This window comes from Molossus molossus, unplaced genomic scaffold (genome assembly GCF_014108415.1).
Source record: "Molossus molossus isolate mMolMol1 unplaced genomic scaffold, mMolMol1.p scaffold_m16_p_4, whole genome shotgun sequence".
NCBI classification, from domain to species: domain Eukaryota; kingdom Metazoa; phylum Chordata; class Mammalia; order Chiroptera; family Molossidae; genus Molossus; species Molossus molossus.
In genome coordinates this window covers 72850496-72994674 of record NW_023425377.1, presented here as the reverse complement: position 1 = coordinate 72994674, position 144179 = coordinate 72850496, and the positions used below count along the sequence as shown (strand labels likewise).

The 144179-nt window shown below is 40.1% G+C and overlaps 6 protein-coding genes and 1 pseudogene across 6 annotated transcripts; 5 read left to right on the top strand and 2 right to left on the bottom strand.

Annotated features, from left to right (window-relative positions):
• Positions 1-16173: 16173 nt before the first annotated feature.
• LOC118616133 (hemogen-like) lies at positions 16174-17434 on the top strand. The gene is given in 4 exon segments (XM_036241529.1): positions 16174-16190; positions 16192-16363; positions 16366-16628; positions 16630-17434. Coding segments are annotated over 4 exon segments (1257 nt in total).
• Positions 17435-19148: 1714 nt separating this feature from the next.
• Positions 19149-22384, bottom strand: LOC118616131 (zinc finger protein 14-like). The gene is made up of 4 exons (XM_036241528.1): positions 22352-22384; positions 21872-21998; positions 21287-21347; positions 19149-20901 (listed from the first exon to the last, which is right to left on the bottom strand). The coding sequence occupies exons 1-4, from the start codon at positions 22361-22363 to the stop codon at positions 19341-19343; spliced, it is 1761 nt and encodes a 586-aa protein (XP_036097421.1). The 5' UTR covers positions 22364-22384; the 3' UTR covers positions 19149-19340.
• Positions 22385-31684: 9300 nt separating this feature from the next.
• LOC118643862 (zinc finger protein 709-like) lies at positions 31685-59471 on the top strand. Its single transcript, XM_036282218.1, is given in 10 exon segments — positions 31685-31706; positions 33944-34008; positions 56252-56378; positions 56587-56638; positions 57158-57277; positions 57279-57496; positions 57746-58027; positions 58110-58927; positions 58994-59131; positions 59259-59471. Coding segments are annotated over 10 exon segments (2055 nt in total).
• Positions 59472-59966: 495 nt separating this feature from the next.
• On the top strand, positions 59967-61525 carry LOC118616297 (annotated as a pseudogene).
• Positions 61526-78996: 17471 nt separating this feature from the next.
• LOC118616160 (zinc finger protein 669-like) lies at positions 78997-108321 on the top strand. Its single transcript, XM_036241576.1, has 5 exons — positions 78997-79016; positions 104034-104190; positions 104388-104460; positions 104852-105084; positions 108223-108321. Exons 1-5 carry the CDS (start codon positions 79014-79016, stop codon positions 108231-108233), a joined length of 477 nt encoding a protein of 158 aa, XP_036097469.1. The 5' UTR covers positions 78997-79013; the 3' UTR covers positions 108234-108321.
• Positions 105090-107361, top strand: LOC118616433 (zinc finger protein 709-like; the record flags this gene model as incomplete). The annotated part of the gene is made up of 1 exon (XM_036242002.1): positions 105090-107361. A coding segment is annotated over one exon (1248 nt), but the record flags the coding sequence as incomplete, so codon positions are not given.
• A 14592-nt stretch (positions 108322-122913) lies between the features above and the next one.
• LOC118615649 (zinc finger protein 709-like) lies at positions 122914-126348 on the bottom strand. The gene is made up of 6 exons (XM_036240759.1): positions 126224-126348; positions 125954-126014; positions 125096-125222; positions 124072-124981; positions 123435-123734; positions 122914-122972 (listed from the first exon to the last, which is right to left on the bottom strand). Exons 1-6 carry the CDS (start codon positions 126255-126257, stop codon positions 122914-122916), a joined length of 1491 nt encoding a protein of 496 aa, XP_036096652.1. The 5' UTR covers positions 126258-126348.
• Positions 126349-144179: the final 17831 nt, after the last annotated feature.

Genomic DNA, 144179 nt, shown 5'->3' with positions numbered 1-144179 from the left:
GGAAGGGAGAGGGAGAGAGAGATAGAAACATCAATGGGAGAGAACATCGATTGGCTGCCTCCTGCATGCCCCCCACTGGGTATTGGGCCCTCAACCTGGGCATGTGCCATAATCGGGAATCGAACCAGCGACCTCTTGGTGCATAGGTTGACGCTCAACCAGAGAGCCACACCGGCTGGGCTGCTTCAACTCCATCTTAAAGTGGCTCCATTTATATTATTTTTTATTTTTATTTTTCTTTCTTTCTTTATCTTCACCTGAGGACATTTTTTCATTTTTTGTTCAGATAGAGTGGGAGGGAGAGAGAGGAAAAGAGAGAGAGAGAAACATTGACATGAAAGGGACACATTAAGTGGCTGCCTCCCGCACAACCCAACCAGGGCTGGGGACAAACTGCAATGGAGGTACACGCCCTTAGCGGGAACCGAACCCGAGACTCTCTGGTCTGGGGGTCGACGCTCTAACCGCTGAGCCAAACTGGCCAGGACTATATTATTTTTTATAGTGTGCATGGCTAGCAGGGTCCAAGAAGCTCCAGAGGTTCCTGCATTGAATTGAAGAGGATGCTGGATGGAGCAGGTATGTTTGGGTGTGATTCGACTTGGGAATGCCAGAAGAGTGATGTATGTGGCACAGAGAATGCATTCAATAAGGTGGTGTATTCATTTATACATCGTGTAATGCAGAGCTTTCTACATATATTAAGGTGCTAGTCCCCATCCTCAGGAGCTTATAGACAATGTCAGAACACTTTTTAAATTTTATTTATAAAAATAGCTATAGTGTGAGTGATATGCCAGGTTTCCCAAGCATTTTTCAAATATTAACTTCTTTTATATTTTCTATAACCTTTCAAATTAAGTATGCTTATTATTAGTGCCAACTGACAGATGGGAAAATTGAAGCACCAACAAGGTGCCCAATACAAAACTAGTAAACATGTGAGCTGGAATTTGAACATAAAATGTCGGCACCATATTCTTTTATTTTATTTATTTTTTGTTAATCTTCACCTGAGGACATTTTCCCACTAATTTATAGATAGAGTGGAAGGGAAGAAGGGAGATAGATAGAGAGAGAAACACCAATGTGAGAGAGACACATCGACTGGTTGCCTCCTGCATGACCCCAACTGGGGTTGGGGATCAAACTTGCAACCCAGGTACATGCCCTTGACCGGGAATTGAACCCGTGAGCCTCAGGTCCTTGGGCTGATGCTCTCTATCTACTGAACCAAACCGTCCAGGGCAGCACCATATTCTATGCTCTCAACCATATTTGCTCTTCAAAGACTTCACATCATAAAAAATTTGATCAACTTATTCATTTTCTTTTTTTAATTGATTTTTTGGAGAAAGAAAGGAAGAAGGAGAGAGAGAGAAACATTGATATGAGAGAGAAACATAGATTAGCTGCCTCCTGCACACCCCCACTGGGGATCAAGCCCACAACCTGGGCATGTGCCCTGACCAGGAATCGAACCGGCAACCTTTCAGTGCCCGAGATGACACCCAACAAACTGAGCCACACCGTCCAGGGCAACTTATTCCTTTTCTTGATTTAACCACTAACCAAACTACTTTACCTGCATCTGCAAAACAAACCCTGCATAGAAACAATGTTACATGTACACCCAAATCTCTTCTCACAGCATCTCCTGTCCCTGAAAATGAATACAAATGACCTTTCAAAACATTATTTTTAGGCTGGGAGGGCTCTGAGGATGTCCCATGGTCACTCTCATAAACTAGGGGCAGAGAGAGAAAGACTGAAAAAAAAGAAAGAGAAAAAGTGAGAGAACTCAAAAAAGTGAATAAGGAAAGTGATAAATTATTTGTAAGTGAAATTTGGACATGACAGCCCATCACCTTGGCTTTATCCTGTTCTTCTGAAGCCAGTTGCTAATGACTTAGTAGCGACACAAAGATGTGCATACCAGGAAACAGAGACCACTGGAGCCATTGTGGAGACTACCCCATGGAGGCCCACGTGAGGCACAAGATCTGATTCTAAGTAAAATAGAAAACCATAGAAGGTTATACGGCATGGATAACAACTAAATTTCATTAACTTTAACCCTTTAAAGGTAAAGACCTGAAAATATTGCCCAGCGGGGAATGACTTTCCAAGATCACATGGCTGAAATCCAGGCCTGTTTTTAATGGTATACCAGGTTCCACCCCACCCCTCCTTGTAATTCTGCCATCTCTGAGTTTCTGCATCAGACACATGTGACACCACCCACAGGTTTTGTAGGTTTTAGTTGATATACACCTGATGATGTCCCTGGAAGTATTTTCTAGCATCATGCCCATTGTGCATGTTGGGAGATGGGGAGGCCCTGAGATGTACAAAGGCTTTCCCAGAACACAGAACTGGTTCAAAAAAACGGTCTGAACTCAGTTGTATCTCCTCAAAGCTCAGACCCTGGTTACATTCCCAGGGAGCTGTGGGGAGGGCTGTGTTGGACATCTGTGTACAGTTATGAAGATTACATGGGTACGGAGTGTGAGCGGTCAACAGCCCAGTAAGGGCTTTCAGTGGGTCTGACTGACAGAAGGGGCCCAGGTAATGGAACCATGAAGAAGTGACCTCACTTTCTTGGTGATAGAACAAAACGGAAGTTAGAACTCTGGTAACCGGCACCCACACTCTAGGGACAGGCCCCTATCCAGTTCACTCGACTGGAGAGAGTTGATAGAGAAGGATGTTTTCCAGTTTTCTCCTGAATTTCAGAGGCTGTGGCTCTGCAAAGCCTATAATGAAAGTTGTTTTACTCATTGTAGACAGTGGCTTTGACCTTCCCTCCAACGCCTGTGGTCATTTGGCAGTGTGTAGCCTCAGGTAACTTATGACAGCCCAGGGAAGGTCAGTCCAGGCAAGGCCACAACTGTGACCGCATGTGGGCAGCCGTACACCCTTTGCACCTTATGTGTGTACTGGATTTGGGTGAATGGCCAGAGTGGAGAGGGGCTCTTCACAGGCAGGAGCCAGCTTTTAGGTGTTGGAAGCCTGGTGGATCTGTCAAGTGTGTACCTCAGGTCATGGCTGGCGGGATAAGAAGTGAGAGATGGGGACCATGTTTCTCTACCCACTTGTAATCTTGGGTCCTTGTGCCATTTGCTCCCTCCTGGCTAGAGGTCTAGGCAGATGCCCACTATACCAGTCAGAGGAGCAGAATTTGTGGTGGGTTCCCCCCTGTGGAGATGCCCAGGCAGGCACTTGATGTCTTTTAGCCTGATTACTGGGCACTGTCTTTATAGAGCTCCACCCAGGAGATCTGGATGAGCAGGTGGATAGGTACAACTTCTCCATATCCTTGGACAGGAGGCAGGTGCACCAGGCCACCAACAGTCAGAACTGGTCAGAGGTGAGAGTGGGCACAGAGGAGTCTGTACACTCAGGATCCCAAGATGACCTGGGCAGGTCCAGAACCTGGACTCCAATCTTGGGACTCATTGGGGCCCTTCCAGGCTTTCCAGTAGAGGGTCCCACTGGGATCTGGACCTCCATTCTCCCCACCACCAGCTATGTGAAAGGATAGAAAGTCAGTTCTCACATATTTGTGAGAATATTAGAGAAAACAGTATGTTGTTTGACTTCACACTAGGCCATGAACATCTTGTATTTTGCTGCTGTTTTGGTTGTTTGAACTACGTGGCCGGGTATCCTATGTAGCTTTCAGCTTCACTGTCCCTCCAGACCTCTCCAAGCCTTACACATATTACACTTAATAGGATGGTTTATACACAGAGAGGTGCATGAGATTAGCTATTCTACAGGTTTCCATGCAACATGTCACTTCACAAACCAGGACCCCCAGGTCAGGCTCAAGGATTTTGTAAGGTAGCCAGGCACCACCGGTGGGAGGTGGGAAGAAACTGAAGAGCCAAACAGCCGAATAAGCAGAAATCAGGCTTTATTGGGTACACTCCGGGCGGGTTCACAGACTCCGGGGGTTGAGTCCGAGAAGCCGTGCCCGATGCTGGGGTTTGTGATTTTTATATCTGCGCCTATGTCAGTGGGAATTTGTTGTTAGGGTTAGGTCCTGAGGGGCTATGCATGGGGGCCCCTGGAATGTGAGTCTGTTGTCCCGGAGCAAACAGTTCCTGGACTAGGACAGGAGAATGGGACAGGAGTTGATCTATGAGTTCGGGGCAAACAGTTCCTGAAACAGGGTGGGAGTCTAGGTTGGGTAAACGAGGTAACGGCTGAGCAGTTTGCCTGGCGCCAGTTCCCAGGCTATCGGACAGGTTTCACTTGTTTTCACAATGTCCCATAAGGGAGGCCATTTGCCACAGTGATGCAATCTTTCCATGTAGTTGGATCTCAACATGATTCAATTGAGTTGTTGTGTCAGCAGTTGTCGGGAACATCTAAAGTGTGTCCTGGCATTAGTTTGCTTGTGCTGCCAAAACAGTGTCACATTAAGTGGTGTAAATAACAGACATTTGGAATGGAGACTTCCGGTCAAGATGGCGACGTAGGTAAAGGCGGTATCGCGTCCTCCCACAACCACATCAAAGTTACAACTAAACTACTGAACAACCATCATTCAAAACTGTCTGAAATCAAGCTGAATGGAAGTCCTACAACTATGGAATTAAAGAAGCTGCTGCATCAAGACTGGTAGGAGGGGTGAAGGCGTGATGGGCTGGTCCCACACCCAAGTGTGCCTGATTCAGGAGGACACCTCGGCTGGGAAGGTTCTCCCTGAGGACTGAGGGGTCCCTGTCCCACACCAGGTGCCCCGCTCAGGGTTTCACTGCCAGGAAGAGAAGTCCCCATAACTTCTGGCTGGAAAAACCAGCAGGAACTGAGGCTCAGGGAGGCCTAGATGGCTGGAGCCCCGGGCAGCTCCTCTTAAAGGAGGGGAGGCAGCTCAAGGGGCACCAGAGACATACAGGGAAGAACTGAGCTGTTTGGCATTGGAGCAATGGCGGGAGAGGGGGCTTTCTCCGGGACAAACGTGCTGTCAGAGGCCTTTGTTCCTTTGGTGAGCTCTTCCCTGGAGCAGCAGACAGCCACCATATCTGGGACTCCAGCAACCTGGCTCACACTGGTTGCCCCGCCCTGGTGATTCCCTGAGGCCTCGCCCCACCCAACTTTCAGGCCCACGCATGCTGTAGCCAGTTGCTTAACCATAGGATTGGCCTGTCTTGGATCCTGCTTCAGGTTTTCCTAAATCTTTTCAAACAAGCAGCATCTGGTCTCAGCTAGACCCATACCACTCGTTAAGTAACACATAGAAACAAACACAGGGAGGCAGCCAAAATGAGGAGACAAAGAAACAGGTCCCAAATAAAAGAGCAGAACAAAACCCCAGGAAAAGAACTAAGTGAAATGGAGATAAGCAACCTAACAAATGCTAAGTTCAAAATACTGCTTATAAGGATGCTCAATGAACTTACTGAGAACCTCAGCGAACTTAGTGAGGGCCTCAAGAGCATAAAATCGGCCCAGTCAGAAATGAGGGAGGCACTAACTGAAATAAAGAATAATTTACACAGATTCAATAGTAGAGTAGGTAAAGCTAAGGAGCAAACCATCAATTTGGAATCCAAGGAATCAAAAAACACGCAATCAGAACAACAAAAAGAAAAAAATCCAAAAAAATGAGGATAGTGTAAGGAGCCTCTGGGACAACTTGAAGCGTGCCAACATTTGCATCTTGGGGGAGCCAGAAGGAGAAGAGAGAGAACAAGAAAATGAAAACCTATTTGAAAAAATAATGGCAGAAAACTTCCCTAACTTGGTGAAGGAATCAGACATACAAGTCCAGGAAGTACAGAGAGTCCCAAACAAGATGAACCCCAAGAGGCCCACACCAAGACACATCATCATCCAAATGCAAAAGGTTCAAGACAAAGACAGAATCTTAAAAGCAGCAAGAGAAAAGCAATTAGTTATCTACAAGGGAGTTCCCATAGGCTGTCAGCTGAATTCTCAAAAGAAACTTTGCAGGCCAGAAGGGAGTGGCAAGAAATATTCAGAGTGATGAAAAGCAAGAACCTACAACCAAGATTACTCTACCCTGCAAAGCTGTCATTTAGAATCGATGGCCATATAAAGACTTTCCCAGACAAGAAAAAGTTAAAGGAGTTCATCACCACCAAACCATTATTATATGAAATGTTGAAGGGTCTTTTTGAAGAAAAAGATAAAATATATGAACAAACAAAATGGCAATGAATACATATCTATCGACAATTGAATCTACAAACAAAATGAACAGGCAGAACAGAAACATTCTCGTAGATACAGAGAACATTTTGTTGGTTGCCAGATGGGAGTGGGGTTGGGGGAATAGGTGAAAAAGGTAAAGATATTAAGAAGTATAGATTGGTTGCTAGACTGACAAATCTCAAAGGGAAAGTAGTTGGGGGGTAGGAAGAAATAAACCAAAAAACTTATATGTAACCAATGGACACAGACAACAGTGTGGGAAAAGGCAGGAGTGGGGTTGGAGTGGGGAGGAAGGGGTCAATGGGAGAAAAATGAGGAACATCTGTAATACATTCAACAATAAAGATAAAAAATAAAAATACATTAAAAAAATAAATAATGGACATTTATTTTCTCATAATTCTGGAGGCTAAAGTTTGAGATCAGGGTGTGGGCAGGACTGGTTCCTCCTGAGGACCCCTTGGCTTGTAGATGACCGTTTTCTATGTTTGTGTTCACGTGTTTCCTCTGTGCGTCTCTGTGACCTGACTTCTTCCTGTAAGGATGCCTTTCATATTAGGACCCACCCCAGTGAACTCACTTAACCTTATTGTTTTAAAGTCCATCACTCTAAATACAGGCACATTCTGAAGTAATGTATTTTTAGACATCAATGTATGCATTTGGGGGACACAATTCAGCTCTTTACATATGCTAATCTTTGGCTGAAGAAACTCGCCCAGGAATGGGGCTGCTGGTGGAAGAATATGCATAGGTAACACTTTTATATTGTCATAGCTGCCACCAGATGCCAAACCACAAAGGCAGCAGCCTTGACATTACCACCCGCACTCTGATGGTGGTTGATTAGGATTTATCATTCTTTTAAATTTAAACCAACCTGGTATCAGACTGTCTAATGCTCTTATAGAGATCCTTGAGTTTCCTCACTGATACTTGGAGTCACCGGTCAGCTGTCTACGGCCCACATGCATTTCCTCCTTCACAGTCATCTGCTCAAGTCCTTTCCTTGCCATGGGCTACCTCCCTTCATGAAATCTCCAAACATTTTCCCTTTTGCTAAATCTGGGATCTTCATATTGAGGGTATCAAAACTCCCTTTAATTTAAAAGGAAGAACAATCAGTGTCTTTATCTAAAATCAAGAGGGCTCTCATAGAGTGTGTTTTCCCTGTAAACTGCCTCCAAACTGGGGAGAGATGACACTGCCCTGAATCTTTCCCTCCATGTCAGGGGCAGATAAAGCCTCAGTGGCTTAGAGGGAATGTGGTGCAGCCCTACTTTCGACGGTTCTCAGTTCTGACCTGAAGGACCTTGAGCAGCCATTTAACATCATTAGGCCTCTGTTTTCTCATCCATATAATAGGGTTGTTTGTTGAGGACTCACTGGGACAAAGCTCTTTCTTTGTTTTTTTAATCCTCATCTGAGGTTATTTTTCCCGTGAGTTTTTCAAACAGAATGGGAGGGAGGGAAGGAGAGAGAGAGAGAATCCATGTGAGGGACACACATTGACTAGCTGTCTCCTGCATGGCCCTGACTGGGGCCGGGGATTGGGGATCGAACCTGCAACTCAGGTACATACCCTTGATCGGGAATCAAACCTGAGACCTTTTAGTCTGAGGGCTGACGCTCTAACTGCTGAGCAAAACTGGCCAGGGCAACTTTTCTATTCTTATTTCTAACTTGAACACACACACACACACACACACACACACACAACTGTATATTTTAAAAATGTTTAATTATGTCACAGGGATGATCCTGTTCTTCCTTTATGCTTAGCAATATTGTTTGATGAGTGAAGCATGCCAGATCATGCCCTATATTTCTATCTCAGGCTTTTCTCCCCAGATTATCATAGAAATATAAATTAGAGAAGAATATGTCAGACACTTATATCACCACAAACTTTCACAAAGTAAACACACTCGTGTGCCAGTGAAGTCAATACACAGAATGTCAGCTTCTCCCGGAGGTGCCTTCTGCTGCCATCCTGCTCTGGCTGCCAGAAGGGCCCTCTGCTGTAACAAGACCACAGAGAAGTTTTGCCAGTTTCAGTGTTTTATATGCACAGAAGGGAACTACATGGCATTCACTGTCTTGGAAGGGATAATATTAGGTTTGTGGGATAACTCCTTAAGATCGTGCCCATCGTTAATTGTGAATTCTTATTGCTGTGTGGATATCCATTTGGTGCATGGAGTAGAAGATTTGCCCATGTCCTGCTGAGGGGCAGTGGGTTAGTCCCAGCATGGAGCTATTACAACGCCAGGTGCTGGGACCACACTGGAACATGTCTGTGATGAACACATGCACACAATTATGTTGGGATTGTTTGCAGGCAGGGAATAGGCTAAGTGTATATACAACTTTGTAAATGCTGCCAAAAGGTTTTCCAAATTAAACCGATAAATAATGAATAACCAAATTCTTCCTACCAATTTAATCTCCTACTAGTTGTGCATGAATGATCTGATTACTCCATAGCCTTGACAGCACTTGGCATTATTTTTATTTTCATTTTAGCTAAAGTCATGTTTATATAATAATATCTTATTGTAATTTTTGTTAGCATTTCTGTGAAGCTAAAGAAAATGTTTTTTACATTTTTATTGTTGGTTTGCTTGTCCTCTTTTGCATAGTGCCTATTCAGGTTTCTTACCCATTTTTCTAACAAGTTTTGAATATGTATGTTTTATTTCACAAAATTATATTTTTGGGTTTGATGTATCTTACCAGATGTATAATGCAAACTTCCTACCACAGTCTTTGGTTTTCCTACCCTTTTCTCTTACTGGTGATCTTTTTAATATGTATATTTCTTATTGATTTTTAGATAGCAGGAGAGAGAAACATTGATGTGAGAGGAAAACATCAATTGATTGCTTCCTAGGATGACACTACAACCAACTGAGACACACCAGCCAGGGCTCTTACTGGTGAATTTTGATAAACGGGAAATCTTCATATATCTCAATATGAGCCAAGGTATAATTTTCTCTTAAGTTTTATGGTATCATAAGAAAAAAAATATTGTGTTTTATGTTTAGATCTTAAATTTAAAAGATAAAAAATTAAGACAAATTGAACCCAGCACAAGGCAGGGTTACTAAACTGGACAGCAGTACAGAGCAAGTATCTCAGCAAAAGCCCAGGGTGAACTATATTGGAAACTCAGGACAGAACTTAAAGACAAGTAGGATATGATCAAAAGGGGAACAGAGAGAACTTGGGAAGGAAATAATCAAAAGTGAAAATGCACAAACATGTTCCAAACTGATGAAAGACATCAACTCACAGATTCAATTAACCCAACATTCCCTAAGAAAAGTCAATACACTAAAAATAATAACCAGCTGCACACCACTGTCTCAAAGCCAAAGATAATACTGAGGTCAAATAAGCAAGAAAAAGGTTGACTGCTGACGTCTCAACATAATTAAATAACATAGACATTAATGGAGAACCATCTTAAAGTGTTGAAGAAATCTCCTGTTAAAAAATATTTCCATACTGAGTTGCAATATTACCCCCAAATAGAGATGCCTTGGGAAAAGCTTACACGGAAACATTTCATTACGAGCAGTTTTCAGTTAGAGCAAGTACTGGAGTGAAATTTTCAGTTCAAAGGAAAATAATCCCAGGTTGAAAATGGAAATTCAGAAAGGAATGAGGGGCAACATAAAAAATAATACATAGATAAAAATTAAAGAATATCGTTTTATGAAGCTACGCTAACAATATCTCATTGAGATTAAAATAATATACAATTTAAAATGCATGACAACAGTAATGCAAAAATCAGAAAAGGTAAAAACAATTTAAAATGTTCTAATATATTGGCTTTCGGATAGAGTTAATAAAATATTCATATTAAGCTATATGAAGTAAAAGACTCATGATTTAAGCATGAGTGCAACTACACAAAACTTTGTCTATAACTAACAAGTTTATAGAGGGAACAATGAAGTCCTGAAATATTCAAAGTAAAACGAGACTAAAGGACTATTAACAAGTTAGGGCAAAGCATTGGGAAATAATCAAATGGTTGAAATAATCTGAAATTTACTGATATAGAATTTAAATGTAAATGCACAAACTATTATCTTTTTTTAAACCGTGTGACATATTCTTTAGAAATGGCCCTGGCCAGTTTGGCTCAGCAGTTAGAGCGTCGGCCCTCAGACCAGAGAGTCCTGGGTTCGGTTCCCGCTTAGGGCATATGCTTCGATTGCAGTTTGTCCCTGGCCCCAGTTGGGGTCGTGTGGGTGACAACCACTCGATGTGTCTCTCTCATGTTGATGTCTCTCTCTTTTCCTCCCTCTCTCCCTCCCGCTCTATCTGAAGATAGATGCAAAAATGTCCTCAGGTGAGGATTAAAAAAAAAAGAAGAAAGAAATGTTAATAGATGCTCTGGCCAGTTTGGGTAAGTGGTTAGAGTGTTGGCCCTCAGACCGAAGGGTTGCAGGTTTGATTCTGGTTAAGGGCATGTACCTGGGTTGCAGGTTTGACCCCCAGCCTGGTCAGGGTTGTGTAGGAGGCAACCAATCAATGTGTCTCTCTCACATCGATGTTCCCCTCTCTCTCTCTTGCTCCCTCCCTCCCACTCTATGTAAAAATCAATGGAAAAATATCCTTGAGTGAGGATTAACAACAACAAAAAGAAATGTTAATAGATGTCTTGGATACATTTTTTAACTGAATAACATTAGAGTCTCTAATTTTTTCCTATTAAAATGAGTGTTTCATGCTGCAATAAATATTTTACACCCATTTCCTTCAACACATGTAACATTTTCTCAAAGTTATATACCTAGCAGTGGAATTGCTAAGTTGGAGAAGAGTATGACTTGAACTGATAGATATTTAGAAATTGCTCTCCAAAGTACTGGTACCAATTCACATGCTCACAAGCAGTATATGTTTCTTTGCAACCATGACAACTCTTAGAACTGTCATAATTTAAATTTTACTGATATGAGATGATATTTTACTGTTATACTTTCATTTCCTTAATTACTAGTGGATCAGCATCTTTTTATTTGTTCCTTATTTGCTTAGCTAACATTTTTCTTGGAATATCCTGTTAATGGACTTTATTCATTCTTCCATCCACATTTAAAATGTTACTTAGAAAAAAATCAATTTGTTATTTTATAAAATTTTTTTTTATCCTCATCCAAGGACATTTTTTGCATTTATCTTCAGATAGAACAGGAAGAAGAGAGGGAGGAAGAGAGAGAGAGAAACATTGATGTGAGAGAGACACATCGAGTGGTTGCCACCTACGATTCCAACTGGGCTGGGGACAAACTACAAGTGAGGTATGTGCCCTTAGCAGGAACCGAACCTGGGCCTCTCTGGTCCACAGACAAACGCTCCAATTGCTGAGCAAAACTCACCAGAGCTTGAATTATTTTAAAAAATAAGTATTATTTGAAAATTTATACACATAGAAAGGTCTAATCCTATAGATTGTATTCACAGATGTCAAAATAGTAGAAGAGAAAGGAAACATTTAAAATGTTAAGAATATACAAGAATAAACTTTGTGTTTTGCATACTCACTACTTTGCAAGTAGGTTTATAGTTGTGAGTATGTGAAAAAGTTTATTCTTGTATTATTATTTTTAACTATGGTATTATTTTCCAAACAAATAACTGTAAAACTACTTTTGCCCCACCCTGAATGAATAACAGAAACGTTCATAAAGCTGCTGGATGAATTAAAACCAGAAAATGTAAATGCCTTCTGGAAAAATTTATGATGTGAAGTCGTGAATTATTTTAAAGGCTTCCTGGGGATTAATGGAGAGGTTAGGAAAGTCATTTATACAGCAAGACAAGGTAGTGGAGGATTTGCTGACATGCTTGAAGTGCAAAATCATACTGAAGGCCTCTGAGGAGAGTCAGAAAAAGAGGAATCAGAAGACTTGTTATCTAAAGGGGAAGAAGAACTGAAACAAAACCAGCAATGTGAATATTACTGAAATTTGCCAAAGTGTTTTGAATTGTGTAGACATTAAAGGACAAAATTGTGAATTACAATCCTCAGATAAAACACAGCATTCAAGTCACCTGTATGATCACCCAAGATTACAACCTCTAGCAACACTTGAATGAGTTAAGAAAAAGACACCAACTTCTGAATACAATGTTCTTCCAAAAGATATTGGCAAACAAAAACAAAAACAAGACCTTTTAACTATGGAGGATCCCCAACCATCATCATCTTCTGCTCCTGAAATCCAACCATCAAACTGTCATGGCTCAATAATCCAGGATCACCTGAAACAGATGTTTCTCCTGACGTGTTGTCATAAGGTCAACAGTAGCCTAATGCAATATCACAATGCCTACATCATTCACCTCACTTCATCTCATCATGTCGGCATTTTATCATCCCACGCCATCACAAGAAGAATCACTACAGCACAGTAAGATATTTAGAGATAGACCACATTCATATAACATTTATTATAGTATATTCCTATAATTGTTCTATTTTTTTTTAATCCTCACCTGAGGATATTTTTCCATTTATCTTCAGATAGAGGAGGAGAGGGGGAGAAAGAGAGAGAGAGAGAGATATTGGTTGCCTCCCACATGACCCCAACCAGGGCTGGGGACCGAACCGCAACCAAGGTACGTGCCCTTGACTGAAATCGAACCCATGACTCTGGTCCAAGGACTGATACTCTAACAGCTGAGACAAACAGGCCAGGGCTAATTGTTCTATTTTATTATTTGTTATTGTTGTTAATGTCTTACTATGCCTAATTTATAAATAAACTTATCAAAGGTATATATGTACAGGAAAAACATTAGTAAATATATATGTAGTTCAGTATTATCCATGGTTTTGGGTATCCACTGGGGATCTTGGAACATCTACCTTGCAGACAAGGAGGAGCTACTGTACTAAAACTCATATACCCCTCTAACTACAGATATGATCTGGTGGTCTTTGGCAGAAGGGGATTGAAAAAATTATGATTTAATTTTTTGGTATTAGAAATGAATGAGAAAACTAGCCTGGTAACAAAAATAAAACTATAAAAATAATTTGCCTGAGGGAAAATACCTTAATTTGTATGCACATTATAATATTGATTCAGAGCCCTGGCCAGTTTGGCTCAGCGGTTAGAGCATCGGCCTGTGGTCCAGAGAGACCCAGGTTCGGTTCCCGCCGGGGGCATGTGACTTGATTGCAGTTTGTCCCTGGCCCTGGCTGGGTTGTGTGGGTGGCAGCCACTCGATGTGTCTCTTTCACATCGATGTTTCTCTCTCTCTCTCTCTCTCTTCCTCTCTCTCCCTCCTACTCTGTCTGAACAAAAAATGGAACAATGTTCTCAGGTGAGGATAAAAAATAATAATAATATTGATTCAGAATATATAAAGATGAAATAGATAAAATTACACATTGACTAAAAATCCATAATTACAATGGGATTTTAATATATACACTTGGGAAATAAAATACACAATAGTATTTCTTCGCAAAGGAGTGTTTGTTAAACAGTTAATAAAATGTTTCAAAGAAAAACGACAGAAGCATTCATTAGAGAAAAAGAGCACAAACTATCATGTACAATAAAAAATTACAACGTATATTGAGGGATCAGCTCAGCTGTAAGTAACAGGAAACACCCAGAATCTGCCTGGTATGAGGAAGGTGCAGATTCTCACGCGGAAGGACAGGGCTTTGGAGCAGTCACTGCACAGGCAGCAGAGGAACCGACCCCCACGTGGTTCCTTTGGCGGCACCACTGCAGCCGTCATAGTGGAATCAGAAACACAGTCACTAGCAGTATTGACAGAACAAGGTGTTTATTATACAAATTAGACCGTATGCAAATGCAATCTAGAGAAGAGAGGAGTCAGTGCTTCAGAGAACACTGCCAATGATGAGAGTCTACATTTATTGCCTGGTAGACACATGAGGGCTTGTAGGAGAATCCAAACTGCACTGGATCTTTAGAGTTGAACATTGGAGACAATTGTAGAAGCCAAAAGCTGAAATCAAATGGAAGTCAACCAGCCACTGGTGGTTTTGAGGATATATTTTTTCAAAGTACAGTTTATATTCAATATTATTTTGTATTAGTTTCAGGTGTACAGCATATAGACAGTTAAATGCTTTATAAAGTGTTCTCCCTAATAGTTCCAGTACCCACCTGGCACCATACATAGTTATTACAATATTATTGACCATATTTCCTATGCTGTACTTTACATCCTCATAACTATTATCTAAGTACCAAACTGTTCTTCTCAATCCGTTCACCCTTTTTACCCAGTCCCCCAACTCCCCTACCCTCTGGCTACCCTCAGTCTATTCTCTGTTTCTAGAGTCTGTTTCAATTGTGTTTATTTGTTTATTTTGTTCTTTAGATTCCACATCCAGTGGAACCTCGGTTCTCAAACATTATTCGTTCCAGAAGGCTGTTCGAGAAGTGATTTTTCTGAAAATTGAATCATTTTTTTCCAATAAAAATAATGTAAATTGAATTAATCTGTTCCAGATCCCCAAATGATTGTTTTAACCTTTCTTATATACAATGTATGTCTAATGTGTTGTTTAATCTATAAGTAAATACTTATCAAACCACCCCCTACTAGCCTTAAGGGAATCACTGTTAGCACTCATTCCAGTGGTGTCTTTCAGGTCGGCATGTAGCATCTTTGACTGAATGGAACCTGCAACTCTTTGGTCCTTGGGCTGAAACTTTAACCGATGAGCCAAACAGGCTGGGAAACATTAGCACTCTTGATGGCCTCTTCGTGTTTTAAAATTGTACTGATCATCAATTTTGCTTCAACAAAAGCATTCTCTCCTTTGTTGCCTGAGAGATGCTTTTTGTCATGCTGAGTTATCAGCATGAAAGGGTTGTCAGGTCGAAAACTGAAGTTTGGTTCCACAACAGAAACATTTTTTTCATGAACAACTTGGCCAAGAACCAAATTGTTTAAGATGGCAGACATTTGAGGACCGAGGTTTGGATGTATAAGTAAAATCATATGGTATTTGTCTTTTTCTGACTAATTTATTTCACTTAGCATAATACCCTGTAGGTCCATCCATTTTAAACAGCAAATGGTATGATTTCATTATTTTTTATGGCCGAGGAGGATATTCTTGTTTGGCAGAGCAAAGAATGAAGAAAATGGTCTGTTCTTTTTTTAATTAATTTATTTTTGTTACAGATGTTTCTCCTTTTTTTCCCCATTGACACCCTCCTCCTCATCCCCCCCGACCTGTCCCCAGCTTTGTTGTCTGTGTCTAAAAGCAAGTGTTTGCATAGGCCCTATGCCCTACCGGTCTTATCTATACAGTTGGCTCCCAAACCTGCCTAATCCTGTTTCACATCTGTGTTCAAGTTGCATGTAAGATAGGCTTTGGTGAATTCTAACATGGCATCATAAAGGCAACAGATTCTAGAATTGTAATTCACAACATTACTCATGCTGATATAACATTCAAGAAGGCTCATCTTGAAAGAGCTCATAGCTGCGTGACCGCTCCCCACTCTGCGCCCCCGGGTCTGCGCACCTGGCTGGCCTTCCCCACCCCAGCCCGGGAGCTACGCCCTTGCCAGCGCACTGGGGCTAGAGAACCCGAGCCGGGCTGCAGGTGGCCACCATTACAAGCAAGTCATGTGAGGGAGAGGGCATCTGAAGGGGGCACTGCTTACAGCTGCCGGCTCTTATTCCTCAGCTCCAGATAAGGAACTGAACCTTAAGCTTCATAGCCAACAAGAAGCGGAGCTAGGGTTTAAGCCCAGATGGCTCTAACTCCAAAGCCTGCCATCTTTTCTGCCAGACCATCAGTCTGCCTGGAGTGAAGTCCTAGCATGGGGGCCTGACTTGGAACACGAGGTCTGGAACATCAGTAGAGGACCTTTAATACCAAACAGAACATGCAGGTGCCATCTTGCAGGCAGTTTGGGGAAGTCAGACCAAACAGCAAGAAGGTATTGTGGCAGGATGGATTTGGGAAAGAACATCTCGTTTGACGCTCCAACAGACCCCTGATCCTCATCAAGAAAAGAACCACATTCCAGAAGTCATTGAAACTTGGAATCTGCAAAATGGAGAGCAACTCAGGAAAAGAAACACCGAAACCCAAGAAAAGCAAACTTCACAATGGCAATTTGGAGAGGAAAAAAAAAAAAAACCAAGCGGCAGAGAACAGGAAAAGGAAAGCAAAGAAGTGGAAAAAGACAACAACATACAGAATTGAAGGGGGAACCTCAGTCACAGTTGGAAAAGGAAATGATGAAGAAAACACTGGCAGCTACAGAGAATGAAAATGAGTTAACGTGGAGTGTGACCAAAGCTCTCCCTTTGGTTGCCTCCCCACAAAGCGTTGTACCTGAGAAAAAATGTTCTGCAATAGGTCAAGAAAACATTATACATCAGGAAAATTCTTCTGAGTACCACTACAGTACAAAACAACCCTTCTGAAACAGGCCAAGCTATGGCTGAACCTGAAGACCTCTCTCCTAAAATGCACCAAGAAACATTTACAGCCAAAGCCCTTCCTTCTAAAACATATGAAGACAGAGCTGGCATGGAAGGATGCTCTCTTGAAGCATACCCCAAACCAGGTGTGCCTAAAAGCTATGCTCTTAAAACATACCAAAAAAGAGCTGAACCCAAGGAAGATAGTACTGAACCAGGTCAAGGAACAGCTGGGACTGAAAGCTTCCTTCCTTCAACACAACAAGAAATAGCTGTGCCTAAAGACGTTTCTACAAAAACATACTACAAAACAGTTGAACCTGAACACTTTTCTCATAAAGCATATGAAGAAATTACTGTGCCTAAAGCCCTCTCTCATAAGACAGTCCAAGAAACACCTGCTCATGAAGAATGTCCATCTGAAATATACATATACCAAAAAACACCTGGGCCTGAAGACTGTGCACCTGACATACACCAAGAAACATCTGGGCCTGAAGACGGTGCACTTGACATATACTAAGAAAAACAAGGGCCTGAAGACCTCTCTACTAAGACATATGAAAATAAGGATGTGCCTAAAGAATGCTTTCTAAAACCAAACCAAGAAGGTGGGCCCCAAGGCCAGGATCCTAAAGCACACCAGGAAGATGCTAAGAATGTTTATACTTTTCCTCAAGAAATGAAAGAAACACTCAAAGCACAAGAACCAGAGATCCCAGCAATTCCAAATGTTCCTCAAGAGATTCACCCAGAAAATGTTTATAGTTATGTTTTGTTTTAACAATGCTCAATCATCACAGTTGTGCAAAATACACATCTCATTATGTTATTTTTCTCAAAATATGTTAGACATCTCTACAATATTAATATTTTAATAGTGTGTTTTTTCCATGTATAGACCATATCTTGAGAGAACTAATGTGTTTTTTCAGGCTCTACCACACAGAAAATACCCTGCAGTGTGTGTGTGCATGTGTGTATGTGTATGTATATGTATATGTATACTGGGGTGAGGACAGTAGTGGAAAGAGATAAAAATGGGAAAGGAGAAGGCTGAATAATTAATTTCCCACTAAGAACAAACATTTCTTTAATTCTTAAGAACAGAAAAATTAAGTCAACATTTAAAATTTGGGTGAGTATATAGTTTTCTTATAAACTTTGTTCAACTAATAATGTAACAATAGCATCAAAATTTTATCCAGGCTTCAGTTGGCTTTTTAAGTTAATTTTAACAATTCTTATCATTCTGGGAAGCCACAGATATTTTGGAGTGCTGCAAGTAGTTTACTTGTGTATTTTAGAGTTTTGATTTTCTATTTTTACTTTTTATATATTAAGTTTGTGCAAAAATGTACATTAAATCATTATTAAATGTTTGTTTTTTTTTTTAAAAAAAGAAGGCTCATCTCCAACTCTAGATTTGTTATCACAGGCCTCTCTTGTCTTAATGCAAACCCCATAGCCCAAATCCCAACCAGAAGGAATGATAAAGAATAATAAACAACAAATACAAATAATTCATGAGACTATATGATGAAGTTTTCACACTTACAAATTTATTTATTGGCAAGGAAAACAAAATAAGGCTTATCAGGCAAATGAAAAGGTAGTTTTCTATTAAGAAAGGGAGGTGGACTATGAAAGGTAAAACATATCCAGTACTTGTCACAGGAGGCCAGTAGAAAAAAACCAAATACCACAATGCCATTTTTTCAATGATCCTTTTCTTACAGATCGGTTACTTGCAAAAGTAAGTAGAACCCCATACTACAGAGAATTAAAGAATGTCAGTAATAATAAGACCATATATGTATAACTTTCATAACATTTCTCTCATGTTTTGAAATATCTAGAGTATCCTACATAAGTTAATTTTCAATAGGCTACCCATACTAGTTACATTAATATGATTTATTTCCAATGCAGTTTTCACACCACTTTGAAAATATTTGTTAAAATTAAAAATTATGCGTTACTTAGTTATACAATTTCTACCCAGTAGTCATTCTCACATGTTTTTGTAGGGATTTGAGAAAAGTGAATGTTTTCCTATATTGTTTACATTTAGTAGAATTTTTTCCACTGCAAGCTTTTTATTTATTTATTTTTTTGGTGTGGCTTCCCAAGGAAATGAGACAGCTAAAGGCTTTTCCACATTCTTTACATACAGAGTGCACCCTCCCCCCCAGTGTATCACACTTTTAACTTAATTCTCACTCCTTTTCAGGTTGAACTGATTTAAAATAATGGGTGAAGTCAGTCTAAGCTTTGAACAAAAAAAATTTATCTACTAGACTTTTTTATGGGGATACATAAAAGATAATTTTACAGTACAAAAATGGCAACAGAGGTTGAATTGAGGGCAGCTATTGAAAGAGAATGTGCACAAATACCAAATGAAATGATTCTTGATGTTTGCTATTCCATTGCTTCGCATTATCAGCTGTGCCTGAACCAGAATAATCATCGGTTTGAAAACAGGTACTGACAAAAACAATTATTCACTTCTGTAGATTCTTTTAAATTAAAAAAAAAAGAACTGTATGTTAATAAACAGACTTTGTAATAATTCAACTTATCTATACATTTTTTGGGACACCCTGTATATAGGGTATCTCTCCTGTGTGCATCCTTACATGTCCACAAAAGGCTCTCACATATTCCTTATATTCACAGACTTTTTCTTAGGTGTGAGTTCTTTCATGATTTCGTAAAGAACTGGGACGACTGAAGGCTTTATTACAATTTTTACATTGATAGGGTCTCTCTCCAGTGTGAGTTCTTTCATGTGTTCGTAATGAACTAGGACAATCAAAGGCTTTCCCACATTCCTTACATTTACAAGGTCCATTTCCAGTGTGCTTTATCATATGTCTTTGAACACTGGAAAGAGAAATGAAGGCTTTCCCACATTCCTTACATTCATAGGGTTTCTCTCCACTATGAGCTCTTTCATGCTTTTGAATGGAACTGAGGTAAGTGAAGGCTTTCCCACATTGCTTACATTCATACGGTTTCTCCCCAGTATGACTTCTTTCATGTTTTTGAAGGGAACAGGGAAAACTGAAGGCTTTACCACATTCCTTACATTCATGAGGTTTTTTTCTAGTATGAGTTCTTTCATGATTTTGAAGGGATCTGGGAGTACTGAAGGATTTACCACATTCCTTACATTCATATGGCTTTTCTCCACTATGTGTGCTTTCATGATATTGAAAATAATTTGGACAGTCAAAGACCTTCCCACATTCCTTACATTTATAAGGCCCATCTCCAGTGTGCTTCATCATGTGTCTTCGAAAGTTGGTAAGAGAACTCAAGGCTTTCCCACATTCCTTACATTCATAGGGCTTCTCTCCAGTATGATTTCTTTCATGTTTTCGAAAGTAACTCGGACAACTGAAGGACTTCCCACATTCCTTACATTCATAGAGTTTCTCTCCAGTGTGACTTCGTTCATGTTTTCGAAAATAACTTGGACAACTGAAGGCTTTACCACATTTTTTACATTCATAGGGCTTTTCTCCACTGTGTCTCCTTTCATGACTTTGAAAGGATCTGGAACAACTGAAGGCTTTCCCACACTGCTTACATTCATAAGGCTTCTCTCCAGTATGAATTCTTTTATGTTTTCGAAAGTAACTTGGGCAACTGAAGGCTTTGCCACATTTTTTACATTCATAAGGCTTTTCTCCACTGTGTCTCCTTTCATGACTTTGAAAGGATGTAAAGCAGCTGAAGGCTTTACCACACTGCTTACATTCGTACGGTTTTTCTCCAGTATGAGTTCTTTCATGTTTCCGAAAGTAACTGGGACAACTGAAAGCTTTACCACATTGCTTACATTCATACGGTTTGTCTCCTGTGTGAGATATTTCATGAGTTCGACAGTAACTGAGACAACTGAAAGCTTTACCACAGTGCTTACAAATATAGGGTTTCACTCCAGTGTGAATCTTTTCATGCCTTCGAAAGGACTGGCGATACTTGAAAGCTTTCCCACATTCATTACATTTATATGGCTTTTCTTCATATTCCTGATACTCATATGGTTTGGGTGTAGTATGAGATCTCATATGCCTACTAAAGAATGAATGATTCATGAAGACTCCACACACACTGCATTCACATAGTTTTAGTCCAGTAGAAGTTTTCTTTTTCTGATTATGATTTGGAATCTGGCTGAAGTTTTCTCCATAATGACTACCTTGTGTACTTTTACCCAGTCTCTTTGCTATATGACTGCTGTAAAAAGTGAAAAACATATTATTAATGTCTTATTTATTAATAATTTTCTATTAGCAGTTATTAAATGCCATTTTTTACCATAATCAAGGAAACTGTAAGTTTTTAGTGCTTTATGACTGAAAGTACTGTTTTGCAAGAGGGCTCAGTCATAGCTATTATCAAAAGAGTGTATTCATAAATGAGGTTTCAATTAGTACTATTTCCAAATGTACTAATTTGGAACACTAAACATCTAAGTCATGTGAGAAAAATCTTATGGTGAGAATATTGCAAGAATAAATAAAATTTAAAACTTGGCTGATTTGTTTTTTGTGCTGTTTCAAATATTTCATGAAATACTAAGATTCATGGGACACTGCTTTCTCACATGAGTGTGACTCACCTTAAATTTGTCCCATGATTTTCATAGTGATCTTTGATGTCATAATCTTTGCATATTTTTCCTAAAATGCAGACCAGAAAAATTACAAACTATAAAACCTTACAGAAAACAACTGAAAACAAAAACAAAACAAAACAAAACAAAAAAAAGAATGAAAAAGAATTTATAGAAAAGTAATAAATCCATGATGAGCTGTGACCATGTGTGGTTTATTTAGCAATGTATTCCCTTTCCACATTCCACTCCTTGGAAATCCATTGTTGAGCAAGCAACACTGGTTTTCTTTTTCTTTTATCCTCACCCGGGGACACTCTTCCACTTTTTGTTCAGATAGAGTGGGAGGGAGAGAGAGGAAGAGAGAGAAACATCGACGTGAAAGGGACACATCGAGTGGCTGCCACCCATACGACCAACCAGGGCCGGGGGGGGGGACAAACTGCAACCGAGGTACGTGCCCCTAGAGGGAACTGAACCCGGGTCTCTCCAGACCGCAGGCCGATGCTCTAACCGCTGAGCCAAACTGGCCAGGGCAACACTGGTTTTCTAATCGACTAAGCAAGTAAGTAAGAATGTTGTCATCCCTACCTACTGAGGCCAAGTTCCTGAAGGTTTCCCTCATCACATCTCTGTAGAGTTTCTTCTGTGACGAATCCAGTAAAGCCCACTCCTCCAGGGTGAACTTCACACTCACATCCTCAAAGGCCACTGAGTCCTAAAACATCCCAAATATATACACAGGAGAATGAATAGCACTAGGAATCGATAATCAATTCATAACAAGTGCACATATGACTGTGGTTTTCCAACATTTATTTCATGGCTTTGTTGTCTGAACTATTACTTATTGGCCACACTCACTTCTTCATAAATTTAACATCATGGACACATGGAATTTATTACTATGCTTTTCTTGTGATCACATCAGTATTCATTGCTGTCTCATGTTAGGAGACAGAGCATCTGGGAAAATGAAAGAAATACTATACAAAGGAAACAAATACTCCCATTTTAAGCACATTAATACTCTGTGAGAAAAACTCTTTCATATCCTTCTTTAATACCCACCATATAATGCATCACTCCATGAAGCACAGCATCACATCTGCATTAGGTTTCAATGAATAAGAACACAGTGAATAACTGGAAACTTTTCTTCTATTGTAATTACCAAATATGAGGGGGGAGGAGGCCTGTGGAATCCAAACTGTAACATGACCCAGTTGGCCATACTGTCCTAAAGTACTCCAGGCCATTAGAAGTATTCAGATCCAGTTGGCTGAATGAAAATATTCTTGTGGAGCAGAATGAATTATAATTGGTTTGTAAAATAAAACATTTATCACATAATCATTTTTACCTCCTTTTCTCTGTCTCATTTCATGGGGCTAGGAAATTATTTGGAAGACACAGCTCAGACATGAGGAAGAAGGCATGACAACTTAGACATTCCCCAAATCCCTACACTAATGAGCCTCAGGGTTGCTTCCCATCAATTTTTAGGAGATACAGGCACACACACTGAGATGATAAAATCACGAAGAAGGTCATCTTCCTAGGACTTGATGACCTTGAGAAACAGGTTAAGACAATTAATTTACAAGGGAGTTTGCTGAAGTCCACAATGGTTTGATTAATTTGCATGATTATAAAATACATAGAGTTCAACATTGCTTTCCTCCAAAAACATAAAATCCTCTTTCTCTAATTTCAGCAGCAAGTGATACCCAACCAGCCACTTAAGAGCCTGTCCTCCTATCTTTTCTCATTTTCAAGTTCCCATGTGGGCACAGCAGCATGACCACCCATTTAGAGTATACACCATGACCAAGTGGTACAAAAATCTAAACAGACCAATTACTAGCAATGAAATCAAATCAGTACTAAAAAAAAAAAAAAAAAAAAAAAAAAAAAAAAGTCCAACAAATAAAACTCTAGGACCAATCAGACAGCTTCATTGGTGAATTCTACCAAACATTCAATAAAAATACCTACCTTTCTTATTACTATTTAAAAAATTGAGGAGAAAGGAATGTTTCCAAACTCATTTTACAAAGCCAGTGTTACCCTGATACCAAAATCAGACAAGGACATTACAAAAAAATAAAATGACAGGCCAATATTCTTGATGACCAGAGATGCCAAAATTCTCAACAAAATATTAGCAAACTGAATTCAGCAATACATTAAAAGGATTATATGCCATGACCAAGCAGGATTCATCCCAGGGATGCAAGGAAGGTTCAACATCCATAAGTCAATCAATGTGACACATCACATCAAACAAAATAAAGGAAAACACTATATGGTCATCTCAACAGAAAAAGCATTTAACAAAGTTCGAAATTGTTTTATGATAAAAATTCTCAGCAAAGTGGTTATAGAAGAAAAAGGTCTCAATATAGTAAAGGCTATATATGATAAACCCACAGCTAATAATAGCACACGCAATGGTGAAAAGCTGAAAGCTTTTGTACTAAGATCAGGAACAAAACAAGGATGCCCAATATAACCACTTTTATTCAACATAGTATTATTGGAAGTCCTAGCCACACAAATCAGACAAGAAAAAGAAATCCAAATGAAAAGGAAGAAGAAAAACTCTCATTATCTGCAGATGGCATATTACTATATATATAGAAAACCAAAAAGACTCCACCAAAAAAACAAAAACAACAACGATTGAGCTAATAAATGAACTCAGTTAAGTTACAGAATACAGAATCAATATATAGAAATCAGATTTTTTATATATACCAATAACAAATGATCAGAAAGAGAAATTAAGAAAACAATCCCATTTATAATTGCATCAAAAAGCATAAAATGCCAAGTAATAAATTTAACCAAAGAACTGAAAGATGTGTATTCTGAAAACTGCAAGTCGTTAAAGAAAGATATTGAAGAAGATACACAGAAATGAAAGGATATACTTTGCTCATGGACTGGAAGAATTAATATTGTTGAAATGTCCTTACTACCTAAAGTTGTATACAGATTTAATGCAATCCCTATTAAAATGCCAGTGACATTCTTCTCAGAATTGAAACTAATTTTAAAATTTGTATGGAACCACAAAAGATCCCAATAGCCAACAAAATCTTGAAACAACAGAGTATGGTCCCTGATATCAAACCATACTACAAAGCTATAATAATCAGGAGCAGTATGGTACTGGCATAAAAACAGATACACAAAGCAATGAAATAGAATAGAGGGCCCCAAAATAAATCCTTCATGTATATAGTCAATTAATCTACAACAAAAGAGGCAAGGATATACAATAGGGTAAAGACAGTCTCTTCAATAAGTATTGTTGGCAAAAGTGGACAGATACAGGCAAGAAAGAGAGAGAGAGAGAGAGAGACAGAGAGAGACAGAGAGAGACAGAGAGAGAGACAGAGAGAGAGAGAGAGAGAGAAACTGAACTGCTTTCTTACACCTATATAGAATTAAACTCAAAATAGATTAAAGACTTAAATGTAAGACTTGAAACCATAAAATTTCTGGAAGAAAACATAGGCAGTAAACTTGACATCGCTCTTAGCAATATCTTTTTGGATATGTCTCCTTGGTCAAGGGCAAAACAAAATAAACAAATAAATAGAACTACATCAAACTAAAAAGTTTTTGCACAGTGAAGGGAACCATCAAAAAAAACAAAAAGACAACCTGCTGAAGGGGAGAAGATATTCACAAATAATATATCGAAGGAATTAATATCCAAAATATATAAGGAACTCGTAAAACCTAAACCCCTCCCCTTAATCCAGTTAAAACATGGGAAGAAGACCTGAACAGACATTTCTCCAAGGAGGACATACAAATGGCTTACAAACATATGAAAAGATGCTTAACATCACTAATCATCAGATAAATGCAAATCAAAAACACAATGAGATATCACCTCACACCTAATCAGAATGGCTATTATCAATAATAAATCAACAAGCAACAAGTGTTGGTGAGGAAGTGTAGAGAAGGAAATCCTTGAGCACTGTTGATGGGATTGCAAACTGGCGCAGCCACTATGAAAAACAGTAGGAGGTTCCTCAAAAAATTAAAAATAGAACTACCTTTTGACCCAGCAATTCCACTTCTGAGTATTAACTGAAGAAATCCAAAACACTATTTTGAAAAGATATATGCACCCCTATGTTTACTGAAGCATTACCAGTAATAGACTAGGTATGGCAGCAACCTAGATGTCCATCAACATATGAATGAATAAAGACATGTAGTTGCACCCCCCCCCCCACAGAAATATTATTCAGCAATTAAAATAAATAAAATCTTGCCATTTGCAACAACATGCGTGGACCTAGAGGGTATTAGGCTAAGTAAAATAAGTCAGACAGTAAAAGACAAATGCCATATGATTTCACTTACATGTGGAATCTAAACAAAACAAAACAAAAAAGAGAAACAGACCCATAGATATAAAGAACAAGCTGATGGTTGCCAAAGGGGAAGGGGTGGGGGATTGGAATTTTTCAAAGCCAAGATGGCTCAGTTAATAAGGCCCTTATCACTCTCTCTACATTGTTATTGCAAAAGGCTAATAAATGGGCCCCCTCTTATTATCTCACCCCATACAAAAGCATCTATCTTTCTTTCAAGGGATGATTTTTCTAAAATCGAAATATGATTGTTACTTCCCTGGTCAAAGCCCTTCAGTGACTACTCAGTGTCTCAGGGCAGAGTACTGCCTGGTCAATGTACTAGTCAAGACCTTTGAGGCTCTAGCCCCTGCCTAAAAAGAATTATACACACACACATATGTGTGTATATACGTATATGTATGTATATATATATATAATATTGTATATGTATATAATATACATATGGAAGGAGCAGGGGGGGGGAGACTATACATTGAAAGAACTAGATGTTTTCCAGCGACATCAGAAAGAAAACAAAATGTCCCCTCTCAGCACTCTTAGTCAACTTGTATTCTGAAATTCTTAGCTAATGCAGTTAAACAAGAAAAAGAAATAAAAGGTATACAGATTGAAAAGCAAGAAATAAAACTGTCTTTGTGGCATATGACAATATCGTCTAAGGAGAAAGTCTCAAAAAATCCCAAATAAACTGATAAGAGAACAAAGAAAGGATGAAGGATAAAAGGTTAATATACAAAAGGTACTTATTGTTGTCTGTAGATCTCCACAAATATATTGAACTGATTTTTGACAAAAGACTAAAGGCAACTCAGTGGTAAAACAGTCTTTACAACAAATGGTGTTAAGAAAAACTGGACATCCATAAGAAAAAGAGAAAGAAAAAATTCATAGATTTTACATCTTTCACAAAAATGAACTCAAAATGGATCATAGATTTAGTATAAAATGCAAAACTACAAAACTTCTAGAAGATAACATAGAAGAAAATTTAGGAGATCGTGGTTTAGTGATTAATTTTTAGATTCAACATCAAAAGCAAGATCCAAAATAGAAAAAAAAATGTTTGACTACAATAAACCAAAAACAACTGCTCAGTAAAACACAGAATTAAGATAATGAAAACAAGCCATCGACTGTCAGAAAATCTTTGGAAATCACTTAATTCCTTTAAGCACTAACAATTACAAAATGTAAACCATACAAAATAAAAATTTTCAAATTTCTTGCTAACTTAAAAAGACATGTAGTATCATAGTTTGTCCTTTCCCTATATTTCACACCAGGTATATTTTCAGGAATAAGTAGCATATTATAATGCATTAGGGTTTGAGTTTAGCTCCTAAACGTAGTATGATTTTCAAAGATTTACATGAGCTTTCAGTTGTTTTCCTCACATCAATTAAGATAGAAATGCAATTGCTTTAGCCTTTTTTAAAGTTCTCTATGGACACACAAATATAAAAACTGATATTAAGCAGAAAAATGTACTTGAGAACTTATATACACTCACCTCACATCTTGAGGTTCTCTTGCCTAAACAGAATAAAAACTATTTTCACAATTTTCTTGCTTTCCTCACCTTGTATCTGTCAATCATCTTACAGTTTCAGAGCCCAAATTTTCAGGAAAATTAGAGCCAAAGAACTGCACTATTGAGCTGATAAAGGATCCAAGGGAAAGGAACAAGTATTGGAATCAACGCAGATGATCAGCCTGCTTCCCACAGGACAGAAGGAAAGCCACATTCAGAAGGTTCTACATTCATTGCTCTCCAGGTTGAGACAGAAACCCGGGAGTGGGACAGTCCCTGGGAAAGAAGGAGAGGGACATCTGAGCAGCCCCAGGAATAAAGTCTGGGAGCTCCAACACCCTCTTCTCCCCAGGAAGAAATGCTCCCTTTCTCAGGCTTCATCTCACAGTGAGGAAATGCTCAGCTGGATTTAATTTAAGGTTCTGACCCCCCAAAAAACCTCCCAAATTCATGAACCCTAAGCCAGGACACAGAACTCCTGACTTTCCCTGACTTTACTAATGTGCATGAATTACATTCTGAATGCACCTGCACTGTGGATGCAATACTCCAACCTAGGCCTAGAAACAGGCCCAGGGGAACCACAAATAAAACCTCAGATGGGGCATCACCCCCTCTACTCATCCTGCAGGTGCACCCCCAGCTTTCCAGGGCTGTAGCTTCTCAGTATAAAGGCAATTTCCCTGGCGGGTTGAGCAGGCAGGACACCTGCATGGGGAGGCTCCCCAGGAAGATCCACTGGGCCTTCAAGTACTTCCCTTAGCAGGCTCTGGGGATGGGATAGGGGCTTAATTTGAGTCACTGATCACAGGCCTCTGCTTCCCACTGGAGTAGCTTTGGTCAACCACTGATATCTTAAAAGACACAAACCCAGTGTTTGAACAATCCATAAATAAAGTGAATAATCTTTTAAAGGTGACAAACCCAGAGAGGGGCAGTGCTGACAGGGCATATCATCCAGGAAAGTCTGCGGAGAGGAACCTCCACCCAGATTTCTAAAGGACTTCCCACAGGCTGGCTGTGCCCCGGAACGATCCTAGGAGGTCCGGCATAAGAATTTTATATAACATAGTTCCAAGTGTTATTCGCTACATTTCTGTCATGCAAAATTATCTACAAACAACAAATAAACCCTATTAGAAGGCCATCCATTAACTATGGAAAAATGATAAAGTTAAAATATGGGTCTGTTTGAAAAGCACCCCGGAAGACAAATAGTTGATTTTAATGCTTGAATTGGAGAGGGGAAGTTGGCGTTTGGGAATACGGGGAGGGGTTTGGAAATTTAGGCGGTTATTGCCACCCCTAGGAAGAGGTGGGAGTAGGGTTGTGGATTAGAGACCCTGCTTCCGAAACACTTGGAAAACTCAGGAGAAACGGGAGCCCCCAGGAGAAAGGAGGGACCGAGGACCCCGCAGATCAGTTCCTCCCACGCACGGACCCCAGAGAATAAGTCACGGTTGTTCTCTTATGACCCTTCCCAGGGTCACCGCACCATCTGGGGCGGCGCGGGCTGCGGGCGCAGAGCTGCCCAGGGAGGCTCCGGGGCCGGGGCCGAAATCGCCGCGCAGAGACGGGACAGGACGCCCGGGTCCGGCTGCCGGCCCAGCCGGTGTGCTGCGTGCGGGAGCCGACCGAGGTGCGACAAGCGGCTCCGCGGACTCTGGACTTGACCTTGGGGAGGCCGGGTCCGCTACAGCCGGTTCCAGCCAGCGCCTCGTCCCTGTCTCCGCACCCCGGCCGCGCGCACTCACCATTTTTAGGTTTCCTGGGTCCCCGGGCGTCCTCCCTACGGTTTCCGGTAACCGTACAGGTTCCGACGCGACAGAGCCTGCGGCGAAGCTACCTGGGGCCTTCAAGGGCGAGCGGCCCGCGAGCTCCCGGGGCCTGAGCGAGCAGGACGTCCGGGCGGGTTCAGGACCGTCGCCCCACCCACTTGCCCCGGGGCCACCCTGATTGGACAGTTCGAAAGGCCCTGTTCTTTCGCGCCGGAGTGACGGCCGGCCGGACAGTGCTTTGGCGACTGGGCAGAAAGCCCGCGGGAACTCGTCCTCTGTGGGACTGGTGCGTTGAAATATAATACTGCGAGGCCACTGGTGGGACTGTGATCCTTTTTTACAAGTACATACACTTAACAGTCACCTCACCATTTATAATAATTAGTCTGGTCCATTCGATCTTTTACTGTTGACAGCGTTGAGCCTTCCACCCATCACTTCCCCACTCCCACTCATTTCATACTTTAAAACATCCTGTGGCCTCCCAAGCACTTGGCTCTGCTGGGAAGTTGGAACCCCGCAGCCAGCTGGACCTGGGCGCAAGGACTTTTCTCATTCTAACTACTAGCTATGAGATGTGTCCATTAAATTCTCAGCTGTATGATCTACACTATTAGGAAATTTATTTGAGATCTTAGAGAACTTGGGAATGTAAAAGGCTGTAATATCTTTTTCAAAAGTCAGATGACTATGATGAATGGATTTATATCTGAAACCTCAGGCTATGTTATTGATCTGTGTGTCTATCCTTGTGTCATTACCACACTACTTGGTTACTATTGCTGAGTAGTAAGATTTGAAATCAGGAAATGTTAGTCCTATTACTTTGTTTTACTTTTCCAAGATTGGTTTCACTACTCTGGTTGTTCTGAAATTCCACATGAATTTATGAAACAGCTTAACAATGTCTGTAAAGAAGTCAGCTGAGCCAGGCTGGTGTGGCTCAGTGGATGAGCACGACCTATGCACCAAGAGGTCACTGGTTCAATTCCCCATCCCGGCACATGCCTGGGTTGCAGGCTCCATCCCCAGTAGGGGGCTTACAGGAGGCAGCAAATTGTTGTTGATGCTTCTCTCTCTTATCAATGTTTCTATCTCTCTCTCTTTCTCCCTTCATCTCTCTCTCTAAAAAACAAACAAACAAACAAACAAACAAACCAAAAAGTCAATCAAAAATCAGCTGAGATTCTGTTAGAGATTGTGTTGAATATCCAGATCATTTTGGGAAGCATTGCCATCTCAATAATGTTAAGTCTTGATCTGTAAACATGGGCTATTTTCCCTATAATTTAGATCTTCATATAATTTTTCTAAGGTTCACTCTTTTTTTTCTTGCCTCCATTGGTTAGGGAGAAATAAAGAGGTAGGAAAAAAGATGGCATTATTCCAAGGCCTTTACTCTTTTTTATTAAAGATTTGCAATGTCTAGCCCCACTGGTGTGACTCAGTGGTTGAGTACCATGAGGTCGCCGGTTCAATTCCCAGTCAGGGCACATGCCCAGGTTGTGGGCCCAGTCCACAGTGGGGGGCATGCAAGAGGCAGCCAATCGATGTTCTCTCTTTTCGATGTTTCTCTCTTTCTAAAATCAATAAAGAAAAATTAAAAAAAAAAAAAAGATTTGCAATGTCCGAATATATAAATCCCCACTCAGCCATACCTCAATCCTTTAAAGTTCCAAAAATACAAATCAAATTTTGGCAATAAAAATGTTTAATGTTTATTATTCCTAGAAATTAATTTCAGGAAAAATGTTGCTAGAAGAGAGTTTTTTTCCACATACCCTCAAAATTCTTACAGATCTGCCCTGGCCAGTTTGGCTTAGTGATTGGAGCATCAGCCTGCGGACCAGAGAGTCCCGGGTTTGGTTCTCGCTAGGGGCACGTACCAAAAAAAAAAAAAAATTATTGCAGATCTATATAATTGATATTCCTTTGCATGTATATGCACTCATTAATGACCATCTAATAGAAATGATGCATAATTTTCAAATTTAAATATATAAAAATATGTAATCATTTTTCTGTTTCACTATGTGATTATTATAATTGTACAATTTTTTTTTGTACAACACACTTGATTTTTTTTTTACCTTTTGATCCTGTTCACTCATTTCTCGTACCCTCTCACTCCCAGACTCTGATAACCACCAGTATGTTCTCCATATCCATGAGCTTTGTTTCAGCTTGTTTATATTTTATTTATCTGTATTTTTAAAGTTGCCACATATGAAGAAGGTTATATGGTATTTTTCCTTCTCTTTTACGTAGTGTAATAACCTCAAGGTCCATCCATGTTGTCACAAATGGCAAGATTTCATTCTATCTTATGGCTTAATAGTTTTCCATCATACATATATTTACCACATTTTTTTTATCCATTCATTCATCAATGAACCATTAGGTTGTTTCCGTGTCTTGGCTATTGTAAATAATGCTGCAGTGAACATGGGGGTGCAAGTTACTGTTTTCATTTTCTTCCAATAAATACCTAGAAGTAGAATTGCTGAATTATGTGGTATCTCTTTTTAATTTTATGAAGAAGCTCCATACTTTATTAATTTTTTTATCTTCACCCAAGGATATGGTTTTTTTGTTGTTGTTGTTGTGAGGGAGAGAGATTTTGAGAAAGAGAAAAAAATCGATGTGAGAGAGAAACATTGATCAGTTGCCTCCAATATGTGTCCCCACCATGGATCAAACCCACAACCTAGGTATGTGCCTTGACCAGGAATCAAACTGGGACCTTTCAGTCCTTGGGACAATGCTCAATCCACTGAGCCACACCAGCTGGGCTTATTATTTCACTCTTGTAGAACTTTATTAAATTTTTAATGATTTTTTGAAGTTTTCAGAGTATTTACTTTCTTTTATTAAATTTATTCTTGCTCTGGCTAGGGTGGCTCAGTTGGTTGAGCATCATCCTCTGCACTGAAAGATTGCCAGTTTGATTCCCCATCAGGGCACATGCTCAGGTTTTGGGCTCTATCCCCCTCCGGGTGTGTGTGGGAGGCAGCTGATCCATGCTTCTCTCTCTCTTCCTCTCCCTCCTTTCTCTAAAAAAAAAAAAAAAAAAAATCAATAAAATTTTTTTCTCATTTTATTCCACTTGATTATATTGTAAATATATTTCCTTTGTTAATTTCATTATCAGATTGTTCATTGCCATGTATAAAAAATGTTTTTTTTTATATACAGAACTTGTATCATACAAATTTGCTGTAGTCAATGATCAGATCTAATAGATGTTTTAGTGAATTCCTTAGAGTTTTCTTTTTTTTTATTTTTTTTATTGATTTTAGAGAGAGGAAGGGAGAAGGAGAGAGAGAGATAGGAACATCAATGAGAGAGAACATAGATTGGCCGCCTCCTGCATGCCCCCCACTGGGGATTGGGCCCACAACCTGGGCAAGTGCCCTGACTGGGAATCAAACTGGAGACCTCTTGGTGCATGGGTCTACGCTCAACCACTGAGCCAAACCGGCTGGGCTAGAGTTTTCTATATAGAAGATAAGTCATATGCAAGTGAAGATCATTTTACCTCTTTCTATTCAATGTGGATACATTTTATTTCCTTTTTTGGTCAAATTGTTCTGGCTAAAATCTCCAGTACATTGCCAAACTGAAGTGGAAAGAGCTAGCATCTTTGTTTTGTTCCTCATTTTTGGGAAAAACATTAAATAAAGTATTATCTGTGGATGTCCCATACTTCCTCACTATCATGTTCAGGAAATTTTCTTTGAATCTTGGTTTGCTGAGTATTTCTATCATGAATGGATGTTGGATTTTGTCAAGTACATCCTCTGAGTTTCTTGAGATGATTGTGATATTTTTGCTTTTACTCTTTATCTGATGTATTACATTAGTTGATTTTGAGATGTTAACCCAACCTCACATACCTGAAATAAGTCCCACTTAGTCATAGTACATAATTCTTTTAAGATAGTGCTGGATTAGGTACTAGTATTAGCTGAGTTTCTTTTTTTTTTTTTGAAAATAATCTATATTCACAGAAGAAATATGCCTGCAGTTTGTTTTTGTGATAATGAATCTGAGCTCCCCTACTGACTGCTTATGTAAAGTTAGAGAAGTCATTTAGATCCCCTAAGTCTCAGTTGCCCATTACCAAATGTGATCATATTAGTGCTTCCATGTTTAAGAGTCTGTGAAGGTGAAAAGTAATGAGTCAATCCACCCATGATGCTCAGTGCCTTACACTTAGTAAGTCTCTCTAAAGTGTTTATTATTCTTATTCTTATTCTTATTCTTATTCTTATTCTTATTCTTATTCTTATTCTTATTCTTATTCTTATTCGTTTCAGGAGTACAGCTTAGTGATTAGACAATCATATACTTTACACAGTGTTCCCTTAGTAAAGGGTCTTTATTATTAATGCTAGCATTTCTGTTCCTATTCTCATTATTATTGCCATCACCATGTTATAAAGACTTAAAAAAGCACAACTTCTCTCAATAGAATCTACATTGTACACTGCAGATGAATCAATACTTCCCTGAAAAGTAAAATCGAAACTTTCCTGTAAAATTACTGAGAAGTAATGCTTTTAATAAAATTCTGTGATGGCTATTTTGATATTATCTATGGATACTTATTTTCCCATATTTTCATATCTTCAAAATAAATGCTGTGATTGTTATTTATGGTAATTTATACCTTCCCAACAATTTAGAATTTGGTAGAATTCTGACTGCTTTGGGCTCAGGCCTCTGTAACTTGGGCACTAGGGGGCCGATATCTTGCAAACTGTGTGTCATATCAGGAGCCAGGTGAGTGGGGCTACTGTGGGGCCAGGTGGGTGGGGCTACAGCGGAGGTAGGCGGGTTGGGCTACGCTCTGCAACCACCCGGTTGTCCTGCTCGCTCCAGCTGCGCTCCGAACGCATCTATCATGCCCTTAAAGCCCCTTGTTACTCCGCCCTCATCTGTCCAGCTGTGATCCGTACTGGTGGTGGGAATTACAGGACGGACTCAGGGAAACCAGGAAACCTAGGAATGGTGAGTGTGCGGCCCGGAGCAGACAGGGAGGCGGAGCTGGTCCAATCGCCCTGGCGGGACTGTCTCTCCTCGGTCAGTCTGCCGACTCAAGGCCCCCGGGGGCTCCGCTCACTCCTCAGTCCCCTCGGGCTCGCAGTGTGGGGGCTGCACCGCCAGCTGTCGCCATGGGCGTCCAGTCCGTCACTGCGCACGAGGACTTCGGCCCGGAGCGTGTCTGCGCAGCTCTGCACCCGCGTTCCCGCGTCTCCTAAGTTGGTTTTGGTGACCACCGAGAGGGTCATTAGGAACAATAATTACTTGGTCTCCAGGGTTCATGCTGTAGTCTGTTTGGTCCCGAGTTTCTCCTTTCTCCCTAGAGATAACCCGTTTTCTCCAGAGTTTTCCAAATGTATGGGGCGCACGACCTTGTCTCCCCAGCCAAACTCTTCCTAGGACTGCAGTAAATTCCTGAATTGCTAGAACTGTTCTCCATTCCCAACTGTCAGCTTCCCAGGACTCTGATTCACAGCATCATCATCATTAACTATTTGTCCTCCGGGGTGCATCTCAAACAGACCCAATAATTTAATTTATCATTTTCCCACAGTCAATGGACGGTTGTTTTCAAAGGTTTATATTTGTCTGTGAATATTTTACAAGACAGAAAAGCAGCTAGTAACCTCCTGGAATATCTTGGATGAAATCCCTGTGCCTCTTCTCCAAGGATCTTCCCTGGGCACAGACATCCTATGGGAAGTCCTTTGGGTGAAGGCTCCTCTTGGAGAAACATCCCTGGATGTTCTGTCCTGTCAGCAGAGTTCCAGATCAATGCTGCCCTCCCTGAGTCTGTCACCTTTAAACATGTATTCACTTTATTTTCATTTCTTTTAATGAACAAACATGTATTTAATCAATACAACTTGAAATACAATATAAAATATTAAAATACTTCCAAAGACAAAAGAAAGAGGTGTATTTCCTCAAACTGGGCTATTTTGTATGATTTTTTTTTTTTTTTTTTTTTTTTTTTTTTTTTTTTAGGGAGAGAGACAGAGAGAAACATCAATGTGAGAGAGAAACATCTTGGATCGGCGCCTCCTGCATGCCCCCCACTGTGGATTTGGCCCACAACCTGGGCATGTGCCCTGACCAAGAATAGAACTGGCAACCTCTTGGTGCATGGATAGATGCTCAACCACTGAGCAACACCAGCTGTGCTCTCTGCCCAGTTTTTAATTGGACTGTTTGTTTGTTTGGTGTTGAGTTTTATGAGTTTTTTATATATTTTAGATATAAATCCCATGTCGGAGCTATGGTTTGCAAATATCATTTTCCATTTCTTTTTTGTTTTGTTGTTTGTTTTGCTGTGCAGAAGCTTTTTAATTTGATATAATCCCATTTATTTATTATTGCCTTAACTTCCCTCACTTTTGGAGTTAAATATGTAAAATGTTCTCTAAGACTAAGGTCCATAAATTTAGTAGCTATCTTTATTCTACGTAATTTACTGTTTGAGATCTTATATTAAGGTCTTTGATCCATTTTGTCCATGGGGACAAACTATAATCTAGTTTCATGCTTTTGCATGTGGCTTTCCAATTTTCCCAGTTCCATTTATTGAAGAGGCTTTTTTTCCCCCCATTGTATGTTTTTTTGGGCTCCTTTGTAAAAAATTATTTGCCCAGCTCTGGCCAGGTGGTTTAGTTGACTGGAGAATCATTCCTGTACACCAAAGGTGGTGGATTCAATTGCTGGTCAAGGAACATACCCAGATTGTGGGTTTGATCCCCAGTTGGGGCACATGTGGGAGCCAACCAATCGATATTTCTCTCTCACATCAATGTTTCTCTCTCTTTCCCTTCCTCTCTCTAAAATCAATAAAAAAAATATGCCAGATGAGGGTTAAAACAATTATTTGCCCATATACATGGATTTTTATTTCTGGGCTCTCAATTCTGTTCCATTGGTCTGTCTGTTTTTCTGCCAGTACCACGCCATTTTGATTATCATAGCTCTGTAGTGTAATGTGAAGTCAGGTAGTATGACACCTCCAGATTTGTTCTTTTTTTCTCAGGATTGTTTTGGCTATTCAGGGTCTTTTGTGGTTCCACAGGAATCTGATGATTACTTAAAAAATGACATTGGGATTTTGATGGGGGATGCATTAAATCTGTATGTTGCTTTGGATAGTATGGCCATTTTAACTCTGTTGATTCTTCTAATTCATGAAAACAAAATATCCTTCCATTTCATTGTATCTTTTTCAATATCTTTGATAATACTTTGTAGTGTTCAATATGTAGGTCCTTCCCCTCCTTTGTTAAGTTTATTCTTAGGTATTTTATTCTTTTGGTTGCTATTGCAAAAGGAATGTTTTCATTTCTTTTTCTGAAATTTCATTGTTAGTATATAGGAAAGCAGTGTATTTTTGCATGCCGAGTTTGTATCCTGCAACTTTACTGTATTTGTTTCTAATAGCTTTTGGTGGAGTCTTTAGGGTTTTCCATATATTGAATCATGTCATCTGCAAAGAGTGACACTTTACTTCTTTACTCCCAATTTGGATGCTTTTTATTTCTTCCTTTTGCCTGATTGCTCTGGCTGGGACTTCCAGAATTATGTTGAGTAAGAGTGGTGATAGTGGGCGTCCTTCTCTTGTTCCTGGTTTTAGAGTAAATGCTTTCAGTTTTTCACCATTGAGTATGATATTGGCTGAGGGTTTGTCATTTATGGCCTTTATTATGTTGAGGTACTTTCCTTCTGTACCTATTTTATTGAGTGTTTTAATCATAAATGGATCTTGTATCTTATCAAATGCCTTTTCTGCATCTGTTGATAAGATTATATGATTTTATCATTTATTTTGTTAATGTGGTATAGTATGTTGATTGATTTCCATATGTTGAACCATCTTTAAAATTTTTTTTATATGTTTCTATTGATTCTTTTGAGAGAGGAAGGGAGAGATGAAACATTGATATAAGAGATTCATCAATTGGCTGCCTCCTGCACACACCACACTGGGGATCCAGCCTGCAACCCAAGCATATGCCCTGACTGGGAATCGAGCTAGGACCTCTTAGTCCATGGGACGATGCTCAAGCCACTGAGCCACACCGGCTAGGCTGTTGAACTCTCTTTGTGCCTCTGGAATGAACCCCACTTGATCGTGATGTATTTTTTAAAATGTATTGTATTTTGCCCTGGTCGGTTTGGCTCAGCGGTTAGAGCGTCGGCCTGCAGTCCTGAGAGACCCGGGTTTGGTTCCCACTAAGGGCACGTACCTCAGTTGCAGTTGGTCCCCAGCCTTGGTTGGGTCGTGCGGGTGGCAACCACTTGATGTGTCCCTTTCACATCTCTCCCCCCCACCCCTATCTGAACAAAAATGGAAAAATGTCCTCGGGTGAGGATAAAAAAAATGTATTGTATTTTATTTGCTAGTATTTTATTTAGGATTTTTGCATTTTTATTCATCAGAGATATTGGTCTGTAGTTTTCTTTCTTGTGTGATACCCTTGCTAGCTTTTGGTATCAGATCTCATAAAAATGTGTTAGGAAGTATTGCCTCTTCTTCAATTTTTTGGAAGAGTTTGAGAAGGATAGGTATCAAATCTTCTTCTTCTTCTTCTTCTTCTTCTTCTTCTTCTTCTTCTTCTCCTTCTTCTTCTTCTCCTTCTTCTCCTTCTCCTCCTCCTCCTCCTCCTCCTCCTCCTCCTCCTCCTCCTCCTCCTCCTCCTCCTCCTCCTCCTCCTGTTAATCCTCACCTGAGGAAACATTTCCATTGATTTTTAGATAAAGTAGAAGGGGGGGGGAGGGAGAGAGAGAGAGAGAGAAACATTAATATGAGAGAGACACATTGATTGGTTGCCTTTCCACGGCCCCAACCCCATGGGCTGGGGATAGAACCTGCAACCCAGGTTTGTGCCCTTGACTGGGAATCGAAACTGTGACCCTTCAGTCCACAGGCTGATGCTCCACTGAGCCAAACTAACCAGGGCTCAAATCTTTTTTTTTGTTTGGTAGAATTCACTAGTGAAGCCATCTGGTCCTGGACCTTTTTTTTTGGGGGGGGGGGTAGTTTTTTGATGGTTGTTTCAATTTTCTCACTGTTTATCAGTTTATTTTGATTTTCCCATTCTTCATGATTCAGTCTAGGAAGGTTATATATTTCTAGGAACTTATCCATTTCTTCTAGGTTATTGAATTTTGTCTTTAGCACATAGTCTTTGGCATATAGTCTTTCACAGTATTCTAGTATGATTCTTTGTCTATCTGTGATGTCTGTGGTAACTTCTCCTTTTTCATTTCTGATTTTGTTTATATATTTTTTTTCTGTTTTTTCCCCCCTTAGTGAATCGAGCTAGGGCCTTGTCAAATTTATTAATCTTTTCAAAGAACCAGCTCTTTGTTGTATTAATTTTTTTTGTCATTTTGTTCTCTATTTCATTCAATTCTGCTCTAATTTTTATTATTTCTTTTCTTCTGTTGACTTTGGGTTGCTTTTGTTCTTTTTCTAGTACTTTAAGATGTAATATTAGGTTGTTTACTTGGGATTTCTGTTGTTTCTTGACAGAGACCTGTAATAATATAAAATACCTCTTATTACTGCTTATGCTGTATCCCAGAAATTTTGATATGTCATACTGTCATTCTCACTTGCCTCTCGATATATTTGATCTCACCTTATATTTCTTCTTTGACCCAGTCATTTTTTAGTAGTATGTTGTTTAATCTCCACATATTTGTGGGTTTCTTTGCTTCCTTTTTGCAGTTGATTTCTAATTTCAAAGCATTGTTCTCAGAGAATATGCTTGGTATAATTTAAATCTTCTTGAATTTGTTGATGCTAGTTTTGTAACCCAACATATGGTCTCTCCTTGTGAATGTTCCATGTACACTGGAGAAGAATGTATAGTATGCTGTTCTGGGATGAAAGGCTCTGTAAACATCAGTTATGTCCATTTGGTCTAATATGTCATTTAAGGCTCATAATTTCTTTATTGGTTTTCTGTTTGGATGATCTATCTAGAACTGTCAATGGAGTATTAAGGTCCCACCTATGATTGTGTTTTTGTCAGTGTCTTTCTTTTAGTTATGTTAGTAGTTACTTTATATATTTCAGTGTTCCTGATTGGCTGCATATATATTAAAAAGTGTTATGTCTTTTTTTATGTGTCCTCTTCATCATTATAAAATGTGAATCTTTGTCTCTTATTACCTTTATTACCTTGAAATCTATTTTGTCAGATATAAGTATGACTACACCTGCTTTTCTGTGGATGTTATTTGCTTGCAGAATCATTTTTCACCCTTTCACTTTGAGTCTAACTTAGTCTTTGCAGCTTAGATGTGTCTTCTGAAGGCAGCATATGGTTGGGTTTTGTTTTCTTGATCCAATCTGCTACTCTTTGCCTCTTTATTGGTGAATTCAGTCCATTTACATTTAGAGTAATTACTGATGTATGGAGGATTTCCTTATGGCCATTTAACCTTTTGTTTTCTGGTACCTCTGTGCCTCCATTAATTCCTTTTCTTTGTGTTTCTGCCTGTTATGCTTGGTGGTATTCCATACTTCTTTCCTCTGTCTCCACTTTGTTTTTTAAAGCTGTCTCAGTTTTCTTTTCTGTATATGTGGTTACCATTAGGATTGTGAAAAAAATGTTTCGTATATATAGTAGTCCTTTTTCTTTTGAATGGAGGGCTTTGCATCATGATGGTGGTATAAATATGCATTTGTCAAAACTCATAAGCAAGTACTCTTGAAAAAATATGTGTAAATACTAAAAACAATATAAAACAACAAAAGAGTTTTCACATGCTGGGAGAATGTTCAACTGTCCTAAACTTAACTGCTAAATGTGCACCACTTCCTTCCATGACCTTGGGGTCTGTCTTAGAAAGAACTGATATTGAAAGGTCTAGGGGGGAACACAGGCCACAACAGGGCTTTCTTGGTACCAAGTTTTTCTTTAGGAAACACCCTCTTGGGCAACACCTGCCCTCATTCATGCAGCTGGTGAGATAGTGACGGGTCCTGTCATCCACCTTTGAGATGACACCAGGTTTCTCGAGTCATATTCAGGAAATGCTATGGTCTCAAGCAGGTGATTCTAACCGGTCTCCACAAGTGAGGTCAGCCTGGGTATAACCTAATTTAATCTTTGGGTATCAGCATCATGTCTTCCCAGGTCAGTTCTTGAGACATTTCTAGCTCTTAAGTTTCCCAATTCAAGCCGACTCTGTACCTGCTCTCTGGGAAACATGTTTAAATGCAACACCTGTCTCACTCTAGAAATTTTATGTTGCAACTCCAGGTGACTCTGAGGTGAAGCAGTGACAACCCAGAGCCCATGTCAAGAGGAACAGGCCCCTCAAACACAATAATCCCCACAGTGGCATGAACATCCCCCCTCTGCACCAAGAAGCACATTTCACAATAGTCTCGAATACCCTAATAATGTCAAAAGACGATGTCCTGCCTGGTTCTAGCTCTAGGAGTCCCCCAGGCACCCCGCTGTCCCTAAAGGGCCCTCCTCGAGTTCTGTGGCACATTCCACCTGTGGTTTCAGAAGCGCATGCACGGACAAAGCCTGGCCCCTCACCTCATAGCTGCCTCCAGAGTGTGGAGCCTGCCCACCACGGCCGGTGTCTACTCTTTTTTGGAATAGGACTCACCCTGCAGAATTTCAGCTCCACGGCCTATAGGAAATGACACCCCTGTGGGGCACCCATCACCTCACATGCCTCCCAGAATGCAGTGAGGCACCACGCCAAAGGAAGTGGCCTGAAATCCCAAGGATTTCCACCTTCCGTGAAGTGCGCAGGCGCAGGAGGTGTTGCTCCACCTATCCTTCTGGAGGCCACACCCGCTGTTCTTAAAGGGAAGAGTCAGAAATGAACCAAACCTCTTCCTATTCTCTTCCAACAGCTTCCAGTGTTTTCTTGGGTCTCTGTGGGGGTCCAAGGTCCGAGGCTTTCCCTCCCTCCCCATCAAGGAACATTCAGTGAGGGGCAGAGATCAAGGGCTGGGTGAGGACAGGTGCATGGGGCTGACCCCGTGAGATCTGTGCACAGGTGAGAGGTGGTGGACACCACTGTGAGGAAACTGGAGCCGAGGACATGGCAGTTGAGTGAGGACATGCAAACCTTTCTTGTCCTCCCTGAGCTTCCAGTGGGGAAGCAAAGTGAGGAAGGGTCACATGGAGGGGATGGGGTGAGGTGGGGTGGTGCGTTTCTGGAAGTCATTGTAGCAACTGAGGTGAGGATTTGGAACAGGATAACTCCCGCCATTCCTGTCCCTGACTCCCACTTCTTGAGTTGTTTCTTAGATGATCGTATTGTATGTAATGTGGACTCAGGAAGCATCAAGTCCCTTCGTCATCAAGACGGGCAGATGGACACTCCTTTGAGATGGGTTTGGGGACCAGAAGATAGGAGAGCTCTCTATCATCTGGGATGCAGCTGAGAACAGTTCACTGTTAGATCAGGTGCATATGGGCCTGTGATGAGTTTGTGTGTCTATAGGCCACTTATTCTATAAGTCTCAAACTCCTCCTGTGCAATAGGCCTTCTAGTAGGTGCTTCAGTGAATGAAAGAGAACAAATATCGCTCTCACTGAAGCTGCCATTGTAGGAGACAGGAGACAAGAAGTACAAGTAAGATATGTAGTGTATCAGGTGGTACTTAGTCCTAAGGAGGGTGAGAAAGCTGCAGAGCAGTGCTGAGGGCCTGGGCTGTGGTGTGTCTGTGTGCCAATATCTCTAAGGTTTGTGAGTCTGTATGTCTGTGTCTGAGTGTGTGCATATACATGTTCAGTGACAAAGCCTTTGTGATTTTTGTCTGTCTGTCTGGGTGTTATGTGTGTGTGTCCTTAAAATTTGAAATGCTTTTATTTCATTTGCTGCCTAATTGCCCTGGTAGTGTCCCGCTCACCATGTTTAATTGAACTGATCGGCACAGGGAAATCCTTGTCTTCGTTCTGATTGTATTAATTGTGTATTTTATAATCTGTATTTTAAGATAGTTTGACTTCTTTGGTGAGATTTCAGGCATAGGAAGACACTGACTTCCTTAGGGGACCTGATTCCATGTTGGTGGTAGACAGCTGGCCTGGGGCACACTGTTCACATGCATAACTCCTGATCTGGTGCCAGTTTCTCCCCACCTCCTTCTCTACCCCTCACACTAAGACAATATGTCCCCTGGTCCAAACCAACCCACGGCAGGTACCTCACAACTAATGACAGTTCCTCAAAGCTTGCTGGAATTGTTCAAACTAGCCAGTCCTAAGCTGCTTACTTTGCCCTGTTTCACCTCTCCTGCGGAAACTCAATAAAGGCTCTGGCTGAAGTTTGTCTCACTCCTGATTCTGTGTCCTGACCAAACCGGATGCATCCCTGTGGTCGAGCCTGGCATAAAGCCCGTCCCCCCCCCCCCCATCTTGGGAAATGTAAGTAATAAAAATTTTTCAATGACATAGTCCTGTCTGTGTTGTAAGTTGGCCATCTTCATAAATTAAAATTGAGGCTACAAGTTAGATATTGATACTGAGGAAAAAGACAGTGAGGCCACCATGAGATTGAGTGAATGAGGTCTATGGGAATGAGTCCACAGAAGAGTTGATGTCTTGACTGAGTTGACTGAGGACCCCATGGTGGAGGTGGAGGATGTAGGCGCTGAGAAAGGAGATACTCCCCTTTGGTTCCCTCACCGATCTTCTGATAGAAAGTCAAAGTGACAAAGGGAAAAGACCTAAGAACTCCAGCCACTTCCACAGGTTACCACTGTGTATTTTTTTGTAGTGACGTGCTTATTGTACCGGGTGGTGTCGGGAAGGGTGAAATCCCTTTCCCATCAGGAGCAGCCGAAACACTCTTGGGGGATTGGTTTGGGAGGCAGGAGACGCTCCTCTACCACAGGTGATGGCAGTGAAAACAATTCACTCTCCTAAGATCTGGGCTTCTCATGAGGTTTTGTGTGTGAAAGAGTATGTCTCTCTGTGAGTGCCAATCTCCTATGTGGTGATAGGCCTTCTCTAGGGGTGCTGTGGGGAGCATAGCTAGCAAATATGCCTGTTTGCTTTAAAGCTGACATTGCAAGAGATGAGAAACAAGATATCCAAGTAAAACTATATGATTTATCTACTGGGGATTAGTCCTTAAGAAAGAAAACTGGGGAGGAATGCAGATGGGTTGGGATCCATGTGTCTGTGGCAGATCTGTGGCTCTGAGCCAGTAACTCTGAACATTTGTGAGTTTGTGTGTCAGCGTCTGTGTGTGTCCACCTGTGTGTGGCATGAAAAAGTGTGTGTGTGTGTGTGTGTGTGTCTCCCTAAGGAGCAATAGGTGTATGCCTAATAACCTCCCTTACCATGTTGGTAAAACTGGTGAGAGCAGACATCCTTGCTTTCTCTCTGATTTTAGAGAGAAAGTCTCCAGTCTTTACCATGAAGCATGATGTTAACTGTGTGTTTTTCATTGATGCCTTTTTTATGATGACGAAGTTACCTTCTCTTCATAGTTATTGAGTGTTTTCCTTGTCGAGGGTTATTAAATTATTCAAATATGTTTTTCTATCTATTGAGATGATCTTATAGTTTTTGACATTTATTCTGTTAATGGTATGCTACCTTAATTCATTTTAAGGTGTAAAACCAACCTTTCTTCCCTGGGTTAAATACCACTTGGTCATGGTGTATAGGTCATTTAATATATGGCTGGATTCAGTTTGCTATTACTTTGCTGAGGCTTTTGCATCTATATTAAAAAGAGGTATCCGTGTAGAGTATTATAATATATTATATAGTGTAAACTTATTTTTATTGTATATAGGGTGCCTCTGTGGGTATATGTGTATGTGTATATATAAAATGTAGAATATAGTATATATGGTGTATGTAGTAGTATATTTGTATGGTACTGGTAGTATTAGATATAATTAGTATATATTATGGATAATTAGAACATATTATGTATAACAGATCTAATTTGTTTTACAGTGTATAGTGTTGCATAATTTTACAGAATAGGATTTGTCTTATCAGTCTGTAGTATAGCAGGTGTCATTTCTACATCTGTCCACAAAATTATTCAAAAAGCAAATTATATCCCCTCAATAGAGCACAGGGGCACCTCACTATCTTGACACTACAAAGTCAGCTTCCCATACCCTCTGTGTTCTCTCTGCTCCTGAGTGCAACTGAAGTGTCAGTATGTTTCAGAAGTTTGAACTAATTTATCCTCCTGTGATGGAAATGAAGCCCTGCAATTTGACTTGTCTTATGTGCAGAGATGTGTGACCTTCTTTGGTATTTGAGTAATTATGAGGCAAAATTATTCCAGAGTGCTTTATCCCAGAAGGGTGACCTTCAATTAGGAGTTATTGTTGCTCTTGGTGCCAGACAGCTAGACCACTGGCAATGACCTAAACGTGTAAACATGTACAGATGACGTCAACTATTATTAAGGGCATCCTGTGGCATGACTACCTGGAGTGCGGCTAATCTTGCTGCTCATTGGGTCCCATTTCAGACCAGGGACGGCCTGGGTAGGGACAGAAGCAGCAGCTCTCCAGCGTTCCCCACCATTGGCATGAAAATCAGAGCAGGATTTATTTTTAAATGAACAAGAGAGGAAAGCATATTTCAAAATATCTCCTTTGCATATCAAAGAGAAGAGAGAAAGCTATGTACTTTAAATTGTTCTTTTTTATGTGATTCGAAGACTTAACAGAAACAAATTACATTGTTCTCTATGGGGAGAGTAGCCACCTTTGTTCAAAGACAAGCTAGGAGGGTTTCTTCAAACCCACTCCTGCATCTCAGGTTGAGTTTTTGAAACTTGATATTCAAATACACAATTCATGATAAAAATTTTTTATATTACCCATATTTTGTTTCTAATAGTTTATAATCAAAAGGCTAAAGTATTTTCAATGGAAAGCCATATTTCTATGTGTTAATCCACTGAATAATAACTCTCTGAACTGTGCATTACATTTTCACAAATCATAAAAAATGAATTTTCTTACTTTATTTACCTATAAAATGACAAGTGATAGTACCTCCTGTAGTTCCATTGTACAGTATATCAATCTGGACAGCATTTTGTGTTATGGACAGTATGTTAAATGCATTGGGGTGATATGATAATCTAAGGAATTCCACTGACCACTCCTCTGTGCAACTGTGAAAATTATTTTTAAAATAACCATTGAAAGCCTCTGGAAATTGTCCTAAAGGCAAACAGCAAATGAGGAATATCTATTAAAGCAAATCAATGGAAATTCTGTGAGAAAGGGGAGAGTCTGTGGTGTTTGAATCATGTTCACTCCCCCACTGCTGCTCCCTCCCAACTCAGCAAGTGCACATTCCCCTCCAGAGTGCTGCACCCAGAAGCAAAATACAAGTGACTCGCTCCCTGTGATTCCACAACAAGGGCCTTTTCCTAGGAAGAGCAGGACTTCAGCATCACCCATCCTGCCCTCAGCTACCTATTGCTGAATTAAAAAAAAAAAGTTTTTATTGATTTCAGAGAGAAGGGAGAGCGAGCGAGAGATAGAAACATGGATGGGAAAGAAACATCCATCAGCTGCCTCCCGTATGACCCCCATTAGGGGTCAAACCAGCAACTCAGGCATATGCCCTGACCCAGAATTGAACTGGGGACCGCTTGTTGTATGTGGCAATGCTGACCCAACTGAACCAAACCGGCCCTGTGCTGTTGCTGAATTTAAGTGTCTGGGTTCATGTGAAAAATGGGAACACCCTTCTTGCACCCAGCCCATTCTCATGGTAGAACCTCTACCAAGATCATGCTTTGCTGGGAATACTGGGGTACGGAGCACCCTTTCCCCTAGCACATGAGATGCCTGTAACATGAGCCAATCACAAGGTGCCAGGGAGCCAATAAAGGGGACCATTGGCTGCGCTCTCTACACTTACTGAACAATCAGCTCCTTAAATGGGATTGTCACCCATAGAGCAGCTTCCTATTGCCCTCACTGCAGCTCCAGGGTCTGGCACAGATATTTTGCCTGAATATGGGAGGGAGGACAGCCAATAAAACACAAAGCTCTTAATTTCTTCACAAATGAACTAAGTTGGCTAGAAGAAGATTATGAAAATTTCAAGTCAAAGGACACTCTCAAGTAAATAGAGAATGAGGTGAAAGGCCATTAGGAGTAGTTTGGTTCTTTAATGAAGATAACAGCCTACACTGTAGGCTGATAGTGTTTTGGAAAAAACTGGAATTAGACTTCTGAGAGTAAGCTTCCAAGGGTCAGGACAAATATCAGTGACTTCAGAAGGTATTTCTACAAAGCATCCAGATTTTTTAAAAAATTATTTTTAGCCTGGTTGGTGTGGTTCAGTGGTTGAGTGTTGACCCATGCACCGAGAGGTCATCGGTTCGATTCCCAGTCAGGGCATGTGCCCAGGTTGTGGGCTGAATCCCCAATGTGGGGGGGGGGGGCATGCAGGAGGCGGCCAATCGATGTTCTCTCTCATTTATGTTTCTGTCTCTCTCTCCCTTTCCCTCCCTCTCTCTCTCAAATCAATAAAGAAAAAAATATATTAAAAAGTTATTTTTATTGTTGAGAGTATTACAGTTGTCTCCCATTTTCCCCCTTTTGCCTTCCTCCACCTGGCTACCTCCCCACCTGAGGCCATCACTACACTATTGTCTGTGTCCATGGGCTATGCATCCATGCATATAAGTTCTTTGGTTAATATCTCCATCCCTATCCCCCTCTTCCCTTTGAGATCTATCAGTCTGTTCCATGCTTCCATGTCTCTGGACCTATTTTGTTCACCAGTTATTAGATTCCACGTGTAAATGAGATCATGTAATATTTATCTTTCTCTGACTGGCTTATTTCGCTTAGCATAATACTCTCCAGATCCATCCATGCTGTCTCAAAAAGTAAGAGATCCTTCTTTTTCACAGTTGCATAGTAATACATTGTGTAAATGTGCCACAGCTTTTTTTTTTATCTGTTCATCTACCGATGGGCACTTGGGCTGTTTCCATATCTTAGCTATTGTAAATAACACTGCTATGAACATAGAGGTGCATATATTCTTTCTGATTGGTGTTTCAGGATTCTTAGGATATATTCCTACAAGTGGGATTGCTGGGTTAAATGGCAGTTCCATTTTTCATTTTTTGAGCAAACTCCACACTGTTTAACACAGGGCCTGCACCAGCCTGCATTCCCACCAGCAGTGTACTAGGCTTCCCTTTCCCCCACATCCTGGCTAGTACTTATTTGTTGATTTATTGATAGTAGCCATTCTGACAGGTGTGAGGTGATACCTCATTGTATTAAAATTTTTTTATAATATGTTTTTGTTGATTTTTTAGAAAGAGAGGAAAGGAGAGAGAGAAACATTAATGTGATGGAGAAACATCCACTCAGCTGCCTCCTGCACGCCCCCTACTGGGGATCAAGCTGGCAATCCCGGCATGTGCCCTGGGGGGAATCCATCCAGGACCTCTCAGTCCCTGTGATGTCCCTCAATCCACTGAGCCACACTGGCTGGGCTCATTGTTGTTTTATTTTATTTTATTATTTTTTAATTGTTTACTTTTATTTTTGTTACAGATGTTTCTCCTTTTTTTACCCCATTGACACCCTCCTCCCCATCCCCCCTGCCCTGTCCCCAGCTTTGTTGTCCATGTCCATTGGTTATGCATATATACATATAAGTTCTGTGGTTTATCTCTTCCCACCCCCACCACCCCTTCTTCTGAGGATTGTCAGTCTGTACCCTACTTCTGTGTTTCTGGGTCTAACCTATTCAGACTGTTATATTCATTATATTCCATATATAAGTGAGATCATGTGGTATTTGTCTTTTTCTGCTTGGCTTGTTTCGCTTAGGATAATACTTTCCAGGTCTCTCCATGTCGTCTCAAAGGATAAGAGCTCTTTCTTTCTTACAGCTGCATAGTACTCCACTGTGTATATGTACCGCAGCCTTTTTATCATTCGTCTACTGATGGACATTTGGGCTGTTTCCAGATCTTAACTATTATAAATAGTGCTGCTATGAAGATGGGGGTACATATATTCTTTCTGATTGGTATTTCAGGCTTATATTCAGGGTATATTCCTAGAAGCGGGATCACTGGGTCAAATGGCAGTTCAATTTTTAATTTTTTGAGGTAACACCATGGTGTTTTCCATAGTGGCTGCACCAGTCTGCATTCCCACCAGCAGTGCACTAGAGTTGCCTTTTCTCCACACCCTCACCAACACTTGATTGATGATTTGTTGATGGCGGCCATTCTGACAGGTGTGAGGAGATACCTCATTGTTGTTTTAATTTGCATCTCTCTGATGATTAGTGATGTTGAGCATTTCTTCATATGTCTCTTAGCCATTTGTATGTCCTGTTTGGAGAGGTGTCTCTTTAGGTCCTCTGCCCATTTTTTAATTGGGTTCTTTGTCTTCCTTTTGTGGAGTTGTATGAGTACTCTATATATTTTGGAAATTAACCCCTTATGTGATGTATCATTGGCAATGATGTTCTCCCATACAGTGAGTTGCCTTTCCATTTTGATGGTTGTTTCTTTTGCTGTGCAGAAGCCTTTTAGTTTGATGTAGTCCCATGTGTTTATTTTTTCCTTTGTTTCTGTTGCCTTAGGTGATGTATCAGTGAAAATTCTGCTGTGTATGATGTCTGAAATTTTGTTGCCTACATTTTCTCCTAGAATTATTATGGATTCACGGGTCACATTTAAGTCTTTTATCCATTTTGAGTTTATTCTTGTGTATGGTGTAAGTTGATGGTCAAGTTTCATTTTTTTTTGCATGTAGCTGTCCAGTTTCCCCAAAACCATTTATTAAAGAGGCTATCTTTACTCCACTGTATGCTCTTGCCATCTTTGTCAAATATTAATTGAGCATATTGCCTTGGGTCCATTTCTGGGTTCTCTGTTCTGTTCCACTGGTCTATATGCCTGTTCTTGTGCCAGTAACAGGCTGTTTTGATTACAGTGGCTTTGTAGTATAATCTGATATCTGGTATTGTGATCCCACCTACTTTGTTCTTTTTTTTCAAAATTGCTGTGGCTATTCGGGGTCTTTTTTGGTTCCGTATGAACTTTTGAAGCATTTGTTCTAATTCTGTGAAGTATGCCGTTGGTATTTTGATGGGGATTGCATTGAATCTATAGATTGCTTTGGGTAATATGGACATTTTAATGATGTTAATTCTTTTAATCCATGAACAAGGTATGTGCTTCCACTTTTTTATATCTTCCTCTCTATTTTTTTTTTTTTCAATGACCTGTAGTTTTCTGCAAATAGGTCCTTTACTTCTTTGGTTAAGTTTATTCCTAGGTATCTTAATTTTTTTGCTGCACTGGTAAATGGGATTGTTTTTTTAGTTTCTCTTTCTGTGAGTTCATCATTGATGTATAAGAATGCCATCGATTTCTTCATGTTAATTTTGTATCCTGCTACATTGCCAAATTCATTTATTAAGTCTAGTAGATTTTTGAAGGAGTCTTTAGGGTTTTCTATGTATAATATCATGTCATCTGCAAATAATGACAGTTTCACTTCCTCCTTTCCAATTTGGATCCCTTTTATTTTTTCTTCCTGTCTGATTGCTGTGGCTAAGACTTCCAGTACAATGTTAAGTAAGAGTGGCGAAAGTGGACATCCTTGTCTTGTTTCTGTTCTTAAGGGAAATGTTTTTAGTTTCTGCCCATTCAGTATGATGTTGGCTGTAGGTCTTTGTTCTTTTTCAAAATTGCTGTGGCTGTTCGGGGTCTTTTTTGGTTCCATATGAACTTTTGAAGTATTTGTTCTAGTTCTGTGAAATATGTCACTGGTATTTTGATGGGGATTGCATTGAATGCAATATGGCCTTTATTATGTTGAGATATTATCCCCCTTCCCACATTGCTGAGTGTTTTTTTTTTTTTATCAAAAATGGATGCTGGATTTTGTCAAATGCTTTTTCAGCATCTATTGATATGATCAAGTGGTTTTTATTCTTCATTTTGTTTATGTGGTGTATGACTTTTATTGATTTGTGAATATTGTACCAGCCTTGCATCCCTGTGATAAAACCCACTTGGTCATGGTGAATAATTTTTTTGATGTATTTCTGGATCTGATTTGCTAGTATTTTGTTCAGGATTTTGGCATCTATGTTCATCAGGGATATTGGCCTGCAGTTTTTTTCTCTGTAGAGTCTTTTTCTGGTTTTGGAATTAGAATTATGCTGGCCTCATAAAACGAATTTGGAAGTCTTCGTTCTTCTTGAATTTTTTGAAATAGTTTGAGGAGAATGGGTGTTAGTTCTTTTTTTGAATGTTCGGTAAAACTCCCTTGTGAAGCCATCTGGGCCTGGGCTTTTGTTTGCTGGGAGAGGCTTGCTTACATCTTCAATTTCCTTTGCTGTCATTGGTCTGTTCAAGTTTTCTGTCTCTTCCCGGTCCAGTTTTGGGAGACTGTGTGTTTCTAGAAATTTGTCCATTTCGCTTAAATTGTCAATTTTTTTGTCATATAATTGTTTATAGTAGCTGATAATGATCTTTTGTATTTCTGTGTTGTCAGTTGTTACTTCTCTTTCATTTTTGATTTTGTACAAATGGGGTCTTTCTCTTTGTTTCTTGGTGAGTCTAGCTAAGAGTTCATAAATCTTGTTTATCTTTTCGAAAAACCAGCTCTTTGTTTCATTGATCCTTTGAATTGTTTTCTGGTCTCCATGTCATTTATTTCTGCTCTGATCTTTACTATTTCCTTCCTTCTGCTTTCTCTGGGTTTTTTTTGTTTGTTTGTTTGTTTGTTTGCTTTCTAATTCTTTAAGTTGTGAGGTTAGACAGTCAATTAGAAATTTTTCTTGTTTCTTGAGGTAGGCCTGTAGTGCTATGAACTTCCCTGTCAGAACTGCTTTTGCTGCATCCCATAGATTTTGTGTTGTTGTGTGTTCATTTTCACTGGTTTCCAGGAAGTTTTTAATTTCTTCCTTGATCTCCTCGGTAACTCATTCATTGTTTAATAACATATTATTTAGCCTCCATGTGTTCAAATGTCTTTGCATGTTTTTGTTGCAATTGATTTCTAGTTTCATGTCATTGTGATCTGAGAATATACTTGATATGATTTCAATCTTCTTGAACTTGTAGAGATTTAGTTTGTGTTCTATCATGTGGTCTATTTTTGAGAATGTCCCACATGCACTTGAGAAAAATGTGAATTCTGTAGTTTTGGGGTGTAATTCTCTGTAGATATCTGTTAAATCCATTTGGTCTAGTGCTTCATTTAGAGTTTCTGTTTCCTTGTTAATTTTTTATCTAGAGGATCTATCCAGTGGTGTCAATGGGGTGTTGAAGTCCCATGCAATGATTTTATTGCTGTCAATTTCTCCTTTGAAGTCCTCCAGAAGATTTTTAATATATTTTGGTGCTTCTATATTGGGTGCATATATGTTTATCAAGGTTATATCTTCCTGTTGGATAGATCCTTTCAATATTATGTAGTGGCCTTCTTTGTCTCTAGTTATGGCCTTCATTTTGAAATCCATTTTTATCAGATATGAGTATTGCTACCCCAGCTTTTTTTTGCTTTCCGTTTGCTTGGAAAAATTTTTTCCATCCCTTCACTTTCAACCTATGTGAGTCTTTTGTTGTCAGGTGAATCTCTTGTAAACAATATATAGATGAGTCATGCTTTCTTATCCAATCAGCTACTCTGTGTCTTTTTATCAGAGCATTCACTCCATTTACATTTAAGGTGATTATTGATATGTACTTATTTATTTCCATTTTTGTTTGGTTACATTTTTCTTCCTAGTTCTTCTACTAATTACAGCAGTCCTTTTAACATTTCTTGTAGTGCTGGTTTGGTGCTAATGTATTCCCTTTGTCTTTTTTTTTTTGTCTGGGAAGCTCTTTGTTTGACCTTCTATTTTGAATGACAGCCTTGCTTGGTAGTGTAGTCTTGGATTCAGATCTTTGTTTTTCATGACCTTGATTACTTCATGCCATTCTCTTCTGGCCTGTAATGTTTATTGTGAGAAGTCAGCTGAGAGCCTTATGGGGTTCCTTTGTAGGTAACCTGTTGCTTATCTCTTGTTGCTTCTAGGATTCTCCCTTTGTCTTGAATTTTTGGCATTTTAATTACTATGTGCCATGGTATGGGCCTGTTTGGGTTCTTCTTACTTGGGGCTCTCTGTGCTTCTTGAACTTGAATGCCTTCTTCCTTCACCAAATTAGGGACATTTTCTGTCACTATTTCTTTGAATATATTCTCTAACCCTTGCTCATTTTCTTCTTCTTCGGGGACTCCTATGATGTGAATATTATTATGTTTCCAGTTGTCCCACAGTTCTCTAAAGCTGTCTTCCTGTTTTCTAATAGTTTTTTCCTTTTGGTTTTCTGATTGGTTGATTTTTTTATACCGTCTTCTAATTCACTGATCTGGTCCTCAACTTCCTCTACTTTGCTCTTTAGGCTTTCCAATGTGTTCTTTATTTCTGATATGTCACTCTTGATCTCTTCTTGGTAGTTTTAAATTTCCAGTTGGTTTATTTTTAGCATCTCTATGTCCTTACTCCTGCTGTTCAGCTTCCTCAAGATCATGGCTCTGAATTCTAGCTCTGTGAACTTGCTTAACTGCTCCACATTTATCTCATCTTCAGTAGAAGTCTTTTGTTCTTTCATTTGGCTTTTGTTTCTGTTTTTCACCATTTTGGCTATCACAGTGGGCTTTGGAGCCTGCCTAATTTTCCCTGTGGGTGTTGGTGTTCTGCTGTTTGTGGCTCCCTCTCCTGGGTTTGGATGAGCGAGGGAGGACCCATGTTAAACACCACTGTCAGGTCTTACTTTCCTGGTTAGAGTTGCTGGCCCAGGAATGGTACTGTTATCCTCTAGCTTTTTGCCTGGAGGCTAGCAGTCCAGGTTACTTGAAGAGTTTTGGGTTGTTAGTTGATTGAAAAACTCCCTCAGGTGCTCAGCCTAAGGGGATTTCCAGCGAATGGGGCAGAAGCTGGTTATTAGTAAGGCTCAATTTGCATTTCAATGGCCCAAAGGGTGGGGTTGAATCTCCGAGGGAGTGGCTGCTGCCTCTCCCCAGAGCCATGGGAAGGAGCAGTATGGCCACCGTTCTGCATGGCTGCAGCTCAGCAAAAGCTCTGAGCACCCTTCAAATCCCGCGTGTCCCCACACAGTTCCAGTCCAGTCTCCCTGCTTCTGCCGGAGCCCAAGGTGAGTGGCTGTGGCTATTTTAGCCTCTGTCCCGGCTTGCGCTGTGGATCTGCTTGGGCTTTAACCCAAGGGCGCTGCTCCCAGCTAAGGCCGCTGCTGAGCTGTGACTGTGGGCTCCCAGCCCCTGTCTCACCCTTTCGCAATCCTACCAGGATGGAGTCAGTGTCCCTAGTTATATGGTCCTTGCAAGCTGCTTTTCTGTTGCTTTTTCCTGTGGATTTGTCTGTGTTTTTGTTGTAATTCCAGTTCGGTCCTGGGAGACGGTCTGTGTAGCTTCCGTTCACTCAGGTGCCATTTTGGAATCTCTCTCATTGTTTTAATTTGCATCTTTTTGATGATTAGTGACATTGAGCATTATTTAAATGTCTATTGGCCATCTGTATGTCTTCTTTGAAGAAGTGTCTATTTACATCCTTTGCCCATTTTTAATTGTTTTCCTTTTGTTGAATTGTATGAGTTCTTTATATATTTTGAAAATTAACCCATTATCCAGTTTATCATTGGTGAATATGTTCTCCCATACAGTAGGTTCCCTTTTCATTTTGTTGATGGTCTCTTTTGCATGCAAAAGCATTTTAGTTTGATGTAGTCCCATTTCTTTACCTTTTTGTCTTAGTTTCTCTTGCCCTAGGAGATGTATCAGTGAGAATTCTGCTGCATGATATGTTTGAGATTTTATTGTCTATATTTTCTTGTAGAATTTTTATGGTTTCATGACTTACATTTAAGTCTTTTATCCATTTTGAGATTACTCTTGTGTATGGTGTAAGTTGGTGATCTAGTTTCAAATTTTTTTTGCATGTACCTGTCCAATTTTCCCAACACTGTTTATTGAAGAGACTGTCTTTACTCCATTGTGTGCTCTTGCCCCCTTTGTCAAATATTAATTGACGATAGTGGCATGGGTTGATTTCTGGCATCTCTGTTCTGTTCCCTTGATCTGTATGCCTGTTCTTGTGCCAGTACCAAACTGTTTTGATTACAGTAGCTTTGTAGTATAGTTTGATATCCAGTATTGTGATCCCGCCAACATTGTTGTTCCTTCTCAACATTGCTGTGGCTACTTGGAATGATTTTTGGTTCCATGTAAATTTTTCAAATATTTGTTCTTGATCTGTGAAATATGTCAATGGCATTTTGATACAGATTGCACTGAATCTATAAATTGCTTTGGGTAGTATAGATATTTTAATGATGTTAATTCCACCACTCCATGAACACAGTATATGCTTCCACTTGTTTGTACCTTCCTCTATTTCTTTTCTCAGTGTCCTATAGTTTTCTGAGTAAAGGTCTTTTACCTCCTTGGTTAAATTTATTCTTAGGTATCTTATTTTTGTTGTTGCAATGGTAAATGGGATTTTTATTTTTTAGTTTCTCTTTCTGAGAATTCATTATTGCTGTATAAAAATGCCATCAAGCCCTGGCCGGTTTGGCTTAGTGGTTGGAGCGTTGGCCGGTGCACTAATGAGACCTGGGTTCAATTCCGGCCAAGGGCACGTTCCTTGGTTGCAGTTTGTCCCTGGCCCTGGTTGGGGTTGTGTGGGTGGCAGCCAATTGATATGTTTCTTTCACATCGATGCTTTTCTCTCTTTCTCTCCCTCCCTCCTACTCTATCTAAAGATAAATGGAAAAATATCCATGGGTGAGGATTAAAAAAAAAAGCCTGATTGCAGGGATGTAAAGTACAACATAGAGAATATAGTCAATAATGTTATAATAATTATGTATGGTATCAGGTATGTACTAAATTTATTGAGTTATCACCTCATATGTTATATAAATGTCTAGCCACATGCTGTACACCTGACATAACTATAATGTTAAATTTCAACTGTAATTTAAAAATTTTTTAAATGCTGTATTGCTAAAAAAAAAAAAAATGCTTACCATTATTTAAGCCTTTAGTGAGTCACACTGTCTTTGCTAGTGGAGTGCCTGGTCTTGATGTTGATAATAATGCAATTTCTCTGAAGTACAGTAAATAGAAGTAAAATAAAATGAGGTGAGCCTGTACTTCTAATGGCCTGGAGAACTATTGGATGAGATGGTCACCTGGACTTTTTATTTTTGGTGATGAGAATAGAAGGAAAAGTTTCCAATTCTTCACCATGTTTTGTTGTTGTTGTTGTTGTTATCCTCACCCAAGGACATTTTTGTATTTATCTTCAGATAGAGTGGGAGGGAGGGAGAGAGAGAGAGAGAAACATCGATGTGAGAGAGACACATCGACTGGTTGCCACCCACATGATCCCAACCAGGACCAGGGACAAAGTGCAACTGAGGTACGTGCCCTTAGCGGGAACCGAACCCAGGTCTCTCTGGTCTGTGGGCTGATGCTTTAACAGCTGAACCAAACTGGCCAGGGCCTCACCATGATTTTATTCAGTGAAACCTCATGTGGATGTGACCCTCTGCCCAAGGGCGTGCGGTAAATAGTGAGTAAAAGGTAGGAAATGAAATATTTTTTCTTATGAGGAATTGATGATTTTAAAGTAATATTTGTTTCATTGTATAGCATTTCTGTTTTTCCAAACTCTATAACCTGCCATTAGAGAAAAATAGGATAAAATGTGATCACTGTAAAAGTGTATAAATGATTCCCATGTGCTTATGATGCATTTAACTTTTGAGAAAGTAGGAAGAGAGTATGTTTCTGATGATCAGTTATAGTGAATGTTTGGAAATGACAGGGTCAGCCTGGCCAGTTTGGCTCAGCGGTTAGAGCATCGGCCCACGGTCCAGAGAGATTCGGTTTCGGTTCCCGCTAAGGGCACGTACCTCGGTTGCAGTTTGTCCCCGGCCCTGGTTGGTCGTGTGGGTGGCAGCCATTCAATGTGTCCCTTTCACGTTGATGTTTCTCTCTCTCTCTCTCTCTCTCTCTCTCTCTCTCTCTCTCTCTCTCCCTCTCCCTCCTACTCTATCTGAACAAAAAAAAAAAAGGAAATGACAGGGTCATATGTAACCTTCCTGTGAATGGAGTATCGATGTCCAGTGCTGTCTCCCGCAACCTACTACACACATATGTTGGATGTTTTAGGACTTGGTGGCCTTTGAGGAGATGGCTGTGACCTTCACCCTGGAGGAGTGGGCTTTACTGGATCCTTCACAGAAGAAACTCTACAGAGATGTGATGAGGGAAACCTTCAGGAAGCTGACCTCAGTAGGTAAGGATGACAACTTACCTCCATCTTGTCAATTAGAGGACAAGTGTTTCTTGCTTATAACATTGTTCTAAGATGTATATATAATGTGGGAAGGAAGGCCTTTGTTAAATAGCCTGGGCATTGTGACAGCCACTCATAGACTTAAATCTAATGATTTTCTTAATAATGTTCAATACTTTGGGTTCATTATTGTTGGTATGCATTTCAGGGGAAAATCTTGACGTCAAAGATCAGTACAAAAACCAAGGGAGAAAACTAAGGTGAGCTGCACTCACAATAGAAAGCACTGTCTTTCGTGGGAATCTTGGTATGCTGCAAAATGTTAAAAAGCAGCAACCAAAACAACCCCTTCTTCAAAAGTATTACTTCTCTTTTTCTTTCTTTCTTTTTTTGGTATGTGCCCTTAGTGGGAACAGAACCCAGGACTCTCTGGTCCGCAGGCCCACGCTCCAACTGCTGAGCCAAACCAGCCAGGGCAAAAGTATTACTTCTCAAAATATGTTCACCAAATTACTTTTAATATATAATATAGATGTTCAGAGTTTTAAAAAGAGTTCACTTGCAAGCAGTAGAAATAAATCTTATATATGAATATTTCCGTATTGATAAAAAAACAGGTTAAAGTTTTTAAAAAGCATTCAGTGTGTTCAATTTCAAACAGTTTAGACAACAGAGAAAACCTATATTTTTGGCATAAATCATAAAAATATAGTTTAAATATTTTACTAATAAATATAAAATTATGAATAAGTCATTACCATGCTTCTTGGTTTTTACAGAAGTCATAGGATAGACAAAATCTGTGAAAGAGATGAGGGCAGTCAACGTGGAGAAAACCTCAGCCTTATTCCAAATCCCAGTCTGAACAAGAAGACTCTTTCTGGAGTACAGCCATGGGAATAGTGTGAGTGGGAGAGTCTGCATGCAGCGGTCGTCTCATAATTGGCACATCAGATGTCATAATGGACACAAGTCCTGTGAGTATCTGACCTGTGAAGATAAGCCATATAAATGTAAGGTATGTGGGAAAGCCTCTGGTTATTCAACTTCACTTCAAATATGTGAAGGAACTCACACTGGACAGAAACCCTATCATTGTAAACAATGTGGAAAAGCCTGTAGATATCATGAAACTCTTAAAACACAAGAAAGGACTCTCACAGGAGGGGAAACCTATGGACGTAAAACATGTAGTAAAGCTTTCAGTTGTCTCTGTTTTTTCCGAAGACATGAAAGAACTTGCATCAGGAGGAAATTCTACAGATGGGAGGATTGTAGGCAGGCCCTCAGTGCACTTTCAAGCCTTCAGCTACACATGATCACTCATACCGGAGGAGGACCTTATAAATGTAAGGCATGTGAAAAAGCATTTATTTCTCCCCATTTATTTAAAATACATAAAAGGAGTTACACTGGAGAGAAGCCCTATGAATGTAAGCAATGTCGTAAAACCTTCGGATCTTGCATTTCCTTCCGAAAGCACAAAAGAAGTCATACTGGAGAAAAGCCCTATATATGTAGGGAGTGTGGAAAGGGCTTGAGTTCTTCATATTCACTTCGAATACATGAAACCATCCACACTGGAGAGAAAACCTATCAATGTAAACAAGGTTCTAAAGCCTTCCAATATTATCAGACATTTCAGAGACATGAAAGGATTCACAAAGGAGAGAAACCTATGAGTGTATAGAATGTGAAAAAGCTTACACATATTATCAAAGTCTCAATCACATGAGAGGACTCACAGAGGAGTGAAACCGTATAAATGTAAAAAATGTGGTAAAGCCTTTAGATATCATAAAACCTTTAAAACACATGAAAGGACTCACATGGGAGAGAAACCCTACGGATGTAAAAAATGTAGCAAAGACTTCAGTTTTGTCCATTCTCTTCAAAGACATGAAAGAACTCATACTGGGGAAAAACCCTACAAATGTAAGGAATGTGGGAAGGCCTTTAGTGCTCTCTCCAGCCTTCATGGACACATGATCATTCACACTGGAGAAGGACCTTATAAATGTAAGGAATGTGAGAGAGCATTTATTTCTTCCAGTTCATTTAGAATACATGAAAGGACTCACACTGGAGAGAAACTGTATGAATGTAAGGAATGTGGGAAAGCCTTTAGTTATTACTCTTCCTTTCAATTACGTGAAAGAACGCATACTGGAGAGAAACCCTATGAATGTAAACAATGTGGTAAAGTCTGCAGACATCAGAGTTCTTTACAAACACACAAAAGAACTCATTCTCAAAATCAACTGTATGAATGTAAGGAATGTGGAAAAGCCTTCAGATGGTATCCTAGTTTTCGTAAGCATGAAAGAAATCACACTGGAGAGACACACTATGAATGTAAAAAATGTACTAAAGCAGTTAGGTATCCCAGTCATCTTAGAAAATATGAAAGAATTCACACTGGAGAGAAAACTTATAAATGTAAGGAAAGTGGAAAAGCCTTCAAAAACCAAAGTTACTTACAAATACATGAAAGAACTCACAGTAGAGAGAAACCCTATGAATGTAAAAAAATGTACTAAAGCATTAAGGTGCACCAGTGACCTTAGAAAACATGAAAGAACTCACATTCAAGAGAAGTCTATGAGTGTACGGAGTGTGGGAAAGCCTGGAGAGTCCAAAGTTCCTTACAAACACACGAAAGAACTCACACTGGAGAGAAACCGTATGAATGTAAAACATGCGTTGAAGCATTCAGGTGTTCCAGTTCTCTTCGAATACATGAAAGATTCACAGTGGAGCCTGGCCAGTTTGGCCCAGCAGTTGGAATGTCGGCCTGTGGACCAGAGAGTCCCAGGTTCGGTTCCCACTAGGGGCACGTAACAAAACAAACAAACAAACAAACAAACAAACAAACAAAAGATTCACCGTGGAGAGAAACCTTATGAGTGTAAACAATGTGGTAAAGCCTACACATATCACAGTTCTTTACAAACACACAAAAGAACTCATTCTCAAGATCAACCCTATGAATGTAAGCAATGTACTAAAGCATTCATTTGTCACAGTTATCTTCAAAGACATGAAAGAACTCAACATGAAGGGAACCCCAAAAAGGTAAAGAATATAGTATAGCATTCAGGTGTCCAGTTTATCTTAAACATCATGAAGAATCACACTAAAGACCCAATAAACTTTTAAAATATGGTAAAGCCTACAGATAAGACTCTTGCAAACACAAAACTATTCTTATATTTATAGAATCTCTCCTATGTGAGAGATCCTGTTTATATAAAGAATATGGGCAAGCTTTCAGTTTTCATTTAAGTTTCCAAATGCATAGAAATCATAATAAGGGAAAACCCTATCAATGTCAAGGAACGTAGTAAGACATTTCTGTGTCCCATTTATCTTTGAATACATGAAAGCTCATATTTGAGACAACAATATGACTGGAAAAATTGTGGTAAAGCTTTTATTTTTACACAACCATTGAAAGACAAATGAGAATGGTACACTGTAGAGATACCCTATAATTGGAAGGAATGTGAAAAGGCTTGTAGTTTTTTTCACAACAGGTTTGCTGCCAGAATACAGGTGTCATGAAAATCACAACTAAAACAACCCAAAATGGGAAAGAAGAAGATTCATATCAACATTGTAATCATCGGACATAGAGATTCCAGCAAGTCTACCACTCTTGGCCATCTGATCTACAAAGGTGATGGGATTGACCAAAGAACTATTGACATTTTTTAAAAGGCAGCTGCTGAGGTGGGGAAGGGCTCCTTCAAGTATGCCTGGATCTTGGATAAACTGAAAGCTGAACATCAGTGTGGTGTCACCACTAGTATCTCCCTGTGGAAATGTGAGACAGCCGAGTATTCTGTGACCATGCTTGATGTCCCAGGACACAGACTTTATAAAAAACATGATTACAGGCACATCTCAGGCTGACTGTGCTGTCCTGATTGTTGCTGCTGGTGTTGGTGAACTGGAAGCAGGTGTCTCCAAGAATGGGTAGACCTGTGAGGTTGACCTTCTGGCTTTCATGCTGGGTGTGAAACGAGTGATTGTTGGTGTTAATAAAATGGATTCCACTGAGCCTCCCTACAGCCAAAAGAGACATGAGGAAATTGTTAAGAAAGTCAGCACCTACATTTAAACAATTGGCTACAACCCTACACATTAGCATTTGTGCCAATTTCTGGTTGGAATGGTGACAACATGATGGATCCAAGTGCTAACAGACCTTGGTTCAAGTTAGGGAGAGTTACCCATAAAGATGGCAACGCTGCCCAGCTGGTGTGACTCAGTGGATTGAGCATTGTCCCACGGACTGAGAGAGCTCTGTTCTATTCCCGGTCAGGGCACATGCCAGGGTGGTGGGCTCAATCCCCAGTTGAGGGGCATGCAGGAGGCAGCCGAATGATGTTACTCTCTCATGTTGATGTTTCTATCTCTCTCTCCCTTCCTCTCTCTAAAAAAATCAATAAAAACATATTTTAAAAAATATGGCAATGTCTGTGGAACCACACAGCTTGAATCTCTGGATCACATTCTTCCACAAACCCGTTCAACTGACAAGCCTGTATCTGCCGCTCTAGGATGTCTACAAAATTTCTGGTGTTGGTACTATCCCGTGGGTAGCACGGAGACTGGTGTTTGCTCCATTCAATGTCACAACTGAAATAAAGCCTGTTGAAATACACCATAAAGCTTTGAGTGAAGTTCTTAGTGGGAACAGTATGGCTTCAGTTTCAAGAACGTGTCTGTCAGAAATGTTCATCATGGCAATGTGGCTGTTCACAGCAAAAATGACCCACCATTGGAAGCAGCTGGCTTCACAACTCAGGTGATCATCCTGAACCATCCAGGCCAAATCAGTGCTGGATACACACCTGTGCTGGATTGTCACACAGCTCACAGTGCTTGTAGATTTGCTGAGCTGAAGAAGATTGGTCATTGTTCTGGGAAAAAAGCTGGAAGATGGCCCAAAGTTTTTAAAATCTGGTGATACTGCCATCATTGATATGGTTCCTGGCAAACCCGTGAGTGTTGAGAGCTCTGACTATCCTCCTATAGGCTGTTTTACTGTTCGTGACATGAGACAGGCAGTTGCTGTGGGTGTCATCAAAGCAGTGGGCAAGAAGGCATCTGGAGCTGGGAAAGTCACCAAGTCTGCCTAGAAAGATCAGTAGGCTAAATGATTATTATCCCCAATACTTGCATTCTGGGTCTAATTAGGTGGAAGAAGTCTCAGAACTGTTTGTCTCAAATGGCCTTTTAAGTAAGATGGTAAAAGACTGTTAATGATTACAGCACATCATAAAACCTTCAAAAGGAAATGAGAACGCTTTGTGGACCATTTGGGTTTTTAGTGTGTGTGGCAGTTTTACATTACTAGTTTTTCAAGTCACTAGTTTTTAATGGAAACAACTTGACCAAAACATCTGTCACATAATTTAGAGACCCATTTAAACAAAGTTTAATGATCTCATTTAAATGATCTCACAGGAAAAAAAAAAAAGTCTGTAGATGTCATTCTAGTTATCTAAAACATGAAAAAAAATCCAGTTTTATCTAAAGGCATGAAAGGACGTACTGAATAAAACGTCTTGTATATAAACCATATGGATAAGACATTAATTGGGTCCCATTCTTACAAGTAAAAACTCCACCAGAAGAAATATAAATATAACTTAACTTACCCTGGCCAGTGTGGCTCAACTGGTTGAATGCAGTCCTGTGCACTAAAGGGTTGCTGGTTCGATTCCCTGTCAGGGCACATACCTGGGTTCTGGGTTCCATTCCCTGTCGGGGTGTGAGCCAGAGGCAAGCAATCCATGTTTCTCTCTCACGTTGGTGTTTCTTTTTCTCTCCCTCCCTCCCTACCTCTCTCTCTAAAGGCAATTTAAAAAATGTAAGTAACACACTGTGTGGTTTTTTTGCCTTTTATTTTATTTTTAATTAATTTCTTTTTGTTACAGATGTTTCTCCTCTATCCTCCACTGATTCCCCACTTCCTCTCCCTCCCCGCCCTGTCCCCACCTTTGTTGTCCATGTCCATTGTTCATACATACATGCATATAAGTTCTGTGGTTTATCTCACCTGCACCTCCTCTTCTGGGGACTGTCAGTCTGTACCCCACTTCCACGTCTCTGGGATTACCCCATTCCTCAGACTGTTATGTTCATTATATTCCACAAATAAGTGAGATCATGTGGTATTTGTTTTTCTCTGCTTGGCTTGTTTTGCTTAGGATAATACTTTCCAGGTCCCTCCATGTTGTCTCGAAGGATAAGAGATCTTTCTTTCTCATAGCTGCATAGTACTCCATTGTGTATATGTACCACAAATTCTTTATCCATTCATCTACTGATGGACATTTGGGCTGTTTCCAGATCTTAGCTATTGTAAATAGTACTACTACAAACATGGGGGTACATATATTCTTTCTGATTGGTGTTTCAGGTTTCTTAGGGTATATTCCTAGAAGTGGAATCACTGGGTCAAATAGCAATTCAATTTTTAATTTGAGGTAACACCATATTGTTTTCCATAGTGGCTGCACCAGTCTGCATTCCCACCAGCAGTGTACTAGAGTCCCCTTTTCTCCACACTCTTGCCAACATTTGTTGTTTGGTGATTTGTTGATAGTGGCCATTCTGACAGGTGTGAGGTGATACCTCCTTGTTTTAATTTGCATCTCTGTGATGATGAGTGGTGGTGAGCATTTCTTCATGTGTCTCTTAGCCATTTGTATGTCTGGTTTCGAGAGGTGTCTATTTAGTTCCCCTACCCATTTTTTAATTGCATTCTTTGTCTTCCTTTTGTTGAGTTGTATGAGCACTCTCTATATATTGGAAATTAACCCCTTATCTGATATATCATTGACAATTATGCTCTCCCATACAGTGGGTTGCCTTTCCATTTTGATGATTGTACATTTTGCTGTGGAGAAACTTTTGAGTTTGATGTAGTCCCATGTGTTCATTTTCTCCTTTGTTTCTATTGCCTTAGGTGATGTATCAGTGAAAATTCTGCTGCATATAATGTCTGAAATTTTGTTGCCTACAGTTTCTTCTAGGATTTTTATGGATTCATGAGTCACATTTAAGTCTTTTATCCATTTTGAGTTTATTTTTGTGTATGGTGTAAGTTGATGCTCTAGTTTCATTTTTTTGCATGTAGCTGCCCAAAATTTATTAAAGAGGCTATCTTTACTCCACTGTATGCTCTTGCCACCTTTGTCAGATATTAATTGAGCATATTGCCTTGGGTCCATTTCTGGGTTCTCTGTTCTGTTCCACTGGTCTATATGCCTGTTCTTGTGCCAGTACCAGGCTGTTTTGATTACAGTGGCTTTGTAGTATAACCTGAAATCTGATAATGTGATCCCTCCTACTTTGTTCTTCTTTTTCAAGATTGCTGTGGCTATTCGAGGTCTTTTTTGGTTCCATATGAACTTTTGAAGTACTTGTTCTAATTCTGTACAGTATGCCATTGGTATTTCGATGGGGATTGCATCAAATCTATAGATTGCTTTGGGTAATATGAACATTTTAATGATGTTACTTCTTTTAATCCATGAACAAGGTATGTGCTTCCACTTTTTTATATCTTCCTCTATTTTTTTTTTTTTTCAATGACCTGTAGTTTTCTGCAAATAGGTCCTTTACTTCTTTGGTTAAGTTTATTCCTAGGTATCTTAATTTTTTGCCACGATGGTAAATGGGATTTTTTTTAGTTTCTCTTTTTGTGAGTTCATTATTGGTGTATAAGTATGGCATTGATTTCTTGACGTTAATTTTGTATTCTGCTACTTTGCCAAATTCATTTATTAAGTCTAGTAAATTTTTGATGGAGTCTTTGGGATTTTCTACGTATGGTATCATGTCATCTGCGAATAATGACAGTTTCACTTCCTCTTTTCCAATTTGGATCCCTTTTAGTTTTTCTTCCTGTCTGATTGCTGTGGCTAAGACTTCCAGTGCTATGTTAAATAAAAATGGTGAAAGTGGGCATCCCTGTTTTGTCTTTGTTCTTAAGGGAAATGCTTTCAGTTTTTGCTCATTGAGTATGATGTTGGCTGTAGGTCTTTCATATATGGCCTTTGTTATGTCGAGATACGATCCCTCTATTCCCAGATTGCTGAGCATTTTTATCAGAAATGGGTGCTGGATTTTGTTAAGTGCTTTGTCAGCGTCTATTGATATGATCATATGATTTGTATCTTTCATTTTGTTAATGTGGTGTATCACATTTATTGATTTGTGAATATTGTACTAGCCTTGCATCCCTTGGATGAATCTCATTTGGTCATGGTGAATAATTTTTCTGATGTATTGCTGGATTCAATTTGTTAGTATTTTGTTCAGGATTTTGGTATCTATGTTCATCAGGGATATTGGCCTGTAGTTTTCTTTGTTTGTAGTGTCTTTTTCTGGTTTTGGAATTAGAACTATGCTGACATTATAAAATGAGTTTGGAAGTTCTCCTCAAATTTTTTGAAATAGTTTGAGGAGAATGGGTATTACTTCTTTTTTGAATGTTCAGTAAAATTTCCCCATGAAGCCATCTGGGCCTGGGCTTTTGTTTGCTGGGAGAGTCTTGATTACATCTTTAATTTCTTTTGTTGATATTGGTCTGTTCAAGTTTTCTATCTCTTCCAGGTTCAGTTCTTGGAGACTGTGTGTTTCTAGAAATTTGTCCATTTCTCTTAGATTGTCAAATTTTTTGCTGTATAATTGTTTATAATATTTGTTCACAATCCTTTGCATTTCTGTGGTGTCAGTTATTATTTCTCCTCTTTCATTTCTGATTTGTGTATTTGGTTTCTCTCTCTTTGTCTCTTGATGAGTCTAGCTAAGGGTCCATCAGTCTTGTTTATCTTTTCAAAGAAGCAGCTCTTTGTTTCACTGATCCTTTGAATTGTTTTTTTTGGCTTCCACGTCATTTATTTCTGCTCTGATTTTTACTATTTCCTTCCTTCTAGTTGCTCTGGGGTTTTTTTTTTGTTTGCTTTCTAGTTCTTTAAGTTGTGAGGTTAGATAGTCTATTAGAGATTTTTCTTCTTTTTTGAGGTAGGCCTGTAGTGCTATGAACTTCCCTCTCAGAACTGCGTTCGCTGCATCCCATAGATTTTGTGTTGTTGTGTGTTCATTTTCATTGGTTTCCAGGAAGTTTTTAATCTCTTCTTTGATTTCCTCTGTAACCATTCATTGTTTAATAACATGCTATTTAGCCTTCCTGCGTTCAAATGTGTTTTGCATGTTCTTGTTGCAATTGATTTCTAGTTTCATGCCATTGTGATCTGAGAAGATGCTTGATATAATTTCAATCTTCTTGAACTTGTAGAGACTTAGATTGTGCCCTAGCATGTGGTCTGTCTTTAGAGTGTCCCATGTGTACTTGAGAAGAATGTGAATTCTGCCATATTGGGGTGTAATTCTCTGTAGATATCTATTGAATCCATTTGATCTAGCACTCCATTTAGAGTCTGTGTTTCCTTGTTAATTTTTTGTCTAGAAGATCTATCCAGTGATGTCAGAGGTTTATTGAAATCCCCTGCTATGACTGTATTGCTATTGATTTTTCCTTTGAAGTCCTCCGGAAGGTTTTTAATATATTTTGGTGCTTCTATATTGGGTGCATATATGATTATCAAGGTTATATCTTCCTGTTAGATAGATTCTTTCAATATTATGTAGTGGCCTTCTTTGTCTCTAGTTATGGCCTTCATTTTGAAATCTATTTTATCAGATATGAGTATTGCTACCCCAGCTTTTTTTTCCTTTTCCATTTGCTTGGAAGATTTTTTTCCATCCCTTCACTTTCAACCTATGTGAGTCTTTTGTGTGCGGTGGGTCTCTTGTAAACAACACATATGTGAATCATGCTTTCTTATCCAGTCAGCTACTCTGTGTCCTTTTATCGGAGCATTCAAACCATTCACATTTAAGGTGATAATTGATATGTACTTATTTATTGTTATTTTTGTTTATTTTGGTTATATTTTTCTTCCTAGTTCTTGTACTAATTACAGCTGTCCTTTTAGCATATCTTGCAGTGCTGGTTTGGTGTTAATATATTCCACTAGCCTTTTTTTTTTTTGTCTGGAACACTCTTTATTTGACCTTCTATTTTGAATGATAGCCTTGCTGGAAAGGGTAGTCTTGGATTCAGATCCATGTTTGTCATGACCTTGATTACTTCATGCCATTCCCTTCTGGCCTGTAGTTTTTCTGTTGAGAAGTCAGCTGAGAGCCTTATGGGGGTTCCTTTCTAGGTAACCCATTGCTTTTCTCTTGCTGCCTTTATGATTCTCTCTTTGTCTTGAATTTTTGGCATTTTAATTACTATGTGCCTTGGTGTGGGCCTGTTTGCATTCTTACTTGGGGCTCTCTGTGCTTCTTGAACTTGAATGCCTCCTCCCTTCACCACATTAGGAAAGTTTTCTGTCACTATTTCTTCAAATATATTCTCTAACCCTTGCCCATTTTCTTCCTTTTTGGGGACTCCTATGATGCGAATATCATTATGTTTCCAGTTGTTTCACAGTTCTCTTAAGCTGTCTTCCTGTTTTTTAATTGTTTTCTCCTTTTGGTTTTCTGATTGTTTCAGTTTTTCTACCCTGTCTTCTAATTCACTGATCTGGTCCTCAGCTTCCTCCACTCTGCTGGTTAGTCCTTCCAATGTGTTCTCAATTTCTGCTATGTCATTTTTCGTTTCCACTTGGTTGATTTTCAGTGTTTCCGTATCTTTACTCATGGTGCTGATGTCTTTACTAATGTTATTGAGCTCCCTCAAGATCATGGCTCTGAACTCTACCTCTGATAATTTGCTTAGCTGCATTTGATTTATCTCATCTTCAATAGAGTTCTCTTGTTCTTTCATTTGGGATTTGTTGGTTTTTTTTTTTTTTTTTTTTTTTTTTTTCACCATTTTGGCTATCTCAGTGAGTTTTGGAGCCTGCCAAATTTTCCCTGTGGGTGTTGGTGTCCTGTTGTTTGTGGCTCCCTCTACTGGGTTTGGATGAGCCTGGGTGGGCCCACATTAAACACCACTGCCAAGTCTTACTTTCCTGGGTAGATTTACAAGCCCAGGAAAGGTTCAGTTATCCTTTAGCTTTTTCCTGGTGGCTAGTAGTCTCAGTTACTCAGTGCCTTGGAATGTAGCCCTGGTGTTCTGCATGAGAGAATTTCCAGAGGGTGGGATAGATGCTGGTTATTAATGAGCCTCAATTTGCATGTCTTTGCCTCACCTGGGAAAGGCTGAATCTCTGAGGGGGCAGCCGTTGGTTTTCCCCACAGCTCTGGGAAAGAGCACACTGGCCATCATTTTTTTTTTGGCTACAACTCAGCTAAAACTTGAGTGCCTTCCCAATCCCAGGTGTCCCCACAGAGTTCCAGCCCAGTCTGCCCTCCCTCTGTCGTAGCCCCCAGGTGAGTGACTATGGCTATTTTAGTGCTCTGTCCTTGGCTCTCTGAGCTGTGGAGTGGGCTTGGCCTTTATTCTCCAAGGATGCTGCTCACAGCTAAGACTGCTGCTGTCTGTGGGCTCCCATTCTGCCACCCTCTTACGCCACTGCAGATCCTGCCAGTGTTTCTGGTTATATGATCTTGTCCTGCTGCTTTTCTGTTGCTTTTTTTCTGACAATTTATCTTTATTTTAGTTGTGATTCCGTTTGGTTCTGGGAGATCATCTGCGTAGCTTCTATTCACTCCATCTCCATTTTCACATCCTCTATGCCTATCTTATGCACAGCTGGGTCGCCCAGGCCTTTCTGGTGCCTCCGCACCCTGCAGGTCCCACGGGTAACTGGATCACACAGTCCCTTTGGTGACCTGGCTCTATGCCTATGTTATGGGCTGCTGGGTTGCACAGGCCTCTCTGGTGCTTCAGCACTCCACAGGCCCTTTGGGTAACTAGATTGTGCAGTCCCTGCTGGGTCACACAGTCCTCTTTGGTGCTTTAGCACCCCACAGGCCCCTTGGGTAACTAGATCATGCAGTCCCTGCTGGGTCGCACAGTCCTTCTGGTGTTTTAGCACCCCGCAGGTCCCGCGGGTAACTGGATTGCACAGTCCCTGCTGAGTCTCACAGGCCTCTCTGGTGCCCCCACACCTGGCAGTTCCTGTGGGCGGGCAGCTGGATTGCACCAGTCTCTCTGGGACTCCAACTTCCCACTGCACTTGTGGGCTACTGGACCGCACAGGCCTCTGTGGAGCCCCAGGTCCAGCTGCTGGCAGTTGGGGAGTGCTGCTGCCCTGTGGGGCTCAACTCCTGCTAAACTCTTGCTGTAGTTTTTGGGGATGGGTCTCAGCTGCTGGTCTGTGCTTCTGTTGCCTGGGTATGGATGTCTGCTCCCCAGCCTCTGTTGCTGGGGGTATATCTCCACTCTGATCAGGCTGCTACTATGGGGGATGGTGCTGGGCTCTGGGCTGTTTGCGGGCTCTGCGACTGGCACCTTGGGAGCTCCACTCCTTGTGCACTGGTCTGTGTTGACATGGAGTATGCACTGGTTTGATGGTGCCAGGTGTGCTGATGGGCTCAGGTTGCTGGGCCCTAGCCGCTCCCACTGCCTCCTTGGAGGGAAGAACCAGGATCTTCCAAAATGGTGGGACCTCCCCGTGGCGTGAGAAGCACCCTGAAGGGCCGCTTACTGTGGTAGCCGGCTGCTCCTGTCCACAGCACAGGAACTTTCTGCTCTGTGGCTCTGCACTGCTCGGGTTTGGTCGTCCACCTTCAGGTCCACTCACACTCTCACACACTCACCCTCCCTCCAGTCCTGCCCACAGGCCTATATAATTCAACACAAGAATTTTTGATGGAAATTAAACCAAGTGTAATGTTCCAGAAAACTTTTGACATGAGAAAGTTGTTACTAAAGTTGTATTGTAAATACACTGTTTATGAAGGCTCTCTCTAATTGTACATCATTGGAATGTCTATTTCTAATTATTTTCAGAAATGAAGATCGAGGTAAGACCATTTTGAGTCATCTTTTAACAATAGTACATAATTTTAATAGGTAGTGATATTTCTTAAAACTGTTAATATTTTCTATTTCCATTTTGAAGCCTGTTAAACCCATGGGTCAATTAAAGTATATTTGTAATATGCAAATAGGTTTAACTTGTTGTTAATCTTCACCTGGGGATATTTTTTTCATTGATTTTTAGAGAGAATGGAAATGAGGGAGGGCGGGAGAGAGAGGAGAGGGAGAGGAGAGAGGGAGAGGGAGAGGGAGAGGGAGAGGGAGAGGGAGAGGGAGAGGGAGAGGGAGAGGGAGAGGGAGAGAGAGAGAGAGAGAGAGAGAGAGAAACATTGATATAAGAGAGACATGTCAATTTGTTGCTACTCACACATACCCTGACCAGATCTGAGCATTTAACCTGCAACCCAGGTCCATGCTCTTGATGAGGAGTTGAACCTGAGACTCATTATTGTTCTTGCCAATGCTCTAACCACTGAACAACCCCAGCTAGGACTATGTTTAACTTTTTCATAATGTTTTCTTTATTCTGTGTTAAAGGACCATTGAAAAATGACAGTTCTTTCTACAATCCTTATGACAGTTCCTGAATATCTCTTATTGTATATATTCTGTTTTTCTCTCTAACAAAGCTCCATTTTGGGAGTGAGATATATAAGAGAGTTTTCCAATTTTCCATTACTAATAAACATTTGGAATACATTTTTATGTATGACACTTTTATAAAAGAACATAGTTTGAAGTAAATTTTTTTTATATTTGGGTCTTTGCATTTTTGTCCTTTCTTTCAATTGTATTTGGTGAATAGATTGATTTAAGGAGAAAAGTAGATTTGATTTAGGAACTACGTCTTCCAGCATTCACCCCCTTCCTGGGTCCATGGTAGAATCCTCCAAGAGCCTCACTTGAAAGGCAGAAGCAAAGAAGGCATTAGGCAGACTTTGGAGCCACCATGCAGGGAGAGAGATTAAATAGGAGCTTTGAGGATGCCATCGTCCAGCCCATTTTCTGTAATTGTTGCACTTCCAATTGAGAATAACCTCAAAACCACCACCAACTGTTTGTTTTCCATCTTCTAATGGTTTAAGTTTCTGCTGACATTTCACAAGATTGACATCAAAGACCCATTTGTTTCCATTTTCTGTAAGCCCTCCTGTGTCCACCAGGAACCTTATTCACACTTTTCTGCTTGGGAGTATTCTGTGATTCCCTCTTCTCTAGATTATAACCGTAGAAGGTCTCATTTGTGTAAGGTTTATGCTGTCAGTGGTGCTGGTGAGTGGGTATTCCTGATTCTCTGTGACATCTACATTGATGCATTCAAAGAGATGAGATGGTTGTTTTCTTCTCATCTGCACTGTATACTAGCTGCCTTGACCTGGTCCTTTCATGTGACATTAAGCATCTTCCTCATGTCAGAAAAACTGAGTGTTTCCTGTACTTGTAGCTGAATGTAATCCCTCAGTGTGTTTTCAGTTGTTTGATTGTGTGTGGTTAAATGTTTGTGCATTTTTCAAATTTATTTTTAGTGATTTTAGAGCGAGAGTTGTGGGAGAGGGAGGGATGGAGGAAGAGAGAGAGTAGAAACAGAAACATTCATTTGTTACTCCATTTATTTATGCCTTCATTGGTTATGTGCCTGAAGAGGATTGAATGTGCAACCTTGGTGTATAGGGACGGCGCTCTAACCAACTGAGCTACCGGGCCAGGGCCATATGTGCATCATTCTATTAAAGGAATGCTTCTCCTGTTTTATAAAAATATTTCATTAACTTTTACTAAGCTAATTTATATTGTGTTTTCACATAGGGAGAGGATATATAAAATATTCCATTCTAATATGGCCTTTCAAATACATTTTTTAAATTTCATTACACATTATGCATCAATATTATCATGTACGTACAAGTTTAGATATATTTTCCTTCAGCCAAATTGTATTTTTTATTATTATTATTTTTAATCCTCACCTGAGGACATTTTTCCATTTTTTGTTCAGATAGAGTGGGAGGGAGAGAGAGGAAGAGAGAGAGAGAGAGATGTGAAAGGGACACATCGAGTGGTTGCCACCCACGTAACTCAACCAGGGCTGGGGACAAACTGCAACTGAGGTACGTGCCCTTAGTGAGAACCGAACACGGGACTCTCTGGTCTGTGGGCTGACGCTCTAACTGCTGTGCCAAACTGGCCAGGGCCAAATTTTATTTTTTACCTTTTTTCCAGATGATTTTGAGAGTATGTTTATTAAAGCTGGGGACAGTGAAACAAAGAAGGTCTTAGGTAGAAGAATCAACAGGAGAGTCTAGGTAGGGCCACTTTGGCTCACTGGGAAGCCAGAGAAAAGGGGCTCTGGGGATAAGTTCAGGGTTTTGGCCTGAGAGGAGGTGTTGCTGCCCATTGCTCCCCTGGTTGCAAGTCTCACAGGGACCCTAAGCGTTTAGAAAATGCACACCTGTGGGGGAAGGAAAGGGGACAAGGAAAAACATGGCATGCTCCTGGAAGCGGGAGTGTGCTACCACATTTTTATTTATTCATCCATCGATGCACACTTAGGTTGTTTCCATGTCTTGGCTATTGTAAATAATGCTGCAGTGAACGTGGGGGTGCATATATCTTTTTGAGTTACTGTTTTCATTTTCGTCATGTACTCAGAAGTGGAATTGGTGAACCATATGGTAGCTCTACTTTTACTTTTTTTCAATAATCTCCATACATTTTTCATATTGGCTGCACCAATTTACATTCCCACTAACAGTCCCCAAAGATTCTTTCTTCACATTCTCACCAACACGTGTTACTCCATAGTTGTAGATCTAATTACATTTTTAACGTTTTTGCCCTGGCTTGTTTGGTTCAGCTGTTAGAGAATCGGCCCTTGGACCAATTCAATTCCCTGTCAAGGGCATGCACCTGGGTGGCAGGTTCGATCCCTGGCTCCAGTCAGGATTGTGCAGGAAGCAGCCAATTCATGTGTCTCTCTCACATTGATGTTTCTCTCTCCCGCCCTCCCGTCTACTCTATCTAAAAGTCAATGGAGAAATATCCTTGGGTGAGGATTAACAACAACAACAAAAAATGGGGAAAGTAACTCCCATCTTTTAAAAAAAATTATTTGTAATGGTTTTTCAGTTTTCAGAGTATTTATTTTCTATTTTCAATAAATTTATTTCTACCTCATTCCATGTGATTCTATTGCAAATAGATTTCTTTTGTTAATTTTATTATCAAATTGTTCATTGTAGTGTATAGAAGAAGTTTATTTTTATATACTGATCTTGTATTATACAAATTTGCTGTTCCCACTTATCGATCCTAAAGATATTTTTAGGGGATTCCTTAGAGTTTTCTATACACAGGATAAGTCATATACAAATGAAGATTATTTTACCTCTTTTTGTTCAATGTGGATGCATTTTATTTCCTTTTTTTGTCCAAGTTGCTCTGGCTAAAATCTCCAGTACATTGACAAATAGAAGTGGAAATGACTGGAATCATGGTTTTGTTCCTCATTTCCAGGAGTAAAGATCCAGCCTTTTAATATTAAATAAAGTATTTTCTGTGGATATCCCATATTTGCTCATTATCAGGTTCAGGAATTGTGGTTTGCTGAGTATTTCTATCATGAAGGGGTGTTGGATTTTGTCAAATACTTCTTTGAGTCCCTTGAGATGATCATAATATTTTTGCTTTTTACTCTATTAATTTTATATATTACATTAGTTAATTTTGAGATATTATCCCAACTACACATACCTATTTGGTTTTGGTGCATAATTCTTTTAAGAGGTTGCTGGATTAGGTACCAGTATTAGTTAAGGTTTTCTTTTTGTTTTTGTTTTTTATATAATCTGTATTCACAGAAGAAATAGGTCTGCAGTTTATTGTTTTTGTGATGATGAATCTGAGCATCCCTACTGACTGCCTATGAAAAGTTAGAGAGGTCATTTAGCTCTCCTAAGTCTCAGTTGCCCCTCTTACCAAATATGATCATATTAGTGCTTCCATGTTTACAAGTTTGTGAAGATGAAAAGTAATGAGCCAATCCACCCATGGTGCTCAGTGTCTTATACTGAGTAGCCTCTCTAAAATGTCTTTATTATTATTATTATTAGTAGTAGTAGTAGTATTACTATTACTATTAATGTATTGGTTTCAGATGTACTGCCAAGGGGCTAGACAGTCATATACTTTACACAGTGTTCCCTTCGTAAAGTGCCTTTATTATTAGTGCTAGCATTTCTGTTCTTATTCTCATTGTCATTGTCAGTATGGTTTTATAAAGACTTAAAAAGCACAACTTCTCTCAATAGAATCTACATTGTACACTGCAGATAAATCAATTGTTCCCTGACAAGTTAGGTCAAAACTGTCCTATAAAACTACTGAGAAGTAATGATTTTAATAAAATTCTGTGGTTAGTATTTTTATTTCATCCATGGGTACTTATTTTCCCATATTTCAAATTTTCAAAATAAATGCTGTGCTTATTATTTATGGTAATTTATGCCTTTCCAACAAGATAGAAGAATTTGGTTGCTTCTCCCACTATTACCTCAAACACCATGTCAATATTTCAGTCTTCAAACAACAAAGAAAAACATTTTTTAAGTACGAACATATATCTTGCTCTGCTGACATTCAAAGGTACTTCATGCTTTCTACACAAAAGGATCAGTTGATTCCTTGTTATCATTCAAAGACAAGAGATGCTGGATTGCAACTTGGGAGTTCTTCAGGTGAAATCTGAAACTGGCCCTCACACACGAAGGCCAAGGAGAGACCAAAGAAAGGGGCAGACTGCTCCAGATTTCTAAATGGCAGTTTTTTGTTTTTATCCTCACCTGAGGACTTTTTTTTTCCATTTTTTGTTCAGATAGAGTGGGAGGGAGAAAGAGGAAGGGAGAGAGAGAGAGAGAGAGAGAGAGAGAGAGAGAGAGAAACATCGACGTGAAAGGGACATATCAAGTGGCTGCTACCCGCATGACCAACCAGGGCCGGGGACAAACTGCAACCGAGGTATGCGCCCTTAGTGGGAACTGAACCCGGGTCTCTCAGGACCACAGGCCGACGCTCTAACTGCTGAGCCAAACCGGCCAGGGCTAAAAGGCAGTTTTAATAAGCAAAGGACCACTAAAAGCATTTCCCTTAAGAACAGGAACAAGGCAAGGATGCCCACTTTTGCCACTCCTATTTAACATAGTACTGGAAGTCTTAGCCACAGCAATCAGACAGGAGGAAAAAATAAAAGGGATCCAAACTGGAAAGGAAAAAGTGAAACTGTCATTATTCTTAGATGACATGATACTATACGTAGAAAACCCCAAAAACTCCATAAAAAATTTACTAGACTTAATAAATGAATTTGGCAAAGTAGCAGGATAAAAAATTAACGTCAAGAAATCAATGGCATTCTTATACACCAATAATGAACTCACAGAAAGAGAAACTAAGAAAACAATCCCATTTACCATTGCAGCCAAAAAATTAAGATACCTAGGAATAAACTTAACCAAAGAAATAAAGGACTTATTCACAGAAAACTACAGATCATTGAAAAAAGAAATAGAGAAAGATATGAAAAAGTGGAAGCACAGACCTTGTTCATAGATTGGAAGAATCAACATCATTAAAATGTCCATACTACCCAAAGCAATCTATAGATTCAATGCAATCCCCATCAAAATACCAATGGCATACTTCACAGAATTAAAACGAATACTTCAAAAGTTCATATGGAACCAAAAAAGACCTGGAATAGCCACAGCAATCTTAAAAAAGAACACAGTTGGAGGGATCACATTACCAGATTTCAGGTTATACTACAAAGCCACTGTAATCAAAACAGCCTGGTACTGGCACAAGAACAGGCATATAGACCAGTGGAACAGAACAGAGAACCCAGAAATGGACCCAAGGCAATATGCTCAATTAATATTTGACAAAGGTGGCAAGAGCATACAGTGGAGTAAGGACAGCCTCTTTAATAAATGGTGCTGGGAAAATTGGACAGCCACTTGCAGAAAAATGAAACTAGACCATCAACTTACACCCTACACGAGAATAAACTCAAAATGGATAAAAGACTTAAATGTAACTCATGAATCCATAACAATCCTAGAAGAGACTGTAGGCAACAAAATTTCAGACATCATACGCAGTAGAATTTTTACTGACACATCACCTAAGGCAATAGAAACAAAGGAGAAAATGAACACATGGGACTACATCAAACTCAAAAGCTTCTGCACAAAGATACAATCATCAAAACGGAAAGGCTACCCACTGTATGGGAGAATATAATTGCCAATGATATATCAGATAAGGGGTTAATTTCCAATACATATAGAGTGCTCATACAACTCCACAAAAGGAAGACAAAGAATCCAATTAAAAAATGGGCAGAGGCCCTGGCCAGTTTGGCTCAGCGGTTAGAGCGTCGGCCTGTGGTCTGGAGAGACCCAGGTTCGGTTCTCGCTAAGGGCACGTACTTCGGTTGCAGTTTGTCCCCGGCCCTGGTTGGTCGTGCGGGTGGCAGCCACTCGATGTGTCCCTTCACGTCGATGTTTCTCTCTCTCTCTCCTTCCTCTCTCTCCCTCCCACTCTATCTGTACAAAAAATGGAAAAATATCCTCGGGTGAGGAAAAAAAAATGGGCAGAGGAACTGAATAGACACCTCTCGAAACAGGACATACAAATGGCTAAGAAACATATGAAGAAATGCTCATCATCACTAATCATCAGAGAGATGCAAATTAAAACAACAATGAGGTATCACCTCACACCTGTCAGAATGGCCGCCATCAACAAATCATCAAACAACAAGTGTTGGCGAGGGTGTGGAGAAAAGGGGACTCTAATACACTGCTGGTGGGAATGCAGACTGGTGCAGCCGCTATGGAAAACAATATGGTGCTACCTCAAAAAATTAAAAATTGAACTTCCATTTGACCCAGTGATCCCACTTCTAGAAATATACCCTAAGAAGCCTGAAACACCAACCAGAAAGAATACATGTACCCCCATGTTTGTAGCAGCACTATTTACAATAGCTAAGATCTGGAAACAGCCCAAGTGTCCATCAGTAGACGAATGGATAAAAAAGCTGTGGTACATAGACACAATGGAGTACTACGCAGCTGTAAGAAAGAAAGACCTCTTACCCTTTGAGACTACATGGAGGGACCTGGAAAGTATCATCCTAAGTGAAACAAGCCAAACAGAGAAAGAGAAGTATCATATGATCTCACTTATTTGTGGAATATAATGAACATAACAGTCTGAGGAAGGGGTAGTCCCAGAGACGTGGAAATGGGATACAGACTGACAATCCCCTAAATAGGGGGATGGTGGGGAAGAAATAAATCACAGAATTTATATGCATGTATGCATGAACAGTGGACATGGACAACAAACTGGGGAAAGGACAGGGAGGGAGGGGGACGGGGGAATCAGTGGGGGGAAAAGGAGAAACATCTGTAACAAAAATTAATTAATTAAAAAAAAAAAAAAAAAGCAAAGGATCTTCCATACTGGGGTTGTCTTGAGTGGCCACAATAGGAGAAGATCTCCACACTGCCCACCAGAATCTGAAAAGTTTACCTAGAAGCCTTTACGGGGACATGTACATGGTTCAGATGGGCTCAGCACACATTATTCTCTGTGTCCTTGAAATGGCTCTTAGTTCTCCAAAGTGGGCAGAACGTACATCACAAGGACAGGATTGGGAGTAAAGAGCCTCTGATTGCCAGGTACAGCTCATGAGTTGACCAGCAGTCACATCTTCTCAATGACTTCCTCCAACAGACCAGCAGCTTGAACCTTGTGTAACTCATTCCATTAGGGACGTATGTCAAGGTCGTGGGGGAAATATCTCACTCTACATTCAAGGAGCTCCATATGCTTTTTCAGTGGAGCTCTTTGGCTGAAAAGACCGCCTTGTAGGGTGAGTCTTGAGTACTCCTGGCTTCCCATGGTGCAGGTGGATGCAGCTACATTCTAAGTATATTCTGGTCCCTGTGTTTGCCATGGTGGAGTCACAGGAATCACCTCCCCTTACCAAACACAACCACAGTAATTAAAGCACCTTGGAGAGCAGCATGATGTGCCCTCAGCAAAGGTACAAACTGGCCCTTTAGTTATTACATGTGAGAAGCAGGACAATTCCTGGCCCTCAGTGCAGGAGGAACCTCTGCATTTTCTGCCCTGATGGGGCCACACTGGAACTGTGCATTTCCTACAGGTGCAAAGGAAAGTAGGGTGGGAAGGGCAGGAATGAAATGTAACCTTCCTGCAGCTTGTTTCTGCAGTTCAGCAGTGTGAGAGAAGAGACCAAACTTATGCATCGTCCCCAGTGAACACACATTCTTGATAGAGGGTCGTTTATTTGAGGTTGAGATGAGAAGTTAAGAGATAAAACAAAAAAACCAGAGATATTCCAGACTTTAGGAAATCAGAATGATTTCTAGAAAAACTGCTTCAAGGCTATTGTTTTCCAGATAGCTATTAAAAGGAAGATTATGGAAAGAAAGAAAAAAAAGATAATGAACTAGAAATATATTCTCCATCTCTCAATTCTTCATGCTGAATATCCAGACTTCTTCCTACAGTGAATGGACTGATGACGATGCTACTCCCCGAGGTGGTCCACCTTGTATAATAAGTGCTGGTTCAAGCATGTGCCCTCCTTTTCTCTTTCCACTGAGATCACTTGTGGTTCTTTGGCTGTGCCCCTCAGGCTCCCTGTGTCAGATGGCCTCCAGGGGTTCTTCTGTGTCCCAAGCATGATGGAGTTATTGCTGCAGTTTGGGTGGGGCTGTGTCTCAGATGATACTAAAGGTGAACATTTCCTCAGGGAATGGAGAGAGGCAGTGGTCAGAAACAGTATCTGTGCATACTATATGGAGAGGATGCCTGGCCGGGAGTGATTCCATCATTGTCAGAACAAATGTTATGCTAGTATCACACATACTCTCCAATGAGGGATTATTAATGAGATGAATCCTAGTTTTCTGACAAGGCTCATTATTGGTGGATTAAACAGTGTAGCCACAAGTAAGGGTGGCTCATGATCTCAGAGTGATTGAATCACCAGTGAGAAAACATTTTCTAAAGTTAACCACTATTAATAACCAGAAGTCACTTTCTTTTTAAATGATGGCTTGTTTTGATTTCAATGCTTTTTTCTAAATATGGCTTAAAATTAGGTAAGGATATCCACCTAAGGCATCCTTGGTACCTGAGCCTGTGCACCTTTTGGCAAATCCACAGGTCAGACTCCAGTTGTCAGCAAAGATAAAAATGGAGCCAGATTCATTACTGCATAAAGCGAGGTGCCTTAGTGTCTGTGTTTGCAAGGAAAGATAACAGTTCCCTGGTGGACATGCAGCACTAGGTTTCAATGCCAATGTCCCTGTACTGGAGGAGTTCTGGCTGCGCTGGGCTCAGGCCTGTGTAACTCAGGCACTAGGGGGCGATGTCTTGCGGAGTGTCTGCCGTAAAGGGAGCTGCGGGTCAGGTGGGTGGGCCTACGCACTAAAACCACCAGGAAGACCTGTTCGCCCCGGCTGGCCCTGCCCTGCCCTTAAAGCCCCGTGTTACTCCGCCCTCACCTGTCCAGCTGTGATCTGTACCAGTCCTGGGAGTTATAGGACGGACTCAGGGAACCAGGAAACCTAGAAATGGTGAGTGTGCGGCCGGGAGCAGACGGGGAGGAGGGGCTGCTCCAGCCGCCCTGGCGGGACGTCTCCGCGGTCAGTCCGGAGTCGGCCGCCTCAAGGCCCCCGGGGGCTCCGCTCACTCCTCAGTCCCTCGGGCTCGCGGTGTGGGGGCTGCACCGCCAGCCGTGACCGGGGCGTCCAGTCCGTCCCTGCGCGCGAGGACTTCGGCCCGGAGCGTGTCTGCGCAGCTCTGCACCCCGTTCCCGCGTCTCCCCAGTCGGTGCGGCGACCACGGGAGGGTCTTTGGGGACAGTCATGACCGTGTCCCCGGGGTGCTTGCAAGGGAGGAGCTGTGGTCTGTGGGGTCCCGGTCCCTCCTTTCTCCCCAGAGGGAACCCGTGTTCTCCTGAGTTTTCTTGTTTGTGGAGCAGGGTCTCCAATCCACCACCTGTCCCCAGGCCTAGCGCTCCGACAGATGCCTGCGTTTGCAGCTCTCCCCCGAATCCCAAACGCCATCTTCCCTTCGGAGTCACTGCATCTCTATTAACTATTTGTTTTTGTGGTGCATTTCAAACTGTTAAAAAACAAAATTCAACTGAGTAAATTGAAGTTTTAATTGGCTTTATTCCCCATTCACGAATCTGGCAGCACCCCGTCGTATACATAGAATCTCAGAGGAGCTGTGCAAAATGGAAGGCGTTTACAGGCAGAAATTCAGTGGGAGTAAGAGATTATTAGCAAAAGAAAATAAAGGATTGTTTCAGGCAAAGTCACATTTTCTTAGGAGAAGGTCCAGCAGGAGTCTTATTAGGCAGATTAGTGTTGATCAGGAATTCCAGAGTGATTGTTTTAAAATTTTATTCCTGGGAGAGGTTGTAACTGCAGTTAAACACAAGCATGCACCCCTGAACCTGGGAAGTATATCCTTAGGCAATTTTGTTGTTTTCAATTCACTTACGATAGTGGACATAAAACGGGTCCGATGGTGCCTCTCGGCACAAAGCCAAAAAGTAGAGGCAAGGTTGACTCTTGCATGAGTGTTTATTAATCACATACCTGGCAACCTGAGAGTAGCAGGTATAGTATTTTGAAAAATTGCTCTGACATTTTATTTTAAATAATTATATAGGGTTATCGGGTGGGAAATAATCCAAAACTAGTGAGTTTCCAGGGTCTGTCTTTTTTTATTGTTCTTGTAAAGATTAGACCTGGAATGCTGTCTTTCTTTAGATAGGTTTTGTCTTTGATCTGGGCTTTGGGCTGCCTTATCTCTAGGGCCTGTTCTCCTTTTTATAACGTTTTTAGTTTCCCAGGGTCTGTAAGAAAATTTTTCCATGATGTCAAAACAGTTTAACACTTTTCAAACAGTTTAACCCGTTCCAGGAACCAGAGAATAGTCAGTATTTACAGAACAATGTGGAATGGTGGTATGGGTTAAAATTCCTATTGTTATATTTTTTACTGTAATTTTAAAAACATTTTTATGGATGTTAGGGCATTATAATTAAATTATTTTAGAAAATTAGAAAAAGTTAGGATTTAATCTAGTTTATAGGTGAAAATGAAATCTTATAGACAAATGAATTAGTTTAATATTTATAATTGTGTATTATAGATTTTATTAAAATATCTTTTAAAAATAATTTTTATTTTTATTAAAGAGTCAAATTAAGACAAACTTATTGTTTTAAGTTTAGTTTTAGTTTGACCTGACTGTATAAATATAGGGATAGTAATTAATTATATGGATTTTTAAAATTTGTTTTACTGGAATTTTCTGTCAGGGTAAAGAAGCCAAGCCCCACATAGTTGTCATTAGGCTTTGTGTAGCATTTATACATTTTGGTAAGTTTTTCAAATTTTTAAGTTTTCTAAAATGTTTTGAGGTGTTTTGTTTTTTTTTTAATTGTTATTTCCCAGAAAAGCAACTTTTGTTCCTTACCTGGAAAGATGGCCATAAACCTTATGAATAAGTAAGATATTAGGCTATTTTTCCTAGGGGCATTTATTGGCTTTAGAGTCCATTTTTATTTTTAAAGTTTTTGCTGACAGAGTCTAGGCATGTCTTTTTATTTATTTTTATTTTTTGCCCATTTTTATTTTTATTTATTTATTTTTCTGAGTATCACCTTTTTATTTTTTTTTCAATTTTTATTAATTTATCTTTGTTACAGATGTTTCTCCTTTTACCCCCTAGACACCCGCCTCCCCAGCCCGCCCCCGCCTCCCCAGCGTTGTTGTCTATGTCCATTAGTTACACATATAAGTTCTTTGGTTTATCTCATCCATCCTCCCCTCCCCCTCCTCTGAGGTTTGTCAGTCTGAACCGTACCCCTTTCTATGTCTTTGGGTCTATTTTTTTTTTTTTTTTTAATTTTTGTTACAGATGTTTCTCCTTTTCTCCCTACTGTTTCCCCCTCCCTCTCCCTCCCTGCCCTGTCCCCAGCTTTGTTATCCATTTCCATTGGTCATGCATACATGCATATAAACTCTATGGTTTATCTCTCCCCCACCACCCCCTCTTCGGGGGATTGTCAGTCTATGCCCCACTTCCACGTCTCTGGGACTACCTCATTCCTCAGACTGTTATGTTCATTATATTCCACAAATAAGTGAGATCATATGATACTTCTCTTTCTCTGTTTGGCTTGTTTCACTTAGGATGATTCCTTCCAGGTCCCTCCATGTAGTCTCAAAGGATAAGAGATCTTTCTTACAGTTGTGTAGTACTCCATTGTGTATATATACCACAGCTTTTTTTATCCATTCGTCTACTGATGGACACTTGGGCTGTTTCCAGAACTTAGCTATTGTAAATAGTGCTGCTGTGAAGATGGGGGTACATATATTCTTTCTGATTGGTGTTTCAGGCTTCTTAGGGTATATTCCTAGAAGTGGGATCACTGGGTCAAATGGAAGTTCAATTTTTTATTTTTTGAGGTAACACCATATTGTTTTCCATAGTGGCTGCACCACTCTGCATTCCCACCAGCACTGTACTAGAGTCCCCTTTTCTTCACACCCTCGCCAACACTTGTTGTTTGATGATTTGTTGATGGCGGCCATTCTGACAGGTGTGAGGTGATACTTCATTGTTGTTTTAATTTGCATCTCTCTGATGATTAGTGATGATGAGCATTTCTTCATTTGTCTCTTAGCCATTTGTATGTCCTGTTTGGAGAGGTGTCTATTTAGTTCCTCTGCCCATTTTTTAATTGGGTTCTTTGTCTTCCTTTTGTTGAGTTGTATGAGCACTCTCTATATATTGGAAATTAACCCCTTATCTGATATATCATTGGCAATGATATTCTCCCATACAGGGGGTAGCCTTTTCGTTTTGATGATTGTATCTTTGTGCAGAAACTTTTGAGTTTGATGTAGTCCCATGTGTTCATTTTCTCCTTTGTTTCTATTGCCTTAGGTGATGTATCAGTGAAAATTCTGCTGCGTATGATGTCTGAAATTTTGTTGCCTACAGTTTCTTCTAGGATTGTTATGGATTCATGAGTCACATTTAAGGCTTTTATGCATTTTGAGTTTATTCTTGTGTAGGGTATAAGTTGATGGTCTAGTTTCATTTTTCTGCATGTAGCTGTCCAATTTTCCCAACACCATTTATTAAAGAGGGTGCCCTTACTCCACTGTATGCTCTTGCCACCTTTGTCAAATATTAATTGAGCATATTGCCTTGGGTCCATTTCTGGGTTCTCTGTTCTGTTCCACTGGTCTATTTGGCTGTTCTTGTGCCAGTACCAGGCTGTTTTGATTACAGTGGCTTTGTAGTATAACCTAAAATCTGATAATGTGATCCCTCCAACTTTGTTCTTCTTTTTCAAGATTGCTATGGCTATTCGAGGTCTTTTTTGGTTCCATATGAACTTTTGAAGTACTTGTTCTAATTCTGTGCAGTATGCCGTTGGTATTTTGATGGGGATTGCATTGAATCTATAGATTGCTTTGGGTGATATGGACATTTTAATGATGTTAATTCTTTTAATCCATGAACAAGGTATGTGCTTCTACTTTTTTATATCTTCCTCTATTTCTTTTTTCAATGACCTGTAGTTTTCTGCAAACAGGTCCTTTATTTCTTTGGTTAAGTTTATTCCTAGGTATCTTAATTTTTTTTGACGCAATGGTAAATGGGATTGTTTTCTTAGTTTCTCTTTCTGTGAGTTCATCATTGGTGTATAAGAATGCCATTGAGCCCTGGCCAGTTTGGTTCAGCGGTTAGAGCATCCGCCTGCGGTCCGGAGAGACCCAGGTTCGGTTCCCGCTAAGGGCATGTACCTCGGTTGCAGTTTGTCCCTGGCCCTGGTTGGTCGTGCGGGTGGCAGCCACTCGATGTGTCCCTTTCACATCGATGTTTCCCTCTCTCTCTCTCTTCCTCTCTCTCCCTCCCACTCTATCTGTGCAAAAAATGGAAAAATGTCCTCGGGTGAGGATTAAAAAAAAAAAAAAAAAAGAATGCCATTGATTTCTTGATGTTAATTTTGTATTCTGCTACTTTGCCAAATTCATCTATTAAGTCTAGTAAATTTTAGATGGAGTCTTTGGGGTTTTCTACGTATAGTATCATGTCATCTGCAAATAATGGCAGTTTCACTTCCTCCTTTCCAATTTGGATCCCTTTTATTTTTTCTTCCTGTCTGATTGCTGTGGCTAAGACTTCCAGTAGTATGTTAAATAAGAGTGGTGAAAGTGGGCATCCTTGCCTTATTCCTGTTCTTAAGGGAAATACTTTTAGTTTTTGCCCATTGAGTATGATGTTGGCTGTAGGTCTTTCATATATGGCCTTTATTATGTCGAGATATGATCCCTCTATTCCCACATTGCTGAACGTTTTTTATCAGAAATGGATGCTGGATTTTGTCAAAGGCTTTTTCGGCATCTATTGATATGATCATGTGGTTTTTATTCTTCATTTTATTTATGTGGTGTGTCACGTTTATTGATTTGCAAATATTGTACCAGCCTTGCATCCCTGGGATGAACCCACTTGGTCATGGTGGATAATTTTTTTTGTGTATTGCTGGATCTGATTTGCTAGTATTTTGTTCAGGATTTTGGCGTCTGTGTTCATCAGGGATATTGGCCTGTAGTTTTCTTTGTTTGTAGTGTCTTTTTCTGGTTTTGGAATTAGAATTATGCTGGCTTCATAAAACGAAGCCTTCTTCTTGAATTTTTTGAAATTGTTTGTGGAGAATGGGTGTTAGTTCTTCTCTGAATGTTCGATAAAACTCCCCCATGAAGCCATCCCGGCCTGGGCTTTTGTTTGCTTGAAGAGTCTTGATTACATCTTCAATTTCTTCTGTTGTTATTGGTCTGTTCAAGTTTTCTGTCTCTTCCTGGTCCAGTTTTGGGAGACTATGTGTTTGTAGAAATCTGTCCATTTTGCTTAGATTGTCGAATTTGTTGCAATATAATTGTTCATAGTAGTTGTTAACGATCTTTGGATTTCTGTGGTGTCCGTTGTTACTTCTCCTCTTTCATTTCTGATTTTGTGTATTTGGGTTCTCTCTCTTTGTTTCTTGGTGAGTCCAGCAAAGGGTCCATCAATCTTGTTTATCTTTTCGAAAAACCACCTCTTTGTTTCATTGATCCTTTGAATTTATTTTTTGGTCTCTATGTCATTTATTTCTGCTCTGATCATTACTATTTCCTTCCTTCTACTTGCTCTGAAATTTTCTTTTTGTTTGCTCTCTAGTTCTTGAAGTTGTGAGGTTAGATAGTCTATTGGAGATTTTTCTTGTTTTGTGAGGTAGGCCTGTAGTGCTATGAACTTCTCTCTCAGAACTGCTTTTGCTGGATCCCATAGATTTTGTGTTGTTTTGTCTTCATTTTCATTGGTTTCCAGGAAGTTTCTGATTTCTTCCTTGATCTCCTCAGTGACCCATTCATTGTTTAATAATATGGTATTTAGCTTCCATGTGTTCAAATGTCTGTGTATGTTCTTCTTGCAATTGATTTCTAGTTTCATGCCATTGTTATCTGAGAAGATGCTTGATATGATTTCAGTCTTCTTGAACTTGTAGACAGTTTGTGCCCTAACATGTGGTCTATCTTTGAGAATGTCCCATGTGCACTTGAAAAGAATGTGAATTCTGTAGTTTTGGGGTGTAATTCTCTGTAGATATCTACTGAATCCATTTGGTCTAGTGCTTCATTTAGAGTTGCTATTTCCTTGCTAATTTTTTTGTCAAGAAGACCTATCCAGTGATGTCATTGGGGTGTTGAAGTCCCCTGCTATGATTGTATTGCTATCAATTTCTCCTTTGAAGTCCTCCAGAAAAATTTTAATATATTTTGGTGCTTCTTTATTGGGTGCATATATATTTATCAAGGTTATACCTTCCTGTTGGATAGATCCTTTCAATATTATGTAGTGGCCTTCTTTGTCTCTAGTTATGGCCTTCATTTTGAAATCTATTTTATCAGATATGAGTATTGCTACCCCAGCTTTTTTTCCCCTTTCCGTTTGGTTGGAAGATTTTTTTCCATTCCTTCACTTTCAACCTATGTGAGTCTTTTGTTGTGAAGTGGGTCTCTTGTAAACAACATATGGATGAGTCATGCTGTCTTTTTTTTTTTTTTTATCCTCACGCAGTACATTTTTCCATTTTTTGTTCAGATAGAGTGGGAGGGAAAGAGGGAGAGAGAGAGAGAAACATCGACGTGAAAGGGACACATCGAGTGGCTGCCATCCGCACAACCCAACCAGGGCCGGGGACAAACTGCAACCGAGGTACGTACCCTTAGCGGGAACTGAACCCGGGTCTCTCTGGACCACAGGCCGACGCTCTAACCGCTGAGCCAAACCGGCCAGGGCGAGTCATGCTTTCTTATCCAATCAGCTACTCTGTGTCTCTTTATGGGAGCATTCAATCCATTTACATTTAAGGTGATTATTGATATGTACTTATTTATTGCCATTTTTGTTTAGTGTGATTCTATTTTTCTTCCCATTTCTCCTGCTAATTACAGCCGTTCTTTTAACATTTCTTGCAGTGCTGGTTTGGTGCTAATGTATTCTCTTAGCCTTTTTTTTTTTGTCTGGGAAGCTCCTTATTTGACCTTCTATTTTGAATGATAGCCTTGGTGCGTAGAGTAGTCTTGGATTCAGATCCTTGTTTTTCATGACCTTGATTACTTCACGCCATTCCCTTCTGGCCTGTAGTGTTTCTTGTGAAAAGTCAGCTGAGAGCTTATGGGGTTTCCTTTGTAGGTAACCTGTTGCTTCTCTCTTGCTGCTTTTAGGATTATCTCTTTGTCTTTAATTTTTGGCACTTTGATTACTATGTGTCTTGGTGTGGGCCTGTTTGGGTTCTTCTTACTTGTGGCTCTTTGTGCTTCTTGAACTTGAATGCCTTCTTCCTTCACCAAATTAGGGAAGTTTTCTGTCACTATTTCTTTGAATATATTCTCTAAGTCTTGCTCATTTTCTTCCTCTTTGGGACTCCTATGATGCGAATATTATTACGTTTCCAGTTGTCCCACAGTTCTCTTAAGCTGTCTTCCTGTTTTTTAATTGTTTTCTCCTTTTGGTTTTCTGATTGTTTGAGTTTTTCTACCCTGTCTTGTAATTCACTGATCTGGTCCTCAGCTTCCTCTACTCTGCTTTTTAGACCTTCCAATGTGTTTTTCATTTCTGATATGTCATGCTTCATTTCTTCTTGGTGGTTTTTAATTTCCAACTGGTTGATTTTGAACATTTCTATGTCTTTACTCATGGTGCTCATATCCTTACACATGCTGTTGAGCTTCCTCAAGATCATGGCTCTGAATTCTAGTTCTGTTAACTTGCTTAACTGCACCTCATTTATCTCATCTTCGGTAGAGGTCTCTTGTTCTTTCATTTGGCTTTTGTTTCTGTTTTTCACCATTTTGGCTATCACAGTGCGCTTTGGATTCTGCCAAATTTTTCCTGTGGGTGTTGGTGTTCTGCTGTTTGTGGCTCCCTCTCCTGGGTTTTGATGAGGCAGGGAGGACCCACTTTAAACACCACTGTCAAGTCTTAACTTTCCTGGTTAGAGTTGCTAGCCCAAGGAATGGTCGTTATCCTCTAGCTTTTTTGCCTGGAGGCTATTAGTAGTGGTCACCTGAAGAACCTTGGTTTCTGAGTTGACTGAAAAACTTCCTCAGGTGCTCAGTGTAAGAGGATTTCCCGAGGGTGGGGCAGATCCTGGTTGTTAATGGGCCTTAATTAGCATTTCAATGGCCACCGGGTGGGGTTGAATCTCGGGGGGGGGGGGCTGCCGCCTCTCCTCAGGGCCCTGGGAAGGAGTAAGATGTCCACTGTCCTGAGTCGCTGCACTCAGCAAAAGCTCTGAGCACCCTCCATTTTGGCACTGTGATAGCCAAAATGGTGAAAAACAGAAACAAAAGCCAAATGAAAGAACAGGAGACCTCTACCGAAGATGAGATAAATGAGGTGCAGTTAAGCAAGTTAACAGAACTAGAATTCAGTTCCAGTCCAGTCTGCCTTCCCTCTGCCGGAGCCCAAGGTGATTGGCTGCTGCTGCCAATTTAGCTTCTGTCCGGACTCTGCGTTGTGGAGTCACCTGGGACTTTAACTCGAGGGCACTGCTCCCAGCTAAGGGCGGCGGAGGTTGCGGCACCAGCTGAGGGCATAGCACCCAGCCGAGGTCACAGGTCTGGGTCTATTTTATTCATCAGCTTATTTTGTTCATTATAGTCCACAAATAAGTGAGATCATGTGGTATTTGTCTTTCTCTGATTGGCTTATTTCGCTTAGCATGACACTCTCCAGGTCCCTCCATGTTGTCTCAAAGGATAAGAGATCTCTCTTATAGCTGCATAGTGTTCCATTGTGTACCAGTTTTTTTGTTGTTGGTATGTGCCCCTCGCAGGAACTGAACCCAGGACTCTCTGGTCTACAGGCCAATGCTTCAACCGCTGAGCCAAACTGGCCAGAGCTTTTTTATCCACTCAGCCATTAATGGACACGTGGGCTGTTTCCAGATCTTAGCTATTGTAAATAGAGCTGCTATGAACATAGGGGTACATATATTCTTTCTGATCGGTGTTTCAGGCTAGGCATGTCTTTTTAAAATATGACATTCCAGTCAAAGTTTTGGTTAATAAAACTATAATTGGAAACTGGCTTTCTTTAAAAAATATATACGTTTTATTGATTTTTTTTTTTTTAGAGGGAGAGAGAAACATCGATGTGGTAGAGATACATCCATTGGCTGCCTCCTACACACCCCCTATTGGGGATCGAACCCCAAATCCAGGCATGTGCCCTGCCAGGCAATGGAACTGGGACCTCTCAGTCCATGGGAGAACGCTCAGTCCACTGAACCACACTGGAAACTGGCTTTGTGTGTCCTGTCATGAAGAAATTATCATCTTATTGGATTTATGTAAATAAATATAATGTCATGAAAATAATGATGTTTATCTATTAAAAGTTTTCATGTTTTGGAGGGATTAAGTAGAGAGAAAAATATAAATGTTTTGATATTGTTTATTAAGGTATACTTTAAAGTTTAAGTTTTTATGTCTAGAAAATAAAAAGATAAACATCAGTATTATTTTAATAAAGTTAAACTACAATTACTTTCATTTTAGTCTTATAATACTTGTTTATTCTGAATATTTGTTAGTATTTCTATGAACTTAGTTATATTTTAGAGTTTTGTAAATTTTTATTTTAAAGGTATGATCTGAAAATTTATTTTCAGAAATTTATATGTTAGAGTAAGTAAGAAGATGTAATGTTTTTGCAAAGGTATCAGAGTAAAACAATGACTTTTTAAATGACAAAAAAATACTTAAAGTGACATGGTTATAGATCTGATTATAGTGCAACTGACAAAGGAATTTGTTTATTTTGTAACAATATTTTAAGATGATAAGAATTATAAATGAAAGTATTTTAGACTAAGACATTAAATAATTTGTTCCCCATTGTCAGTTGTACCAGGGATTCCTGTGGGAAAATTATAAATGGTTTTGAAAAATCAAAGTGTTTCCTAGCTTTTTTATTTGATATTAAAATTATTCCTTAATTTTATTGTTTATGTGTTTTAAAAATATTTTTTATTTTTGAGTATTTTTATTTTAATTTATTTAAAAATTTATTTTTATTAAAACATTTTTTTTATCCTCATTCAAGGACATTTTTTTTTTTTTTCATTTTTCTTCAGATAGAGTGGGAGTGGGGGGGAGGGGAGAAACATCAATGCAAGAGAGACACATGGACTGGTTGCCACCCACACAACCCCAACTGGGGCCAGGTACAAACCACAACCAAGGTACATGCCCCTTGCGGGAACCGAACCCAGTACTCTCTGGTCTGAGGGCCAACGCTCTAACTGCTGAGCCAAACCGGCCAGGGCTTAAAACATTTTTAAAGTATGTTTTCATTGATTTCTTTAGAGAGGAAGGGAGAGAGAGATAGAAACATCGATCAGCTGCCTCCTGCAAGCCCCCTAATGGGGTTCGAGCCCACAAGCCAAGCATGTGCCCTGACTGGGAATCGAACTGGGACGTCTCAGTCCATGGACAATGCTCAATCCACTGAGCCACACCAGCCGGACTACTTTTATTTATTTATCTTTAATATTTTTTCTTTATTGATTTTTGAGAGAGAGGAAGGGAGAGGGAGAAAGAGATAGAAACATCAATAAGAGAGAACATCTACTGGCCACCTTCTGCATGCCCCCCACTGGGGATTTGGCCCACAACCTGGGCATGTGCCCTGACCAGAAATAGAACTGGTGACCTGCTGATGCATAGTTCGATGCTGAACCAGTGAGCCACACTGGCAGGGCTACTTTTTTTTTAAAATACAATTTTATAAATTATATAATTAAAAGAATTTGTATAGATTTTTTGTGATATGTATGAATTTTTTGTGATTTATATGGACCTTTTGTGATTTATATAAATTTTTTGCAATTTTTCTAGTCCCTTTTAATTTGTTTTTTGAGTTTATATAGAAATAATTTTAGAATAATTATTTTTTAAATATTGTTAAATATATTTTTTACTTAAAATTATATATATTTAGCTTATTAGAATTATTAATTTTTAGTGACAACTAAAAGTAAGTAGTATTTTTTAGATTGGCAAATTTATGAGCTTATTATCTTTATTGTTGAGAGTATTACAGATGTCCCTCTTTTTTTTCCCCATTGCCACCCTCTGCCCAGCTCTTGCCCAACCCCAGGCCTTCACCACCCTATTGTCTATGTCCATGGACAATGCATATAAATTCTTTGGTTAATCTCTTCTCAACCTACTTCCCTCTGAGATTCATCAGTCTGTTCCATGTTTCCATGCCTCTGGTTCTATTTCATTCATGAGTTTATTTTGTTCATTAAATTCCACATGTAAGAGAGATCATGTGATATTTGTCTTTCTATGACTGTCTTGTTTTGCGTAGCATAAATAGTCTCCAGGTCCCTCCATGCTGTCTCAAAGGGTAATAGATCTTTCTTTTTTATAGCTGCATAGTGTTCCACTGTGTAAATGTACCACCGCTTTTTTTTTTTGAAATCCTCACCTGAGGATATTTTTCCATTTATCCTCAGATAGAGTGGGAGGAAGAGAGAGAGAGAGAGAGAGAGAGAGCAAAACATCGATGTGAGAGAGATACATGGATTGGTTGCCTTCTGTATGAGCCCGACCAGGGCCGGGGACCAAACTGCAACCGAGGCATGTACCCTTGATCAGAATTGAACCCATGACTCTTTGTTCTGTGAGCCAATGCTCTAACCACTGAGCAATCGTCCAGGCACCACAGTTTTTTTACCTGCTCATCAGCTGATGGGCACTTGGGCTGTTTCCAGATCTTAGCTTTTGTAAATAACTCCGCTACAAACATAGGGGTGCATATATTCTTTCTGGTTGGTGTTTTGGGATTCTTAGGCTATATTCCTAAAAGTGGATTTTTATTGGCAAATATATTTACATATTTTGTTGTTGTTAATCCTCATCTGAGGATATTTTCCATTGCATTTTAGATAAGAGTGGAAGGGAGGGAGGGAGGGAGAGAGCAAGAAACATTGATGTGAGAGGGACACATTGATCGGTTGCCTACTGACCTGGCCTGGGATTGAACCTGCAACCCAGGGACTGGGAATCGAACTTCAACCCTTCAGTGGGGGGCCAGCACTCAGCCACTGAGCCACACCTGCCAGAGCATAAATCGTTTCTTTTTTTAAAAATAATTTTATTTAATTTTTAGAGGGAGAGAGAGAGAAACATCAATGTGAGAAACATCGATCAGCTGCCCCCTGCACGCCCCCTACTGGGGATCGAGCCTGTAATCCCGGTATGTGCCCTGACCGGGAATCAAACTGGGACCTCTTCAGTCCATGGGATGACGCTCAATCCACTGAGCCACACCAGCTGGGCATGAATCATTTCTTTAGTGTGTTTAAAAGTGAGCTTTTAAATTATGTAGTGTCCTTGACTACTTTCTGGAGGCTAGAGAAGTGGGTGGAGATATCAGGCTTGGGCTTATTCCCAGGACTACATTCAGGCCCCCAGTGGCTTGAATGTAAAAGTGGGGAGTGCCCAGCCTCATGCTGATTCTGTAACCTGTGTAAGGTTACCTCTGCAGCTCTGGCCTTCCAGGCGGAGGACTTGGAGTGTCTAAAAGATTTATTTTCTCATAATTTTCTTTCTGAGTAGAATTTTTATGATGTAACAATATTAAACCTTGTGTATAACACATTTTATTTTTATTTACCAGATCTTTGGCAAAACAATTTCAGTCATTAATTTAAATTAACCTGTTAGTTAAAATACAACCTAATGGACTGATGGAACCAAGACCAAGTTGTTTGTTTCTAAACAAAAACAAAATCTAAGGCAAAGAAGCCCTGGCCGGTTTGGCTCAGCTGTTGGAGCATTGGCCTGCAGTCCGGAGAGACCCAGGTTCGGTTCCCGCTGAGGGCAGGTACCTCGGTTGCAGCCTGTCCCTGGCCCTGGTTGGGTTGTGCGGGTGGCAACCATTCGATGTGTCCCTTTAACATCGATGTTTCTCTCTCTTTCTCCCTCCCATTTTATCTGAACAAAAAATGGGAAAATGTCCTCGGGTGAGGATAAAAAAAAAAAAAAATCTAAGCAAAGAAACGGTTAAAATAAATGAATTACAGAATATCAATGATTAAAGTAAGTAGTCCCCAAAAGATAAGAAAAAAAGGAAAGCATTGGCAAATATGCATAAGTAGCCCAGTCTGCCAAGATTTGTCCTACTGGACTATCTTTTGGGACCTAGCTACCTGTACCCATGTTCAAATAAATTAAATCAGGTAATAAAAACATTTAAAAAATTTTAGATCAGTGTTTGTATGCACGTCTCTAGATAATATTGAAATTTAATGATAATTGAATTTTTATTTTAATAGATGTGAGGACAACTGTTAAAAGCTTATATAAACCTCTGAAAATTCAGTACATTTTAGGAGCTAAACTCAAAGCCCTATTGCATTATAATATACTACTTATTTCTGAAAATACCCCTGGGGTGAGATGTAGAGGAAGGACAAATTAGATGTCTATCCTCTAAGTTAGCAGGAGATTTGAAAATTTTTATTGTTTGGTTTACATTTCTGTACCTGTTATCATTTAAAGGAATTAAATCCTACAATCATTTCCTAAGTACAAAAGTTAAAAACAAAAAATTGTCAATGTAAGAAACATTCAAACCTGGGAAGAATTGTGTGAGTTTATTTAAGCCAAACTGTCAACAATTGTCAGAAAGCATAATCTCAATGTACAGAGATAATGATCCAAAGAATGTCAGTTTGGACCTCATTTTATATATTACAATTAAAAGAGAAGACATAAGTTACATGAAATCCATTGGTGATAGGTTAGGGGGTGGGAGAAAGCAAAGTAGGGAAATCCCTGGGATTGGATAAAAAATAAAATTATAAACACATACATCTTGCCCTGGCCAGTTTGGCTCAGCGGTTAGAGTGTCGGCCTGCGGTCCGGAGAGACCCGGGTTCGGTTCCCGCTAAGGGCACGTACTTCGGTTGCAGTTTGTCCCCGGCCCTGGTTGGTCGTGTGGGTGGCAGCCACAACATCTTTTACATAGGTGGGTACAGGCTAGTTAACAGTCAACAATTAACATGGTAAGGATAACAATGAGAGGATTTATGGTCTCTGCCCTGGTGTATTGGTTGTGCTCTGGGGGGTCTGGAAAAAGGGGAGTTACCCTGACCTTCCAAAGGAATGTTATCATAGATACCAAAGATAACAGACAGGCTCAGTTAAGGTTAAAATTGACTTTGGTCAGGGAAGATTCTAGCCTTGGACATGACTACCTGCCAAAACTGCTTTTAATTGAAAAGTTTTAATTTAAGACCATTCTTTGTGGTTACTTTAGGTCTTTTGAGTTTGCAAGGCCTCTATGTTAGGCCTTCCTTGAGCTTGCCAGGTGAGCATGTGGCCCCTTTTTGTCAACAGAATGTAAATTTCTGAATTTATTTTAAATAACTGCAACATAGAAACGTATAACTTAAGACTCACTGCCCACATATGCTGTTCCCTCTACCCCAAGTGCAGTTTTGATATTTATTTATTTATTTATTTATTTTTAATTGGTTTATTAGAGAGAAAGGAAGGGAGAGGGGGAGAGAGAGAGAAATATCAGTGGGAGAGTGAAACACCAATCAGCTGCCTCCTGCAACCCCCCACCAGGGATCTAGCCCACAACCCAGGCACCTTTCGGTACACTGGATGATACCCAAACAACTGAGCCACACTGACCAGGGCAGTTTTGATCATTTTTAGTAAACGTCCTAGTGTATACCAAGTCTAGCTGCCACCCTCTGGATGCTCACACCTTTGTGGTGGGGTGGGGTCTCAGGAAGTCCTCAGGATGAGACCAGCAGAGTTTATCAGCCCAAACAGACCAAGATTTGGCCCTGTGCAGGGAGGGCTCTGTAACTGTCATGCATGGCAGGGGAAAATGGCCCCTGTCCTAGAGCCACACAACTCAAGTCTGGCCCACATTCCACCAGGAGCCCCATCTTAGCAGGGTGGGGCCACCTAGAGTTGGAAGGGTGGGCCTAGGGTATCTCCCTAGATGGGGAGGTGCCCCTCAGGCTTGGGGGAAGGTGAGTGGACAGGCCCTCACCCCTGAGCCACAAAACAGTCTGTTCTGGATTCTGCCCAGACCTCAGTAGGGTAGAGCCACAAGGAGTTTTTAGGGTGGGGTTGTTTGGAGCCCAGAGAGTGGGACTAGGGGACCTCTCTTGAGGGGGAGGCACCAGTCAGGTTCACAGAAGCAGAGGGAGTGGCCCCTGCCCCAGAGCCACATACTTAGTCACTGACACCCCAAGTCTCCCCAGACCTCTACAGCCCACCCAGGGAGTTGACTCCTCAGCAGTGCACAAGCTCTGCAGGGCTGGGCAAGAGGGAGTCCAGAGGGTGGGGCTGTTGTGTTCCCTTACCTGATGTCCTATTGAGGGGAGTGCTCCACACAAGAAGGGTGGTGTCTGTGGTGTGGGATAGGGACTCGGAACAAGGATCCCGGTGACTGTCCCTTCAGCTCTCTCCCCAGAGCCACAAGCTCTGGTCTCCATAGTCTCTAGTCCCTTCCTTCCTCCACTGGAGCTGCCATTGAGATTTTTTGTGTTGGCTCTTTAAAAAGGTGCCTGTGTCGCTCTGGCCGGTTTGGCTCAGCAGTTAGAACATTGGCCCGTGGACCAAAGAGTCATGGTTTCGATTCCGGTCAAGGGCACGTACTTCGGTTGTGGTTTGGTCCCAAGCACTCGTCAGGGTTGTGTGGGAGGCAACCAGTGGATGTGTCTCCCTCACCTGAATGTTTCACTCTCCCCCTCCCCCTCTATCTGAAGATAAATGAAAAAATATCCTCGGGTGAGGATTTAAAAAAAAAGTGTCTCTGTCTCTAGCAGACTCCTGTCTCTGGTAGGAAGAATCCCTGATGATTTTCACAGCCAGATTTTTTTTTTAAATGTGTTTTTATTTTATTTTATTTTTTTAGAGAGGGAGGGAAAGAGAGAGAAACATGGATGTGAGAGAGAAACCAATTGGCTCCTTCCCGCCTGCCCCCTACTGGGGGTTGAGGATGCAGCCTGGGCATGTGACCTGTCTGGAATCAAACCTCTCAGTCTATGTGAGGACATTCAATCCGCTGAGCCACACCAGCTGTGCAACAGCCAGATGTTATGTGGGCGCTGCTTCCCTGCTCTGGTGCTCTGAGATAGGGAGATGGGTTTGGGGTTGAAACCCCATGCTCCTCAGGGGGAGCCTTGGTATCTTGAGATATCCTTCCAGCCACCCGTAAAGTGGGTCCAGACGTTTTTACATCTTTGCACTTCCTACCAGGATTGATGTGGTGTCCTCTGTTACTCCTTGGTTATAAGACTGCCCTTCAGCTAGTCTTCATTTGGTGATTCGGGTTGCTGCTGGTTTGGTCCTGGGAGGAGGTGCTTGTCACTTGCCCTACTCCGCTGCCATCTAGGTTCTCCTGGGCATTTCTGGAGCCTCCTGTTAGCAGCTGTATATAAAAACAGTTCGGAAGCACATTTTTCTTACCTACAGTTGTACTTGTAATAAGCAGTTGGAGTCTGCATTTTTTTGTTTGACTTCTGACACCTTGAGCCTCACTCCTCCCTTGTCCCTACGGCCCACACAGAGAAGCTGGTAAGAAAGCCTGGGCCTCTCTCCTCTAGAGCAGCAGTTGATTCCAGCCACAAAAGCCCTACCTGTGTGCAGGATTCTTGTCCAGAACCCATCTTCCAACCCCCCCATAATCACACTTCTGGCTCTGAAGCCTTTTCCCAGCTGCTCCAGAGGCCAGCCCCGCCCTCCTTTGAGACCTCTGTGAGTCATAAGCCTTTTCTTACTCTCTTGGTTCAGGTGTGAGGGGTGTGACACACCAACATCACTCTCATCCACACCTCTGCAGGTGACCAAAACACTTTGACCTTGCTGCCATGAACAGCACATCCCAACGTGACCACCCCTGTGGGTCTGTCCACTGTTTCTCAGACTTGCTCACTGTGGTTCCTGGGTGCCCGGAGCCGGTGCTGTGAGCTGTGCTGCCCCACGTGACATTGCCGAGCCCTCCAAGCCTCACTTCTGTGTACCAGAGAGGCAGTGTCTACATTTCTAGGCAACTGGCAGACAGAGTATGGTGGTGGGGCCGCCTTTGAAGCAGTCCTGGGTAGATGTCTTTGCCAGGATGTATATGTGTATTGGAGTGAAGCTGAGACAGGCTGGGTTGGCCCTGAATTACCCCAGGGATGGGGGTGGAAGAGGGTGACTACACCCTCTGCAAGAGGTAGGACAGTCAGGTGGTCGCTTCTGAACGGGCAGTTATTTAAAAAGAGAGAAAGAGAAGAGCAGGAAAGGCAGCCAGTCCACCCCTAATACCAGAGGGCTCTTCGGGACCCTTCAGTACCTCTGCTGCTGCTGCCGCTGTGTCTACTGCAACACCAATCCTGACCCTGGAGGCAAGGAAGCCACCCGTGGCCTCACTGTGCCACAGCCAAGGGATTAGTTCAAACCTGACTTCACTCCAGGGTCTTTAAAACTTATAAAGCAACCACTTGTCCTGGGGAGGCTCCTGGCCCTGATGGCTCTGATTTGAGGCCCTCTGGAGGAAAAACTATGTAAGTACCAGGGTAGAGAGGACACCCTCCCCGAAGTATATCCAGTGAACAGAAACTCAAAATAGAAGGACAAAAGGAATGAAGCTACACCACGACCACCAAAAGAAAGAAAGAAAAGAAAAGGAACAAATATCCAGAATTTGAACCAATTGAAAATTCAAACTAAATTTAAAAATTTACACAACAAAACAGGTAAAAGTACACTGCTTGGCGCCGGGGCCTCTCCAACACAGGTTCTGAATCAACGTTGCCATCTCTGTAATGCTCTTACTCACAAACCTTCATGCAGTTTCAGTACCAGGTCTCCAATTACAGTGACACCTGGGATCCCACTAAATTTAAGCCAGGTACCACTGGTGATCTTAGGTGGTGCTAAATGAATATAACATAGCGAATGAATACGACAGTGTTTCTCTTTAATTAGCGGAATTCTGGTCTTGCTTAAATTCTCCATCATCATAATATCTGCTGCTCTAAAATATCCCATACTGAGGAGGGAAACTCTGAACTAATGATTCATGAATTAAAATTAAATGAACTAGAGACCTCCGGTCAAGATGGTGGCATAGGTAAACGCGGTATCGCGTCCTCCCACAACCACATCAAAGTTACAACTAAACTACAGAAAAACCATCATTCAAAAGCGCCTGAAATCAAGCTGAACGGAAGTCCTACTACTACGGAATTAAAGAAGCAGCCACCTCGAGACGGGTAGGAGGGGCGGAGGTGGACAGGCTGGTCCCACACCCACGTGTGGTGGATAAAAATCAGGAGGACACCTCGGCTGGGAAGGTCCTCCCTGAGGACAGAGGGGGTCCCCGTCCACACCAGGCGCCCCGCTCAGGGTTGCAGTGCCAGGAAGAGAATTCCCCATCACTTCTGGCTGGAAAAACCAGCGGGAACTGAGGCTCAGGGAGGCTGAGGCGGCTGGAGCTCCAGGCAGCTCCTCTTAAAGTGCTCGCGCACAGACTTATCAGACTCACTCCCTCTAAGCTTGGAGGGGAGGCCGCTCGAGGGGTGCCAGGGACATACAGAGAAGAACTGAGCTGTTTTGTATTGGAGCGAGGGCTGGAGAGAGGGCTTTCGCTGGGACAAACATGCTGTAAGAGGCCTTTGTTCCTTTGGTGAGCCCTTCCCTGGGGCAGCAGACAGCCACCATATCTGAGACTCCAGCAACCTGGCTCATACTGGTTGCCCCGCCCTGGTTGATTCCCTGAGGCCCCGCCCCACCCAACTTTCAGGCCCACCCAAGCTGTTGCCAGTTGCATAACCATAGGATTGGCCTGTCTTGGATCCTGCTTCAGGTTTTCCTAAATTCTTTCAAACAAGCAGCATCGGGTCTCAGATAGCCCCATACCTCCCATTAAGTAATACACAGAAACAAACACAGGGAGGCAGCTAAAATGAAGAGACAAAGAAACAGGTCCCAAATGAAAGAACAAAACAAAACCCCAGGAAAAGAACTAAGCTAAATGGAGATAAGCAACTTAACAGATGCTGAGTTCAAAATACTGCTTATAAGGATGCTCAATGAACTTAGTGAGAACCTCAGTGAACTTAGTGAGGGCCTCAAGAGCATAAAAAGGGACCAGTCAGAAATGAAGGAGGCATTAACTGAAATAAAAAATAATTTACACAGATTCAATAGTAGAGTACATAAGTCCAAGAAGCAAACCATTGATTTGGAATATAAGGAAGCAGAAAACACCCAATCAGAACAGCAAAAAGAAAAAAGAATCCAAAAAAATGAGGATAGTGTAAGGAGCCTCTGGGACAACTTCAAGCATGCCAACATTCGCATCTTGGGGGTGCCAGAAGGAGAAGAGAGAGAACAAGAAAACGAAAACCTATTTGAAAAAATAATGGCAGAAAAGTTCCCCAACTTGGTGAAGGAAACAGACATACAAGTCCAGGAAGCACAGAGTCCCAAACAAGATGAACCCCAAGAGGCCCACACCAAGACACATCATCATCCAAATGCAAAAGGTTCAAGACAAAGACAGAATCTTAAAAGCAGCAAGACAAAAGCAGTTAGTTACCTACAAGGGAATTCCCATAAGACTGTCAGCTGATTTCTCAAAAGAAACTTTGCAGGCCAGAAGGGAGTGGCAAGAAATGTTCAGAGTGATGAAAAGCAAGAACCTACAACCAAGATTAATCTACCCTGCAAAGCTGTCATTTAGAATGGATGGCCATATAAAGAGTTTCCGAGACAAGAAAAAGTTAAAGGGGTTTGTCACCACCAAACCGTTATTATATGAAATGTTGAAGAGTCCTTTTGAAGAAAAAGATAAAATATATGAACAAACAAAATGGCAATGAATACATATATACTGACAATGGAATCTACAAACAAAATGAACAAGCAGAACAGAAACATTCTCATAGATACAGAAAACATTTTGTTGGTTGCCAGATGGAAGGGGGCGGGGGTTGGAGGAATAGGTGAAAAAGGTGAAGGGGTTAGGAAGAACAAATTGGTTGCTAGACTGACAAACCTCAAAGGGAAGGGAGGTTTGGGGGGTGGGAAGAAATAAACCAAAGAACTTATATGCATATATGCATAACCAATGGACACAGACAACAGTGTGGGAAAAGGCAGGAGGGGGACGGGTGTGTGGAGGAGGGGGTCAATGGGGGAAAAATGAGGAACATCTATAATACATTCAACAATAAAGATAAAAAAAATTAAATGAATGAATTTTCATGTACAAACTGATTTGATAAAGTGGGACCCCATGGGCCTAACTCTCCAAATAATTGAGTTCCTGTGGCCAGTGTAAGTGACTCAGGTACTTGAGGGACTGAAACCTGTACACAACACCTAGTTAGTGAAGGGTTGATTTTCCCCAATGCTTCTCCTTTGAACAGCTTGTTCTTAAACCAGAATAGAGTGGATCACAGTTGACTGTGAAGTCCTGCAAACTTGAGGCTGTGGTCACTCCAACAAACCTCTATTCCCAGTCCCCAACATTATGGAAATTATTGACTCCATCCACTCAGCAACTGGCAAATATTCTGCTGTCCCTGATACTAAGTCTGCTCTGCTCAGTGTCTATTTTAACAGGCTATCAGCTGCACTTGTTCTTCACCTCTGAAGGGAGATGATACACTTTGACTTGGTTATCCTCCTGGAACTTCAGCAGCTTTGCCCCCACCCCTACCCCCAATCATTGCAGGCAAGGTCTTAACTGCATGTGGTTTGTGCAAGAACACAGGCACATTACACTGAATGTGTCCTCTGAGGACATATAGGACACGCAAGTATTGAAAAAAGGAGCTGGCAAAAGTGGAATGACACGTTATGTAAGGCCCTGTCAACTTTGTTACATTTTTGGAAATTATTTGATAATTTGAGACTCACTCCATCCCTGACATGAAATAGCTGTTATCCCCATCAGCACGCACAAAATGTACTAATTTATTTTGTTGTTCCAAATTGTTTACAAATTATCCCACCGTGAATGGGCACTCCTATCACAAAGGCTGAAGACTCTCTTCAAATTGCCACACAACTGGGACTTTTGGTGGTGACCACAGATAATTCTTTTAAAAAATTTATATATATAAATTTTATGTGTATATGTGTATATACATATACATATATATATATATATATGTGTGTGTGTGTGTTTATTTTACAGATGTCCCCCAATTTCACCCCTCTTTGGCCCCCTCCTTACAGCCCCTGCCCCACCCCAGGCCTTCAACACCCTATTGTGTGTGTGCATTAGCTAAGCATATATGTATATGTTACTTGGTTAATCTCTTCCCCTCTCCCTACACCCCACCCCTCTGAGATATGTCAGTCTGTTCCATGCCCCCATGCCTCTAGACCTGTTTTATCAGTTTATTATGTTAATTAGATTCCACTTGTAAGTGAGATCATGTGATACTTGTCTTTCTCTGACTGCCTTATTTCACTCAGCACAATATTCTTCAGGTCCCTTCATGCTATCACAAAGGGAAAGAAATCCTTTTTTTACAGTTGCATGGTATTCCATTTTGTAAATGTACTACAGCTTTTTTATCCACTCATCTAATGATGGGCACTTGGGCTATTTCCAGATCTTAGCTATTGTAAATAATGATGCAATATCTTCTTTCTGATAGGCTTCTTAGGATATATTCCTAGAAGTGGGTTTGCTGGGTCTAATGGCAATTCCATTTTTAATTTTTTGAGGAAGTACTATATAATACTTGAACTAACTGAGTCACCCGGCCAGGGCTGTCCACTTTAAAATTGGATTGACCATTTATATGTCCTGTTAGGGAAGTGTCTATTCAGGTTCTTTGCTTTATTTATTAAGTCGTTACCGAAAGATATCTTTCCATTTGTTTTCAGACAGAGTGGGGGGGGGGGAGGGGAGAGGAGAGAGAGAGAGAGAGAGAGAGAGAGAAACAGATAAACATCGATGCGAGAGAGACACATTGATTGGTTGCCTCCTGCACGACCCTGACCAGGGCTGGGGACCAAACCACAACCAAGGTATGTGCCCTTGACCATAATTGAACCCATGACTCTTTGGTCTGTGAACTGACACTCCAACTGCTGAGCAAAACCTTTGCTTATTTTTTAATTGGATTGTGGTTTTTTGGTGTTTTTATAAATTCTGTAACAAATTTTGGGTATTAACCCCTTTTCAGATGTTTCATTGTTGAATATGTTCTCCCACTCAATTGGTTGCCTTTTCATTTTGTTAATGTTTCCTTTTTGTTTGATGTAGTCCTATTTGTTTATATTTTCTTTGCTTCCCTTGCCTGAGGAGATAAATCAGAAAAAATATTGCTACAGGAAATGTCCAAGATTAAAAAAAATTTTTTTTCTTTGTTGATTTTAGAGAGAGAGGAAGGGAGAGGGAGAGAGAGAAACATTGATGAGAGAGAACATCAACAGGCTGCCTTCTGCATGCCCCCATGGGGATCTGGCCCACAACCTGGGCATGTGCCCTGACCAGGACTCGAACCAGCGACCTCCTGGGGCATGGGTTGATGCTCAAACACTGAGCCACACCAGCCGGGCAAGAAATGTCCAAGATTTTACTGCCTATGTTTTCTTCTATGATTTTTACTGTTTTGAACCTTACATTTAAGTCTTTAATCCATTTGAGTTGATTCTTATGTATTTTGTAGAAAGTGGCCTAGTTTCTTTCTTTCTTTTCTTTTTTTTTTTGCATGTATCTGTCCCACTTTCCCAACACCATTTATTTGAATAGACTGTTATTACTTCATTGTATGCTCTTGCCTCCATTGTCAAATATCAGTTGACCATGAAGGAATGGGTTTATTTCTGGGCTCTCTGTTTTATTCCATTGGTCTGTATGTTTGTTTTATGCCAATACCATGTTACTTTGGTTACTACAGCTTTGTAGTATAGTTGGATATTAGGTAGTGTGATTTGTCTAGCATTGTTCTTCTTTTTGAAGATTGCTTTGGCTTTTTGGGGTGTTTGGTGGTTCCATATAAATTTCTGGACTATTTGTTCTAGTTATGTGAAATATGCCATTGGTATCTTGATAGTAATTCCGTTGAATATATAGATTGCTTTAGGTAGTATGGGCATTTTTTGTTGTTGTATTCTTGTTGTTGTCACTTGAGGACATTTTTCTATTGATTTTTAGAGAGAATGGAAGGGAGGAGAAAGAGACTGAGGGATGGAGGGAGGGGATAATATCTACTTGAGAGAGACACATTGATTGGTTGTCTCCCACACACCCCCAGGCCAGGGCCTGTGATTGAACTGGCAACCCAGGTACATGCCCTTGACCTGGATGGAACCTGGGATCCCCTCAGTGGGTGGGCTGACACTCTAACCACAGAGCAACACTGGCCAGGGCAACATTTTAATGATATCAATACCTCCTATCTATGAGCCCAGGTTGCAGGCTCATATATGCTACCATTTATAGTTTACCTTTAATTTTATTTTATATTAGTTTCAGGTGTAGAACATAGTGGTTAGACAAAACTTTACAATGGTTTTCCACTGATATTTTCATTACCTCCTGGCACCGTATGTGTGTTTTGTAATCATGTGCCAGTTCAACATGAAAGTATTGTGGATTTTAGTGAAGCCCCTTGCACATGCCAAGTCTTAAGCTGTTTCTCAAGGTCAAGGCCCAAGTTACAGTGCTAACAATTCTGCTGGAAAGATTTCTTCTGTTTATCTTATCATTTCAATACATATGTCTGTGTCCTAAAAATTGGCACAAAGGAGCCCTGAGGCTCGTGAGTACAGGACTTTTGTAGAGGTCTAAATGGCCCTGCCTTCTTTTTTTATCCTCACTCGACATTCTTGCATTTATCTTTAGATAGAGCGGGAGGTAGAGAGGAACAGAGAGAAACATCAATGTGAGAGAGACACATCAAGTGGCTGCCACCCACACGACCCCAATCGGGGCTGGGGACAAACTGCAACCAAGGTACGTTCCCTTAGCAGGAACCGAACCCAGGACTCTCCATTCCACGGGCCAACGCTCTAACAGTTGAGCCAAACTGGCCAAGGCTGTCCTGCCTTCTTTATACCTGAGCTCTAACTCTGTAACTTCCTAGCTTCATGAAATGGGACAGACAAAAGATGGTCAAACCAAGTCAGTCATAAATATTATATAAACCAAGTATAATTCATTCTCCACAAGAATATTTTCATTCAGCCAGGTAGATCTGACTATGTCTAATAATCTGGAGTACTTCAGGGCAATATGGCCAGCTGCATTTTGTTACAAGTTGAATTTCCACAGACCTCCTGGCCTCTTAGTTTGGTGATAAGAACAGAAGAAAAATCCTGGCCAGTGTGGCTCAGTGGTTATGCATCACCCAATGGACAGAGAGATCCAGGTTCTATTCCCAGTCAGGGCACATGCCCAGGTTGCAGGCTTGATCCCCAGTGAGGGGCATGCAGGAGGCAGCCAATCGATGCTCTCTCATCAATATTTTTATCCCTCTCTCCCTCTCTCTCTAAAATGAACAAAGAAAAATTCTAAAAAAACAAAAAAACAAAAACCACAATAACAAAAAAGAATAGAAGAAAAAGCTTCTAGGTCTTTATTTTATTCATAGTCATTACAACTTTATGCAGATATGACAGTGTGCTTCATGGAGTGCTGCATCTTACGGTGCTTTTAAAGGAGATGAGTTTTCTCACAAGGAATTGATATACTTAAAATAGAAATATTTTCTTATTTGCATAGAATTTCTCCAAAGTGCTCTGTACCCTGACATTAGAGAGGAATGAAGATTTGAAGTGATCACAATAACAATGTAGCAATAAATTCCATATGTTCATGAGGAAGTGAGTGTGGCCAATAAATAATCGTCTGACAACCGCGTCATAAAATGAATGTTGGGGACCACATGTCCTATGTGAACTTGTTATGAATTATGTAGAGATCCCAGTGCTGTCTGTCTCACCCAGCCGCCTGTATCCACATGTGGGATGTTGCAGGACTCCGTGGCCTTGGAGGATGTTAATGTGGAGTTCACCATGGAGGAGTGGGCTTTCCTGGATCCGACCCAGAAGAAACTCTACAGAGAGGTGATGCAGGAAACCTTCTGGAACCTGGCATCAATAGGTAGTAATGACAACTTCTTATTTATTCACTTAGTCCATTAGAAAACGTGTGCTGCTTGTTCATCAGTGCTGTTTCAAGAACTGAAATGTGGGAAAGGAATCGTTGATAATTAAACTGGGCATGATCACAGCTCACCATGGACCTGAAATCTAACCATTTTCTATATTATTTAATAATTTATGATACTTTTTTTCTAGCATGTATTTTAGAAGACAAACAGGAAGACCAGGACAGTGAAGATCACTATGAAAATCATGGGCTGAACCTTAGGTGAGTCACACTGACATGAGAAAGCAGTGTCCCACAAGAGAATCTTAATATGTCATCAAATTTAAAACACAGACAAACCAGTCATATCAGCCCAGCTTCAAATGTTTTGATTCTTAGAATAATTTCACCAAAGTATTTCTCTCTAATGTGACCTAGGTGTATAAAAATGAGTACACTTGGAAACGGTATACAGAAACACCATTAATAAATATTACTGTTTTCATAATATCTATGATCAAGCCCTGTTTCAGAGCTTTTCAGATTCCACTTTCCAACAATCAGAATGCACAGAAATCCCACACTTTCCTTGAAAATAGTCAAAATGTCATTGTTGTACTGTTAATATTAAATCATTAATAAAGTATTAATAATATGCTTCTGATTTTTACAGCAATCATATGGTAGAGAGACTCTGTAAAAGGAAGGATGGTAATCAATATAGAGAAACCTTCAACCAGATTCCAAATCATAATGAAAAGAAGAAATCTCCTACTGAAATAAAACAACCTACATCCAAGTTGTGTAGACAAGTCTTCAAGCGTTTGTCCTTTAGGAACCACATGAGCTCTCACACTGGACCCCACCTAGACCAGCATAAGAAATATGAAGATAAGCCTTATAAATGTAAGGAATGTGGGAAAACTTTCAAGCAATGCCAATATTTTCGACTACATGAAAGGAAACACAGTGGAGAGAAGCCCTATGAATGTACAAAAGGTGGTAAAGCCTTCAGGTTTTTAAGTAGCTTATATAAACATGGGAGAACGCATGATAAATCTCGTGAGTATAAGGAATGTGGTAAAATCTCCTGTTTTTCCAGGTCCCTCAGAGGTCATAAAAGTATTCATATTGGAAAAAAATCTTATGAGTGTACAAAATGTGGTAAAGCCTTCAGTCACTTAAGTAACTTATATCGACATGTAAGAACTCATAGTCGAGAGAAGCCTTATGTGTGTAAGAAGTGTGGGAAAGCCCTGAGTTCCTTCACCATATTTCAGAGACACATGATCAAGCACACTAGAGATGGGCCTTTTAAATGTAAGGAGTGCGGAAAAATTTTCAGGTGTCCAAAGACCTTTCGATGTCATGAAACATTACACAGTGGAGAAAAGCCCTATGAATGTAAGGAATGTGGTAAAGCCTTCAGTTGCCTCAGATATCTTGGAAAACATAAAAGAACTCATGATGGAAAGAAGCCTCATGAATGTAAGAAATGTGGGAAAGCTTTCCGTTATCCCTTTTCCCTCAGAAATCATGAAAGATCTCATACCGGGGAGAAACCCTATGAATGTAAGCAATGTGGGAAAGCCTTCAGTCGTCTCAGTTACTTTCAAATTCATGAAAAAACTCATAGTGGAGAGAAACCGTATCAGTGTAAGCAATGTGGCAAAGCTTTCAGTTGTCCCATGTACTCTCGAGCACATGAAAGAACACACAGTGGAGAAAAGCCCTACGAATGCAAGGAATGTGGTAAAACCTTCAGTTGTCAAAGATATCTTGGAAAACATAAAAGAACTCATGATGGAAACAAGCCTCATGAATGTAAGGAGTGTGGTAAAGCCTTCCATTATCCCTCTTCCCTTAGAAATCATGAAAGAACTCATACCGGGGAGAAACCCTATGAATGTAAGCAATGTGGGAAAGCCTTCAGTCGTCTCAGTTACATTCAAATTCACGAAAACACTCACAGTGGAGAGAAACCGTATCAGTGTAAGCAATGTGGCAAAGCTTTCACTTGTGCTTTGTACTGTCAGGAACATGAAAGAACTCATAGTGGAGAAAAGCCCTACGAATGTAAGGAATGTGGTAAAGCCTTCAGTTTCTCAAGTAATTTTCGTAAACATGTGAAAAAACATTCTAGAGATAAACCCTACTAATGTGAAGAATGTGAGAGCCTGCATTTTTCTCTCTTTTTTTTGAGCCTTCTTTTTTTTATTGTTGACAATATTACATATGTCCCCCAATTTTCCCTACCTTTACCCTCCTTCCACCCAGGCCTTAATCACTTTCTTTTTAAGATTTTTAAAAATTGGGTTTTAGAAAGTAAGGGAGACAGAGAAACATACATGCGAGACATTGATGGGCTGCTTCCTACATGACCCCCCTCCAGGGTTTGAGCCTGCAATGCAGGCATGTTACATGACCAGAAATATAACTGACAACCTTTGGTACATGTGACAACACCCAGCCAAATGAGCCACAAGGTTCCAGAGCATACTTCATTTATATTTCACCTGTGCTATGAAAACCCAGATTGGAGATAGACCCTAGCAAGTAAGGAATTTTAGAAAGCACTCATTTCTTCCAGTTTATTATAAAGAAGGAAGGAACTCACTCTGAAGAGAAGCCCTGTCAATGTAAAGCTTGTAGAAAAGCCTTTCATCATCCTAGTTCTTTACAAAATCATGAAAGGACTCATACCTAAGAGAAAGTCTATGAATATATGGATATTGGAGGAGCCTTTCATGGACGTATGAGTGCACATGGAGAGAGAGGGCATACAAGTAAATGTGGAAAAGCATTCAGATGTCCCATTTCCTTGGAAAGGCCATGGAAAAAACTCAAAGTGGAGAAAATTCTACTGAATGTAAATAATGGAGAAAACCCTTCATTTGCCTTATATCCCTACAAGAGAATGTGTACTGGACAGCTACTGTAATACACTGAGGACAAACTTAAATTTTAACAAGTACTTTCACAGTAGCCTGAAAACTGCACTGGAAGGAAATCATATTCTTATAACTAGTACATGAAAGCCTAATGCAAATTAATTCATATACTCCGCAAAATTCACAACATAAGAGAAATGCTATAAGCATCAGACATCTATAGTCACTGTGACTGACCTATTCTTAAAGTGATTTTCTGTGGTATGGAGTTCCACTTAAATTTGCAAGTAAACAAATTTATTTTCTATAGGTACTCTTTAAGCAAAAACTTTGAAGTTTAATAGGTTTTTTTTTTTTTCCTTTTAGTCAGTTAACAATCATTTTGTGTTTTTAAAAGGAAGTTTGTTAGATCCATGGGTGAATGGAAGTGGTTTATTAATATGTAAGTAGGTTTTAACTTTTTATGTAATCTTGTAATTGTTCTGTAATGAAAGGAACATTGAAAATGATACTTGGATATTCTGTTTCTTCCTACTGGCCTCCTGTGGCAAGTATTGAATGAACATGCCTCACCCACATATATATTCTATCTCAACAGAAAAGTGCCTTTTCATTGGTCTGAAGAGACTTACTACATTTTCTTGTCAATACATGTTCTTTAATTTTTCGATTATACTTGACATTGAGAATTATTTTGGTCAATAAATATCTGCCATATATTTGTAAGTACACAAAGTTCATTGTAGAGTCCATGTGAATGATTTTCATCTTTTTTCCTTTGCTTTTTGTCATTGCTTTGGCTGAGATTTGGACTATGAACTTTGCATTAAGAAGAGAATACCTCTGTTAGGACAATAAAATCTAGAGTTGGAGATGACCCTTCCTGATGTTATGTCAATGTGAGGAATGTTGTGAACTACATTTTCCACAATCTGTTGCCTTTATGTTTCCGTGTTACAAATCCCAAGGCTGAACATCCATGAAACTCGAATGAAATAGGATTAGACTGGGTTTGGAGCCACTTGTATGAAGAGACAGACAATGCATGGAGCTTTTGTGTACATTTGCTTTTAGTCTGTGTTCCTCGATCTTTGCCCTGCCAGCCAAGAATATCCTCAAAACCACCAGTGACTGCTTCATTTCCATTTTATAGGTGTTCAGTAATTCAACAGTAAAGATCCAGCATAGGTTGGATTTTCCTGCAAGCCCAGAGGTGTCCACCATATGGTGGCAACAAATGTAGACCGTCATGGTGAGTCTGTTTTCTGAATGTACACATTCTTCTCTAGGTTGCATTTGTCTTAGGTCTAATTCGACTAGTAATCATCTTGTCCCGTTGATACTACTGCCGACTGATTCTGATTCCACTGTGACAGCGCAGAGGAGCCACGTGAGCTTGTTCTTCCAGCACTCTGTGCAGTGACCGCTCTGAGCCGGTCCGGGTCCCTCCGTGTGAACCAGCACTTTCCTCACTGCAGCCGACTCTGGGTGTTTCCTGCTACTCAGAGCTGAGCGCAGTCTCTCAGTGTTTTCAATTACCTTTGGTTCTTGTGATGGAAATTATGTGCATATTTCTCTAATAAATACTTATGTACTTTCCAAAGAAATATTAACTGTTTCCCAAGCACTCTTAAGCTAAGAACTATGGTCTTTTTTGTTTCCTGAGGATATATTTAAATATCCCATTGTAATTATGTATCTTCGGATCAAATTACAATTTTTTCCCATTTAATTAATCATTATACATTCTGAGGCACAATTATCATGTGTGTACAAATTCAGACATGTTTTCCTTGGGCAAATTATATTTTTAATGTTTTGACACAACTTTTAGCACAAGACTACTTTCCTATTCATTCATAACATTAAAAACTTCAGTCATGTTTTTTTAGTCCCCTCCAGCCAAAGACCAACAAGGTCATATCTGTCGTAAAAGAGAGATGTAATGAAATGAATTTTAATAATAAGAAGACCACAGCTATCAATCACATGGCTGTAACAGTAACAGCTCACTGAAAAGGATTTCTTGTATTTTGCCTTGTGACAGATCATTTGATTGCCCTTTAGGGAACTAAGACAGTTTTTTGCATTAGATTCTGTGAGGAAATGAACTTAATTCTATCTTGGGTAGTGATAACCATCTTTATTTAGAAGACAGAAAAAAATGACTTAAAGCTAAACCTGAATTGTAAGAAGCACAAATCATATTAGTGAGAAAAGGGAACTTTTTGTCACTTTTATTCTTTGGAGACTTCTTTTATCACTTATACAGACATGAATGCCTTTGCTTTTGTCTTGATTCATCGTGGTCATGGAGTAGCTTTGTGTGAGGAGGGATGTGTGTGACTTTTCTACAAGATGGCAGGGTGTGCAAGGCCAGTAATCAGTTGTCTGGAACAGCTTTTGCCTTTCTTGTTATCTAAATATTGCAATGTTTTCTATAGTGTATTGGACACATTTCCACAAAGTACCTCAGTTAAAACATGAATATATATATATATATATATATATATATATATATATATATATATTCATTCCTAATTACGACTCCTTAACAAGATATGTGACACTTCTTATCTCCTTTATGAGTCAAATGAGGTTTATACATTTAGGGATATTGTCAAAGAACACAAACCAGCAGGAAAACAAAATAAGTATCTCTTGTCCAATGAAGCCATTCTTGCTGACAGAGTATGATTTAAAAAAAAAATGATTTTAGATGGAGAGAGAAAGAGAAACATCAATATGTTGCTCCACTTATTTATGCATTCATTGGTTGATTCTATTTTGTGACAGGGTATCGAACCCACAACCTTGGCATATCAGGATGAGACATTAACCAGCTGAGCTACCTGACCAGGGTGAAAGTATGATCTTGATGTTAATTTTTCAACATCCTGCAAGTACCAGGTGATTTAAAAGGAAAACATACCCAATTCAAGTCACTCTAGGCTGTGGATATACAGGCATGAAAGAAAAAATGTCTTGCACTCCTGGTGCTTATGTTTTTGTAGAAAGAGAGAGATGGTTAAATGAAAAAGCTTTAGATTCTAAGAAAATAAAGATTTTGAAGATAAGGAAACACTGATAGGTGAGATAATAGGAAAGTGGTGTGGATTATGTATCTTCATTAGGGAGGGTAGGGGCCTCAGTGAATGGGGATGTGATGTCATCATTGATCATCTTTTTCCCCATCTACTACATCTTAAAGACTTGAAGATCTGCTCGAGTGTGGATTTAACAATGGACAACAATACCTAAAGTTCTACCTTCCTGACATTAACAGCAAATAGTTTTCCAGAAAACTATAGACATAATTCTAGGTTTGTGAGCACGTGCTATTTGATTGTGAGTATGGATGTGGGTATGTGGCATGAGGGACTTCTCATTGCTTTAGGCCATGGTGTTTGTGATATTGATATTTCTCTTTAACACCAATTGAAATATTTTGAAATTCACTTTTGAAATAGAATATCATTTAGCTACTATTCAAACTGAGGGACACAATTTGTGTACCTTATGAAACCTTTGAGTTCCTCCCAGTTTAAAAAAAGTTCTGGCCCTGGCAGGTTTGGCTCAGTGGTTCGAGAATCGGCCCGCAGACTAGAGTCCCAGGTTTGGTGTCCGCTAAAGGCACATACAGTTGCAGTTTGTCCCCGGCCCTGGTTGGGGTCGTGTGGGTGGCAGCCAGTCAATAAAAAAAAAAAAAAGTGTTCTGGTCTGGACAGTTGTAGCTCATCATTAGTTCTCTATGAGTAGTGATACCTGTGCAACTCCCATGTGGTTTCCTGGTTAAAAAACCAGAAAGCTATTGATGTTTAGAGGACAGTGATCTAAAGAAAATTTGAGGTGAAATGCAGAGTATTGGCAAAAGAGATATGTTTGATATCGTCAAACTGGGAAGTTTTCTGTGCCTTTTAATAAGAGGACAGCTGGAAGTTTTTTGTTTCAATGGAAGGCACAGAGCCTTCTGTGCTCATTTTTTCTTTTTTCAGGGATCATTTCCATATTTTTACACTTACAGGTGATGCTATGAAACACGAGGTAAAAGGTGATGAATTTTATTTCATTGAAGAGCAAAGGAAATCCAGCCTTGGTCCCTTTCCTTTTTTCAGTGCTAGTTTATGTTTTCTTGACAGTGTAAAGCTTATGTGATGTGGGAGACTTTTTGCATGGCATCCATTTTGTTAAAATCTGCTCTGCCATCTCCTGCCCCAAGGCAGGATATCTCTGCATTCTGCATTTCTCTATCTCTGCATTTTGCATTTCTTTAAATAACCATTTACTCAACAAGCCAGTCTTTGCTGACCTTTTGTTCCTTTTGTGGTATTTCCTACAATTGCTTCGGGCAAGTGTGGTGCTTGACAAAAGGTGCTTCTTGCCCTATATATTGTGTGAATTTCCCCAGAATAAACGAGACTTGATCAGAACCCTGTCTTGTCTCCATTTCTCGTGTCTCTTGTCCCTCCTCATCCTCACTCCCCCTCTAGAGTCCTCGTTGCTCGACCTGCAGGACGGGTCAATGTGACTTTATAATTATTGGTATCTCATATGATCCCCTTCTCACATCATTTCTACCATCATGAAATGAAGAAAGTTAAGCACACTTCCGGTCAAGATGCCGGTGTAGGTAAACACAGTATCGTGTCCTCCCACAACCACATCAAAGTTACAACTAAACTACAGAACAACCATCGTTCAAAACTGCTGGAAATCAAGCTGAATGGAAGTCCTACAACTACGAAATTAAAGAAGCAGCCACATCCTGGAAGGAGGGTGGAGGCGGATGGGCTGGGCCCACACCTACATGTGGGGATAATAATCAGGAAGACACCTCAGCTATGAAGGTCCTCCCTGAGGACTGGGGTCCCCATCCCACATCAGGTGCCCTGCTCAGGGTTCCAGTGCCAGGAAGAGAATCCCCATCACTTCTGGCTGAAAACCAGCGGGAACTGAGGCTCAGGGGGGCTGACGTGGCTGGAGCCCCAGGCAGCTCCTTAAAGGGGCCGTGCACAGACTTGTCGGACTTATTCCCTCTAAGCTTGGAGGGGAGGCAATTCGAGGGGCACCAGAGACATACAGGAAAGAACTGAGCTGTTTGGCACTGGAGAGGGGGCTCTCTCTGGGACAAACGTGCTGTCAGAGGCCTTTGTTCCTTTGGTGAGCCCTTCCCTGGGGCGGCAGACAGCCACCATATCTGGGCCTCCAGCAACCTGGCTCACAATGGTAGCCCCGCCCTGGTGACTCCCTGAGGCCCCGCCCCACCCAACTTTCAGGCCCACCCAAGCTGTTGTCAGTTGCTTAACCATAGGATTGGCCTGTTTTGGATCCTGCTTCAGGTTTTTCCTAAATTCTTTAAAAAAAGCAGCATCTGGTCTCAGCTAGCCCCATACCTCTCGTTAAGTAATACACAGAAACAAACACAGGGAGGCAACCAAAGTGAGGAGACAAAGAAATAGGTCCCAAATGAAAGAACAAAACAAAACCCCAGGAAAAGAACTAAGTGAAATGGAGATAAGCAACTTAACAGATGCTGAGTTCAAAATACTGCTTATAAGGATGCTCAATGAACTTAGTGAGAACCTCAGTGAACTTAGTGAGGGCCTCAAGAGCATCAAAAAGGACCAGTCAGAAATGATGGATGCACAGTCAGAAATGAAGGAGGCATTAACTGAAATAAAAAATAATTTACACAGATTCAATAGTAGAGTACGTAAGTCCAAGAAGCAAACCATTGATTTGGAATATAAGGAAGCAGAAAACACCCAATCAGAACAGCAAAAAGAAAAAAGAATCCAAAAAAAGGAGGATAGTGTAAGGAGCCTCTGGGACAACTTCAAGTGTGCCAACATTCGCATCTTGGGGGTGCCAGAAGGAGAAGAGAGCGAACAAGAAAATGAAAACCTATTTGAAACAATAATGGCAGAAAAGTTCCCTAACTTGGTGAAGGAAACAGACATACAAGTCCAGGAAGCACAGAGTCCCACACAAGATGAACCCCGAGAGGCCCACACCAAGACACATCATCATCCAAATGCAAAAGGTTCAAGACAAAGAGAATCTTAAAAGCAGCAAGACAAAAGCAGTTAGTTACCTACAAGGGAGTTCCCAAAAGACTGTCAGCTGATTTCTCAAAAGAAACTTTGCAGGCCAGAAGGGAGTGGCAAGAAATATTCAGAGTGATGAAAAGCAAGAACCTTCAACTAAGATTACTCTATCCTGCAAAGCTGTCATTTAGAATGGATGGCCATATAAAGAGTTTCCGAGACAAGAAAAAGTTAAAGGAGTTCATCACCACCAAACTGTTAATATATGAAATGATGACGTCTTTTTGAAGAGAAAGATAAAATATATGAACAAACAAAATGGCAATGAATATATATCTATTGACAATGGAATCTACAAACAAAATGAACAGGCAGAGCAGAAACATTCTCATAGATACAGAAAACATTTTGTTGGTTACCAGATGGGAGTGGGGTTGGGGGAATGGGTGAAAAAGGTGAGGGGATTAAGAAATACAAATTCATTGCTAGACTGACAAACCTCAAAGGGAAAGGGGTTGGGGGGTGGGAAGAAATAAACCAAAGAACTTATATGTATAACCAGTGGACACAGACTATAGTGTGGGCAAAGGTGGGACAGGGCTGGAGTGGGGAGGAGGGGGTAATAAGGGGAAAAATGAGGAACATCTGTAATATTCAACAATAAAGATTTTAAAAAATATAAATAAATTTTAAAAAAAGAAAATGAAAAGATAAATCAAACACTGGGAAAAAGTATTTGTAAAATACACATAAAAGATTTGTAGCCAGAATAAAGAACTATTTCAATTCTAGTATTTAAAAACAAAAACAAAGAAAAAAAAAAGTTAAGCACAAATCTTGTTCAAATTTACATAACTCATAATAGTGGAATTTCTCTATTTCAAAGTCATAATATGTGCCCTACTGTGCAATGTCAACAATTTTAACCTCAGAAGAATGCTGCTAGGCTTGTATAAATATGTACCTTTACAAATGTGGTGTCAGCCTGGCTGCTGTGGCTCAGTGGTTGAGCGTCAATCCATGCATCAAGAGGTTGCTGGTTCGATTCCCGGTCAGGGCACATGCCCTGGTTGTGGGCCCAGTCCCAGTGGGGGGCGTGTAGGAGGCAGCCAATCGATGTTCCCTCTCATCGATGTTTCTGTCTCTCTCTCCTTCTCCCTATCCTATCTAAAAATCAATAAAGAAAAACAAAAACAAATATGGTGTCAGTGTCTAAAGAGGACTTAAAAGACTACATGGTGATCCACTTACATGACATTTTGGAAAAGGCAGAGGGAGAGGAGGAAACTGAAACAGACCTGTGTTTAAAAGTGGATTCAGTATAAACAGGCACCACCATGGTGTTCCTTTTGGTTGATGGAGTGTTTTTATCTTGATGGTGGTATAACTATGCCTTTGTGAAAATTCATAGCTACTCTTGAAACAGTATATGTAAATACTAAAAACAGTATAAAACAACGGAAGTGTTTTCACATATTGGGAGAATGTTAAACTGTCCTGAACTTAGATCTCTACATGTGCACCACTTCCTTCCACGGCCTTGGAGTCCCTCTCAGAAAGACCTGAAAGGGCTGGGGAAGAGCACAGGCCGCAACAGGACTTTCTTGATGCTGAATTTGACTTTCAGAAACTGCCCTCATTCACACAGCTGGTGAGACAGTGACGGCTCCTGTCACCCATCTTTGAGATGACACCAGGTTTCTCGAGTCATATTCAGGAAATGCTATGGTCTCAAGCAGGTGATTCTAACCGGTCTCCACAAGTGAGGTCAGCCCGGGTATAACCTAATCTAATCCTTGGGCATCAGCATCATGTCTTCCCAGGGAGGTTCTTGAGGCATTTTCAGCTCTTAAGTTTCCCAACTCAAGCCTACTCTGTGCCTGCTCTCTGGGAAACATGTTTAAATGCAACACCTGTCTCACTCTGGAGATTTTATGTTGCTACTCCAGGCGACTCTGAGGTGAAGCAGTGACAACCCAGAGCCCATGTCAAGAGGAACAGGCCCCTCAAACACAATAATCCCCACAGTGGCATGAACATCCCCCCTCTGCACCAAGAAGCACATTTCACAATAGTCTCAAACACCCTAATAATATCAAGACGATATCCTGCCTGGTTCTAGCTCTAGGAGTCCCCCAGGCACCCCGCTGTCCCTAAAGGGCCCTCCCTGAGTCTGTGGCACATTCCACCCGTGGTTTCAGAAGCGCATGCGTGACTGCCGGGCCCCTCACCTCAGAGCTGCCCCCAGAGTGAGTGTGGAACAGGACTCACCCTGCAGTTTCAGCCAGTCTCAGCATCCTGAGTACAACCTCACCTCCCATCTCCCTGAATGCAATGAGGCGCCACGCAAAGTGGCAGAAACGCCAGGGAGTCCGCCTCGCTGAAGTGCGCAGGCACAGTGGGTGGCGCCCTACCATTTTGGAAGCCGCACCCACCCTTACTCTAGGAGGTGGCAGAAATGATTGAATACACCTGGGGACCCGCTCTTGCTCCAGCTTCCAGTGCTTTCCTGGGAGACCTGCAGTCTAAGGTCATCAGCCTGCCTCCTCCTCATTAGACGTTCAAGGGTGGACAGCAGTCAAAGGCTTGGGGCAGACTGGCCCGCACAGGGCGGACACAGGGAGATGGGGGCACAGGCGAGGCCTGGGGGAGGGCGGACACCAGACCGAGGACACTGCAGACAGGACAGCTGAGTGAGGACTCGCAAACTGTGTTGTCCTCCCGGAGCTTCCAGGGGGTAAGCAAAGTGAAGAAGAGTCACGTGGGGGGAGTGGTGCGTTTCTGGAAGTGATTGTAGCAGCTGAGGTGAGAATTTGGAACATGGTAACTCCCGCCACTCCCGTCCCTGACACTCACTTAATGCTCTTGAGTTGTGTTTCTTAGATGATAGTATTGTAATGTGGACTCAAGAAGTGTGAAGTCCCTTTGTCATCAGGATGGGCAGATGGACACTCTTTGGGGGATGGGTTCGGAGGCCTGGAAACCCATCTGTCACATGGGAAGGAGCTGGGAACAGTTCACTGTTAACATCAATTGTTTTGGGCCTGTGATGAGGTTTGTGTTAAACCCCAGTATATATGTGTGTGTGTTTGAGGCCAATATTTCAGTATCAATATTCTGTTTAACAGGCCTAGTAGTTAAAAAAGGGAATAAATATGGATATCCCTATCTTCTTGAAGCTGACATTGTAGGAAACAGAAACAAGTGAGAGAAGCAAGATATATACTGTATCAGGTGGTGCTTAGTCCTAAGGAAAGAGAAAACTGCAGAGCAATGCTGAGGGTCTGGGTTGTGTGAGTCTGTCATTATCTCTGAGGGGTTGTGAATCTGTGTGTTTCTGGTTGTGTGCACATGTATGTCCAGTGCAAAGCCTGTGTGATTTTGTATGTCTTGGGGTTATGTTTGTTATGTCCTTAAAATATGGACCTATGATGAGATTGTGTAAAACTTGTTTGTGTGTGTGGGGGTGTGTCTGAGCTCTCACATTTATTAGTATCAATCTTCCGTGTGACAGGACTTCTAGCAGGTGCTGTGGGGAACAAAGCCGAGGAGATAATCTTGTTTAAAGATGACATTCTAGGACACAAGAAACAAGCTATATAAGTAAAATTATACCATTGTTGTAGCTCACTGTCCTTAGAATCCAACTTGTCTTTGAGCTGCCCTAATTAACAACCTCAGAGACAGCAAGATGAACAATGGGAAATATTATAGATGGCTTTAGCCCCATAAAAATTAACCAGAGTTTGACCTTCACTGGGAATCTGAAAAGCAACATCCTTCAGGAAAAGGGAGGACAGAAACAGCCCCAAAGCCAGAGTGTCCTGCATGCTCTGTAAAGAAACTGATAGGGAGAAACTGAAGCTCCCTTTACCCCATAAAACTATAACTGTTAAACATGTGTGTATTGCACCTGACTGTCCACTGATATCCGTCTGGGTAATGGAATGAATAGCAGGATAGATGTATGCTGACCCAGTTCACCCAGTTTCCTTTCTCCTCAGCTCCCTCCACCTCCGTTCCCTCCTGCTTATTGCTAACTGCCTCCGCTTCTGTACATGCAGCTTGCTTGCTCTGCTAAACTCTTGAATGGCCCCTGCCCTGTATAAGCAACCCTGCCCCTGAGCTCAGGGCTGCAGTTCTCCTGTGTAGGTTGGCTGCAGTCCCTGCGCAGGTAATAAAACATCCCCAAAAACTGAAAAATTGAGTCTGAGTGTGGTCGATCTCCTGGGTTACACCACCATGTATTGGATGGGGATTATTCCTAAGGAAAAGAAAGAAAACTGTGTGCAGAGGGCTTAGGCTTTGTGTGTCTATAGACGCATCCGCCTGTCTCTGAACCTTTAACTCATTTTGTGAGGTCAGCTTTCAGGGATACCAAAGCCAGACAAAGAAACCACAAGAGAAGAAAACTACACACCAGTCTCTGTTTCAGTGTGGCTTGGCCACTGTGCCCAGATACTCAGACAAACATTCTCCTAGATGTTTCTGTGCAGGGTTTTGTTTTTGTTTTTCCATGAGGTTACCATTTCAATAGGTGGAGTTTGAGTAAATCAAATTACTCTTCATAATGCGGTGTGCTTCATCCAATCATAGATTTTAATAGAATAAAGAATGACTTTTCATAAAGAAAAAGAATTCTGCCACTATACAATTTTTGGATTTGACCTATAATTCTTCTCTTGGGTTTCCAGCTTGTCATATAGACTACAGATTTTTTACTTACCCAAGACTTCATAATCATCAGAACTACTTCCTAAAGGAAAAGAAATAATATATATGTATATATACATGCACTTACATACATACATCATGTTGGTAATGTTTTCCTGGAGAACCCTGCCTAATACAATATTCTAAAAAATGTTTTCATTGATTTTTTTAGAGTGGAAAGGAGGGAGGGATGGGGGGAGAGAGAAACATTGATCAGCTGCCTCCTACTGGGGGATCAAGTCCACAACCCAGGCATGTGCCCTGACCAGGAATCAGGAATCAAACTGGGACCTTTCAGTCTGAGAGACGACACTCAGTCCACTAAACCACATCAGCTGGGCTTAATACCATATTTTTAATAGTCAGTCAATGAGCAATTCACTTTAGTTGGAAAGCCATTCTGTTTATGTAATCTGAGTAATATATATATATATATATATATATATATATATATTTTATCCTCACCTAAGGATATTTTTCCATTTATCTTCAGGTAGAAAGAGAGGGAGAGACAAGGAGAAACATCGATGTGAGAGAGACACATCAACTGGTTGCCTTCCACACAACCCCGATCAGGGCTGTGGACAAACTGCAACTGTGGTATGTACTCTTGGCTGGAATCGAACCCGGGACTCATTGGTCTGTGGGCTGATGCTATACTGCTGAGCCAAACCAATCAGGGCTCAGTGATAATTTTTATGATATATACTATACCTTTTTGCAAACTATAAGTTTTCTCAATTTTGTTTACATATGAAATGACATGATACAGCTCTAGTTCTAATTTCTTTCAAACTAGTGAATATTTTCTGTAATGTATTTTCTAAATGTACTAGGGTGGCATAAGAATTTGAAAAGCTCTGCTGATCCAATTCCCCAATAAAACTGGTAAAAAGTATTTTAATAACAAACATTTCAAGCCACTGGAAATGGTCCTAAAAGGAAATAGCAAATGAACGACATCTATAATAAAATCTATGAAGATATGTAAGAGATGTGAGAATCTGTGTAACTGAACCTGAGCATCCCCTCCCTAGCTCCTTCCAGCTCACTGGTGAAGACTCCACTGCAGACTATTGTGGCCTAGAACACATGGCATTCTGTCAACTCAACTTTCACTAAGAGGGCTTTCTTCCCTGGGAGATCAGGACTTCAGTGTTTGAAATGCTGCCTCCAATTGCTGAGGGTTATTAAGTGCTGGGTGAATGTGTTTGCAAAGTGCGGACACCATTCTTTCAGTTCCTACACATGGAGTGGGATGCTGTTCATACTGGGATGCCTATTCCTTTTATCCCAGCTCATAAAGTGTATGTAACAAGTCATTTGTGGGGGTCCCGGAGACACAATCAGGAGGCCCTATGATTCTTTCTATCCCTTCCAGTGACCAATCAGCTCCCAAAGAGAGGCTACCTATTGTCCCCAAAGCAGCTACAGTGTCCTGGTGCCCCCTTTCATGGGGGCAAAGGAAGCCATAAAACACATAGCTCTTAATCACTTTTCCAAGGATTAACTTGGCTGACAAAAGATCATGAAGAGATCAAGTGAAAGGACACTGTCAGGAAAGTGGAGAATAAGGTGAAATTCAATTAGGAGTAGATTCATGTACTTCATGGAGATAGAACCTGACAAGCTTTCTGAAAAGAATCAGGGAATTAGACTTCTTAAAAAAGGCTTTCAAGCCAGAGGCAGCCAATCAATGTTTCTGACATTGATGTCTCTATCACTCTAAAAAAAAAAAAAAATCAGTACACATATTTTTAAAAAAGAATAAATAAGAAATAGAGTTTCAAAGAAAAAAAAATGTAACTATAATAAAAAATATAATTTGGTTGATGGAAAGAATACCTAAACTTGTATATGCATGATAATATTGATTCACAATGTATGATTAAATTTTTAAAAATTACCTGAAAGTCCATAATTAAAACAGAACATTTTATATATCTTCTAAGTATGTGAAAAATGTGAAAAACACACTATTACTTAGCATTAGATGGCTTAGTAAAAGTTAATGTTTTTATCAAATGTTAGAAGCATTCCTTTGACAGAAAAATGCACATACATTTAATCACATACAATCAAACATAAATGAAAACACACTGAGAGATTACATTCAGCTACAAGTACAGAAAACACTTTTTCTGACATGACAAAGGTGCTTATTGTCACATGAAAGGACCAGGTCAAGGCAGCCAGTATAAAACGCAAGTGAGAAAAATAACCATATCATTCTGTTTGAATGCACCAATGTAAATGTCATGGAGAATGAGGAATACACACTCACCAGCACCACTGACAGTATAAAGCTATGTCTTACACAAATTAGACCTTCTACGGTTATAATCTAGAGAAGAGGGAATCACAGAATACTCCCAAGCAGGAAAGTGTGAATAAGGTTCATGGTAGACACAGAAGGGCTTACAGAACATGGAGATGGATGGGTCTTTGATGTCGATCTTGTGAAATGTCAGCAGAAACTATACTAATAGAAGATGGAAAACAAACAGTTGGTGATGGTTTTGAGGCTATTCCTAATTGGAAGTGCAAAGATTCCCGAAAATGGGCTGGACGATGGCATCCTCAAAGCTCCTATTTAATCTCTCTTCCTGCATGGTGGCTTCAAAATCTGCCTAATGCCTTCTTTGCTTCTGGTGATTTCCACCATGGAGCCAGGAAGGGGGTGAGTGCTGGAAGATGTAGTTTCTAACATTACCCATAAGGCAGGAGAGCTCTCACTCTAGTCATTCATTCTATGACAGGTCTCTCTTCTTAAATCAAAGTCTAGTCACCAAGTATAGTTGAAAGAAAGGACAAAATGCAAAGACCCAAATATAAAAATAATTAACTTCAAACTATATTTTATAAACTTGTCATACGTAAAAATTTATACCAAATTTTTATTAGTAATGTAAAATTGGAAAAGCCTCTTATAGCTCCCCCACCAAAGGAACTTTGTTAGAGAGAAAAATACAATATATACGATAAGAGAAATTCAGGGACTATCACAAAGGCCAGTAGGAAAATCCTGACAAACAACAAACTGTTATTTTTCAATGTTCCCTTAACGCAGAGCAAAGAAAACATTATAAATAAGTTATACCTATGTGCATATTACAAATATACTTTAATTCACCCATGGATCCAACAGGCTTCAAAATGGAAAGAGAAAATATGTCCTGTTTTAAGAAATATCACTACCTATTAAACTCATGTACTACTGTTGAAAGATGACTCAAAATGGTCTTACCTCAATCTTCTTTTCTAAAAGTAAATAGAAATAGACATTCCAAGGGTGTACATTTAGAAACAGACTTCATAAACAGTGTATTTACAACTGTAGTAAAAACTTTCTCATGTCACAAGTTTTCTGAAACATTACACATGGTTTAATTTCCCACAGCTTTGTCAAGTTACTTGCATTTATTTTTGTTTTTGGTGGGAGTTTTTTCTTGTTAGAATGTTACCCAATTAATGTCTTATTCATATTGTTTACAATCAAGAGGTTTTATCCAGTGAGTCCTTTCAGGCTTCAGAGAAAAGTGGGATGGTTTTTTTCATGTTTTCAAAACTAGAATAACATCTGCAGGCTTTTTTCACATTCCATACATTTACAGGGTGTCTCTTCTGTGAACCATTCTCATGTATCTTAGCATGGTTGTGTAAAAAACAAAAGCTTTACCATAATTTTTACAGTCATATAGTTATCTCAATTATGAGTTCTTTCATCTGTTCGAACATAACGGGAACACATATGCTTTACTACATTTCTTAACATTCATAGGGTTTCCCTACAGTATGATTTCTGTGTATTTGGAAACTTAGATGAAACCTGAAAGCTTGACTATATTCCTTATATTTATATCTCTCCTGTGTGAGAGATCCTGTAAATATGAGAATTTTTTGTGTTTGTAAGTAATTTATTTGGAGGCTTTACCACTTTTTAAAATTCACTGGGTTTTACCAAAATGGAAAGGCAACTCACTCTATGGGAGAGCATAACTGTCAATGATACATCAGATAAGGGGTTAATTTCCAAATATAGAGTGCTCATACAGCTCAACAAAAGAAAGACAAGGAACCCAATTGAAAAATGGGCAGAGGACCTAAACAGACAACTCTCCAAAAAGGACATACAAATGGCCAAGAGACATGTGAAGAAATGCTCAACATCACTAATCATCAGAGAGATGCAAATTAAAACAACAATGAGGTATCATGTCATACCTGTCAGAATAGCCACCATCAACAAATCATCAAACAACAAGTGTTTGTGAGGTTGTGGAGAAAAGGGGACCCGAGTACACTGCTGGTGGGAAGACTGGTGCAGCCATTACTGAAAACACCATGGTGTTACCTCAAAAAATTAAAAATTGAATTGCCATTTGACCCAGTGATCCCACTTCTAGGAATATACCCTAAGAAGCCTGAAACACCAATCAGAAAGAATATATGTACCCCCATGTTCATAGCAGCACTATTTATAATAGCTAAGATCTGGAAACAGCCCAAATGTCCACCAGTAGATGAATGAATAAAAAAGCTGTGGTACATGTACACAATGGAGTACTATGCAGCTGTAGGAAAGAGCTCTTATCCTTTGAGATGACATGGAGGAACCTGGAAGGTATTATCCTAAGTGAAACAAGCCAAGCAGAGAAATACAAGATCATATGATCTCACTTGTTTGTGGAATATAATGAACATAACAGTCTGAAGAACAGTGTAGTCCCAGAGACGAGGAAGTAGAGTACAGGCTGACAATCCCCAGAAGAGGGGGGGGAGATAAACCATAGAACTTATATGTATGTATGCATGACCAATGGACATGGACTACAAAGCTGGGGACAGGGTGGGGAGGGGGAGGAGGGTGCCAATGAGGGAAAAAGGAGAAACATCTGTAACAAAAATAAATTAAAAAAAAATAAAATAAAATTCATTGGGTTTCGCTCCAGTGGGATTTTTCATTACTTTTAAGATAACCTGGATGCCTGAATGCTATACTACATTCTTTACCTTTATGAGTGTCCCTTCATGTGAGTTCTTTCATGTCTTCGAAGATAACTGTGACAAATAAATGCTTTAGTTCATTGCTTACAATCATAGGGTTTCTCTCCACTATGAGTTCTTTCATGTACAGTGATACCTCGGTTCTCGAACGCCTCGGATTTCGACCAAATCGGTATTCGACCAGGAGATTCGAGAAACTTTTGTCTTGGAATCCGAACAAATATTTGGAACTCGAACTTCCGAGATGAGCCGAGTTGAGCCGAATGGCGTTCATTCGGCCCAGCGCGCCTTGCTTGCGTCATCAGTGTGAGTGCAGAGAGAGAGTCACGCTTTGTGGAGAGAGTCACGCTTTACACTGAATTTAACCCTTAGACATACTGTACACTTTTATTTCTTGTTGAGACTTATGTTTTTCTACATATTATATACAAATTAGGCCAGTAAATAGGCATTTTCTGGGGCTTGGAACGAATTAATCCAGTTTCCATTATTTCCTATTGGGTTTCATTGCTTCGGTTCTCGAACAATTTGGTTCTCGACCGTCCTCCTGGAACGAATTATGTTCGAGAACCGAGGTATCACTGTATTCGAAGAGAACTGGAATACCTGAATGCTTTAGTGCATGTTTTACATTCATATGGTTTCTCTCCAGTGTGAGTTCTCTTGTGTGTTTGTAAAAAACTTTGGACTCTGAAGGCTTTTCCACATTCCTTACACTCATAAGGCTTCTCTTGAGTGTGAGTTTTTTCATGCTTTCTAAGATCACTGGGGCACCTGAATGCTTCAGTACATTTTTTACATTCATAAGGTTTCTCCCCGGTGTGATTTCCTTCATGTTTTCGAAAAGTAGAATAACATCTGAAGGCTTTTCCACATTCCTTACATTCATAGGGTTGATCTTTTTTTTTTTTTATCCTCACCCGAGGACATTTTTCCATTTTTTGTACAGATAGAGTGGGAGGGAGTGAGAGGAAGAGAGAGAGAGAGAGAGGGAAACATCGATGTGAAAGGAACACATCGAGTGGCTGCCACTCGCACGACCAACCAGGGCCGGAGACAAACTGCAACCAAGGGACATGCCCTTAGCGGGAACCGAAACTGGGTCTCTCTGGACCGCAGGTGGACGCTCTAACCACTGAGCCAAACTGGCCAGGGTTGATCTTGAGAATGAATTCTTTTGTGTGTTTGTAAAGAACTGTGATGTCTGTAGGCTTTATCGCATTGTTTACATGTACAGGGTTTCTCTCCAGTGTGAGTTGTTTCATGTCTTCGAAGATCACTGGGTGAACTGAATGCTTTGTTACACTTTTGACACACATGGGGTTTCTCTCCTGTGTGATTTCTTTCATGTCTTTGAAGATCACTGTGTGAACTGAATGCTTTACCACATTGTTCGCATTCATAGGGTTTCTGTCCACTGTGATTTCTTTCATGAATTTGGAAACAGAGATGAAAACGGAAAGCTTTACCACATTGTTTACATTCATAGGGTTTCATTCCTGTGTGCGTCCTTTTATGTGATGGAAGACCTTGGTAACACGTGAAGGCTTTTCCACATTCTTTGCATTCATAGGGTTTCTCTCCTTTGTGATTCCTTTCATGTGCTTTCAAACTTTGATAATATCTAAAGGCTTTACCACATTGTTTACATTTATAAAGGACTCCTGAATGAGTCCTCTTGTGTGACTGAAGACTTTGACAAGATGTGTAGGCTTTTCCACATTCTATACATTCATAGGGTTTCTCTCCTTTGTGAATCCTTTCATGTCTCTGAAATGTCTGATGATATCGGAAGGCTTTAGAACATTGCTTACATTGATAGGTTTTCCCTCCAGTGTGGATGGTTTCATGTATTCGAAGTGAATATGAAGAACTCAAGGCCTTTCCACATTCCTTACATATATAGGGCTTTTCTCCAGTATGACTTCTTTTGTGTTTTTGGAAGAAAAGGTAAAATCGGAAGATTTTACGACATTGTTTACATTCATAGGGTTTTTCTCTTGTATGAGTTCTTTCATGTGTTTTAAAAGTTTCATGATATCTACAGGCTTTTTCACATTGTTTACGATGACAGGCTTTCTGTCCAGTGTGAGTTCTTTTATGTATTTGAAGTGAAGTTGAATAACTGAAGGCTTTCCCACATACCTTACATTTATCTGGCTTGTCTTCACAGGTCAGATACTCATATGACTTGTGTCCATTATGACATCTGATGTGCCAATTATGAGACGACTGCTGCATGCAGACTTTCCCACTCACACTGTATTCCCATGGCTGTACTCCAGAAAGAGTCTTCTTGTTCAAACTGGGATTTGGAATAAGGCCGAAGTTTTCTCCACATTGGTTACCCTCTTTTCTTTCACAGATTTTGTCTATCAGATGACTTCTGTAAAAACCAAGATGCACGGTAATGACTTATTAATAATTTTATATTTATTAGTAAAATATGTAAACTATATTTTTATGATATATATCAAAAATATAGGTTTCCTGTGCTGTCTACATTGTTTGAAATTGAACATACTGAATGTTCTGTAAAGAAATTTACCCTTGTTTTTATCAACACAGAAATATTAAAAAATGTTTTTTTCTTTATTGCTTTTAGATAGAGAGAAAGAGAGAGAGGGAGAGAGAGAGATAAACACTGATGAGAGAGAACATCAACTGGCTGCCTCCTGCATGTCCACCACTGGGGACTGGGTCCACAACCTGGGCATGTGCCCTGACCAGAAATCAAACTGGCGACCTCTCAACCACTGAGGCTCAACCACTGAGCCACACTGGCCGGGCTATATTATATGCAAAATAATTAGGTAAAAATATTTTGAGAAGTAATACATTTGAAAAAGGTTTTTGTTTTGGTTGCTGCTTTTAAAAATTTTGTAACATGTCAAGATTCCTGCCTTGGCCAGTGTGGCTCAGTTAGTTGAGTGTTGTCCCACACACCAAAAGGTTGTTGGTTCAATTTCTGGTCAGAACACATGCCAGGGTTGTGGGTTTGGTCCCCAGTTGGGAAGTATATGGGAGGCAACGGAAGGATGTTTCTCTCTCTCTCCCTTGCCCTTCCTTACTCTCTTAAAAATTAAGACAGTGCTTTCTATAATGAGCATGACTCACCTTAGTTTTCTCCCTTGGTTTTTATACTGATCTCCAATGTCAGGATTTTCCCATATTTTTCCTAAAATGCAAACCAACAAAAATAAATCCAAGGCATTAGAAATTATTTTTAAAATCATAAGATTTAAGTCTATGAGTGGCTGTCACAATGTCCAGTTTATTTAACAATGGCCTCCCTTCCCACATTATATGTACATCTTAGAACAATGTTGACAAGCAAGAAACACTTGTCCTCTAATTGACAAGGTAGAGGTAGGTTGTCATTCTTACCTACTGAGATCAGGTTCTGAAATGTTTCCCTCATCACATCTCTGTAGAGTTTCTTCTGTGAAGGATCCAGTAAAGCCCATTCCTCCAGGGTGAAGGTCACAACCACATCCTCAAAGGCCACTAAGTCCTAAAACATCCAAAATGTGTATGTAGTAGGTGATTCGAGACAGACAGCACTGGACACCTATACTCCATTCATAGGAAGGTTACATATGACTGTCATTTGGAAACATTTATTCTATAACTGATCATCAGAAATATACTGTCTTCCCACTTTCTTATAAGTTAAATGCATCAGAAGCATACACATGTAAATCATTTACATACTTTACAGTATGTGCCCTGACTGGAAATCGAACCAACAACCTTTTGGTGCACAGGACGATACTCCAACCAACTGAGCCACTCTGGCCAGGCTAGAACACCTACTTAAAAAAATATTTTTAATTGATCAAAATGATTGTAAAGTGTGGAAGACTAAAAAATAAAAAAAAATAAAAGAAGGTAAAATATCTCATATTTTTTATGTTCTTAACAGTTTGTTGAAAATAGTAGCAACACATGACTTTCCAACTATGAACTTATGGACAAGTAAAATTAATGACACCAATGTGACAGAGGGCTCAGAAGGGAAAATGAGGAGTAGTGTGGCATGAGGTACTTGTATAGCCAGGGAAGTGGTATAGCATAACTTGACAGAGCATTGTAATGGTTTACTTGTAAATGTATTCTGAAAACTCGAGGACGACCACCAAAATAGTTTCAATATATGTGAAATTGATATCCTAAAAGGGCAGAAAAAGAGAATCCAGTAAAATGTTCAATTAAAGCCAAGAAAGACAGAAAAAAAGGGGAAAACCAAACAAAAAACAAGGTCAACATGTGGAAACAATAGAAGGTGTAGAAAATATTAATCCAACGGAATCAATCACCACTTTCTCATCAATGGTCTCAATGCAACTGAAAGATACAGTAACATCAGGTATCAAAAACACAATTATATATTGTCAACAATAAATCCACTTTTTTTTTTTTTAATCCTCATCCGAGGACATTTTTCCATTTTTTGTACAGACAGAGTAGGAGGGAGAGAGAGGAAGAGAGAGAGAGGGAAACATCGATGTGAAAGGGACACATCGAGTGGCTGCCACCCACACGACCAACCAGGGCCGGGGACAAACTGCAACCGAGGTACGTGCCCTTAGCGGGAACCGAACCCGGGTCTTTCCGGACCGCAGGTGGACGCTCTAACCACTGAGCCAAACAGGCCAGGGCAATAAATCCACTTTTAATATAACACAGATAAATGAAAGGTAAAGGGATAAAAAAAATGTACCATGCCATCACTAATGAAAAGAAAGCTATACCAGTATATGAATTTCAAGAAATCATGAAGGACAGAGTTAAATTGTACACCACCATTTAATAACTGAATTTCATTATAATCTATGTAATTCTTCTTTCAACAACAACCAAATTCACATTATTCATAAGCTCACATGGAACATTTACCAAAGAAGGACACATTATGAGACATAAAACACACCTTAATAAATTTGAAAGAATAGAAATAATATAAAATATGGCTTTAAACCATTAAGGCATTAATGTTGAATAACAGGAAGATATTTGAAAAAAGGAAAAAAAATGTGAAAATGCAACAACACACTTTGAAACATCTATAACAAAAATAAATTAATTAATAAAAATATTTTCAAAAATAAATAAAAATAAAAGTTAAAAAAAGAAAATAAATTAATGAGAAATTTTGGAGACTGTCTCTGAACTATTCTGAATCTAATAAATGCCTACTCCTAAATCTTCCCCCTTCTATAAAAACAAAACAAGCTCAGCCAGTGTGGTTCAGTGGTTGAGTGCTGACCCATGCACCAAGAGGTTGCCGGTTCGACTCCCGGTCAGGGCACATGCCCAGGTTGTGCTCCAAATCCCCAGTCAGGGGCATGCAGGAGGCAGCCAATCGATGTTCTCTCTCATCAATGTTTCTCTCTCTCTCTCCCTCTCCCTCTCCCTTCCTTTCTCTCTAAAATCAATAAATGGGAAAAAAGTAAAAAAACAAAACAAAACACACTTCTAAATAAATACATAAAAATAAAATTTATGAAAGGTTGAGAGATGTAGCAAAAGCAATACTTAGAGGAAAATTTATGACATTGACATATATACTAGTAAAAATATATAATCAATAATATAAGCACCTAACATTAAGAAACAATAAAGGAATCCACTGACCAGCTAAATAAAACAGCTCAGTTGAGTATATAAAAAAACAATAAAGGAGAAAACTAAACCCAAAGTTAGGAAAGTAAAATAATAGCAATTACAAAAGCTATCGCACTTGGTTCTGGCCATTGCCACATAAAAATTACAACTGAATTATAGAACAATCAACCTGGAGAACCATCTGAAGACTAGATGAACAGAACTTTGATAACTAAGGATATAAAGTAGAAGCCTCATTGAGACCAGCAGAAGTCAAGACCAGCAAAAAAGGCAGAGACGTGAAACATGCTGATCCCACACCTTCCTGTGGTGGTTGAGAATTGAGAGATATTTTAGTTGCAGAGGTCAACCCTAGGGAGAGATCCAAGCCCTGCAGAAGGCTCCCCACCCCAGGGCTCCAGCTCAGGGGAGAGAAGTCCCTGTAGAAGCTGGCTGTGAAAACTGGTGGGGATTTTCTCTCTGCTGAGATTGGGGAAAGCTGGAAACTTAGGCATCCTCTTAATGGGCCTATACACAGATTCACTCACTCATACTCTATCTCCAGTGAAGGGAGAGCAGTTCAAAAGGCACCAGAGACACTCAGGGAGGGGCTCAAATGTGTGGCTTCAGCACAGGGCTGCCACTGACCCTGTGTTGAGCTCTTCCTCCAATCGGTCTGCAGGTGCATGTGAGCACCAAATCTGAATCTATGTTAACTTGGTGAACACCAGTCACCCTACGCAGGTGACTCCCTGAGACCCGCCCCATCCAACTCAGCAAGAGTTCCATCTCTGTAAGATAACTCAAACATCCTCTTAAAGGGCCTGAATACAGACTCACTCAGAAAAACTCAGTGAGCCATGTGCCCCCTGATTAGCGGCTCTAAGCCCAGTGCTGGTGGCAGCAATCCTTGGGTCACAGCATGGCCTTTTCCCATGTGCCTTTAGGCCCAGCATAGGCAGCTACCAACTGTGCATCACTCTGCTCCTAACCAGGTGTACCTGGGCTGGGCACAGGCAGTGGCTGACCTAAGCCTGCACCAAAACCCCTCCCCAAAAACCCCAGAACCAACATACCCAGTGGCACGATTCAGACCAGAACAGAGCAACACCTGATTAGGTCCACTAACAAAACCACCAAAGGGTAATCCTGGTAGGCACTAAAGCCCTGCTGGGGTAAATCCCACTCCTAGAGGTCAGCCAACATTGTGGTTGTGGCCAGGTCTCACACCTAGCCAGCCTGTGGGTCAACCACACCCAGTGATATGCAAATCAAGGCTTGACTACAACAAAAGGGCACACACTATTTACACAAGGCACAGTAATGGAGCACCCAGCTCAGGTGATCAGGAATACTGCACCACCTGGGCCCACAGGACACCTACTACATAAGGCCTCCCTACCAGACTGGGAAATGTGACAAATCTACTTAATGCATAGAAACAAACACAGGCAGCCAAGAAGAGGAGACACAGAAATATGTCCCAAATGAAAAAACAACAACAAAACTCCCGGGAAAACAAACAAACAAACAAACAAAAACTAAGCAAAGTGGAGGCAATCAATCTACCAGATACAGAGTTCAAAACACTGGTTATACTGATGCTCAATAAACTAAGGAAAATAACTCAATGAGAACTTCAACAAAGAAATAATAAACATAAAAACCATAAAAAAGAACGAGTCAGAAAAGACCACAATAACTAAAATAAAAAAAATAAGCTAGAAGGAATCAACAACTGATTAAATGTAGTAGAGGGTTGAATCAGCAATTTGAAAGCAAAGTAGAAAACATTCAAGTGAAATAGCAAGAAGAAAAAATAATTTGAAAGATGAAAATAGCTTAAGAAACTTCTGTGCCCTGGCTGGTTTGGCTCAGTGGTTATAGCACTGGTCCTCAGACTGAAGAGTCACAGGTTCAATTCCCGGACCCAGTTGGGTTCCTGTGGGAGGCAACCAATAGATATGTCTCTTTCACATCGATGTTTCTCTCCCTGCCCCACCCCCACCTCTTCCCCTCTATCTAAAAATCAGTGGAAAAATATCCTCAGGTGAGGATTAAAAAAGAAAAAAGAAACCTGTGGGAAAACATCAGGCATAACATTTGCATCATAGGGATACCAGAGGAGAAAAGAGAAAGCAAAGAGTTGAAAGCCTACTCAAAGGAATAATGACTGAAAACTTCCATAATCTGGTGAAGAAAAGAGACATAAGTCCAGGAAGCACAGATAGTCCCAAACAAGATGAACCTGAGGTCCATATAAAGACACATCACAATTAAAATGCCAAAGATTAAAGAGAAAGAATCTTAAAAGCAGTAAGAGAAGCAGATGGTTGCATACAAAGAAACTCCCATAAAATTGTCAGCTACTTTCTCAATAGAAACTTTGCAGGTCAGAAGGACTTGGCATGAACTATTCTAAGTAATGAAAAGCAAGGACTTACAACCACAATTACTCTGTGTAGGAAGGCTATCATTTAAAATAAAAATATAAAGAGTTTCTCAAACAAGAAAAAGCTGAAGAAGCCCTGTAGGGTATCTCAGTTGGTTAGAGTCACCTCGATAACACTGGGTTTGATCTCTGGTAAGGGCACATATAAGAGTCAACCAATGAATGCATAAATAAGTGAACCAAGAAATCTCCCCACCCCCCAAAAGTCAATATATTTTTAAAAAGAAAGAAAAAGCTAAAGAAGTTCATCTCCATTAAACCAGTTTTACAAGAAATGCTGGAGACTTCTTTAAGAAAAATATGCTACCTACAAGAGACTCACTTCAGAATGAGAGACACACATGTAAACTAAAAGTAAAGATTGAAAAAATATTTTATGCAAGTGGAGATTTAAAAAAGCTGGGATAGCAATACTTTTATCAGAAAAATTTGACTTTGACACAAAGGCTATATCAAGACACAAAGAATGACACTGCATAATGATAAAGGAATCAATCCATCAAGAGGATATAACCCTTGTTAACATTTATGCACCTAAAGTAGGAGCACCCAAATACAATAGAAAGCTAATATTAGTGGGCATAAACAAAGAGACTGACAGTAATAATGTATTAGTAATGTACTTTATCATTCCAATGACATTAATGGATAAATCATCCAGATTAAAAAAATCAAGGAAACAGAGGTCTTAAATTCAATAGTTTTAACGGATATACTTAGAACATTTTACCCCACAATAGCAGAATATACAGTCTTTTTAAATGCATATGGGACATTTTCCAGGATACACCACATGTTGGGCCACAAAATAAACCTCAGTAAATTTAAGACTGAAATCGTATCAAGCACCTTCACCAATGACAATGGGATAAAACTAGAAATCAATGACAAGAAAAACACTGAAATACACAAACACATGAAGGCTAAATAGCATGCTACTGAACAATGAAGAGTGAACAAAAAGATCAAGAAAAAAAATCAAAAGGTATCTTGAGGCAAATGAAAATGAAAAGAGAAAGACCCAAAATCTATAGGATGCACCAAAGCAGTTCTAAGAGAAAAATTCATAACAATACAGGCCTACCTAAGAAACAAGAAAAATTCCAAATGAACAATCTAACATTACACCTAAATGAACCAGAAAAAGAACAAGTAAAGCCCAAATGGAGCAGAAAAAGGAAATAATAAAGATCAGAGCCAAAATAAGTAAAAGAGGGTCAAAAATAGACAAAAGATCAATGAAACCAAGAGCTGGTTCTTTGAAAAGATAAACAAAATTGAAAATCCTTTAACCAGACTCATCAAGATAAACAGGACCCAAACGCACAAAATCAGAAATAAAAGAAGTGACAATGACACCATAGAAATACAATGGATTAAAGAAAATACCATTAGTGATTATTATATGCCAACAAATTGAAAAATCTGGAAGGAAAAGATATAATCCTAGAATCATATAATCTTCTAAGACTGAGTACAAAGAAACAGAAAATCTGCATAGACATACTACTACTAACAAAATTGAATCAGTAATAAAAAAACTCCCAACAAATCAAAGTCTAAACTGAATGGCTTCACAGGTAAATTTTATCAAATTTCAAAGACGAATTAAGGCCTATCCTTCTCAAACTATTCCAAAAAAATTCAAGAGAAGTGATTTCTCCAAAATTCAATTTATGATGCCAGCATTAGCCTGATTGCAAAACTAGACAAAGACTACAAAAAAAAAGTATAGGCCAATATCCCTGATGAACATAAATGGAAAAATCCTCAACGAAATATTAGCAAACCAAATCCGGTAATATATTGAAATGATCATACACCACAATCAGGTGGGATTTATTCTTGAGATGCAAGGTTGGTTTAATATTTGCAAATTAATCAAACTGATACATCATATGAAGAACAAAAAATCTTATCAATAGATATAGAAAAAGCATTGGACAAAATTCTGCATTTACTTATAACTAAAATTTATAGCAAAATGGGGTAAGAGGGAACCTACCTGAACATATTAAAGGCCATATATGACAAACTCACAGCTAACATCATACTCAACGGTAAAAAGCAAAAATGCTTTTCTTAAGATCAAAAACAAGACAAGGATGTCTACTTTTACCCTTTTATTCAACATAATATTGGAAGTCCTAGTCATAGCAGTCAGACAAGAAGAAACAAAAGGCATCCAGATTGGAAAGGAAAAAATAAAATTGTTATTATTTGCACAAGGCATAATCCTACAGAGAGAACTCTAAAGACATAATCCTACAGAGAGAACTCTAAAGACTCCACCAAGAAACTATTAGAACTGAAAAATAAATTCAGTAAAGTAGCAGGACACAAAATTAATATTCAGACACTGGTTGTATTTTTACACATCAATAACAAAATATTAGAAAGAGAAATTAAAAAAAATTCCCATTTTCAATTGCATTAAAAATAACATACCTAGAAATAAATTTAACCAAGGAGGCAAAAAACAAAGAAACATGTATTTGGAAAATTATAAGATACCGAACAAAGAAACTGAAGAAGATACAAATAAATGAAAGCATACACCATGCTCATAGATAGAATTACCATAATTAAAATGTCCATATTACCCAAAACAATCTAGAGATTTAATGCAATCCCTATCAAATATCAACGGTATTTGTCACAGAACTAGAACAAATAACCCTAAAATTTATATAGTGAAAGATCCTGAATAGCCGTAGCTATCTAGGAAAAGAAGAACAAAGTTGGAGGTATCAGGCTACCTGATTTCAAACTATACTACAAAGCTACAGTGATCAAAATGACATGCTACTGGCATAAAAACAGACACACAGATAAATGGAACAGAACAGAGAACCCAAAAATAAACCCATCACTATATGGTCAATTAGTCTATGTATGACAAAGGAGTCAAGAATATACAGTGGGGTAAAGACATTCCCTTTAATAAATGCTGTTGGAATTATTGGATGGATTCATTCAAACAAATAAAACTAGCCCATGTTCTTACACAATATACAAAAATAAACTCAAAATGGATTAAATACTTAAATGTAAGACCTGAAACCATAAAACTAAAGGAGAACATAGGCACTAAAGTCTCTGATACTGTTCTTAGTAACATTTTTTTCCTGACATGTCTTGTAAGACAAGTGAAATAAACAAAAAATTAATAAAATGGGACTACATTAAACAAAAAGTTTTTCACTGTAAATGAAATCATCAACAAAATGAAAAGACAATCTACTCACTGGAAAAAACATATTCACCAATGCCACATATGACAAGGGGTTAATATAAAAATTCATAAAAAAACGCAAACAATGTAACACAAACAAAAGCAAAGACTCCAATTAAAAATGGACAGAGACCCTTTCACATCGATGTTTCCCTCTCTCTCTCTTCCTCTCTCTCCCTCCCACTCTGTCTGTACAAAAAATGGAAAAATGTCCTCGAATGAGGATTAAATAAATAAATAAATAAATAAATAAAAATGGACAGAGAACATGAATATATATTTCTACAAAAAAAAACACATACAGATGGCCAATAGACATATAAAAAGATGCTCAAAATAAAAAAGAAGTTCAAAGTCACTAACCAGAGAAATTCAAATTAAACCCACATTAAGATATCATACCCTTGCATTGGTCAGAATGGCTATCATCAATAAATCAAAAAACAGAAAGTGTTGGTGAGAATGTTGGGAAAAGAGAACCCTTGCTGGTGGGATTGCAAATTGGTACAACAATTTTGGAAAACAGTATGGAGGTTCCTTAAAATATTAAAAATAGAACTACCTTAATGAGTCAGAAATCCCACTTCTAGGTATTTACCTGAAGAAATCCAAAACACTAATTCTAAAAGATATATGCGCCCCTATGTTTATTGCAGCATTATTTGCAATAGCCAAAATATTGAAGCAGCCTAAGTGCCCATCAGTAGATGATTGGTTAAAGAGGTGGTCTATACAAACAAAGGAATATTACTTGGCCATAAAAATGAAATCTCACCATGTGTAGCAACATGAGTGAACCTAGAGGAAGACAAATAACATATGATTTCACTTATATGTGTAATCTAAAAAATAATATAAACAAACAAACAAAACAGAAACAGACTTATAAATACAGAGAACAAACTGATGGTTGCCAGATTCGGGGGTGGGGTATGGGTGTCCTGGGTGAAAAATTTGAAGGGATTAAGAAGTATAAATTGTTAATAGATGAAGAGAAACCATTTGACAAAATCCAGGATCCATTTTTGACAAAAACTCTCAGCAAAGTGGAAATAGAGGGAATATACCTCAACATAATAAAGGCCTCATATGACAAACCTACAGCCAGCATCATACTCAATGAGCAAAAACTAAAAGTATTTCCCTTAAGAACAGAAATAAGTCAGGTTGTCTGCTTTCACCACTCATTCAACACAGTACTGGAAGTCCTAGCCACAGTGATCAGACGAGAAGAAAAAAATAAAACTCATGAAATTGGAAAGGAGGAAGTAAAACTGTCATTATTCGAAGAAGACATGATACTGTACATAGAAAACCCTAAGGACTCCAACAAAAAATGTCTAGATTCAATAAATGAATTCTGCAAAGTAGCAGGATACAAAATTAACATCCAAAAATTGATGACATTTAATACACCAATAATGAACTCTCAGAAACAGAAACTAAAAAAAAAAATTCCATTTACCATTGCAACAAAAAAATTAGTTACCTAGGAATAAACTTAACCAAGAAGGTAAAAGACCTGTATCTGGAAAACTATAGGACATTGAAAAAAAAAAAATAGAGGAAGATACAAACAAGTGGAAACATATACTATGTTTATGGATTGAAAGAATTAACATCACTAAAATGTCCATACTACCCAAAGCAATCTATTGATTCAATGCCATCACCATTACAGATCTAGAACACAAATTCCAAAAATGTATATGGGATTACAAAAAGACCTGAAATAGCCACGGCAATCTTGGGAAAGAAGAACAAAGTTGGAAATGTCACAATATTGGGTATAAAACTATACCACAAACACATAATCAAAACATCCTACCAGCACAAAAACAGGCATAGAGATCAATGGAACAGAACAGAGAACCCAGAAATCTATTCATGCCATTATGATCAATTAATATTTGACAAAGGAGGCAAGAATATACAATTGAGTAAAGACAGTCTCTTCAATAAATGGTACTGGGAAAATTGCAGGTACATGCAAAAAAATGAAACTACATGATCAAGTTACACAATACACAAGAATAAACTAAAAATGCCCTGGCTGGTTTGGCTCAGTGGTTAGAGAGTCAGCCTGTGGTACAGAGAGACCTGGGTTCGGTTCCTGCTAAGGGCACGTACCTCGGTTGCAGTTTGTCCCCATCCTTGGTTGGTGGTATGGGTGGCAACCACTCGATGTGTCCCTTTCATGCCAATGTTTCTCTCTCTCTCTCTCTCTTCCTCTCTCTCCCTCCCACTCTATCTGAACAAAAAATGGAAAAATGTCCTTGGGGGAGGATAAAAAATAAAACAAACTAAAAATGAATAAAAGACTTAAATGTGAGCCACAAAACCATAAAAATCCTAGAAGAAAACAGGCAGTAAAATCTCAGACATCTCAAGTAACCAAATTTTTGCCAATACATCTCTAAGGACAAGAGAAACAAAGGAAAAAAAATAAACAAATGGAACTACATCAAACTAAGAGGCTTATGCATAGCAAAAGAAACCATCCTCAAAATGCAAAGGGAACCCACTAAATGGGAAAATATATTTGCCAATGATACATCTGATAAGGGGTTGATTTGCAAAATGTGTAAAGAATGTCTATAACTCAACACCAGAAAGACTAACAATCCAATTTTAAAAATGGGCAGGGAGATTACAAAATGGCAGCAGAGTGAATAGAAGCTACACAGACTATCTCCCAGGACCAAAATGGAATTACAACTAAAAAAAAAAAGCAACAGAAAAGCAACTTGTGAGGACCATATTACCAGGGACACTGAATCAATCGTGGTAAGATTGCGGAGCTGAGAGAAGGGGGCTGGTAGCCCATAAACAGCAGTGGTCATAGTTGTGAGCTGCGGCCTCGGGGTTAAACTCCCAAGCGGCTCCACAGTGCAGAGAGCCAGGACAGGGCGCTAAAATAGCCACAGCCACTCAACCTGGGCTCTGGCAGAGGGAGGGCGGACTGGACTGGAATTGTGAGGGAACACTCGGGATTTGGAGGGTGCTCGGAGCTTTTGCTGAGTTGTGGCCAAGCAGGAGAGTGGTCATCTTACTCCTTCCCAGGACTCTGGGGAGAAGCAGCAGCCCCTCCCTCAGAGATTCAACCCCACACTGTGGGCCACTGAAATGCAAATTGAGGCTTATTAGCAACCAGAATCAGCCCAACCCTTGGGAAATTCCTTTATGCTGAACACCTGAGGGAGTTTATCATTCAACTGAGAAACCAAGGCTCTTCAAGTAACTGCAACTAATAGCCTCCCGGCAAAAAGCTACAAGATAATTGAACCATTCCTGGGCTTGCTACTCTACCCAGGAAAGTAAGACTTGACAGTGATGTTTAACATAAGTCCTCCCACGCTCATCGAAATACAGTAGAGGGAGCCACAAACAACAGAACACCAACACCCACAGGGAAAATTTGGCAGGCTTCAAAGCCCACTAAGATAGCCAAAATGGTGAAACAAAGAAACAAATCCCAAATGAAAGAACACGAGACCTCTACCAAAGATGAGATAAATAAAATGCACTTAAACAAGTTAACAGAGCTAGAATTCAGAGCCATGATCTTGAGGAAGCTCAACAGCATGAGTAAGGACATCAACACCATGAGTAAAGACATAGAAACATTGAAAATCAACCAATTGGAAATGAAAAACCACCAAGAACAAATGAAGCATGACATAGCAGAAATAAAGAACACATTGAAAGGACTAAACAGCAGAGTAGAGGAAGCGGAGGACTAGATCAGTGAATTAGAAGACAGGGTAGAAAAAAATCAACCAATCAGAAAACCAAAAGGAAAAAACAATTAAAAAGCAGGAAGACAGCTTAAGAGAACTGTAGGACAACTGGAAACGTAATACTATTCGCATCATTGGAGTCCCCGAAGAGGAAGAAAATGAGCAAGAATTAGAGAATGTATTTGAAGAAATAGTTAGAGAAAACTTTCCTAATTTGGTGAAGGAAGAAGGCATTCAAGTTCAAGAAGCACAGAGAGCCCAAACAGGCCCACACCAAGGCACATAGTCAAAGGAGCCCCCATAAGGCTATCAGCTGACTTCTCAACAGAAACACTACAGGCCAGAAGGGAATGGCACGAAGTAATCAGGGTCATGAAAAACAAGGATCTGAATCCAAGACTACTCTACCCAGCAAGGCTATCATTCAAAATAGAAGGTCAAATAAAAAGCTTCCCAGACAAAAAAAAAAAGGCTAAGGGAATACATTAGCACCAAACCAGCACTGCAAGAAATGTTAAAAGGACTGCAGTAATTAGTAGACGAAATAGAAAGAAAAATATAACCACACTAAACAAAAACGGCAATAAATAAGTACATATCAATAATCACCTTAAATGTAAATGGATTGAATGTTCTGATAAAAAGACATAGAGTAGCTGAATGGATAAGAAAACATGACTCATCTATATGTTGTTTACAAGAGACCCACCTCACAGCAAAAGACTCACATAGGTTGAAAGTGAATGAATGGAAAAAAATTTCCAAGCAAACAGAAATGAAAAAAAAGCTGGGGTAGCAATACTCATATCTGATACAACAGAATTCAAAATGAAGGCCATAACTAGAGACAAAGAAGGCCACTACATAATATTGAAAGGATCTATCCAATAGGAAGATATAACCTTGATAAACATATATGCACCCAATATAGGAGCATCAAAATCTATTAAAAATCTTCTGGAGGACATCAAAGGAGAAATCGACAGTAATACAATCACAGCAGGGGACTTCAACACCCCGCTGACACCACTGGATAGATACTCTAGACAAAAAATTAGCAAGGAAACAGAGACTCTAAATGAAGCACTAGACCAAATGGATTTAACAGATATCTACAGAGAATTACACACAAAACTGCAGAATCCACATTCTTCTCAAGTGCACATGGAACATTCTCAAAGACAGACCAGATGTCAGGGCACAAATTAAGTCTCTACAAGTTCAAGAAGACGGAAATCATATCAAGCATCTTCTCAGACCACAATGGCATGAAACTAGAAAGCAGTTGCAACAAGAACATGCAAGGATATTTGAACACATGGAGGCTAAATAGCATGTTATTAAACAATGAATGGGTTACTGAGGAGATCAAGGAAGAGATTAAGACTTCCTGGAAACCAATGAAAATGAACACACAACAACACAAAATCTATGGGATGCAGCAAAAGCAGTTCTGACAAGGAATTTCATAGCACTACAGGTCCACCACAAGAAACAAGAAAAAATTCTAATAGACTATCTAACGTCACAACTTAAGGAACTAGAAAGCAAACATAAAGAAAACCCCAGAGCAAGTAGAAGGAAGGAAATAGTAAAGATCAGAGCAGAAATAAATGACATGGAGACCAAAAACCCAATTCAAAGGATCAATGAAACACAGAGCTGGTTCTTTGAAAAGATAAACAGGATTGATGGATCCTTAGCTAGACTCACCAAGAAACAAAGAGAGAGAACCCAAATACACAAAATCAGAAATGAAAGAGGAGAAGTAACAACTGACACCACAGTAATACAAAGGATCGTTAACAAATAGTATGAACAATTATATGGCAACAAATTCGAAATCTAAGCAAAATGGAAAAATTTCTAGAAACACATAGTCTCCCAAAACTGGACTGAGAAGAGATAGAAAATTTGAACAGACCAATAAAGACTAAGGACATTGAAGACGTAATCAAGATTCTCCCAGCAAACAAAAGCCCAGGCCCGGATGGTACAAAAGCCTAGGCCCGGATGGTATCACGGGGTAGTTTTACCGAACATTCAAAGAAGAACTAACACCTATTCTCCTCAAACTATTTCAAAAAATTCAAGAAGAAAGACTTCCAAACTCGTTTTATGAAGCCAGCATAATTCTAATCCCAAAACCAGATAAAGACACTACAAAGAAAGAAAACTACAGGCCAATATCCCTGATGAACATAGATACCAAAATTCTGAACAAAATACTAGCAAATTGGATCCAGCAATAAATCAAAAAAATGATTCACCATGACCACATGGGATTCATCCCAGGGATGCAAGGCTGGTACAGTATTTACAAATCAATAAATGTGATAGACCACATAAAGAAAATGAAGAATAAAAACCACATGATCACATCAATAGATGCTGAAAAAGCATTCAACAAAATCCAGCACCCATTTCTGATAAAAACACTCAGCAATGTGGGAATAGAGGGATCATATCTTGATATAATAAAGGCCATATATGAAAGACCTACAGCCAACATCATACTCAATGGGCAAAAACTAAAAAGCATTTCCCTTAAGAACAGGAACAAAACCGGGATGTCCACTTTTGCCACTCTTATTTAACATAGTACTGGAAGTCTTAGCTACAGCAATCAGACATGAAGAAAAAATAAAATGGATCCAAATTGGAAAGGAGGAAGTGAAACTGTCATTATTTGCAGATGGGGCAAAAACTAAAAGCATTTCCCTTAAGAACAGGAACGAAACAGGGATGCCCACTTTTGCCACTCTTATTTAACATAGTACTGGAAGTCTTAGCCACAGCAATCAGACATGAAGAAAAAATAAAATGGATCCAAATTGGAAAGGAGGAAGTGAAACTGTCATTATTTCCAGATGACATGATATTGTACATAGAAAATCATAAAGACTTCATCAAAAATCTACTAGACTTAATAAATGAATTTGGCAAAGTAGCAGAATACAAAATTAACATCAAGAAATCAACGGCATTCTTATACATGAATGATGAAGTCACAGAAAGAGAGAAACTAAAAAAACAATCCCATTGACCATTGTGGCAAAGAAATTAAGATACCTAGGAATAAACTTAACCAAAGAAGTAAAGGATCTATTTGCATAAAACTATAGGACATTAAAAAAATAAATAGAGAAAGATATAAAAAAGTGGAAGCACATACCTTGTTCATGGATTGGAAGAGTGAGCATCATTAAAATGTCCATATTGCCCAAAGCAATATATAGATTCAATGCAATCCCAATGACATATTTCAAAGAACTAGAACAAATGCTCCAAAAGTTCATATGGAACCAAAAAAGACCCCAAATAGCCACAGCAATTTTTTTTTTTCCAAATCTTTATTGTTGGATGTAAAATGTATTACAGATGTTCCACATTTTTCCCCCATTGACCCCCTCCTCCCCACCCCCGCCCCCCTCCCACCTTTTCCCACACTATTGTCTGTGTCCATTGGTTATACATATAAGTTCTTTGGTTTATTTCTTCCCACCCCCCCAACCCCTTTCCCTTTGAGGTTTGTCAGTCTAGCAATGAATTTGTGCTTCTTAATCCCTTCACCTTTTTCACCCATTCCCCCAACCCCCTTCCCATCTGGCAACCAACAAAATGTTTTCTGTATCTATGAGAATGTTTCTGTTCTTCCTGTTCATTTTGTTTGTAGATTCCATTGTTGATAGATATGTATTCATTGCCATTTTGTTTGTTCATACATTTTATCTTTTTCCTCAAAAAGACTCTTCATCATTTCATATAACGGTTTGGTAGTGATGAACTCCTTTAACTTTTTCTTGTCTGGGAAAGTTTTTATATGTCCATCAATTCTAAATGACAGCTTTGCAGGATAGAGTAATCTTGGTTGTAGGTTCTTGGTTTTCATCACTCTGAATATTTCTTGCCACTCCCTTCTGGCCTGCAAAGTTTCTTTTGAGAAATCAGCTGACAGCCTAATCGGTACTCCCTTGTAGGTAACTAGCTGCCTTTGTCTTGCTGCTTTAAAGATTCTCTCTTTGTCTTGAACCTTTTGCATTTGGATGATGATGTGTCTTGGTGTGGGCCTCTTGGGGTTCATCTTGTTTGGGACTATCTGTGCTTCCTGGACTTGTATGTCTGTTTCCTTCACCAAGTTGGGGAACTTTTCTGCCATTATTGTTTCAAACAGGTTTTCAATTTCTTGTTCTCTCTCTTCTCCTTCGGGCACCCCCAAGATGCGAATGTTGGCACACTTGAAGTTGTCCCAGAGGCTCATTACACTATCCTCATTTTTTTGGATTCTTTTTTCTTTTTGCTGTTCTGATTGGGGAGTTTTTGCTTCCTTATATTCCAAATCGATGGTTTGCTCCGTGGATTTACATACTCTATTATTGAAGCTGTGTAAATTATTCTTTATTTCAGTTAATGCCTCCTTCAATTCTAACTGTGTATCCATGATTTCTAACTGGTCCTTTTTTACGCTCTTGAGGCCCTCCCTAAGTTCACTGAGGTTCTCACTAAGTTCATTGAGCATCCTTATAAGCAGTATTTTGAACTCAGTATCTGTTAGGTTGCTTATCTCCCTTTCGCTTAGTTCTTTTCTTGGGGTTTTGTTCTGTTCTTTCATTTGGGACCTGTTTCTTTGTATCCTCATTTTGGCTGCCTCCCTGTGTTTGTTTCTGTGTATTACTTAATGAGAGGTATGGGGCTCGCTGAGACCCGATGCTGCTCGTTTGAAAGAATTTAGGAAAAACCTGAAGCAGGAGCCAAGACAGGCCAATCCTATGGTTAAGCAAGTGGCAACAGCTTGGGTGGGCTTGAAAGTTGTGTGGGGTGGGGTGGGGCCTCAGGGAGTCAGCAGGGTGGGGCTACCAGTGTGAGCCAGGTTGCTGGGGTCCCAGTTATGGCTTCTGTCTGCCGCCCCCGGGAAGGGCTCACTAAAGGATCAAAGGCCTCTTACAGCACGTTTGTCCCCGAGGAAGCCCCCTCTCCAGCCCTCGCTCCAGTGCCAAACAGCTCAGTTCTTCCCTGTATGTCTCTGGCGCCCCTCGACCTGCCTCCCCTCCGAGCTTAGAGGGAGAGAGTCCAATAAGTCCGTGCGCCGGCCCTTTAGGGAGCTGCCTGGGGCTCCAGCCGCTTCAGCTTCCCTGAGCCTCAGTTTCTGTTGGTTTTTCCAGCCAGAAGTTATGGGGACTTATCTTCCTGGCACTGGAACCCTGAATGGGGCACCTGGTGTGGGACGGGGACTCCTCAGTCCTCAGGAAGGACCTTCCCAGCCGCGGGAGCCTCCTGATTTTTATCTGCCACGCTTGGGTGTGGGACCAGCCCAACGCGCCGCCGCGCCACCTCCATCCCTCGCGCTGCCATCCCTCCTACCAGTCTGGATGTGGCTGCTTTTTTTTAAAATTCCGTAGTTGTACGACTTCTATTCAGCTTGATTTCAGGTGGTTGTGAATGATGGTTGTTCTGTAGTTTAGTTGTAACTTTGATGTGGTTGTGGGAGGACGCAATACCGCGTTTACCTACGCCACCATCTTGACCGGAAGTCCACAGCAATCTTGAAAAAGAAGGACAAAGTAGGTGGGATCAAAATACTGAATATCAGGTTATACTACAAAGCTACTGTAATCAAAACAGCCTGGTCCTGTCACAAGAACAGGCATACAGACCAGTGGAACAGAAGAGAACCTAGAAATGGACCCAAGACATTATGCTCAATTAATATGCGACAAAAGAGGCAAGAACATCCAATGGAGTAAAGACAGCCCCTTTAATAAATGGTGTTGGGAAAATTGGACAGCTACATGTAAAAAAAATGAAACTAGACCATCAACTTACACCATACAGAAGAATAAACTCAAATGGATAAAATACTTAAATGTGACCCGAGAATCCATAAAAATCCTAGAAGAAAATGTAGGCAATAAAATTTCGGACGTCATATGCAGCAGAATTTTTAGTGATACATCACCTACGGCAACAGAAACAAAGGACAAAATGAACACATTGGACTACATCAAACTCAAAAGCTTCTGCACAGCAAAAGAAACAACCATCAAAATGGAAAGGCTACCCACTATATGGGAGAACATCATTGCCAATGATACATCACATAAGGGGTTAATTTCCAAAATATATAGAGTACTTATACAACTCCACAAAAGGAAGACAAAGAACCCAATTAAAAAATGGGAAGACATGAAGGCACCTCTCCCAACAGGACATACAAATGGCCAAGAGACATATGAAGAAATGCTCAACATCACTAATGATCAGAGAGATGCAAATTAAAACAACAATGAGGTATCACCTCACACCTGTCAG

Coding starts and splice junctions, on each gene's coding strand:
- LOC118616131 (XM_036241528.1), bottom strand. Junction 21,348..21,871: donor CAGGAACTTGGCCTCAGTAG/GTAGGGATGACA, acceptor TCTGCATTTTAG/GAAAAATATGCAAAGATTAT. Junction 20,902..21,286: donor AATCATGGGACAAATTTAAG/GTGAGTCACACT, acceptor CACTTTTTACAG/CAGTCATATAGCAAAGAGAC.
- LOC118616160 (XM_036241576.1), top strand. Junction 104,191..104,387: donor CTGGAACCTGGCATCAATAG/GTAGTAATGACA, acceptor CTTTTTTTCTAG/CATGTATTTTAGAAGACAAA. Junction 104,461..104,851: donor AATCATGGGCTGAACCTTAG/GTGAGTCACACT, acceptor TGATTTTTACAG/CAATCATATGGTAGAGAGAC.
- LOC118615649 (XM_036240759.1), bottom strand. CDS start 126,257: ATGAGGGAAACATTTCAGAACCTGATCTCAGTAG. Junction 124,982..125,095: donor TACAGCCATGGGAATACAGT/GTGAGTGGGAAA, acceptor GATAAATGTAAG/GTATGTGGGAAAGCCTTCAG. Junction 122,973..123,434: donor TAAAGCATTCAGGTATTCCA/GTTCTCTTCGAA, acceptor TCGAGAACCGAG/GTATCACTGTACATGAAAGA.